A 106,251-nucleotide genomic window follows, 5' to 3' on the forward strand; every position below is an offset into this window, starting at 1 on the left:
TTCACGAATTGTCGGGGGTAATGTTTTTGTGAAATAAACTTCTCTCATCTATAAATGGTCTGATCCAATTTACCCGTCAATTTGTGGCAATCCTACGTCAAATCTACGAAAGATCGCGTCATCTTCCGTTTCCGTTTCACAAAAGGTCGTGTAGTGCCATCTGCTACCCGGACGCGATGACCCGATGATTCGAAGTAAGCCTCCATCTTGTAGAGTCAAATGAAACGGAAAAACCTGTCATAAGAAACATAAAAGAAAAGGCATCTTTACCGTGATTGTCAAAACCCTGCAATCCTGTTGGTAGAGTATTAACTTTCCTTTAATTTGATATATATGTTATCATATCCAGGCGCGTACGCAGGATTTTTTCAAGGGGGGGGGGGTTAAAATTTATAAATCGGGCCGAAAATTTCGTAACGACTCAGCCAGCCGCTGAATAAGCGGGGGGGGGGGGGGGTAATAGGTCACTTTTTTTGGGGGGGGGGGTCCCAAAAAATAGCAACGACTCAGCCGACCGCTGAATAAGCGGGGGGGGGGGGGGGGGGGGTAAGAGGTCACTTTTTTTTGGGGGGGGGGGTCCCAAAAAATAGCAACGACTCAGCCGACCGCTGAATAAGCGGGGGGGGGGGGTAAGAGGTCATTTTTTTTGGTCCCCAAAAAATCGCAACGACTCAGCCGACCGCTGAATAAGCCGGGGGGGGGGGGGGGGGGAGAGGACACATTTTTTTTTTTTTATCTCGAAATTTGAAAAATTGACATTTTGCTCCGTTGGGGGGGGGGGTAAGGTCAGCTTTTTTAGGTCAACCATGGGAATTTTTTTTTTTTTTTTTTTTTTTTTTTTTAATAAAAAAAAACAAAAACAAAAATAAAAAAGGGGGGGTTTTAGAGAAATTTAGGGGGGGTTTACACACAAAAAATTACCAAAGGGGGGGGTTTAACCCCCCAGACCCCCGCCCCTGTGTACGCGCCTGATCATATCTTTTTGACGGTTTATATGAACATTTTTATCAATAGTTTCCACTTTCTTTTTTTCCTGAGTATAAATAGGCCTATTGAATACATTGGAGAAACTTGAGCCTGAGCCTGAATTGGAACGTGATCACATAAATACATATAGGGCTATACCATTACTGTGTAGACTTATACTCATCATCACCTTCATCATCATCATCATCATCATTACTGCTTGCGCTTGATGAACAAAAGCTGTAAATAATTTTGTCTATTTTAAAATTGCAACCTTATATAAACTATAGCTCGATTCAACAATCGTACGCTTCTAATTCGTAAAGATTTTAAACGATTTGGTTGGGGGTGGGATGGAGGGGGAAGACTCTTGACAAGAATCCATCAAACGATATCAAACTTCTTTCCTTCCATTATACCCTACCGTAATGAAGGCTACAGTTGTCGTATTCGGGTAAATAGGCTGTCTCTGTCTCTGTTATTTTTCTCTAGTGCACCTAGCTTTAATGACGAACTGACAATCATTAGTCATGAAGTTTAAACAAACAAATAGACAAACAAACACAAATCAGCCCTTCGCAAAACAGGAGCAGGAGAATCGATATCCGGGCAGGAAACGTCAGACTGACAGATCTCACTTGCGCCAAGTTGCTGGGTGAGGAATAAAATAGTATTTTGAACGAAGACAGCCGGACAGACAAAAATACACACACACGCACACACACGCATGCACGCACGCACACCCACACGCACACACACGCACACAATACATACACACACACCGCACACACACATAAAAACACGCACACACACTCTCATTTTACCCTCCTCTTCTTTCTTCTCACCCCGCCCTTTTCTTTGGCCCCTCTTCTACCTCTACCGTCCTTATGTATGTTTATCTCTCTCTTTTTTCTCCACATCTCCATCATTATCTCAATTTTTTTCTGTCTCTCTCTCTTTCTTTCTTTTACTCTCCTTCTATTTATGCCTATGTCTCTTTCTTTCGCGCAATTCTTTATACTAGATACATCGCAACCAAGCAGGAAGTGCCGTCGTCAGGTTTTAGGTATGCTTGAATAATTTATTCAGCTTGAGATTATTTCTCTTCTGGGTTTTTTTCCCCCCAAGGGTTTTTTCAAGACACGAAATGTGCCAAGTAATCTTGTGTTAAATTCCACACAATAACACCCTCCAGCCTCACTGACACTAGTTTTTAGATGGTATTTTTAAATGGTATGGGGGTAGGGCCGAATCTTCCTCTTATTCCCATTTTTCTCATGACAAAAGTCTTATTTTAATACTCGTATTTATTGACGGTGGGAATATTATCAAAATTCAAGTATATGGTTTCGTCTAATATTTTGCAGGAATAGATACATATTGTACATGGATTACGACTCCATGGACAACTATTCCAAGGATCTCCAAGGGAATAGTATTTCCGGGGCTCTTGGGATACAAGGACCTTGTTGCTCTAAAATCAATATAATTCTCAGGAGTGGTTATAGATGTTTTTTTGTTTGTTGTTGAGTGGCACTTTTTTTTAGGGTGTAGGCTATTGGGGGCACTTGGGAACCCCCCCCTCTTGATCTGCTACTGCTCATGCAATTTCCAAATGGTGAAATGAAAATTTACAACACTCAAATGATAAACAAACACTATGTAATCATCTTTTAATTGTGAATATTTAAAACGCATTAATAATTCTTTTATTATAGTCTATCAGTGATTCTCCTCCCCTTTCATGTGACAGATCCATGACAAAATCAGAGTTAAGCAAGTTGCAACCATTCCTTTCATACCCAGTTAACACTGGGAAAAAACTTGAAACACCCGTTAGTGCTAAGGGTATGGTATAAATGCACAGAATATATATGTATATGTGGCATACATTGTGGGAGTACATGCACCAAAAATAAAATAAATCAATGACATTGAATATTACTTTCCTTTCAACTGCAAGTGTCCTTCTACTTAAACAATTGATCTATGCAAATCGAATTACCTAGAACTTAAATTTAGTCCTGATTTTGAAATACATGTTGTATTACAAAAGAGTAAAGTTGCATTTGATCTCAACTCGTAATGACACATGGATGCCAAAATCTGCACAAGGCGGTTTGATCAAATGGAAAATACATGCATTAATATGAAATACTGGAAGACACAGAATTGCACTTTGTATCGAATATTAAAAGTCTTCTTTCTTTTGCACTCAACACATGCAAGAGTTTAGAGGGATCAACTCCATCTAGTTTCTTTCCCCTTCATTTTGGCAACTAAAATATTCATGCTACTTAAGTACCTCTTAGTACACTACTACTGTCTCCATATCACTTGGTATGTTAATGCACATCTGTACAAAGTAATAATTATAATAATACAAATAATAATAATAGCACGTCTTGTTTACCCAGGGTGGCCTCATCAGTACTAATAACGTTCTCCCTGAGGGCCCTGCAATCATATTATATTCTGAATAGAAATATTAAATGCATTAGACTTCCAGTTGTTAGCACTCAAATCAATATTTGGAACCTACATCACAATGATGATGTATCTTTAGCTTTCTATATCTAATATAATTGCCATTTCTTTGAAAAATTGGATCGCAGGATGATCGTATAGTTTGCTCTGTGCTTTAGGTATATGACTAAAAGGAACATTTATAGATGGATAAAAAAATGTTCAATTAGGTCCATAAATATCTCGACATTAAACAATATATAACATAAGCATTATGTTCCTTAAGATACAATACATATATATAAACATTTACATGTATCTACATACTCTAGATTGATTACAAGAGGGTTAATAACCTCTTATATGCAGAAGTGATCATGATCAATTACAAATCTATAGAACCTTATGACTTAATAGCTGTTTCTTGTAAAGCTTTGGCATTTCATTTCGTGGTTAAGAGTAAGATCCATGGAAGACCAGAGGCATCATAACGATACCGCTGAATATGGGCTATCTTGTAATTCATAATTCTATTTGTAATTGTTTTACTGAATGCATGATGTCTTTTTTATACGGAAATAAAACAAACAAACAAACAAAGAACACAAATTCCTACATGTTGGACTGAAGGATATTTCATCAACTCTTATCGGTGGCAGTCACCAACTCGAACCACTGCCTTAGGGCATCGCTTAATGTCTCTGGTAGAGCGCTGATGTTTCGTAGAATGATATAGAAGGGGAAAGGGAAATGTTCCATGTAGGACTGAATCTCCGGCATCGCTCCTGCCTGCTTGAAGATCGGGACGCGGATATCCAAGATGGAGTCCTGCAAAGATTAAAAAGTCAAGAGAAAGAGATGTGATCCTTGTACTATTTGGTGTAGTAAAGCATTACAATATCAAGAATAGATAATAATCTGGATTTATAAGGTGCTTAACCACTTGACTGCTATTGGCTTAAAACGTGTTAATACCCCCTGTGCTACAGCATTTGTGTAGTGTACAAAAACCTGACAAAAATTGTACACTGTACACAAAAAAGCCAGATGTTTTTTTGGAAGAGCGCCATCTACTGTTCAAGACCTGTGTAACATCATTGCAGTGCTACAGTCTTGAAAGTGCAATGCCCTAAGCATGTACGTGGTAAGCAGTCAAGTGGTTAATACAAATACCATCTCTTAGCACTTTAGAGATATTATTAAACCATGTCATTTGATTCATTTATCCACAATGTGCACCATCTCCAATCCCGGAGGAGTATTCCTACTTTATGGTTACTGTGAGAGGGCATATGACAATTACTAAACACTACAGGTGATCGGCTTGCAAAAGTCATGGGAATCCTGACTTAGAATCCTGGTTTAGAATTATGATTGCAGCATGAGCTAAATCCAGGATTTTTTTTTTTTTTTAAATCGGAGGCAAACATACCCAATCCCCTTAATCATCATACCTTGTTTTCTGGGTTGTCAATGACCACAAACATGAGGAAGATGTTGGCATCCCTGGCAGCTCTCACAGCGTTCTTCACCGTCTCCATCCCCTCCAGGAAGAGCCCCCTCCCATCGGACACGATCACCAGCAGCTGAGAGGTCTCAGGGTGACCCGCCGAAGCGCCCCCTAGTGGCCGCATGGAGCGAGCTGTCAGCATGGACGCTGAGGCATACTTCAAGAGCTACAGAAAAAGAGAGAAGTTTAAAGGTAAAGACCAGTAGTGGTAAAATTGCGGTTGAAGGATTTGGGTGCAAAATATCCATTCAATATTTTTTTAATATTGCCTTCAGAGGTTTAGATGGCAAAACTTTAACCTTAATTTGCAAAAAAACTGAAATATATGCCCAAATGTTCAATCTTGAAGTGCATTCGTGATATCTATCCAGGCTCGATCGATATGATAATTTACCAAATATATCAATTATTAGGCGGTTTCCCGGCAAAATTTGTATCATCACATATTAGTCAAAACATATTCTTTCACATGATTGGTAATAAGAGCTTCCATTTCATTCTTTGAGAGGGGGCGTTTCCAAAACTGGTCTACCGGTATACCTTTAATAGAAATCAGCAAGACTGTTTTTCCCCCAAGTAAAAATATCACTGTCAAATATCAATTTATTACAGCACAAAATTGCCATAATTCAGGTCTTTTCACCTGTTAATTACAATAACAATTACATCTTTGTATCGTATTATTCTATTTCATTTCCAATAAAAAGAACACAAATGAGCTCATGGAATGGTTGTGTTTGGAAGAAGCTGTGATGAGAGTGGTAAAGTGAAGAGGATTGAGATGGATGGGTCATGTATTGAGAAGGGATGATGATGAACCTGTGAAAAGAGCGAGAGATCTGGAAGTGGATGGCAAGATACAGTGAAGAAACAGAATAATATAATAGGGTGATCTAATGAGGAGAATTCTTAAGACAAGAAGAAGTGAAGGGAGGGAGTGTCTTCATGGTCGTGAAAATGCTGTTTTCAATAAATGATGATGATGATGATTTAGATTCCACAGATCAATTCAAAACACACCTGAAAATGTATCTCTTTACCTAAATTTCCTGTAGATTGTCTGTTGAATTAAGTATTACATAAATTGCATTTTCATGGTTGTTGCACCTTGATCAAAAGTTTTGGGAAGTTTGGGTCAAGAATTCATTTATCATATATTAGATATTATTTATGTCTGTCAAATGGACTGAAAAATAAGAAAATCAGGTTAGATCTCTTTAACAATCTTTTATTTCCACAGCATCCGAGGAGGAAAGTTGGTGAAAAGGGAATATTACCTGAGCAATTTTTGTCTTCTTCTGGGAGAATGTGAATTGTCTGAGAATACTTGATCCTGATTGGTCAGAAAACTGATCATGGAACGGATGCAGGAGCTTCACTGACTCACCAAAACTGAATCAAAGAAGATATACAGGACAACATAAATGGTGAGAAAATATGCAGAGTACATAAGTTACATAAATTTACATAATACAAATACCGGTAGTAATATTGCATAAATGAGAGAAGATTTCAATATTCTTTATTATTATCTATATAAGGCTTCCAAATGGTACAATAAATCAGTGTATTCAATACCTTTAGCGCAGTACCCGGATGACCGACCAATATTGTTTTCGTATTGCTCAGTCAACCAGGCACTTCAACTATTGATATCGATATCATGGCGATATCACACAAAAACGAAGCCATCTTTACCGAGGTAAGTCAAATTTTGTTATTTCACTAGTCAGACAAATATTATAATAATAATATTGTATGGCTTTGTTTTTGTGTGATACAAGAATATATTGCTCTCGCTAAGAAGATATTAGACTCGTCTTTGACTTGTCCAATATCGTCATAGCTCAAGCAATATATTCAGGTATCACACTCAAGGCCATCCAATATTATAAAAATATTTTGAGTTCACAATTCCTATCTGCTATTAAGCAGTATCGTGTTACTATTTGAAATAACAACGGTAAGTATTTAAATGAAATAAGATGATTGAAAGTACCTGCAGACTGCTAGCTGTCCTGCTTCCAACCATGTGAGGGCATTGCTGATTACAGCCAGTGATTCAAAGGCGAGCTAGTGGGTAGAAGGCAGGTCAATGGAAACAAGGATTGGAATAGGTAGAAACTTAGAACATAAAGCAGTACATATACTTCAGTAAACTTATTGATATTATTACCATCATTATTATGGTTACTTTCATCATTATCATGACCATCATTATCACTGTCATCATCATCATTATCATTACAATCATCATCATAATCACCAACATCACCAACAACGCCTGTCATCGTAATTGTCGCCGTCATCATCATTATCATCCATATAATCACTATCATCATCATCATCATCATTATCATCACCACCTTTCATCATCATTGCTTTGTCATCATCACCATCATCAGCATCATCACCACCATAACTGTCACCCTTATCATCACCACTACCATCATCATCACCATCGTCACCATCATCATCACCACCATCATCATCACCACCATCACCGTCACCCCTATCATCACCACTACGATCATCATCACCATCACCTCCTGTCATCGTCATTGTCATCATCATCAATATAATCACCACCACCACCACCACCACCACCACCACCACCACCACCACTTACCCTCTTTGATCTATTATCATTCATGCTGGAGGAATCATCCACAGCCAGCATGATCTGGTACTGTCTCTTGCTAGGCTTTGTTCTCCTCAACCAGATCTTGTCCTTGCGGAACCCACTAGCAATGTACGGTATCACCTTCCTCATGTTCAGACGCTTACCGGTCCTGAAATCTCCCCTATGAAGTGTAATCAGAAAATCCAAAGTTAAAAGAACTATCCCTTTGTAATGTAACTGCAAAACAAAAGGCTTTGTGGATGGAAGGATTCATATGGTTGGTTTTACTTTTTTTTCCTTCATTTCAAATTGTGCTGGATTGTTCATTAATAATGATTTTAATGAGTAGTCTCATCAGTATTCATACAATTTTCTCCTTAAACCCTGCGGTCATATCATTACCCCCATCTTTAGTTGAGCTACTGTCAACAGATGCTCAAGCATTCAAGGAATTTCTTTCTACAGGGTACCCATCTACCTCACCTGGGTGGAGAGTGGCAAAGGTAGATTAACACCTTGCCAAAAGACATTAGTTGATGATGTTACCTGAGTTTGGATGCCTGTGTGGGTTCTAGGACCAGTCTGAGTTGCTCGCATAGATCCCTGGCGAGGGATGAGGTCACTGACTCACAGGACTGCCACATCTTCTCCGCCTCATCATCCTAGAAAGGTATCAAAGAACATAAAAGTGTCAACAAGGTAACGGTTCTAATAATAGACAGTATTTTAATGTTTATCAAGAAATCAGATTCCTGCAAGATGACCGTTAGAGGTATGTACATGTAATGTTGATGGCAGAAGCAGCCTTCCTGTAGGCAGCCGACAAAATACAATGGCCCAAATTCACAAAGGAGGTTTGTTGACAAGCCTAGGTTTATGTGCGTCATATGCCACGGTTAAATGCGTTTCAGACCAAGGTTCAGACAAACCTTGGTCTGAATATGACGCACATAAACCTAGGTTTGTCTACAAACCTCCTTTGTGAATTTGGGCCAGTATGTTTTATCCATCAGATCATTCAATCATCCACAAACATTCGTGGATAGGAAAAAAAATTATCCTATAAATGTCACATGGTTAGGCAATGACATACTTTTCGTTTACATCTTTGTAACATCATATCCAAAACTGTCTACAATAAAATGAGTACCAAATGAATTGCCTATGCTACATCAGGGATTGTGTCAACATTGATGCTGGAAAATCCATCTGTGCACATGTGGGTACAATGTAATTGAGGTACTTGTGATCTTACAACAAACAAACCATTCAGCTTATGATGATATTGAATGTCTCCAATAACATATCGAGGCGTCAGTGACACAAAGACGTAACTCCATTTTGGTCATTTTTAGAAAAAGTGGTTTATGTGTCACTGAGCACTTGGGCCTTAAGTCCATGTTTCACTAGCCATTGACTTCAATGACATGTTGGGTGGAATTAAGTCTTTGTGTTTCATGGAAAGCCTACATTTTGATATCAAATACTCATTTTAGCAAAATATGTGTCACTGAACCCTCAATATATACCACAAACTCAAGCCTACAACTGGCTTTTATACATGTACAAGAACATGGCACTTTTCCCCCTACCTCTCCGTCTCCATGGCGACTCATCAATGCCAACTGTTCCTCCATCTCCCTCCGTAGCTTCTCCACCTCCTCCGGGTCCATCGTCATGCCGACTGCCCCGCCCCCCAGTCCCAGGTGATCCATGACGGTGTGGATGGTAGACTCTGTCAGCTTCTCTCCCTCCGCCTCTGTTTCCATGGCGTCGACATCTTCCTCTGCATCGTCGTCCGGAGAGGTGTGGTCCTCTTCCTTGGTGTCCGTGTTGGCGTCTGTGGGCACGGCTTCTAGTTTGGAGCTGTCGGAGGTTGCAGTGAGGGTTTGGGATGGGAGCTCATCGCTGACTGCCGGGTCCTTGAGTGAAAGGCAAGAGATGGCATATTTAGGTATCTAATGCCATTTGGCAAATGAACAGGATTTCCTTTAGAAATGATGAATCATATTCTAACTGAATGAACTAGTCTGCCTGTTTTCTTTATCCCATGTTCCACATAAAATAATACACCGTTCAATCATTTCTACTACAAAACTGGCAAAACGTTAACCTTTTCTTCAGATGATTGCCAGGATTTGAATAACATGGTGTAACCGCAAACCTCTCTCAAATCTATCCTCACCATGGAAGCCTTCAAATATTACAAGGATTCAATAAATTCTGATTAACTTCCTATAAAATATTTTTCTCTCATATGATGCAAGGTGAACAACAACTCTTTCTTCATGGATGCATAAAAATCATGACTTCAATCGTATTAATGGACTACAGGTCACCATTTTCTTCTTTAAAGCCCCTCTGCACTAGTTTGGCCAGAAAGATTAGACCTCCCTGCATTGTCACTGACAGCTGGTTATCTCATCAAATCAGCTTTCAATTAACATAAGAAAAAGGGGACCATGGGGGACCAATGGTCACCGATTATGCATCGTTTGCTATATAGAGGTCGCCAAAAGCTATAAGCAGACGTGCCAACCTCTGGAGTTCAAAAACTGTATTCTTTAATCCCAAAAGTTGTATTTTACTGACAAAAGTTGTATTCTTGAAAATAAACTTGGGATTGTTACGCGGATCAATGCCTCTTACAGTTTCTACCTACAGAAAGAATTTTTGTATGGATCATTGGTTGAATATGCATGATATCGGCATCTCCAAATTGCCGACGTGAGATCCTTGTAGGATACTTTGTAGGACAGAATGGTCATTTTGTCATTGAAAATGGCGGACACACACACAAAATATTAATTAAAAAAAATATTTTAAAAAAAAAAAAAAAAAAAATTGTTTTTTGTGGAAAATCATATTTTATTGAGGAAAATCATACTGTCGTATTTGTTTCTAAAAATTGTACTAAATACAACTAAATCGTACTGGTTGGCAGGTCTGTATAAGTAGTGCAGAGGGGCTTTAAGAAAGATGGTAGACCCTAAAAAATTGTATTTGCAAAAGAAATTTGATTACTGATAAATCACACTACCTCTTCCTTCTTCTCCTCCTCCACCTTCATCTTCTCCTCGTCTCCATCTTCCAGCTCTTCATCTCCCTCCTCTCCAGCCACCGGAACAGACTCCTTCTCCTTCATCTGGTCCTCGGTGGCAGCATCCATCGTCTGGGCGTCGTGGTGAGCCTCAGAGTCGGCCAGATGCTCGTAGAGGTCCGATTTCTCTGTTTCATCCTTCGTGTTTGAAAAGTAAAGAAGAGAGATTGATTTAAAGGCATCGTTTAGCAATGTTAAATCTGAGGTGCATGGCCCTACGTGTTATCAGTGTCTGTGATATGGTGTAATATTGAAGCCCTAAAAAATTGCGCTCCAAAATGATCATGAAAACTGGCATCCATGATATGATTAACAATAGTTAAGATTTGTTATAATATATCTACTGTAGTCTCAGCCTATAAAACCAGATGAATACAAAGTTTGACATACTTCTTTCTCCTTGCCTCCATCCTTCCTCTCCATCTCCTCACTGGCGTCCACGGTCTTGAGACGTTTGTTGTATCGTTCCTGGGTGGAACCCAGGCTTCTCTTGCTATCTGACTGGCTGGGCTTGTTGCTTTGCTGGCTCTCCTCACGGGCACTTTGCTCTTGGGTTGTGACCTCTGAGGTCGCTGACCCCTCGTGACCTTTCTTGTCTTGACGAGACTCGGCAGTGCCTGACTTGTGCTTCTGCAAGCAGTACGTGGAGGGGAAGAATTTGATTAAACCATTGCATATGAATTGATGTTAGTACACTGTAAAACACACATTTTCCAGAGCTACTTGGCAGAGGTATCTCTGGCTGGCTTAACAGTCACCACTTTGAAACATATAACTCTGGACTTGAACCAATGCCAAACTAAACACAGGCTAATAAATTTCTCAACTGCGCCAAGTTTTAAGATCACAATTCATCAAAACTCACTCACTCACCCACTCACTCACTCACCCATTCCCTCACTCACTCCCTCACTCACCCACCCACCCACCCACCCACCCATCCACTCACTCACTCAATCACTCATTATCACCGATAGCAGAATAACTTACATCTTCTTCAGGGTCTTCTCCCGATTTCCCTGCCTCTTCCTTCTTCTCTTCTTGTTCCTTCGTCGCGTCCTCATCCTCCGGGGCCGGGACCATGTCCTTGGAAGCCTTGGACCTAGCCATGGCCTCAGATCCTACAGGAGGCTGGTCTGTGTCGTGGGACTGGTCTGGGGCATAGTCGATACCTTCATCCTGATCGGCAGTCTCGTCTTCATTCTCTTTGTTTTCATCTCCCTCCTCCTTTAAAATAAAAAAAAAATGTTAAAGGGATTAAAGCTAATATTACACTTTTTAGGGGGTACTCAAATAGAAAACTGATAACATTTTGGATATATATTTCATATTGCATACATACATGTTTAACTGACTCATAAGAAAATTTGAAATGTTTCAAACTCAGGGGTACTAATATAGAAAACTGATAAAATGTTGGATAAATATTTCTTACTGTATACATACATGTATTACTGATTCATAACAAAATTTGAAATGTTTCAAACTCAGGGGTACTAATATAGAAAACTGATAAAATGTTGGATAAATATTTCTTACTGTATACATAAATGTATTACTGATTCATAACAAAATTTGAAATGTTTCAGGCAAAAGAATCATCATTTCATATGCTTAATGAGAAATATCTTGTGCAATTCTTTGTTTTCTGAGTGTATTTCATGAATATGCAATGCAGGAAAATGCTCAAAATACATACAAATATATTTGGGGGCAAAAATTTCACTAAGCCTTTGGTCCATCTAGATGTTCAGCTTGGTTTGAATAGAATTGTTATATCATGGAAGCTCACAAGAACAGGAGAGTGTTTCACAAAGACTAAGATCAACTTTAAGTTGGACTTAACTATGGCAGACCATTCATGCCACTGTTTGCTCTCACCAGTTACTGGCATTGATCCCTGAAGGGACTTACAAATCATTGTCTCGAATCTACATTTTCTGATTGTTAAGTCCAACTTAAAGTCAATCTTAGTCTTTGTGAAACACCTTCCAGGGGTAATAGTAGAAGTCACCGCTTTATCTCCTCAAGACAGAGCACTTTGTAAATCAATTATCATCAATATTGATTATTTGTTCACAAATAGTGACAAAACAGATATTTGGTCCCTCACCTTATCTTCAAATCCCTTCTTATCTTCTCCCATCCCCTCTTCATCGCCATCTCCATCCTCCTGATGCTCGTCTTCATTTGTTTCCATGGCAACTGGCTCCTCTTGTTTGGCACCTTCCTCCTCACCATCCTTCTCTCCAGTCTCCATCTTTTCCTCGTCTTTTCCTTCTCCGTCACCTTCTTGATCTTCCTCACCTTCCTTCGGTGCCTCATCGAACCTCTCTTCCTCAATATCCAAAGGATTCGATTCTGTTAAATGGTGTAGAGGAAGAACAAAAAAGCAGGTGTTTTACTCAAAATGAGAGGATTTTGCCAAAAATATATGTTATGCGAGTACTTTGGTTTTACTCAAACTAGGTAATGGTTGGAAGAGTGAGGGGAAGATTAATTGCCTAGTGTTTTCTACCTGTGTCTCCCATTTTTTCAGTTTACTCAGGCTCATTTCTTGAAACACCCTGTAAGCAAGTTCTTTTTTTACAGAGGGCCTTGTGTCAAAGGCCAGCACATGATGCTACTTCAAGCTATCAATTGTAAACATTTGCTTTTGCTGAAAATTTGTCAGAGCAAACCTCCCCATCCCCCTAATATAGTTTTTTGACAGTTGACCATTACAAGCATGTATCACCATCGTCATGGAATATTCATTATACAGTTGTTGTTTGTTGTACTTTTGGCGTTCAGTCAAATTTGACTATTTATGCAAAGTCTGGTTCTTTAGTTTAATCAGTCGAGGTAGTCAAGTCGTATGAGTCCCTAGCTTGGGCTTCGCTGGTCCACGGCTGGGGATGTATCTTTATGGCCAACCCTGCTACGTACACTGAGTGAGCTTATCAATCCTTTAGATCTAGGCCACTCATTTTCATTATACAGTCAAACCTGTCTATAGCGACCGCCAAAGGGAAACACAAAAAGTAGTCTTTATAGACAAGTGGTCTTTGTAGACAGGTTCCTTTAGTACATGTTTCAATGAGAAACCATTTTCAAGGGAAACAAAATATGTGGTCTTTGTAGACAGGTGGTCACTAAAGTAGGTTTGACTGTACAAAAATGTTTTGTCCCTTTTAATACCTTCTTGGTTCTCCTCCCCCTCCTCCACCTTCTCATCCGTATCCATGGTGAGGTCATCTGGAAGGTCAAGGTCATCTGGTACAGGAGCTGGAGGCGGGTCGTTGGCTTTCCTGGGGTCGACCTCATCATCGTTGAATTCACTCTGTAAAAATCAATATGGTTATTAAACCATTGAGTATTGAACTCATTCATTTCCATAGGCTTAATACAGTAGCCACCCGGTTACCCTAGACAAAGGGATAGATAGTACAATCATAAGAAAAGATCATTTACAAACGATGAATCCAAATGGGGTATAAATGTACCATCTATCCATGCTTGAAGCATGCCTGTATGCAGCTATAGTACAAAACCACAGATGCACATCTATAGGCTAACCCCCGCTTTCCAGACCCTATCATGAAAAACTGTGCAATATTTAAGGTAAACACCCGAATGTTGTTGAATTCTCATACATGCCAACATTTGAAAATCAGAAATCTGTACAAATTATGCTATTTTCAAAAAAAAGAGGAACAATCCTAACTCTCCTATTCAATACTACAGACAAATTTGTACAGGAAGAGGAACACCTGCATTAAAATGATAATTATCTTCTCCCAAAAAGAGGAATTTTCCTCTTTAATCTGAACAGTTGGCATGTATGAATTCTCATGAGAGCCCTCTTCCATGCGTCTTTAAATTAACAAACATGTGCAAATACACATGTACACGTAAATAATCAGTATGACAACTGAAAATACACACATGTAAATGTAGTACACATAAATACTCAGTATGACAACTGAAAACACTTGATTAATAACACACACCTCATCCTGTGGCTCAAGATTATTGGGATCGGGGGGCTCTTCAGGATTATCTTTCTGCTCCTTCTTCTGCTCCTTATCGTCTCCCTCTGCATCACCTATAAGATGAAAGAACAATATGATGTTGAGGAACGTACTATTAAATGAACGGTTGATTGCAGAATAAGATTATGCAAACTCAGGAACTGGTTAGATGATAACAATACAATTTAATTTATAATGAGCACATATCCAAAACTTTCGATCAAGGCACAGCAATAATTAATATGCAAGTTAAATTTTAGAAAATAGCTCAACAGATAATCTATGGGTATTGAAAGTCAAGGTATATAAATTTATATTTTTTCAAAGGTGTTTTGAGTTGTTATATGGAATCTAACTTCCTCAGAAAAGAATGATGTGACTTCCAGAGAACAGGTGTGGCCTTGAGGAAGGATCTGTCTCCGTAAGTAACAGTAAGTCTCCCTAAGATGTATATGTACATATATTATTTAAAATGCCATGAGAATGACAGCCAAAGAAAATAAGGTAATCAATTCTATTTCAAATAAAAGATATCTATAGCAATATTAAAAATCAAAATAAGACCAAATGAATGAAACTGAAAGTTAAAATTATGTCTTGTAAGCATGGTGGCACCGTGAAGCACTGTTTTACACATGGTAAATAATCTCAAAAGAAGCCCTGGGCAGATCAAAACTGTATTACTGTATTTATTTTAGACAAGTAGGAGTTTGAAAAAGATACTTTAGTGCCACCTAAGCAAGTTATTACACGATTACCGTAATTTACGGTGTATAAACCGCCCTCGTGTATTAACCGCACCCCTATTTTTCGCCCAGTCAGGGAAGGCCTTTCATTTAACTGCGAGGTGCAGCTGAATGTGTAAGATCATTAATGTAAATTAAATAACAGTAGAGGACCAAGGATAGAACCTTGTGGTACGCCGTGTAATAGAAGAAAAATTGGAGGAATTATTATTATAAACTACATATTGAGATTTATCAGAAAGATTACTTTCAAACCAAGATGACAGACAAATTAGAGTGTTGTTCTAGTTTCTGTGTGGTGAGTCAACACACCGATTACTGAGCTGGGAGACATTGCAAGGCATAGCGCCAGGTGGAGGGGCATAAATCGAAACTATAAAAATAAAAATAAAAAATTTAAAAAATTTGGTGTACCATTTATAAACCGCACCCCCCGACTTTGAATTTTTTTTCGGCGACAAAAAAGTGCGGTTTATACACCGTTAATTACTAGTGTGCTTTGGTTTTTTCATGTCATTTTCACACAGCACTCGCTCGCCTCACTCACTCGCTCGACTCACTCTATTGACCTACTCGCTCAGTTACCCACCCACTCACTCACCCACTCACTCACTCTACTCACCCACCCACCCACTGACTCACTCCCTCACTCACTCACCTACCCACTCACTCACCCATCCAATAACCCACTCACTCACCCACTCACTCACTCGCTCACTCACCCAATAACCCACTCACTCATCCACACCACCCCACTCACTCACCCACTTACTCACTGTACTCACCCACCCACTCACTCACTCCCTCACTCTCCCACCCACCCATGCACTCACTCACTCGACCACCCACTCACCCATCCAATAACCCACTCACTCACCCACTCACTCACCCACCCACCCACCCATCCATCCACCCACTCACTCACTCGCTCACTCACCCACCCCCATACCCACTCACTCATCCACACCCACCCACTCACTCACCCACTCAGTCACTCCACTCACCCACCCACCCACTCACTCACCCACTCACTCCCTCACTCACCCACCCACCCACCCACTCACTCACTCGTACCCTCCCTCACCCACTCGCCCATCCACCCACCCACCCACTCACTCACTCACACCCTCCCTCACCCACCCACTCACTCACCTTACTTACTTTCCTTATTACTTTCCTTATTTTATTTTATTTTACCAATGAACCCAACATTCCGTGCCTCACCTTGATTTTCTTCCTGAGCAACCATCCTTGACTCCTCCTCATCCATGCCGTCTCCAAACTCATCATCCTTCTCTTTGTTCTTCTTCTCTTCATCTTCTTCTTCCTCCTCTTCATCTCCCCACATCCTCTCATCCAGCTTGTCGGATTCCGGTCCATCCACATCCCCCATCTGCTTGTCCAACTCCTCCTCTCCTTCATTTTCTTTCTCATCTTTGTCTTGTTCTCCTTCTGACGAACAGAAAGGAGAAAGAAGAAATACGAAATATTTTGATGCAAGTATATTCATTTGTGTTAATTCAACCACTCAGTGTAAGTTCTGTTTTCATTAGTTATGTTTACAACAGCCTTTCATCTTCCAATTAGGAACAATGGAATTTTTCTGTCATTGCTCCATTCATTTGTCAATCTATTCTTCTCCAACATCCTTTTTCTCATCAATATCAGGAGCTCCTTTTACAATGATAAAGGCAAAAATAAGATATAATTTATTTGAAGTCACATACATTTTACTAAGTACAGCAATTCAAAATATTATGTATAACAACCTTCATGTAAATTGTTTTTTACATAAATTTTAAATGTCTAGCACATAGAGTCGATGAAAATAATGCATTCTTCAATCTAATAAATTGATGGTTGTCATTACCAGGTTGTTTATAGGTAAGTTGTTTGTACTTAGATTTTCACCTCATTATCTACTACGGAGAGTTTCTCACAAATCATGTTTGCTTGAATATCAGCAGGCATAGCATAATTATTTCATCTACATGTACATTAATTTGTATCTTGATTTAAATTGAAAACTGTATTCATTAATCTTATCTTCAACCTTTAGAAGAACAAAATATTGTTCTTGGAGATTTTCTCACCTGCTGGGTCCTGTTCATGTAACTTCCCTTCAAAGTCTTCAGACATCTCGATGCCGTGTTCTTCGTCCTTCAGATCAGGTTGCTCATCAAAGTCTTCCTCTTCCTTCTCTTTGTCACCAGGCATCTTAGTATCTTGTACCTGATCGATAAAGACCACATTTATGATGATGATATTAAGAATAATAGTCACATTTGTATACGCTTAATATTACGTTTCTAAGCACCATACATTGTAGTTATCATTACTCCTGTCATTGGATTCACCAAGCCAGCATTGAGTCATTGATGATGTGCAATAAGGTTTGGTCTGGTACAAGTTCATGAGTATGTAAAACGAATCTAATTTTAGCGAGACTGGCAAAAATTGTCTGTTTGACAAGTTTGAGACTGATTCTCACCTGGTCTTCATTCTCGATCTGATCGCTGACATCCTTGGTGCCTTCCCCATCACCGATACCTCCGCCCTCGATGTCTTCAAACTCTGTAGCGCCCTCTCCTACCATCTCGTCAGAGTACTCAGCAGGGAGACAGAAGCCCTGTAAAACAAAAGCAAGAAATACCTTCATAACTTAAACTGGCCTGGGGGGTGTTTCACAAAGATCCTAAGTCGAAACTTAACTCTGAAGTTCGACTTAAAATTTATGGAGAGCCATTTGTAGCCTTAAAATAACAAATATTCAAAAGCAAATATTCAAGTATTTTAGACATTTCATAAATTCCACATCAAGAACATGAAACCTCCTTGGTAATAGAAAATATGAATGATTTGAATCAACATTTTATGCCTTTTAAAATAACTTTTACAAAATATTTTCAAAGATACTAACAGCTTTCAATTATAATTAAGTCCACTTTAAAGAAAAGTTCAACTTAGGATCTTTGTGAAAAAAAACAAGTTTGTAGATATATATATTGTACATACAGAGTACATCTATTCAATTGCTGTTAGAAATTATAATTTTTTTTTTATTCCCTCTCCCAGATTATGTCTTTTTTTAAAAGGGATTGTCATACTTCATTAAAAGATTGTTTGAAGAGTGCTTGTGTAAATAGTAGGGGGAAAAATAACAAAATTAAGGCTAACAAGCCACTCGTTCAGTAAGGCACCTTCGGCATACTGTAGCACACTAACTACAGAGAGGTTTATCAATGTACAGCGGTGCCTGCAACATAGGTTATCCACAATAGAAGTCTGTTCCCTGGCCATGGTGTACACGGTTTAAAACATTTAAAAACGATTAAAACATGTCTTGATACTAATCAAGCAAAAATCGAAGGGATCAGACAAAAGGTTTTGATTCCAATTGGTTGCCTCACCTGAGATGCTAGGTCAGTGAAGATGGAGAGAAGCACAGACTGTAGTTTGCCTGTTGCTCGGTGTGCTGCCACCATGTGATGGAGAAACACACAGGCTAGTCCAAGGTACTGCTGCATCATGGGAATGAGGCTCGTCGCCAGGGAGCAACATTGGTTGAAGATCTGGGATTAAAGTGAAAAATGAAAATGAAAAGAATAATCAAAATAGGAAGCTGATCCCCCGAAACATTTCTCTTACTCCTAAATCATTTACACACGATCGAGCATGAATACATTGTACATCCAACAGAATAATCAATATTTACTATTATATCCCTCATGTATAGTTGTTTGCATTGCGATTGTACAGAGCACAAAAACGGTATAGATAAGTACCTGAGATAGGTCTTTTTGTAAAGTAATTTTTTGCTGCTGCCCCACTTGCGCGACTTGCGCATTGAATAAGCATAGCAAAGTAGGTTACGCGAAATGTCAAAGTCAATGTCAATGTCAAATGAGCGCGCATCAACTGTATTACATGTACGCATGTTGTGCTTTGTAAAATCTAGCTGAAGCTAAACTGTCTGCAAAATCAGTTGTTTTAATTATGTAAAATTCACTTTAAATTGACCTTATTGCCGATGTGGGATATAAAACAAATATTAACCTCCTTTACTCGGGCAATGGATACAAACTATCATCGCCTCGGTGATCTCGGGGAAGATAGTAGCCCCGAGATCACCCCGGCGATGATAGTTTGCACCATTACCCTCGTAGTCGATTAATATTTGCTTACCACATTTTGGAGCAATTGCCATCAACTTTAAAGAGTGAAATTTCGAAAATTGATACCCCCCTACCCCTTCAACCTTTCATTTTTCTTTGCTTCTTGGAAGAAAAAATGAGACACCTTGTCACAAATTATACAAATCTGATGACAAAAATAATAATATACAGTTCTTGTACAGTGCATATCACATCATGATATAACGTCTCTATGCGTTTACAAAGGACTTTGGAAATTATTACCTCAGCATTAGCTCCTGCGATTATAGTGCTCAGAGCATTCAAGGAACGTATCCTACCAGGTACCCTGTTACTAAACCTGGGTTGAGTGTGGCAAATGTAGATTAATGTCTTGCCAAAGGACATTATTGCTGTGGCAGGATTCAAACCCCCATATATTGTGGTTCACAGTCCAGAGACTTATCTACTAGACAACAACAACTTGTTATTGAAAAAGATATTGAGAAGATGTTCATCCTACCTGTTCATCTTGCACTGATCTGCACTGCTCCCTCAGATTGTAGAGGATAGCCAGAAGGTCAGCTCCACAGGTCACGACCTTGCTGACCTCCAGTAACCTCTGGTCAAGTGATAATCCTGACACCATCTTCTTGACCAGAAGACCTTCAAGATCGAGGTCACTTTCTTCTCCATCTTCTGTGAGATATAACAAAGGATTATTGACCCATTTGGTGAAGTCCCGAATGAAACTAATTTATTAGGGCATCTACATTACTTTTTTTTGCACTATACAGTGTTACTATTACAAGATGCAACATTTCAGCTTATTGTATCTTTTCAAATGATAATGTTAATTTAACAAATTTTATTCAGGACCTCTTTCTTCATAAAAATGTGTAGCTAATCCCTCACGACTTAACCTGCTATTGAGATCAATCAAACCAAAGGCAGTTTGATCTGTATGCCACAGGCATTTGTAACGCTCTGAATAAGTGGATAATTTGTAATTTCAAATCAATTTCAAACAACTGCAACTCTTCAGAAGACTGAGTAGAAGTCTGCTCATCTTCGCTGTATGTAGAGAGAGACAATGCACTGGTAAACTGATAAATTTTTTGTAGCATAGTTCTTCTGGGAAAGGCATGGGGGTGTTTCACAAAGATCCTAAGTTGGACTTGACAATTATGGAAAGCCATTAGCATCTTTGAAAATATTTTGTAAAAGTTATTTCAAAAGGCATAAAATGCTGATTCAAATTATTCATATTTTCTATTATCATGGCAAATTTCATGTTCTTGACGTTGAATTGATGAAAAGTCTCATGTACTTGAATTTTTGCTTTTGAATATATTTTATTTTAAGGCTACAAATGGCTCTCCATAATTTCTAAGTCCAACTTAGAGTTAAGTTCGACTTAGAATCTTTGTGAAACACCCCCATGGTTGGTCTCTGTGCAAAGTTACCTTTCTGTTCTGCTTTCTCTTCTTTAACATCCGATTCTTCCTCTGCCGTGATAGTCTGGTCTGCTTTCACAAGAGACTGGACACCAAGTAAGATGCACCTTATGGTCTCCTCCATCTTGTGTTCGGCATCAGACATCACATTCAGCGACGTGGTAGCCATATCAGTAACTGTTATGGATAAAGAGAAATGACATTAAATCGTTACTACCTCATTATCATGATGATTGAAGGTTGGTTGGTTGGCATTATTCTACTTTGCCACCCCAGGACTACGGTTCGAAATTTTGACGCAAGAACACAGGATTCCTGACACGTCACTAGTGTCCTTTGGCAAACATTAATCTACATTTGCCACTCCATACCCAGGAGAAAAATGGGGACCTGGTAGGATGATAAAGGCCTTTGTGATAGTAATTGACATATGCCCTTGTGATGATCATACGGTAGGAATACTCCCCGAGGAGTATAGATAGTGCACATTGTGCATGAATGAATCTGATGACCAGGGTTTTAATATCCGTAAAGGGCTTACAGACTGTATTTCATACTAAGCGCTATATTCTAAAAAATCCAGATTGACCTGGGGACACCCTTCCTAATGAATGCGACTGGCTGGAACGCTCCCCAGGGAGTGGGAAATGTGTATACATTGTGTGCGGGTAAGCCTGAATCCGATGAGCGGGGTAATAATATATCTGTTAAGCGCTTAGGGCACATCATTGTATCGATATATTAGGCGCTATATAAAAGCGGAGTATTATTATCACTATAAAATTCACCATTCAGCCTTTAACCAAATATCTCACCTGATGTAAGTGGCATCTCCTCTCCAAGAGAATGGTTCCATGTCTCAAACTCTGCACTCCAGTTCCTGATGCACTGTGCAATGAACACAACAGACTGCACAACTTGTGTTTGTTCACCAGTCCCTGGGAGTGTGAATGCTCCTACTGCCTGACCTAGCCTTCCAGCTACCTGGGTGAAACTGGTTTGACACTGCTTCAAGACTTCTATGCTCTTCCTGTATACATTAAAAAAGAGATGCATCTTCTAAAATTAGCAATTATGCTTCTTGGATTGCTTTTTCCCAAAAAAATTCCTCTTGTCAATGTATCGCAATGGGGATTAAAGGTAATACAAAGTTTTGGTATGGGGTCATGCATTTGGTTCAAATGAACATATTGGAAGCATGTGCGACCCTACAATATTCAGTGATCGTTGTCGCGGTTGAAATCGATTCTAAAGTTATGAAATTATAAATAATAAACTCTTTATGTTGTATAGCTCCCTCTCAAGGTCAATATATTAATTAAGCTATAAAACAATGTTTCTTGACTAAAATCGACCAATAGCTATTCCCGTTTGGAAATCATATATCACAACTACATATTCTGACATTTTCATGGTCGCAGCTACCATTGTACGGCCGTATGGCGCTATTTTAAATTCATCAGAATTTACCGGGAGCACCGGTAAATTTTTATATTCAATTTTTCTCAAAAGCAGAAGTGTTTTAGGGGCTAAATTTTCTAGAGCTTATATAACATCCACAGGGGCATCCAAATATATCAACATTGAAAAGAATCACCACCATCCAATTTTCAAAAATTCCCAAAACTTTGTATTACCTTTAAGACATAAAAACAAATAGACAGATTGCCGATCAAAGTTCAATATTAATACTTTGCATGACTGTTACTCATATTCACAAAAGTAATATTCACAAACACAAAGCCATTTAATATCATCCTTATTAATTGTATAATATCTAGTACCTCAATATTCCCCATGACATTCTCAAATTTTGTAATCAACTTCAACATCAGGCATAGGAAGAAAAACATTTTGGCCTCATCCAAGCATTTTTTTAAAGCCTATCTGCACTAGTTTGGCCAGGAGGGATTAGACCTCTCTGCATAGTCACTGAAAGGTGGTTATCTCATCAAATCAGCTCTCAATTAACATAAGAAGAAGGGGACCATGGGGGATCAAAGGGTATCACTTAGGAATTGTCGGCTATATAGAGGGCGCAAGTAGCTACAAGGAGTACAGTCCTGCTTTAAAGGGCTGACCACACAAACATCCATTGTTTTAGCCTTTGCGTATTCACTTCATTTCTTACCATGGAATAAGTGTCACTGATTCCTTCATCTTGGCTAGTTCAATATGGTGAGCAAACGGATCCAGAGAGGCTTTCAATCCCTCTAGAGAATCTTGGCATACCTGATTAGTGACCACGGAAACAAAATAAATCAATCATTTCAATCCCTTCATGTGCATTCAAAATACATATTTAACCTTCTAACTTGTTTTAATTGTCTGATGTAAATGCTCACTTCTCTTCTTTGGTGTTAGGGCAGACAGCCAGTGGAACAGATTCGTTTGATAAAATTATGGAAGTGCAAGCATTACTTCAAACAAACAGAACTTTGTTATTCCTGGCTCATTTTTCCTGACTGAGGTGTCATATGAAAGGGCAGAAGATGAACTTTCTGGAAATTAGGGCTGTGCACAACAGTGTAATGAGGTACCCGAGTACACTCCCAGGCTCACAGGCGAATACTCGAGTATTCGGACGCCATGTTTTTTTATAATTTTTTTGAATTTTTTTGAATTTTTTTGAATTTTTTTGAATTTTTTTGATTGTTTTTTAATTTTTTAATTTTTGGATTTTTTCCATTTTTTTCTTTTTTTGCCACTACCATACCACTCGGCAGTTTCTCAGGTCCCTCGCGCAGCTCGCTGAAAACGCATGCAACTTTACTTTGAGTTGCAGTTGAAGGCACCGATTTAATAAGAATAATAACAGTAAACAATGCTGTTTAAAAAACCAAAGATGGCAGAATAATCCATTTTCCTCCAAGTCCAAACAGAAATCTGGACATTTGGTCCCAGTTTCTGAAAGGTGAGTTTGACAGTGCTTGAGTTTGGAAACATTTTTACCGACGGTACCATGCCAGCGGATGCTGCTCTCCCTGGCACGGGTAAGCGTGGGCCTGGACATTTTTTTTTTTTTTTTTTTTTTTTTTTTTAATTTTTTTTTTTTTGCGGCCGAATATTCGGGTACAAGAAATCGTACCCGAGTAGTTGTCAACCGTGCGGGTACTCGAGCATTCGACTACCCGTCGCAGCCTTACTGGAAATGTGAATGTTTTTTCTATAAAATTCAGATACTGTGAAATATGCATCATATAAGTTGCATCAAATGAAAGAGGAGGATCTAAGCTTTACAAATATGTGTAATTTGTTAATTATAATTGTCATTAAGTTATAATAAAACATTGATAATTCTCGGTTTTGGTTTTCTGGGACGCACTGTATATTATCATTGACCTCTGACCTTTATATTCGTCTTGATTTCCAGCCACACTGGGTCACCCTTGTGGCATTGATCAGCCTTCGTCAAGCTCTCCGCTGGAACAGGACTCGAGACATTGGTCTTAGACTCTCCATCCACCTCGTCTTTCTCTGGACAGCAGTCTAAGATGGCGGAGAACTGGAGAGTGGCCTGCAGTGATTGGTCGATGGTGACCTTTGACCTGGTGATCCACGCTGCTGATTCTTCTTGCGGTGGAAGGCGACAGGTGTGATCTGGTCCATCTGAGGAAGAGCTCTTGGGAAGATGTTCCATCTCATTCAAGACGTTCCTGCGTGATGATGGAAATTAAGATATTTTAATATAAAAGATAAATTAAGATAAATTTTAAATTAAGATACTAAACATACCATACTTTTCCTTTGAATTCACTATTCACTAGTAAAACCTTAGTTGGTCTGGTGGTAGACTCTCTGATTCTGAGTTGTGTCATTTGACCGACAAGATACATGTCAAAGGTCAGTCCCTAGATGTCAACAATCAGAACTGATTGTTACAGGTCTTTAAAAGCCAATAATACATCAATCTCACCATCATGCCAATTTCAAGTAAAAGTACAAGCATGCCAGTTCTAATCTAAGAAACATTTCACTGCTAATTGCTAAATTAACTTACATTAAGCTGAAAAGCTTTACATGGCCTTCTCTCATTACCACAGCATGAATGTACTATTTTTAAATTTTCACAACTCAGGATACATAAACCTTTCAAATTCAAATTCAAATTCAAATCTTTATTCAACCTTTATAAAACAATTTACAGTGCCAATATAAAAGATAATGGTTAGGATCCCTAGGAAGCAGACTTCTGCTTGTAAATAGGGGCCCTGTAACAAACAAGAACAAGAACAAGAACAAGATAATGAACATAAATAATAAAATAAACTTGCATAATATAGGCACGCACATTCACAACTTGCAATTCATTATCCAGTATTGCTCTTACCTGAGTTGTGCGATGCTTGTTGCCATGGTAGCGACCTCTCTCCTCTGGTCTGCAGTCAGGTCAGATAAATGTTCAGCAAATCCTTTCACTCTCTCAATGTTGCCCACACCAAGCTCCTAAACAAAGAAGACGCAATCCACAATGATAAAAATAATGAAAGAAAGACAGCTTTAAAGAAACAACTGGAACACGTCTTACAAAGAGTTGCGATTGATCGCAAATCCTCCAATCAATCACAAGTTTGCAGTCTCCTATCTCTTATGTACATAATTGCGATTGATATCAATTGCAAATAAGTTGCGATTGATATCAACTCTTTGTAAGACAGGGCCATGGTCGATTGTATGATTCAGTTGTGGATGTACCACATTAAAAACTAGTGTTGCTATGCCAGGGAAACTTCAAGCAACATATCAACATTTAAAAGCAATGACTTTGTAATGGTATCTGTGCAACTCGTGATCCAATGACAACTGCCCCATGGTAAATATAACAATCTAGTTGAATTCCTACCTTCATCCCCTTGGGAGTGTTTCACAAAGACTAACATCAACTTTAAGTTGAATGGCAGGCCATTCATGCCACTAGTTCCTCTAACCATTCCTGGCATTGGTCTCTCAAGGGACGTACAAATCGTGGTCACAAATCTACAGAATTTACCTTTTTTGATAGTTCATTATTGAAGGTAAAAATATTATCTAAAGATCATTATTGAGAGACCAATGGTGAGAGCAACTAGTGGCATGAATGGACTGCCATAGTTAAGCCTAACTTAAAGTCGATCTTAGTCCATGTGAAACACCCCCCTGGACTCGACCAAACCCTGTCCCTAACCCTAAACTCAACTTAAAACCCAATCAGAAGACTGTACTTACCTTTGAAGGATTAGCCACAGCATCTCTGAGGGCTGCCTTGCGTGCCTGACATCGGAAGAAATACTCATGGCATGCTACCCACGTCTCGGGAATGTGCGAGGTGGAGCTGCAATATTCAACAAAATACATAACAGGTATTAGAAACTGTATAAACTTCAGAATTCAGATCTTAATGAATTTATGTTTTGCCTATGATGAAAAATCAATGAAAAGATGTAGTTGAATGGTAGAATAACTACAGACAACCATAGAATGAAATATAACTTTGAAAATGAAATTGTGGACATTCACATCCATTTTGGTCTTTGAGCATTTCACAAATAAACCTAAAACCACAGAGCAGTTGCTTTCTCACTGAACACAACAACATATGAATGTCCTTGTCAAATAGGTAATTAAAGCATTTGAGGAGAGAGTCAGTCACCAATTCTAAATCTTTCATTTCCACTCAAATGTTATGATGTGTTTTTAAATCTGGTTTGGACTAAAAAATAAAACATGATTTTAATATCACATGACTGAATATTTACACTGGCCACTGATCAGGTGATGCATCACTTGACTTGAAGGTTGCCTGAAGGTCGACTGGAGGCAGGAAAAGGAAGCTGTCTGGTTGGTTCTTCTCTGTCTGATTGAGTCTGATCAGTCCCTTCTTGTAGGATAGCCCTACAGAAACAGAATAATAACAATAATAATGTATAGCACTTTATCAGGACAATAAATTTAATGATTATTGTATAAAGGGATTTGTGCCGAACATAAAAATCAGTGTATCTTTCGCTTTGCGCAAAATTACCTGGATGACTGAATTTTAAAACCATATCTCACCGTTCATGAAATAGTAATTAGATGACAGTGCACCATTTTTCCATATCTTATGGTTTAGGGTGAGTAAACACGTAAAACAATGAATATCTTCATACTGTGCATGTAACTTTCAAGAAAACAGAAAAAAAATTCTAGTCCCCCCTGATAAAAACAATGTAAAGTCCAACTTTGCCATTTACCTATTGAGGTAAGGTATTTGAAGAGCTCTGACAGAGCTTTCCTCTTCCTCTGATGAATATGTCTGATCTCTGATTTCTGCTTGTCTGGTTCTGCATCCTAAAACACAAAAAAGAGCATAGATTCATTAATAACAAAAAGGATAAAAATATACACGAGATGCGTACAGGTATAACGAGCTGTCAACAAAGAAGAGCATAGAATCACTAACAATAAAAAGTACAAGTTCATAGTTTAAGTCCTATTTAAGTCTATTTTAGTCTTTGTGAAATATCCCCTTGTTTGAGATACCTGTAAATTGACAGCAACATGACAGCAAATTCTAGACTCAACATTGATGTGACTAAAAAAGTGATCCACAATTAATCATCAAAGTTTCAGAAAATTCCTTAAGGATATCCTCCTTTAGATTCCAAAACTTTTTGGCTACTCTCAGGAAAATGACTTCATGAAAACCAGCAGCCCTAATTGGACAATTGGACTATGAACAATTTTAAAGATTGTTGGCATACTTAAAAAATATTTTAATTAAAACGAGTATTCTTAATCTTGTTTCATGCATTTCCAAGGTTTGGTAGTCTTTGTCATACTCATATACCTTCTAGTATTTATCCATACATATATATATATATACATTTTACATATGTATACAATGAAATCTTCTTATTCTTCTTCTTCTTCTTCAAGATAATCTGCCTCCTTCAATACTGAAGATTCTTGCAGATGCTGTATATACTCATCCTGATTGCAGTATGCAGTTTGACCAATAACACTGGGTTGTCCCCCTACTCTTATACAAATAGTGCAGGAGGTTCTTAATGTGCAAGGGTGGTGACTCTCCTGTACACGGGGCCTCCATTAAACGTCCTATCCGCTTAACATAGCCTGCGTCTATGAAACAAGGGGAGGAGCACGTTAACACACAACGCGGGCTTCAGTCATCCGCCTGGGTGGTATCAAACATTGTTTCATACCTTTGTAACCTCGAGGGCCTGGAGCTCCTTGACGGATGTCACAATCTCTCCCACAAAGTCCTCCAGAGTCTCGGACATGACAGAGTAGTTCCGCTTGGAGACCAGAGAGGAACAGTGCTTCCTCATCCTGTCAAACAGGACCGGTATCCTGAAAATGAGACCGGTGTCCTGAGGCACTGCTGGTGGTGGTGATGGAGTTGTGAAGTACGCCTGGTATATGTTAGATTCAGGAGAAAGAGAAGTCATATGATCAGACAGTGAAAGAATCGGTGCAAACCCATTACACACTCATGGGGCGTTGCAAGAAAGTTGCGATTGAATGCAAGTTGCAAAATTTGCAACTGATATTTGCAATCGATCGCAAGTCAACTTTCTTGCAACGCTCCACTAGTCTCCTAAATTTCCTAAGATTTTGTTAGGATTAAAGTTTTAACAATTAAATAAATTAACTAGATCTAGCTTGTATTCTTCCCCTCACTCTCTCTCTCTCTCTCTCTCTCTCTCCCTCTTCTCTCTTTCTCAATCTCTCGACCTCTCACTTACTAATGGGGCGTTGCAAGAAAGTTGAGTTGCGATCAATTGCAAGACTTACGCTTGATTTGGGGGATTTGCAATTGATTGCAACTTTATTGCAATGCCCCATAAGTCAGAGACAACTCACAGAGAAAGGGTTGGTATCCCTTGCATCACCTTGCTACCATGACCACACGCATGCACGTCAGCCGCTGCCTCAGTGGGCTAGCATCTCAAACCAACAAAGCAGAGCTCTGTAAATGCGTGCTGTGGATATTTCAACTATTTGAATATTAAAACAGTAAAAATGGTAAATTGGTCCAAGGCCTATCCCGATAGTTTTATCAAGAAGCATTAAAGGCATAGTTTAACAATGTTAAATCTGAGATGCACGGCCCGTGTTATCAGTGTCTGTTATATGGTGTAATATTGAAACCCTACAAAATTTGCTCTTCAAAATGATCATGAAGTGCCTCAAAAAAGTTTTAAAAAATTGAGTGACCAGTTTTACCATACTCATTTTCCCCAGTAGACTGTAGTGTTATAAAAACCGTTAGGAAAACAAAAAATGAAATTTCGATTTCTGATCATAAATATCTTGATAATCAGACGGTAGATCGTCTTGTAAAAGTCAATGACTTTTACATGGGATTCCTGACTGACCTAAGGTTTATAATTATGATTACAGCATGAGCTACATCCAGGATTTTGTTTCAGAATCTGAGGAAATGTTACTGAGTCACTTTAAGTCTTGAAGATACATGTTTTTCTCTTTCATACCTGATACTTCTCATCACCGAAAACCATCTTCCATTCGTCCTTCCAGATGATATCCTTGGTCTTTGTGTCATCTTTCTGCTTGCATATTTCTATTCTCTCATCCATGAAGACGGCCCTTGCTGGACCTTGCAGGCAGACCTGTTCCAATGAGAAAGTTAAAAATTCATATACAGTCAAACCTGCTTTAGTGACCACCTGTCTACAAAGACCACTTTTTTTTCTCCCTTGAAAATGGTTTCTCATTGAAACATGTACTAAAGAAACCTTTGAATAAAGACCGCCTACCGGTATCTACAAAGACCACTTTTTGTGTTTTCCTTGGGCGGTTGCCATAGACAGGTTTGACTGTATCATTCTTTCAAAATCATCTATCACCAATTTTCAAATCATCATTAATTCTTTCAAATTCATCAATAATTCTTTCTAAATCTTGTCTTTGTCCAAATCATCAATTATTATTTACTTTAATGGGGCAAATTTCATCATGATCCTGTCTTGTCATTCACAAAGAATGCATTTAGTGCAAGCCAAAAGCTGAGTAAAACACTTATATTTCTGACATAAGTATTGAATAGGGTTTAGGGTTAATTAAGGGGGAAAATGAGTTTGTTTGAAAGGAAAACTAACCTCATATTTCTTCCTAAACTTGATGAGAGTCTTGTGTGTTTTCTCCACAGCTTGCTTCATGGCCCAGAAGCTGATGTCATTCCATTTAGCAATTTTGACGAAATCCTGAATGGAAAAAAGAAGAGAGTCCATATATAGCAATGTGAACATTTGTCTCATAGTAAAATTGGAATCCATGCAGGATATTCCATAGCAAAGAAAAATACACAAATATTATTCGAGATTTGGAATGAGCAGAGAGAAAGAGAGAGAGAGAGAGAGAGAGAAAAGTGGAAGAGTGAGAGAGTGAGAGAGAGGGAAAGTGAGAGAGAGACAGAGAGGGAGGGAGAGAGAGTGGTAGTGAGTCAATTGTCAAAAATACTACGATATAAAATGTTCACATGATCATGACAGAAGTGCTAATCAATTTTTTTTTTTTAAGTATTCAAAGCAAATGCCCCCCAAAAGATAGCAATTTTGTATTAAGAATTTGAAAATGAAACCTCAAATGAGGATTTTATTAACAATTTTGCTTACCTTCAACTCCCTCTCAATGGGTTTCCTTTTATTCTCAATCTCCATGGTTACTGCTGGTAAGAACTGTCTATAGTAGCAGTACATGTTCCACAGGATGCAGGACAATTCTATCAAGTAAAAGAGAGGAACAGGATTTTTTTTTAATCAGTCAAACATTTGATTATTAATGTGGTTGCAACACTATTATCGGTATATACCAATGTACATATGAATGCCACACGACCCGTTTGCAAAAAGGGTTAGGCCTACTGTCAGTCAGTCTACATCTACAATCTTGCACTAATTTTCAAATCTTAGTTTATATTAACTATTACTCTGATCCTACTACCTAATAGTATTAGAGCTACCTTTAAATGTCTTTTTATTACAATTCTAATGTACAAGCAACAAATCAAGTTCATGGAACATACATGCATTTGAAGAAGGAAATTTTCTACTTTGTTAAAACAGGATATCAAGAGGCACAGTATGAAGCTATTAAATGTCTTTTTAGATGGTTGAAACTAAAGGGAAGTCACTTGACACACGTTTAATTTAAAACTATAATTGAAATGACCCAATCAGAAGCAAGTATTTCAGTAGCTTATAACAAAAACTGTCATTTGTCACTGATGACAAGTTTTGTGAAACACCCCCCTGATCCTACTAACCTGAGGTCTCTTCCGTTGACTGCAACGAGGCAACGGTCTGAGCATGGAATGCAAGCAGCATCTTAAGCCTGGCAGTAAACTCTCCCAAACTGGCGCCCTCTATCAGCTTCTGCAGGATAGCGACGATTCCTGGGATCGTCGTCCCGTCTTCCCCTTCTCCATCGTGTCCTCCAATCTCATCTTCAGTCCCTTGGATTGGTTTCTGTGTCTGTTTTTCATCATCGGTCCCACTGCTTGGTTTCGGTGTATGGTTGTCACCTCCTGATTTTGTGAGGAATGTCTGGATCAGGCGATACATGTGGAACCACCACTTGAGGGAGCCCTCCGCGTGTTTGAAGGTCACATTGTCGAGCATCGCTACCCAGCAACTGTACACAGAGAAAATGGGAATAGACCGGTTAACTAACTTATTCAAATTTATGACTGTTTCTATCCTGGGGACCTAGTGACGAGTTATTCCATTAACCTGTTATGAATGAATGAACTACAATCCTTGGAATCCAGTCTGCATACATTACTTGTTGCTATGTCGAGCAAGCCTTAGGCAAGCTTTCAGTTGTTATAAACGACCATAGTTTAAAAAGTATGCATAGAATTTGAATATTTTGATGTTCTTCCACACTTGCATTATACAATGATAACGCTCACCTCTTCCCAGAACTCAACCTTCTCTTTAAAACATGGCATAGTTGGTATATATTTTAGATGGTTTTTACTCACTTCAATTCTAGCTTCCTCCATCTGATGATGGTCTGAGTGATCTCTTCAAGGTGGGTCTGGATTGAGACGGCTCTGCTTGCATTCGACTCCCACTCCTGAGCAGATATAAGATTAGGTTAAAGCCTGTCTGCACTAGTTTGGCCGGGAGGGATTAGACCTCCCTGCGTGGTCACTGACAGGTGGTCATCTCATCAAATTAGCTCTCAATTAACATAAGAAAAAGGGGATCATGGGGGACCAACGCGTACAGCTTAGGCATTGTTTGCTATATACAGTGTAAAGGGTGCAAGTTGCTATGACCAGTGCAGTCCTGCTTTAAAGGAAGAGAGTTGTCAGTTTCCATGTGCAGGAGGCCATAATTCGCTGACTTGGTGAAAATACCATTCATGGGTGTACAAGTACATGTATGTACACAGCAAACCTGTTGTCCTATCAAAAAATATCTCCTAGTCTCTCAGAGAGTCTTCAGGGTGAAGATAATGACTTTACCATATGGGGGAATGAGCGGAAAATGCAAAGCATTACATAAGACCTGTTGGTCATAAAACTGAAGGCTAATTTTCGGAATTTAAGCCCCTTTTAGAATGAATTTCTTTAATTCATAAACTCATTTTAAAACTAAACTAGATGACAAACTTTCTCAGTCCCAAAATATTGTAAAATGGTAAGGTAAAAATATTAAAATGTTGGCAGTTCTACTCTGTTTTAAGTGACTCCATATCAGTGACTTCTAACGAATCAACAAACTAAAAAGTTACCTGTGATTTTGATAGCAGTAGTTCCAGACCCGTCACAAACTTCATCAGAGGACTGTCCACACTGAATGACTGGATTCGCTCAACCAGCATGGTAAGCTGTAGTATATAACAAACACAAGAAGAACATAACATAATATCAGTGGGAACACAACGGCAGCTGTCATTGATGTTCAATTCTGTGTACATTCTTCAAACCATGGGCCAAGAAATTTGATATTTCTGCCAAACGAATGCATTAAATCATGAGGTTTAATGTACACATAGGTAAGGCAATGAATCTAGTCCCACTAACAATGGGACAATGTGTGTATGAACTCTGATGGTGTCAAAGACAATTTAAAAATTAAAATCTGAAAAACCATAAGTGGAGTAAACAAAATTGTAGTCACTTCTCAGAAAACTTTCTCTGAACCGTCTCTTTAGCCTTTTGTAACTTTAAATGACAAAAGAACTTCTTTGTTCATGAAACAACATTCTGTTAAAGGGAGTGGGTCGTCAGTTACCATTAATTAATAGGAGAACAAATCTAAACCTGTAGGCCCATCAAGAATTACCCCCTATTCTCTCAGAGTCTTAGGGTGAGGGAAAAGCAAAGCCTTACACAAGGTCTAATGGTCATAAAACTGAAGGCTAACCCTGGTGATTGACAGCACCTGTTATTGGGTAAAAACCTGAATGGTGTCGAATTCCCCATGAGAGCTGACTTCTATGTGTCTTTAAACTTTGACCTCAAGCAAAGAGCTTAATTTCTGATCAGAGAAGAACTTAAGATCCCTTGAACAATACTTTTTTCTTATTTTAAAGCTCTTACCTGTTTCAGAGTGGGATGATCTGGCCACTCGACAAGTAGGCCCTTGATCCTCTCCATAAAACCATCCAGGACCGGTTTACACCGGATTGATTCTGGAATGTTGGGGTCGTGGTAGATGTCATACGGCTTGGAAGTGTCGTCGCCCTTTCTGATGGGCTTGGATTTTTCATCGGACTGCTCTGTCGCTATGGCAACCTGGAGGTCGTGAACTCTCAGTAGATGAGCACCAATCAGGTGCTTGTCGATGCAAGGAGCTAGAACGAGAATTATTATTGCGCAAAGTTAAAGTACATAGTTGTTAACATATGAGAAAAGGCACAGATTTGAATTATTTAGAATATAGAAGGGGACATAGCTTTGCGCCCCCCCCCCCCCCCCACCCTAAAAAAATGGGGGAAGATGTACATCATTGAATGTAGTTTGTCACATAAAACATCTTTGTATTTTAACGTGTTTAAGATTATCTTGGATGCGTATAACTTTTTGTAGCAATAAACTTTAAAATCAACTAATTATCTATGGAGGTTTTGCTGAAAATAAAGAATTTGACTCGATAGCGTAGAATCGTGTGAGGGCTCATGTTATCGACCAACATTACACAAGGTTTAAAAGGTCAGTTTAAAAAAAGTGGAACATTTCATAATGCTGTGAAATGCCTAAATACCAGGCAAAGACTCACCCATGTAAGGAAGAGTTTCATGAACGAGCTCCACAGCAGTGGCATAGCCCAGCCTGGCCGTGTTCCTCACATCCACATCTACACTTGACCCTCTGTCCCTTGACCTCATCCAGCCGATCTTGACCATCCCTGTAAACATCTGACCGTGGGTGTCCCTAAGGAGTCGCATGGTGGTGGTGTCCAGCTGCCTGGTAGCGGTCGGGTCAGGGTCCGAGGTCGAGGGGTCATCCTCTTGGTTGGACTGGTCATCGAGGCTTGGTTCGGCTGTGATGTCCGCAAACTCCTGGAATGGTGGAGACAAATTTGAACGTGGAATGAGATGAGATTATCAACAGAGTCTTGTTCTTTTTCTCTTTCTTTCCTCTCTCTATCTCTCTCTCTCCTCTCTCTCTCTCTCTCTTTTCTCTTTCTGTCTTTTTATCTGTCCTTCTCTCTTTGTCTCTGTCTGTCTACAAAACAATGAGATTAAACTTTATATTTTTGTTTCTGTATATTTCATTCCAAATAAATGTTACCATTGCCTCTCTCACCATCTCATTCTTGGACTACCCCTCTTTTTTTTCTCCCTCTTTCTGTAACATCTCCCTGTCCATTCAAATATGTCCTTATTCATATGACTCTGACCTTGTATACCAGGCATTATTACCTTCTCAAAAGACGGGAAACTCTCCCTCAGCTCCTTCTCCTCCAGCTGCTCGTCGGTCATCCCGTCGCCATGGCTACGGCTCTTGAACTTGTACAAGCTCGCCTCCTCGTCCTCTCGCTGTCTGGCTGCCTCCTCGGCCTGGTGGTAGTGGGACACGAAGGACTTCATGATGCCATGCAAGAGGTCAAGGGTCGAGGGTGTGAGCTGTCCGTGGAGGGTGGTATGGTTCGTGGTGTGATGGAGAGCCAGCTTCAGGATACTAAAAAGATAACAAAACATTAACCCTAAAGCTGCCAAAACATTGTGAAACTCGCAATGGTAGTAAGACTGTGTAATTGCTAAATGGCCTAGTTGTACTGTTCAGAGTGTGGTGCATTCATGTTTTATTTTAATGTTCTGTAATCCAGTCATCACTCTTCTGGTTTTGCACTTCATGACATGAGAAACATCAGTAGTTTGAAAGAGATGTTACATTTAGTTTTCTTTCTACTTTGGTATATAAAATCTGGCATGTAAAGGATAAAAAGAATTAAGTAAAGTAGAGTGAAACCTGCATTATCGACCACTTGTCTATAAAGACCAAATACTTTGTTTCTCTTGAGCAGTGAAATAATAACCTGCAAATACATGCAAGGACCACAAGTTTACAGAGGTGGTTTAAGAGGCATCATACAGTTAAACCTGTCTATAGCGACCGCCCAAGGGAAACACAAAAAGTGGTCTTTGTAGACAGGTTCCTTCAGTGCATGTTTCAATGAGAAACCATTTTCAAGGGAAACAAAGCATGTGGTCTTTGTAGACAGGTGGTCACTAAAGCAGGTTTGACTGTACTCCTACAAACCTGTGCATGAGCCGTTCCTGTTTGGCTTGCCCCACTGACCATCCAGACCAGACCTTCTGAAGTAGAGAGTGGACGTTCACTGTGGTCAGCCTCTCGGCCAGGGAGAGCCAGGAAGGAAACCTTGGCTGGACCGATGGAAAGCCGGCGATGCAGACCACCAACTCCTCTGCGGATGTCATCTAGGAATAGGAGAGAGAGATCAGGAAAATATCTTAAAGCCTGTCTGTACTAGTTTAGCCAGGGGGATTAGACCTCCCTGCAAGGTCACTGACAGGTGGTTATCTCATCAACTCAGCTCTCAATTAACATAAGAGAAAGAGGATCATGGGGGACCAACATGCACCGGATTAGGCATTGTTTGCTATATAGAGGGTGCAAGTAGCTATAAGTAGTGCAGTGGGGCTTTAACTACCTCTGTTTAAAATTGTTCTTTTCACTTCGCTGTTTGTGTTTCTTCAAGCCATCAGAGTCAGTTAATCTTATTACTGCAATCAGAGCCTTAAACATAAAATAATAGTGAATCTATCTTTTTGAATTTGATCTAGCAAATATATTGTTTGAAAATATACATTGGAATTTACAATCACAAATCACAAAGTATCGTTTTTTTAAGTGTATCCTGAAATCATTTCACAAGCATTTATACAGTGGTTTTACAAAAAAATGAAATTGACATCATACATGCTTATTTCAGTCTGGAAACGATTGGCAATGTGTACTTCAAATATTCCCCATCTAGCCATTTAAAAAGGGGGAACAATAACACTAGCTTAAGATGGAAATCCAAAGTCAGCACTTACCTGCTCTGGTTGCCTTGGCAAAGTGGCCTCCTGGAGATGCTGCCTGTGATGCTGGCACTGAACAGAGTGAGCGAGCAGCTGCATCCCATAGGAGAGACCCGCCACGCCCGTCACCATCCCAAACCAGAGGTCCCGGTAGGAGGGGTACTCCGCCCTGATGCGGGCCATGAAGTTCTCCTGGGAGGCTTGCCAGGCGTGAAGCCGGCCTCTCAACAGGGCAGTGTTCTCCCCCGGGTTGAGGAAGGCGTCGACGTGCTTCTGGAGAAGGTCCGTGATTGTTTGGGATGAGCCGCTGGTGGTCAGGTAGACCTGGACACCTCTGATGAGGTCATCAAACTGATGAGGGATAAAGAGAGAATATGCGGTTACCATACTCATATTCAAACTTCCTCTTTTACTTCTTTTCTTCATGTTTCTCCTCTCCGTTTTTCTGACTTCATGTTATCTTTTGTTTTCTTATTTTTGCTGCCCAAGGAATCTTACAATATTAACTATATATATTTTAATATTGACAAATCAATTATAACTGTATTTTATGTTTAAAATAGGCAATGAGTGTTTTATTTGTACACATGACCAATTCAGCCATTGGGCTGCGACACATGTTTTTAATAAACCTTGGAAAAAAATCTCTCATTTCCCAAGCACACGACACACTATTCCACTACAGACACTTACACCAACTGACTGTTGAATTAAATAGAATTCATGCAGTCAACAAAAGGCCCCAAATGGTAATGAAAGCTGCATTCAGAGTTATCAAAAAAAATATCCTGTATGCGCGTATTTGTCAGTGTAGACTGTAAGACCAAGTCTCACCTGCAAAATTGATTTTCGGACAAACCCAAAACCTTGCGCTAAGCCATCCTGCTTAAAGGGGCTGTGCCTATGGCTAGAGACAGCGCCTGGACTTGTTATGTGCATTTTTGTACCTGAATGCTCTTGAATGGCAAAATTGCCCCTTTGTAAATACGATGTTTGACAGTAGATGGCGACCTTTCTCCAACACTGCGCGCGACAGCATATGCGCAAAAAGGATACAAGACAAGGTTTCTTTCGGCTTCCATAGAGAATGTACGGCAGTGTCTATTAATTCCTTATTTTACAATACTATTGTTCAGGTGTCATGAACTACCTTAATGATTTGATGATATCTATGTGGGCACCATCATAATCTTTTACTATAGTTTATTGGTTCCGGAACTATCATTTCTATCGGACTTCCCGGTTCTCAACCCATTGTATTTGTATGGGAACCAGAAGTGTCTTTGCCAAATATTCCCATGGCCGAATAACATACATGTAGTTGTGGTAGTGAGAATTGAAATCACGCCTCATGTGCACCAGGCCTCAGGCCCATATTCTACAACCAGGTAATTCAGTTAACCTGACGCAAGGACTCAAGTTATATCAAACAAAGGAAAAACCTATGCATGTAGACCTTGGTCCTTCATATGATACACTTGACTTTAGACCAAGCTTAGATTCAGTGGGTGATAGGAACTGAAGAAGTAAAAGTGAAATAGTACTTCAATTCAACGGTAAACTAGTCAAGGGTTTAGTGACACAAAGACGTAACTCCAAATTTTGACAAAATGAGTATTTGATATCAAAATGTTCAAAAAAATGTGGGCTTTCCAGGAAACATAAAGACTTTTTAACTCCACCCAACACCCCATTGAAGTCAATGGCTAGTGAAACATAGACTTAACTCCTTAAGGCCCAAGTGCTCAGTGACACATATACAACTTTTTCTCAAAATGGAGTTACGTCTTTGTGTCACTGACCCCTCATAGTCTACTTTATCATACATGTACCTGTGGTGGGTGTGGCCTGAATGCATTCCTCTTGGAGAGCTCCGTCTCCATCTCCCTTAGCAATGCAAGCCTCTCCTGCATGGCGTGGAGGCGTGGATGGATCTCCTGGTGACCAAGCTCTGACAGAGATGACCCGGTCAGGAACTTGGACGACATTCCCCTCACTTTCAATTCGGCCTCCAATTCCAGGATCTGAAAGGAAGAAAATAAAGTCCATTATATATAATGCATGCTGTGATGATCATCATCATCAGGAGGAGGAGGAGGGTAGTGGTTCATAGCATCAATATTGCACCATATTCCTGTTTAAATAACATTAAATTGCACAGAATCCTCTGATAAAGGCAGCATTCATATCTGCTGATAAAGGTAACTGTGTCACTACATGTAAGTCTACAAACATACTCATAAATAATCTTTTAAGAGTTAAGAGGTACATGTGAACTTTAGATTAAGACCACTAATCCACTGTCAGATAAGGCAGAAAAAAGTCTTCCTTGTAAACCATCTAAGCCGTACATGTTCTTCTTCCTCTCTCAAAAAAAAAGGCTAGCTACTCCTAGCACAAACACACAGTACGGTACACTTTAAGTGGGTAAACAGACAAATAGTGTCAAATTCCCCAAGAGAGCCTACGACTATGCATCTTTTTTGGTTGCAATAAAGAAATAATAAGAACAGATATCACTTTATAACCATACCTCTTCCTTGATGTAGCCAAGCCTGATAGCATGATGCTCAGCTGGGTCTACTGGTCCCTGGGGAGCTAACAGTACTGCTTGTAGATGGCCAAGACGTATCCAGCACAAACCCGAAGACCGCAGGTCCGTCACAAAGGTGTCACTAAGAGTATTGGCTGAAAAATACAATCGGTTGATAACTGATATGAGGAAAATGTTGGTTATTGTACGGTGCTCGAATTTGAAATGCATTGAAGCTCTTGGCACTATAACAATGAAATGTTTACAGTTTGCACAATGCTTCATGCAACTGCACTGTATGAAAAGTTGTAAAAACTGTGAAATCATTGTAACATAAGAATATATTTCAGTACAAATGAACTGTAGAATTCAAAATATTATAGTATTGAATTAAAGGCATTGAGTACTTCATTTTTAGAAGTCAATTTAATTGATATGCAAAATGGAAATTTAAAAAAATCAGGATATACTCCTTGGATATACATATTTAGCACATTTATTATCATACATATATCCATGCCTAGTATTAAGGTGATCTGAAATTTGCTTCTGCAACAATTGATCCAGGCTTTATTATTTCAAAGATATATGTAGGTATAGATAGGGTGTGATTGGGTTTGAGGTTAGGGTCTGGGCCCTGCTTCATAAAACCAGTCGTCAATAACAAATGCTAAATTTCGATGGCAGATTTGCTCTCAGTCAATCAATTGCAACAATTTCAGTAGCTTTAACAAAATTGGAACTTGTTATTCATTACAAGTTTTGTGAAACAGGGCCCTGGTTTAGTGTTGGGTCAGGGGTTTGTGTAAGGGAGTGGTTTTCACCAGAGCATATGTCATAGACACAAATTTACCTGTATCTCTCCCTAGCCATCTGCTCAGAAGTATCTCCAAATCATGCAGAAGGTTCTTCACCAGACTGCCCATGCTGTCAATCACTCTCAAGGCCTCGCCCCTCTCATCCCTGACCAATGGCAGGGCCTCACTATCTGTCTGGCTCCGCCCACTGTTGTGCTCCAAAATCTCCCTAAGGCTGTCTAGGGGCGAGTGACTCTCTGTGAATGGGGTGGGGCTAGTTGTGGGGGTTGCCAGGGTGACAAGGTTTGAGCAGGCTGTCAGCCATCTTGCTTTGTCGCCCTCATCGGGAAGCAAGGAGGCAAAAGCCCTGAGAAGCCATGCTGTACTTGTAACCAGGTATGATACACTCGATACCCTGCACAAAGAGAAGAATTGGAGATAAAAATCTCCATCAGGTTTTTTGTGTAGAATGAGCGCTCATGATCCATGACTCTGAACGGATTCAAAAACATTTATTGCTATGTCAGGCAACAAAATATTCAATAAGTAAAATAAATGGTAGATTGTTTGGGATGAAGAAAGCGTGTGTTCGGGAGAAAAAAGGATATAGAAGTTTTTACAAACACAAATCCAAATTGAAAAACTTTGAAAACAAATATTCATGTTTTAATGTTAATAGAGGCCTCAAAAAATCTAAATCTAAACAAGTCACATTTGGTTGCCCTTATAGGCTCATTAACAGTGTTTGATTTAACTTGTTAATGATCTGCAACTGCACACAAAGCATATTTCACTTATATCATATATAAAAGAAACCGCTGTCGTTTACCACGACACATCTGAATGAGGCTTTAGTATCCAACCCTTCCCTCGCTCATAAGGTAGTTTAACTGGAAGCTACATTTCTTTTAAAGCACTTCCTTCTATTGAAATGCCAAACATTCAGGTGTAAACATGTAAAGCATTAGCATGGTAACAGTTGGAACATTAGTACAATCATGATACCAATAAAAGAATCTCATCTTACATGAAGTCATATCCCTTGCTGGTCGTCCATCCAGAATTCCTCCATAGAACCTCCAGGATCTCTTGCAGGTGGTCCTGATGGGCCTCCCAGGACTCTAGGGGGATACTCTTGCCCCCCTCCTGCACCTGCTTTGCCTCTTCTTTCGGCCTTTTCTCAGCGTGGGGTGTGATGGAGGGGGGATGGGCGTGGTGGTGGTGATCGGAGAGCAGGTGGAACATGCACCTGGTTTGGACAGGTGTGTGGAGGTTGGCAGGACCCTGTAATAATAATAATAATAATAATAATAATAATAGTTTGTTCTTTTATAGCGCATTGCAGGACCGCAGGCCCTCTCAGAGCGCTTTACAGATATATTATTACCCCTGTCATCGGATTTGGGCTTACCCGCACACAATGTAAGCACATTCTCCACTCCCTGGGGAGCATTCCAGCCAGGCGTCATTTTTACAAGCACATACTTTCTCATCTAACCATGTTAACTTTTGCATCCTAACGGGTACCCATTAACACCTTGGGTGGAGAGTGGCAAATATAGATCAATGTAAGACAGAAATGAGAGTCATTATCATGATGAATCACACCTGCATAGAAGGACTGCCCAAGGAAAGCTCAATAAGCAGAGTTTATAGGCAGGTGGTGTATAAAATACAAATATTGACTGCTTTGAGGGGCAAGGTTTAAACTGTAGCCTAAGGTGATCTTGAAACTGTGCTGTGGACGAGGTTGAGGTGCATAGTGCAGGCTCAAGGTCACCTTAGAGCTATAGATTGATGGTGACCCCAAAATTCGGTGCATCCATTATTAACTTCATGTGTATCCATTGAGTCATTGCATTGTACATGTGAGGAGAACTATGACTGGTCAATATTTTTTCACTACAATACCAAGATCCATTGCTTTGACCATCAGGAGACTCACATACATTACTTCTAACACGGAATGTACCTACAATGCCAAAGTGCCAACTACTTATTCATTTACCATAACAGAGCTGCTGTCTTCCGACAAATAAGTCTGCATCTCCTCATCGTCTTCAACGCTGGGTTTCCATGACAACCACCTCTCCATTGATGCAGCTACAGTGTTAGACTGCATGTGAAGCAGATGGGCAGCTGCTACCTCGGCAATGACCCCTGTATGACCTTGGACTGATCCAATCTTGCTATGGGGGTGCAGGAGGACTGTGTTGAGGGGGCAGAGCAGGTACGGGTTGAAGGGAACTTGGAAGCGTGTAAACTCGTATAGGGATTCAATGTCCCTCAGTTGCCCCTCGTTGTTGAAGCTTTGAAGCCTAAGATTTGAAAATGAAAATCAGGAAAGATAACATTCATAATAAGTAATAATTTATCCTTTTTTTTTGCCACACTTGTTGACTATTTTATCAATATAATTCATCTTTTGATAACATGACACTGCATGGCTACAGAAACTCATTTAGCTGTACTCGTAGGTTCAAAGGTCGACTGTACAGGGTACAATATGTGAATCTGTTCCAAACTGCTGGATATTTATAATTTCATAACAGGAAAAGTTAAAAAGTAATTCTGGGGGGTGTTTCACAAAGAATAAGATCGACTTTAAGTTGGACTTTACTATGGCAGGCCATTCATGCCACTGATTGCTATCACCATTGGTCTCTCTATTATGATCTTTAGATAATATTTTTTCCTTCAATAACGAACTATCAAAAAAAGGTAGATTCCATCGATTTGTGACCACCATTTGTACGTCCCTTGAGAAACTAATGCCAGGAATGGTCAGTAGAAATAATGGCATGAAAGGCCTGCCATAGTTAAGTTCAACTAAGTCGATCTTTGTGAAACACTCCCCTGGTCTTTCAAATATTGGACTTATATAAAGAACAGTACACAAAAAATACCCTGCCCTGTCTCGATTACACAAGCATCCCTGCTTCCGTTACCTCCATTGGTTAAGTGGTTAAGTCGACGGACTGTCGATCACAAGGGTTGCGGTTCAATACTCTCCGCGGCACTAATGTCCTTTGGCAAGACATTGATCTACATTTGCCACACTCAACCCAGGTGATGTAAATGGGTACCTGGCAGGAATAAATTCTTTGAAATGCCAGAGCGCCGTAATGCAGCACAGCTAAAGCCGGGGATATAATCTCCAAGTTTGGAAGCGCTTAGTGATTGTAATAAGCGCTACCGGTATATAAAAACTGATTATTATTATTATCATTATTGTCCAACCTATCAAGGTACTAACCCTGTTTGCTTGAAGGTTTCTGACATCATCTGTGCAACCACCCGCTGAGAAGTGGTAAGGGCCAAGTGTTCCTTGATGGGCCATAGCCAGACAGTCATCTCACGAGCATCTTGGACTGTTCCATGTCTCTGATCAGGGGTGGCATTGGGCTCCTCGGGGTAGAGGGTGGGATTTTTGGGTAGAAGGCCCCGCTGCACGAGGTTGTACTCGATTGGTCCAACAGCTTCAGAAGCAACTGTAACAAAGAAACATGTATAAAAACAATGATTTTTAAAAATGAGGGGAATTCCTGGCTGATGTTTTCATATCTTTTTTCATACTGAATGAATTAAGCTTACGACAAAAGAGAAATGAAAGAAAAGAATCAAAACAAATTCAGATTAATTTCAGGTCACATATGTCATGGAATGTACATATAGTTTTGTTACCTGACCATGCACACGTTGAGTACAAATTTTAAAATCTGACTTCAACGTCATATTGTGATATCCTTATTTGCTCAATACCAATTACAGTCAAATCTGTCTATGGCAACCACCCAAGGGAAACACAAAAAGTGGTCTTTGTAGACAGGTTCCTTTAGTACATGATTCAATGAGAAACCATTTTCAAGGGAAACAAAAAATGTGGTTATTGTAGACAGGGGGTCTTTGTAGACAGGTTGTCACTAAAGCAGGTTTGAGTGTATAAACATAAATGAAGGGGAACAATTTTTCCATATCAAGCTGGACAAGGGGTTTGTGACTTACGTTCAGATTGGTCCTGCAGAACCACAGCCTTCATTAGACAATCCTCAAGCAACCTGCACGTGAATGGTCCATGACTGCTTGACATGAACGCAACGCAACGATCCGCATCCCGCCGCCTTCCCATCGTCTTTCCTCCGGCCTGTCCAGTCACGTCCAAGGCCTGGCAGAGCTTCGTGATGCGCTGGCTGGTCTCTGCGATGTGGGCCGTCTGGAAGGGGAGGGGCTGGCCGAGGAGGTTACAGAGACCCTCCCGCTGGCCGAGGTCAAGGGTCGTTGTCGAGGGCGTGTCACTGTGGCTCAGAGAGGCGTGCAGGCATTTCATGATGGTATGCAGCGCCACTGGTAAGCTGAAGGGAGTGGAGAACAGAAAACATTTATTCAGAGTTGTACAAGCATGGGTTACCACATGTACATATTCTAATTGAATTGATGAAACTGTTCTTTCAGGGTACATGTACTGTGATGATTTCTAAAGTGAAAGGCTTTCTTTCTGGAGCCACAACGGTATGTTGCGAGAATTGTATGGGCAACACACTTGTATTTGTATCATGAACAAATTTATGAATCCTACTCCAAAGAGAGTATTTCGATAGAGGATTTACTTGCATGAGACCTTTTGCTGCTAGCTAATACATGTAAAACTCACATGTAAATTCAAGACTGTACAAGAAAGGAATAAACTACCAAACTAATGAACCAAGGTGAAAGGCAAATTTACATTATTCATGTATGCTTCATGATTTCTTAATACTTAATTCTTTTAAATGTCATTATAAATCCCATCTTTTAAGTTTGTATTCATAATGTGAAATGTTATATATTTCATGTATGTTTCTGTATTGTATTTTTTTTTATTGTTCCAATTATGTATGTATTGTTAACTTGTGGTCAATGTACAGTACTATGAGGCTATTTGCTTCTTCCTTTTTTTACTCCTCATTCTCATAATTTGTTTTTGTCTAATTGGTCTGTATTGTTTTCTATTGATGATGCTCTGTTGTCTATATATCTTATGTATGTTGTTTTTACTGAGAGTGAGAATAAAGATTGAAGTGAACTGAGCTCTACAACTTTTGTAAACTGTATGAACCTAGCCTAACCAATACACAAAATACAAACACATGACACTCACCTTGAAGAACCATTTAGTACAGACTTCACAACCTGAACCTAGTTTAACCACCATCAATACACAAAACAAACAAACAAATGACACTCACCTTGAAGAACCATTTAGTACAGACTTCACAACCTGAACCTAGTTTAACCACTATCAATACACAAAACACACAAACAAATGACACTCACCTTGAAGAACCATTTAGTACTGACTTCACAACCTGGACGGTTTCTTTCAGGAACCAGTCCCAATGGAGAGCTAGCTGACCAAAGGAGAATCTATCGCCATCTGTGATTGGTTGAGTGCACAGCTGCCACAACCTATCTCTCCAACCACAGGCCATGAGAATCTAGAGGAAAAAATGAAGAAGAGTATATTTCCATTGAATTGAATTGTACAACCATTGTAAAGGTGATTTGTATTTATGTGGGATATTCAGTATATACATGTATACCAAAGAACAGGGCCCTGACTTATATCCAATTAATCGCAAGTTTGCAGTTACCTATCTCTTATGTACATAGTTGCAATTGATATCAAACACAAATAAGTCCCGATCAATCGCAACACTTTATAAGACAGGGCCCAGATCTCTGAATGCAGAGATGGTGAAATGAATCAATGCTTTGGAGATGAATTGTATGAGAAGGCTCCTGCATATCTACAACACTTCGCATATGTCCAACAAGAAAGTGAGAGAGATAATAGAAAGTTACATGGGGGAACACGATCATAAATTACTGTGGGTTTGTACAGAGTAAAATATGTGTACATCTTCTGGAAACTATTCCATTACCTGAAAGGCTTGGTCCTCTTCCAGAGGTCCATCGGCGGCGAGTCTCTCTGAGAAGAACTCGTCCCAGGCCTGGAAGAATGGACCAACATGAGCTACAGACTGATGAGGAAGGGCTTCGCTACTCAGACGCCCTGTATGAAAATAATCATAATAATAATATAACGCACATAACGCTAATACACAACATGCTCAAGCTCTGCTATGCTACTGATTGGGTGCTCACAGCAGTCAAGGAATTCCTTCCCAATGGTACCATTTAACTCCTGGGAAAAGAGTGGCAAATATAGATTAATGTCTTGCCAAAAGACATTAGTGCTGTGGCCGGGACTTGAATCATGAACCATGTGATCCACAGTTGGACGACGGATCCACTAGACCATGAGGCCTCTACCAGAATAGAATATCAATAACTTTCCCAAGGTCATCTATTCCATCATCTTCCCAAAATGACTGAATGTAATTTTGTACTAACAGAATACAGAATATCAAAACAATGTTCAAATGTTAATAAACAATGTTTAAAAAAATCATAATCACAAAAGATATCCTACTACCATCAAAAGACTGAAAAGATATTCTCTGAAGAAAAAACCTGTAAAACTAGAAACTGCTACATGCATGAGACTTTCGCAAATAAGAGAAGTTCATGATTGTGAAACATTACAAGCTACAAATGACGAAATGACACCACTCACATATATTTTCACTTCCTAAAATTTTCTGACAGCATACAATAATTATCCTTTACAATTCAGGAATTTCAGGTAACAAAATATTTTGGTTGTACGTTACCTTTCTGGAGAGCCTGTGAAAGTTGAAGAACTGTGACTGGCTTCCGTCTCTTCTTACTCCCTGTGTCTGGGTTGGTTTGATGAGCCAGGCAAGACTCTGACAATGATCTCCTCAGGAATACAAACAATCTGCACATACACAACAGGATTGAAAATAAAACATAACTGTTCATGGCAGCTACTGTCAGGGCTATTTGACACCATTCAGTGATAATATGCCATGCAACCCATACCTGGCTCTTCAACAAACAAAATCTCAATACCATGGTTCTTTTTTCAGTTTTAGAGGCAATATTCTCTTAGCCCTCAGGCATTTGAATACACAGAGACAAACAGAGATAACACTGATGAAATCAATTTGATTTTCACCTCAGGAAACAATGACTAACTTAAAAACACTGTGCACATAACGCAGGTTACTTATACTGAGGAATTACAGGTACACTGTACCTTGAATTTGAACCCTGAACAGCCAGATCATCTCTCTCTATATCAATGGACTTAATTCTTTGATATCTCACTCCTTGGAAAAAAGAATATCATATTCAACAAAATGTATCCCTCTTTTAAAGGTATAGACCAGTTTGGGGTTTAGGTACATGTATTGCCATCTAAATCTCGGAAGGCAATATTTAAACAATATTAAATGGATTTTTGCACCCAAAACCCTTGAATCGCAATTTTACCACTACTGGGCCCTGTTTCATAAAACTTGATATCAATAACAAGTTACAAGCTACTATTATGAGCTACTGAAATCACGGCATCTGATTGGCTGAGAGCAAATTTGTCATAAAAATTTAGCATTTGTTATAGATAAAAAGTTTTATGAAATGGCCCCCAGATAATCTCTCTCTCTCTCCGTCAAAAGACATAATTTGTTGATATCTCACCCCTTGGTAAAAAGAATATCATATTCAACAAAATGTATCCCTCTTTTAAGGTCAAACTTAAATTCAACATATTTCTTTGTTAACAAACCTCATGGCTAGGGTCTGGATTCTTTCCATCGAGTCCGGACTGTCATCTTCCATGCTCTCTTCTTGATCTGATGCTGCCTTCTGGAGGCGAACGCTGAATAGCTGGAGCAACTGCTCATTCCAGTGCACATCCAGGGGTGAGTTGATCAGAAGATCTTTCACTGGTAGTAAAAAAAAAAATGAAAAAATGAAAAGTGAAAAAAATGTCGATCTTGTAAGGATGTTGAAGACTAATAATCATGGATTGTACAAGTTAAATTTATTGACAAATTGTCTCCATTCATCTAATGAGTGTGGGTTTAAATTTTTACTCGACCAAACCAAGTGATTAATTTAAGCTCATGACTTTGGCTGTTTAATATTTTACCTTTTATACAAGAGAGAAAGCAAGAACATTTATTGCATTTTTGTATATTGCTGTGTCTTGCAAGATACAAACAAAATAGCTCAAATCTAGCATTGCTAGTTAAAATAAAGAGAGGGAACAAAAAAATAACAATACATGTAAACCAAAAGATTGTGTTGGTTATCTTTCATCGAGAAACATATCTACTTGTATACAAATTTTGGGAGTTATGAAAGGTACATAAGGGAAGATGTGCATTTGTCTAGTGGTAATTTCCGTGGTACAGTCAGCTCTCTGTATTCACCTACAAACTGACTCAGCTGACCCTGGTTTCGAGACTGAGTCATGTGTTTCAGATGGTGAGGTTGAAGGTCAGTCCCCAGACGTAAATAATCATATCTGATTAAAACATGACTGTAAAAAAAAGGTACACATATAGGAAGACCGATCAATACCAAAAATTGTCTACTTACTCTCGTGTTCAGAGCACAGCTCCTTCACCTCTCTCTCAATCTGCTCTGTGATTGGATGATCAATCAAGCTGTGAAGAACACCTTCAGCCAACTGCCCTACATCTAGCATGCTTCCAGGGCATGCTCCCATGGACTTCAACCAATCAGAGCGTAGCTTCCAGTCTTCATGGCTGGCCCTCTCCAGGACAAGTAGGAGGGCTGCTTTCACAAGCAACTCTTTGGACATGGTTCTACAATGTGAACAAAACAGGATAAACTTGAAAGTACATGTGAAGAAGACATAATCAAAATGAGTTGAGAAATTTGACACAACGTACCGTATCCAGGTTGGTCCTTGGACGTCCACATACATGTATAGCCGATAGGCATTTTGCTCGCCAGCCACTGACCTCTTCAACATTAAATACAAAGTTTTAAAATCCAATTTATTCAAATTTATATATTCAAATAATTTTAAGAAAAAATCCTAACAGACAGGCGTAAATATTCACTCCTGAATGATAAACGCCTATAAATCTAATCAACAACATTGGGAAACAGAATCATCAGTCATTCTTCAAACATAGTACAAAACCTGAGAAAATGCATGATCTCTTTAGTGTAGAAATTTGTGAAGTACTGCAAAACTTTGATATCAAAAGCCAGTATAATGTTACCAAAAAATGTGTAAATAAAATATCAATTTCACTTTCTTGTAGTTCTATGTCAATCTATACATATCTACACTTTGAAATTTCTTTGATATTTCAATGAAATAAAGTTGGAAGTACAAAGGGAGAGCTTTTATTTTACTCACTTAGCTATTTGTCCTAGTACCTGCATGTTACATATCACATGGTCTTACAATATATCAGCCTCATGCTAAAATTGGGGCTTTTAAAGCCCATCTGTACTGGTTTACAGGAGGAATTAGACCACCCTGCAAGGTCACTGACAGGTGGTTATCTCATCAAATCAGCTCTCAATTAAGATAAGAAAAAGTGGATCATGGGGGACCGAAGGTCACCGATTAGGCATTGTTCGCTATATAGAGGTCACAAGTAGCTGTAAGTAGTACAGTGGGGCTTTAAACAAACCTGTCTGAATTCTGTTTGTCCATCATGAGATGATGCAGGACAGCTCCCTGTCGCTGGATGGACACCAGTGCTGGATTGGTGCTCAGGTGCTTGGCGTCGGTCAGAGGGTAGGCCTTGATGATGCATTCCTCACCATCACCATCATCACCACCACCTTCATCTCCATCCCTAGGAACAGGGAGAGCTGTGTCAGCAAGGGTGTGCTCCTCAATCTCCATAGGACTGTCATGGTCCTCATCAGCAGCAGGAGTCATGTCGATCTGTTCGTTCAGACACTGCTCCAGGGTTTCTCTCGCTCTCTGTAGAGATACCGGCATTATTATTATTATTTATTTGACCAATCAGAAAACACACAGTGAGTATAACAATCAGATGAAGACCTGGCCCTTGTTAATGAGACGGCCATCGCAGCCATCAGGCGATGGAAGAACTTAATTTAATTTAATTTAATTAAGGAGCTTTACATAGCTGTCTTGATCTATTAGGAGACACAAACAAACGAGCAAACAATCAGATAATACATAGAAATTTCATAATACATTCAATCAGTTTTAGGAAAGTGGAGAGGATAGAGAGAAGGAGACAATGGTCAGGGGTGACAAATACAATTGAAATTGCTTTATCTCGAAAGCATGTCATCCCCCAAAACCATGTACCATGTTATTGCATTCAAATATAAAAAACTTGACCTTTTCTCAATTAATGGTAGAATAAATAACATGTAACAATATATTCAAGGTTTATACACAGAATATACCATGTTAGGATACATGTAAGTATTCCTGGATCTTTAGCCTATGAAAGAACTGGCTTGAGACACAAACAAATCAGAAATGTTTGATGGACTCCTTAATCTTCTTGGTTAACTCAATGACACCTGTACATTGCAAGATGAAGGATGCACACTGTAGCCGTGATGTTGACCCCTTAAAGATCTTCAAGGGAACATGGTTCTGGTACATGTAGGTGGGGACAGACCAGAGGATATTCCATTGTCTGTTCCTCCCCAAAGTTGGGGAGGGTTTGTCCATCCTCATTAAAATTCTAACGACATATAAGAACTTTGCATCATCCATTTCCTTGCCTAATGCAATTTGATACAGCTACTGTAGGTGGGTCATGCCTCGATTCTCTCCAACTGGTTAAACAAGAAGAGAGGATAATCAAGACTTGGATAGTATACAAATAATGCACTATTGCGAGTGTGTTAGCGCAGGGCCAGTGCACGGACTTTAGTCAGTGCACATAGGTGACAATGCTCGCAGCCGCAGGGCAAGTGCGCTATCGATATCGCACCGACTAAACTGAGTGCACTGGAACTGCCCGGACACACGAGCGAAACAGTGCATTATTTGTTTTATAAGACGGGTCGGCAATACATTCTTACAATATAGTCTAGATCTAGAGTATAGATAGATATTAGATCTAGATCTCAGTTAGATCTAACTAGATCTAGGCCTGGAATATTCTAGATTTATATCTAGATATTGAAATTGCACAAATTTAATTTGGCTGGATTACGCGAAAGCGATATCGGCAGGTATCGAGCGTGTGTTATCAATTTTTGATGGGAGAAACTAATGCACGCCCACGTGATGTCAATCGACCAATCGGATTGCTTAGATTCTAGAACCCATCTTACAATAAAATTTAAAAACCTGTGGAATAACCAACCTGCTTGTTGGCAATGAGTAGCTGACTATTGACATACACCTCCATGCATGCCTCCCGGAGCGCTCGCCTCATCCCCAGTCCATTCCTCACAAGTTGCATCACCATGGACGCTGCTAGGAGGAGACTCGGTAACCGGGCGGAGTCGGTACCCTGGAGACGGGATCGAATCTCCTGGTGGACATGCATCAGGCTGGTGATGGTGCCTTCTGAAGTCAGGCCCAGGGAGTGTAGGAGGGCCGTGGTGTCCTGGGCGCTGTATGCCCCACCCTCGCTCTATACACCATGGAATCAAAGAGAAATGTTTTGATTACGTAATAGTTTTACATACCAAGTGTATAACATGCATTATGTTAATGGTAAGGGGTACAGACCAATTGCACATCACATGCAGGTACATACAGGTACATTCAGGCAAAATATTGATTCCCAAAGATTGATCAGGCCAAATGATTCCCATTATACAGGTGTTTAAAAAAGAAATTGTACTGTACTATACATGTACCTTATCTTTTTTACATTCATATATATCTATTTCATGTATCTACATGTACCTCTGTATTTTTGATGTATTTGCTGGAATTGAAATAAATGAATTGATTAATAATTATATCCATCATAAAAGAAGCTGCACAAAATATATTTCTTGCGGGCCTTAGCAAAATTAGCAGATTGCTATCTGGGTAACATCCCACGTCATAATCCATTGTATGCTTCATTATATGACCACAGCCTGCAAAGACTTCAGCTTCATACTGGAATATATTCAGGGGTCAGAGACACAAAGACGTAACTACATTTTGGCCATTTTGAGAAAAAGTGGTTTATGTGTCACTGAGCACTTGGGCCTTAAGGAGTTAAAGTCTATGTTTCACTAGCCATTGACTTTAATGGGGTGTTGGGTGGAGTTAAGTCTTTGTGTTTCCTGGAAAGCCCACATTCTTCTGAACATTTTGATATCAAATACTCATTTTGGCAAAATATGGAGTTACATCTTTGAGTCACTGAACCCTCGAAATATAGTTCCATGTGATTGTTGATATACTGACCTCTCCTAAGATGTAGATCTCCACTCCTCTGTTTCTCATGGCTCTCGAGATCTCACCGTGTCGCGGATCCATAGACAGGAACAACCTGGATGTAAAGTAACACCAAAGATACACACAATGCAGTCAGCCATGCGAAGGGGGGAAACAATAATAAAGATTGAACTGTTTAAACATACTTGTGGCTTACACCCAGTATATAAGATTGATTGATTGATCTGTATTTGAAAACAAGTCAGAAACTAGATGGAATTTTGACTGCGCGCAGTCGAAAATGATGCCTCCGCCATAGAGCAATTTAAACAAGTTTGGAGTTTAAATCTCCAGTGGTTCTTGAGATATCATGATAACAATCTCAATGTATGGAATTTCATAAGTTGACCTCTGTGACCCTTGACCTTTGACCTACGTGCTCCAAAATCTAATCAGATTGTCTTCCTATGGTGATACACACTATCATTAAGTTTGAAGTTTAAATCTCCAGTGGTTCTTGAGATATTATGATATGGTGATACATACTATCATTAAGTTTGAAGTGAAAATTCTCCAGTGGTTCTTGAGATATCGCGATAACGATCTCAATGTATGGAATTTCATAAGTTGACCTCTGTGACCCTTGACCTTTGACCTACGTGCTCCAAAATCTAATCAGATTGTCTTCCTATGGTGATACACACTATCATTAAGTTTGAAGTTTAAATCTCCAGTGGTTCTTGAGATATTATGATAACAATCTCAATGTATGGAATTTCATAAGTTGACCTCTGTGACCCTTGACCTTTGACCTACGTGCTCCAAAATCTAATCAGATCGTCTTCCTATGGTGATACATACTATCCTTAAGTTTGAAGTTTAAATCTCCAGTGGTTCTTGAGATATCATGATAACAATCTCAATGTATGGAATTTCATAAGTTGACCTCTATGACCCTTGACCTTTGACCTACGTGCTCCAAAATGTAATCAGATTGTTTTCCTATAGTGATACACACTATCACTAAGTTTGAAGTTTAAATCTCCAGTGGTTCTTGAGATATCATGATAACAATCTCAATGTATGGAATTTCATAAGTTGACCTCTGTGACCCTTGACCTTTGACATACGTGCTCCAAAATCTAATCAGATCGTCTTCCTATGGTGATACATACTATCCTTCAGTTTGAAGTTTAAATCTCAAATGGTTCTTGAGATATCGCGCTAACAAACTCAATACAAGGAATTTCATAAGTTGACCTCTGTGACCTGTGACCTTTGACCTACGTACTCCAAAATCTAATCAGATCGTCTTCCTATGGTGATAAATACTATTCCCGAGTCTTAAGTTTAAATCTTAAATGGTTCTTGAGATATTGTGATAACGGTCAAACGGGACGGACGTACGGACGTACGGACGGACGTACGGACGGACGTACGGACGTACGGACGTACGGACGGACAACCCGAAAACATGATGCCTCCGGCACCACCTTCGGTGGCGGAGGCATAAAAATCTTGGAACCAGCGGGATCTGAATCTGCCATCTACTGCTTGCCGGGCAGCGAATCTGCACCAGGCCATCACTGATCCATGGCACAGTCACGATAAACTAGAAACAAATACCAAGATTTTTTCAGACTTGTTTTCAATTACAGATCGATCAATCGATTTTTATATACTGGGGGAAAGCAACAATTGAAATTTCTCCCAGAAAGCATTAAATTTATTACAAAACTTAAAGATACTGTTCACTTTCATAGAACACAGTCTATGAGAAGTGTTTATACCTGTACCATGATAGCATGTAATTCAAAACATAAACCAGTGGCCACTAGAAATTTTAAAGCATTGGAATCTTGTAAAGATAAACCATCCTTTAGATTTATGTGTCGAGCTAGGACAAATTATCTTTTGCCCCTTTATACTTCAAACACTGATGGATATGTGTCACATGTAAACATTACATCGTGTCCCTAGAAGAAGGACTAAAACAAAAATTGAGATCAAATTCTTGTCAATTTTAAAAGTTTTGTAATATAATAAAAATGGAAATATTTAGACAAAATATAATTTCAAGGGTCCGTATTTTAATAAATCAGTTAAACTGGTCCATGAGTCTTAGATCATATTGAACACAGGCAACTTGAACACAGGAATGCACAGACCTCACCAAACTTCCTTTGTTCAAGCCGATTTTGAAGTAAAGCTTGAACCCCGCACCAGGTTTAAATTTCAGTAGAATATGGGCCTCATGGTATGGATGATGAAAGGACTGAAAAGTTTGTAAGTCACAACCTAAACCTCCAGCTAGTAACAAATGGTGACTAGCTGTAGGACGAGACTAGTGGGACATGACAAACCTGAATTGTGGGTGTGGTTTGATGGATGGGATCTGTCCATCGATGACCCCTCGTTCGTTGATTGTCAGGACTCCATCAGGCTCCAGCAGTGCGTTCAGACGATCCAACACAGACGGGCTAGAAGGTGTCAAAAGAGATACGTTTCAGACCTCTTTTCTATTCTGTAGGTCATTTCAAGCCTATCTGCACTAATTTGGCCAGGAGGGATTAGACCTCTCTGCATGGTCACTGACAGGTGGTTATCTCATCAAATCAGCTCTCAATTAACATAAGAAAAAGGGACCATGCGGGACCAATGGTCACCGTTTAGGCATTGTTTGCTGTATAGAGGGCACAAGTAGCTACAAGTAGTGCAGTGGGGCTTTAAAGCAACTGTTCTCTTGTTATATTATCATCTTCTTTTCTTTATAAGTATACCAAAAAGGGTGTCAAAAGAGATACGTTTCAGACCTCTTCTCTATCCTGTAGGTCTGGGCCCATTGCACAAAACGTACCATTGATGGTAACTTTGCCATCAATGGTAACTACGATGGAAACCTTGATTTTGATTGGCTGTTGAGGCCTGTTACCATGGTAGTTGCCATTGATGGCAAAGTTACCATCAATGGTAAGTTTTATGCAACGGGCCCAGTCCATGCAAATGTTCTCTCAATTTATTATCATCTTCTTTTCTTTGTACTCCCCGTTTTTTAATAATTAAACATATAAGTATACCAAAAAGGGAACAATGTCAGAAAAATCATCAAAATTACAATTTCAGATCAGTTTTCTTTATATATCAAAGATGGTGTTATAGTCAATCAGCTGACACGGAGTATTGATGACATCTTGCAATGAACAATGACAGTAGTGGTAGGTTTTTCAGACAAATGCTAGGTTTCAGAATGAGATAGGAGTCAGCAATTGCATGTTCTTTGTAGCTGTCTTGTATCAACAACAGGAACGTTCAGTAACAATCAGCCATTCTTCTACTTCACTTGATAGTACAGTTTATAGGTTTCTTGACTTTCCCTTTTACAGCTCTTTTTCCTTTCTTTCTAAATATGTGCATAAATGCCAGAGCTCTAATACAGTGAAACCTGTCTATAAAGACCAAGCAAGGGAAAACAAGAAAAGCAGTCTTTATAGGCAGGTGATCTTTATGTACAAGTGGTCACTATAGCAGGTCAATGTAAATCACTATTCAAAGGAGATGAAAAATGTGGTCTTTACAGAGAGGTGGTCTTTATAGACAGGTGGTCACTATAGCAGGTTTGACTGTACTGACCTGCAAAAGTTGACATTATCCACGAGCAGCCAGTCTCCGTTCTTCAGGGCATGGACCAAGAGACCATCCACCCACTCAAACCTGCCTCCCCCACCAGGAGTGGAAGAGTCCTCCAGTTTGCACTTGCTCTTCAAGGCACTGGCAGCTTCGACCACTGGAAAAGGAAGAAAAAGGGGGTGTCCTTTAAACATTCTGGTACTGTATGTCCAAGGATGTCTGGTCATTTGTGTCTCTAAGTAGCTTCGTGTAATAAAGATAATCAACATCATAACTACAATTTTCCTTGAGATTTGGTCCGAGCTTGGCTAAGCAGGACTAATATCTTACTATAATCATCAGATGTACAGAAATCAATTGTGAGGTTGGTAACTTATGGGGTAAAATACGCTGCGCTTGCCCATTAAGCAAAATGAATTTTGAGCAGTTTGAATATCTCTAGATATTTAAGAGTAAAGACAAACATTTGAGAATGAATGCTACAAATCCCAAATACATTCTAGAGGTGTCGTAGCCAACTGGTTTAAGCACTTGTCTTTAAAAGCAAAGGTTGTGGGTTTGATCCTTAATGTCCTTTGGCAAGGCATTAATCTACATTTGCCACTCCATACCCAAGAGTGAGATGGGGACCTCTTTGGATGCCAAAAGTATTTATGTTAGTCATTGCCATATGCCCTCACAGTGGCTATATGGTAGGAATACTAACAAAGGAGTGGAAATGGTGCACATTGTGCATGAATGAGTCCGATGACCACGGTAATAATATCTGTAAAGCGCTTGGAGTCGGTATTTCGTATTAAGAGCTATATAAATCCAGATTATCATTATTATTATTATTCTATTTATTTTCTTAGAAGCAGCATCTTCCTAAAGATGTCATGTTTCCTACCGTACTTACCCGTTGCCAGCTCCGTGGCATCTTTCGTTGTTTCAGAGGATTTTTGTAACTCTGCCAGGAGTTGGTCAAGCAAGTTGAGTTTCTGCTCGGTAGGATGAAGGCTGTCTTGTTGTCCTAAGGATACATGAAATGATACAGCATGTAATCAATATAAGAAAATCTAGTCATCCGATGGGCAAATTTCACATCATCCAACAGTTCTACCTCATATATGATTAGGGGGGTGTTTCACAAAGACTAAGATTAAATTTAAGTTGGACTTAACTATGGCAGGCCGTTCATGCCACTGTTTGCTCTCACCATTCACTGGCATTAGTCTTTCAAGGGACGTACAAGTCATGGTCACAAATCTACAGAATTTACTTTACTTGATAATTCATTATTAAAGTAAAAAATATGATCTAAAGCTCATAATAGTGAGAGCAACCAGTGGCATGACTGGCCTGCCATAGTTAAGTCCAACTTAAAGTTGATCTTAGACTTTGTGGAACACTCTCATGGTGATCATTCTCTAGAGCCAGTTTGTACACTAACAGAATTCCTAACTTTAATCCTGAACAAACACTCTCCTTTACCCTAACTTTAAACCTAACCTAAAACTCAATTGCAATTGTAACCCATACCCTACAATTTGTTCAACTAAATGCAGAGCAAATGTCATAGGAGCAAAGGTCGGGTCACCATCTGACCTACATTATTTTTATCATTCAAAAGAAAATCAAAATCATTCAGGCAAAATATAGACTTACTGCCTGCACTAGGTAGCTTGAGTGCACTCAAAATTCCCATGATCCTCTTTGCCTTCGGCTTGGTTTTCGATGCATTACTAGTGAGAAGATCTCTGATGGTTGCCATAGAAACATCATCTATCATGCCTAAAAGACTCTCCCAGTGTCTATTGAGATCAGCCTAGAAAGAAGAAAGAACATGGGTAAGAAATTCAAGTCATCTTGTACAATTCATCTTATGTATTCTTTTGCTCCCTGAAAATATTTCATAAGTGCTATTATTCTGATTTTTATATGATTTAGAATATAAGAACAAATCTTTCATGTTTTGTTTCACCACATTACTAGAAAGCAAAATAATTATAAACCAATCACAAAGGATGCATACATGTATGATCACAACACAATTGTTAAAGCATATACTAAGATTTTCCCTAACTTAATTTCATTTCAGTCATTCATTTTGTTTTTATTTATTTTTCCAATGTACATTTGACATGAATATTGTTTTGCTCACATACAAACGAAAGGCTCAGATATAATTTATCTGTTCAAAGTACTATCCATTAAATATCCAGAGGATTTAAAACTGTTGGGATCTCTTTCTTGCCTTTTCAAAGCCACCCAGTAGTTCTGTAGTATCCATAGACTTATAGTTCATTGATAGGACCTAGACCACTGGAAAGGACTTAAGTCATGGATGCTACTGTAAGACCGGGATCACTAGATAGGATTCAGAGCAGCAAGATTTCTTTCTACCTGTTCAAAACCACCCAGTTCCTTTCATACCACTAATCATAGCTACATGTAGGATCGACAGGTAAATCCCAGGATAAGACTTAGAGTCCAAAGATTCTCTTTCTTACCTGTTCAAAACCACCCAGTAGTTCTGTAGTGTCCATAGCACTGTTCATTGCTAGGACCTGGAGCCGATGACCTGTCAAGGAAGCCAGGAGATGGACCAGTGAAGTCTTTCCACTTGAGCTTGGACCAACCTGGACCGTAAAGGACAATTAATAGAAAACATGAATAAACTAGATGGATCTTCGACTGCGCCATAGAGCAATTTTATGAACCAAAACAGAAGCAACTTTAAAAAATTCAAGTTTGATTCTAATCCATGAACAGGTTCTAAGAATATCGTGATTATAAGCTATTTTTCATATACAAGTATGACCCTTTGATCTAATTGGTTTATTGGCTCTGCAAGATACATACATGTCCTAAGTTTGATAGTAGTCCATCTGTCGGTTCTAATGATAATGCGTTCACAAGCTATTTTTGCATACATAATGAACCCCATGACCTTTGACCTTTGACCTCATGACTCCCAAATATAATCAGTTCTTTGGCTCAGCAAGGTACATACATGTCTCAAATTTGATGGCATTCTGTCAATCGGTTCTATCGATGTCATCATGAGCTATTTTTGCATACATAATGAGCCCTATGACGTTTGACCATTGACCTACGTACGGACGGATGGACAGACAACGCAACAACATTATTCCTCCAGCTAGGCATAAAAATAGATTAATGTTGAAAGAGCAATTATCACAGGAGCATATGTTGCAGAACATGAGAGGACCTCATTGTATCCTGATCACTCACAAAAAAAAATCACTGGTCATGCGTTTCATATATTTCTTGTATAGCCAGAGAAAATACATTCTTACCAGTATGGACATCCAGTTCATCTCTACACATTTCATGAGAGATTCAAGTTTGTCAAGGTCATGGTGCAGCAGCTGAAGGGGCACCCTGGAGAGGGCGCTGCTCACATCAAAGGCAGGATCACGGGCCAGGAATGAATGTCCAACCTGACAGGATGAGAAAGAAAACAAGATGATTATGAGACTGCATGTCTATTATCCCTTTGTCTTTATGAATATTCATTGATCAATGATCCTGTGACCTTTAACATCTGACCTCACGAAAAAAAATGTGTATTAAGAGGTTTTACATACTTGAGTACGGTTTTGGTTCAATTTATGTTATATCATCACAGTATTAAGATATCTTTTGAAACTTTTTACACTTTCATGACCCTATGATATTTCACCAGCTCCTCCTTGCATGCTCATATGAACTTCGTCCAAATTTGGCTTGAACTTTTTCACTGGTTTTGAAGTTATGTCAGCAACTAGAAATGTTCTAGTGTTTTTTGGTATATTCTAACATTTGTATTACTTTCTGACATTTGACCTCTAATCTCTTAAGCCAAAATTGTGATCATTTCATTCTTTAATGCTAACTCATATTTTATCCAAGTGTGGCTTAAATTGCTCAAATGCTATTCAATTTATAGGGGTTACAAGGTATTTTCTGGTATTTTTTAAAAACTTTTATGAGTCTGTGACAACAACAAAATATTAAATACAGGTTGTGAATTTATTATTACCTGCACATGTGAATGAGTGATATAGAACTGTCTGCTACTCCTGTAGGCTACTGCTCTCGTCTTATCTCCCTTTGTTCTGAAGACTGCTCGATACAGCTTGAGGATCTGCAACAATAACATTCAGAATTAAATCAGTTTAGAAGGGTTTTATTCACACAGGATCAAGTAAATTAACGTGTGTCGGCAAAAGATTACCTTGAAAGCAGACTGATTGGCAAAAAAAATAGGGCAGGTGTGGTAGGCGATTTGTTCCGGGTTCCGCGGAACAAATCGGCGCGCCGATTTGTTCCGCGGAACGAATCTACTGGATCGACTCGTTCGCAGATACGTTCGAAAGCCGCCGTTCTTATCCGACATTGGCCGAACGTTTCTGCTTATATAATCGCGTATATTTTTATTACTTGTGTCGAATAAACATGGTAAAAATAAATTTTAGCTTTATCTTGATACTTTTGTATTTATTGTTGGAATGAAAACCAATATTATTTTTTTTGAAATATTACTTAATAATAAGGTTTATAACCTCGTACGGAATTACCCGCGCGCGTCTTTAAAAGGGAATCTCGTATATGTGCTCGTTATAACGGGAGTAGACTGTGTATATGATTCCCTAAATTCCTTCACATCTCCCCTTTCACATGTCCCTCTTAGGTACCTTCCCCCTTATAAAACCACCTCTCATTTGGGACCCTTTGAAATAAAATTTAAATTTCCCCCCTGCCCCCCCCCCCCCCACTAACGCAACCCTTGTTACGCTGTCCCATATCCCCCCTTTTTTTTTTTTTTTTTTTCTTTTTTGCTGCGTTACATGCATGCAGGCTCATGGTTTCTTTTTTTAATTTTTTATGGATGATCAGTTAATCACAAGTATTTCCTTACACCACACTGACTGGCTTCACAGTTTCTACATCGAAAGCACATGAGAATAAAGATAACCACTCCATGCAGGCCAGTTACATGGGCAATGAGAAAATTATCTGAAATTTCAGAGAATGAGGCCTTTCTGAGACTAAAGTATTCTAATTTTTTAAAAAAAAGGGAAAGAAAAAAAAGTGTAACTTACAGATGGGACACCCATCACAGATTCAAAGGGCATGCTTACAAGGGAAATGCATAAAAGGTACAAAGGCCACTTTGTGAAAGTATAAGGTGCACGTAGCAACTGTGACAATTGATATTAAAATGGCACTTGGAATAAGTAAGGAAAGGGTGCGCACTACAGCGGCGGATCCAGGATTCGAAAATAGGGGCCGGGCGCAGCCCGAAAATTTGAAAAACGGGGGGGGGGGGGCAGGCGATAGTTTTCTGATATTAGGCCTACATGTACGTGAAAATGTACGTGAAATTAGTGGTTTCCAAACAAGGGGGCGCAACAGATCTGCCACTGTATGTAGCGGAATGGGGGGGGGGGTATAGACACACTATGCTATGGCTCTGTTTAACACTAACTTTTGTCGGCTAGTACCAAGGGTTGAAAATTCAACAAAATATGTCGGGTTTTTCTTTTATTTCTTTTTTTTTTATTCTGCCGGACACGTCTTTTACTTGAGGAATTTTCTTTCTCTTCTTTTCTTTTTTTTTTATTTTTTTTTATTGGTCCTTCTTAATTATCAGCTCGACCACTCATTTCTTTTTGTGTTGACCCCGCCCCCCCCCCCCCCACCCCACCCCGCATCTCTTTCATTTAAACTACATGTACATCATGCATGCAGCCCACATGCATAATTAGATTCTGTGATGAAGCCCGGTAATAGGTGGTTGACGTAACACGATATCATAATAAGCAGCATTCAAACCAAATTAGAAGGCCTGATTAGAAAACACCCCGACATCTGCTTTTACAGGCAAACTAAGCCTATGGCAACAACTGCCCTTTTTGCTAGACCACCCAGTCCCCGTCGCTTCGCGACGGCGCTGTCTATAGTTACTGTTTGTGGTCAATCATTGGCCGCAATTATCAACATATTTGAACAACGGGAATCTGCATTTCTATACAAAGTTCTCAAATTGGCAATCGTTGGTGTAGCTAATTTGGAGAAGTTTGATTGGTTGCAAAGGCCGACCAGAATAGTTCATTTTGCTTTAGGGGTGTACCATGGCGTGTATTCAATAATACGTGAGCACGCACGCTCTCCGATGAGATTCGGAACGGATCGGCGGCTAAATATCCCGCCGATTGGTTCCACGGAATGAATCGCCTGGCCGGAACCGATCGCCTGTGACTAGCGGAACGAATCTACGAATCCGGAACAAATCGGCGGGTACATATCCAGGCGATCGGTTCCGGAGGAACCGATCGCCTGCACGGAACAAATCGCCTATGACACAGGCAAACTATATAAATCACTGAAATATAAAATTCTTACATTATGATCCTTCATCATCATCACCACCACCAAATCAATCACCATCACCATCTGCAATATCATCATTACCATCAACATCATCACAACCATCATTACCATTAACACCACCACTACCATCACCACCATTACCAACATCCCCACCACCACCACCACCACCACCACCACCATCACCATTACCATCATCACCATACCCCCATCACCACCACCACCACAGCCACCACCACTACAGCCACTACCACCACCACCACCACCATCACCATCATCACCACCATCACCATCATTATCACCACGATACCACCACCACCACCATCATCATCACCATACCTGCCAACATTTGAAAATGAGAATTAATAATTTTTAGCACGGTATGTCTTCGAAAATAAGAAATCTGTACCCTTAACAGGCGCTCGCACATGCAGCGGCAGTGTGTAACCGGCAATACGTGGTAAATTTGTGCAAAAAAGCGAATACAAATTCGCTGCTCAATCATGCAGCCCTTCAACGTACGCAATACATGAACTCTCACATCGTGACATATGATAAAACAAGCTTAATTTGGCTTAAGCAACACCAACAAAAAAAAAAAAAAACAACAACAAAATCAAAATTTTGAAGAAAAAAAAAGAATATTCCGGATTTTGGGGTCCTAAAAATCCAGAAAAACAAAATATTCCAGATTATTCGGAAGGGTTGGCAGGTATGTACCACCACCACCACCACCACCACCACCACCATCACCATCATCACCATCACCACCACCACCACCGCCACCGCCACCACCACCTCCGCCACCACCACCACCACCACCACCACCAACAACAACAACAACACCACCACCACTACCATCATTACCATACCACCAATACTATACTACCATCACCACACCACAACCACCACCACCATCATCACCATACCACATCATCACCATCACCACCACCACCATCATCACCATACCACCGCATTTTCTCAATCACATTGCTCAACTCACCTTCTCCTTGTCAACGGCAGTCCTCATCCTGTCTCCATACACCAGACCAACATGAAGCCCTGGGTCCATCTGACCTTTGACCCCTCTGTCATGGACCATCAGGTCACACCACCTGAAGAGGTCACGCAGGTTGAATTCCCATGGTCCTCCTCTCTGACCCCATCGACCCTCGATCATTGTCTTCCTGTACAGCTGCAATTAAAACGCATATTAGGAAAAATATGAAGAAGATACAAAAAAGAATTAGTTGAAGCCGGTCCGGCAAAAGTTCCTACATTTATAAGCAGTGATTTGCAGTTTGGAGGTGTGTGCAAAATTTTGCAGCAATTTGATGCTCAGAGGCCGAGATCTTAAGAGAGATATCATTACCCCCTCCCCTCTTTTTCTCTCTTTATAACCTGGAGAAGAAAAAAAATTCTCTTCACTTTAGTGTTAACCATGTTCAGGACAATCATCCACTCGGAGTCTAGGAAAATACAAATATAAAACATGCAACTTTTTTATTGGACATTTTGTAGCAAGCAAAGGATAATTTCAGAGTTGCCAATTTGAAGAATTCATGTCCTGAACAGTTTAAGAAATCCTGCACCGGTCTACCATCAGTATAAACATACATGTGCTACAGAAGTTCTTAAAGGCATCGTTTAACAATGTTAAATCTGATATGCATGGCCCTACGTGTTATCAGTGTCTGTGATATGGTTTAATATTGAAGATCATGAAGTGGCTGAAAAAAAGGAAAAATCTTTGAGTGACCGGTTTTACCATACTCATTTTCCCCAATAGACCATACTATTATAAAAACCCGTTGGGAAAACGAAAAATGAAATTTTGATTTCCAATCATAAATATCTTGATAATCAGACAGGCCATCGGCTTGTAAAAGTCTTGGTATTCCTGACTGACCTAAAGGTTTATAATTATGATTGCAGCATGAGCTAAATCATAGATTTTGTTTCAGAATCTGAGGCAATGTTACCGAGTCATTTTAAGCACTTACCCGGTTGCTGAATTCCACCATCTTGATCAAGATATCTCTATCTATCATAGGATACATGGAGCGGATGATGAAGAGAAGGTCCCCTGCTGTGAACGGCTCTATGTACACCTGGAAAAAAAGATGAAAATCTGGAATAAAGGTTTCCATATCCTACATTGCTCACAAGGGTCACATAAGAAAGATGGACAGTTCACATGCATTATTTCATGTTTATTATCATCAGCAATTCGCATCCAAAGGTATTCTTTAAATATTTCCAAATTTTATTGTTAAGGACAATCTATCAATCAATCAATAAAAACTGGCCTAATTCATAAATATCACTCTTCTTTACGACTCTATGATGAAGAGAAGTCCCCAGCTGTGAACGGCTCTATGTACACCTGGAAAAGAGATGAAAATGGAGAATAAATGTTCCATATCTTATATTGACTTGATGATCAGAGTCATAGAAGGCTGTTTACAGTACATGGAAAGAAGATGAGAGGAAGACCTTGTTAAAGCTTTTTAGATGATTTAATCACAGAATGTGGAGCAACATGATATGAAATGCTGAAACGGATGGCTCAAGATTGAGGTACTTGGAGAGACACTTATGTAAAATTCTGATTGGGTCACTGAACCTGTCATACACTGACTATTGATGATGATCTTATATTGCTTATAACGCTCACATAAGAAAGATGGACAGTTTGCATCCATTATTTTATGTGCATTTTCATAAAGGATTTGCATCCTAGGGAAGTCGTTCAAAAGCTTTAAATATTACTGTTAATGACAATACATCAATTCATTGATCAAAACTGGCCTTATTCATAAATATGACACTTCTGTAGGACTATGTTCAAACACTGACAAAATACACAGATGACAAATATATCAATTATGAATCATTATGAGTTATCTTCTAATATACTGTTTACAGCATTTTAAAGTACAATCACATTGAAATAACTGTGCCAAGTAGCACATTGCGAAATTCGAATTCATATTCTGTTCCACTTTCACCATTAACTTACCTGTCAACCTCTGGAGTTCAAAAACTATATTCTTTGATCCCAAAAGTTATATTTTACTGACAAAAGTTGTATTCTTAAAAATAATCACGGACTATTACGTGGATCAATGCCTCTTACAGTTCCTACATACATGAAGAAATTTTGTATGGATCATTGGTTGAATATGCATGATTTTGTCACGACTGGTGTGCTCGATGAACCAATGAACATCCCCAAATTGCGTATGTGAGATGTCTGTAGGATACTTTACAGGACGGAATGGGCATTTTGCCATTGAAAATGGCACACAAACCCACAAAATACAGGGGGGAATCGTACTGTCGTATTTGCTCCTAAAAATCGTACTGGTTGGCAGGTCTGCATTAAGCCCATTATAAAATTCAAAAACAACAAAATCATCAACAAAAATGCCATCAGCACAACACTACCACCAACTCAATCACCACTCCACCACAACAGCACCAATACAAACACAAATACCAGTCTACCACCACAAACACCACTCCACCACCATCATCATCACCATCAACACCACCAAACACCACCAAACACCACCAAACACCACCAAAAACCACACCCATTACCTGTGTGAACCTATTGAGGAACGACTTGGGCAGCCCCTTGCGCCCTCCTCCCTGCTTCAGAGGGTTCTGGCATGCAAAGAGCCTGGTCTTCTCATGCTGGATCTGGAAGGATCGGCCCAGCTCAGGAACAAAGACCTCCGCCCTGTGGTCCAGGCAGGCATTCAGGCCTTCTAGCACCGACTGGGAGGCCAGGTTCAGCTGCAGAAGGAGTTAACAAATAATAATAATTCTACATTTATATTGCGCACAACTCTGCTGTCATATAGGCACCATTGGCGCACAGATCAACAAATCAAACACAATACAGGAATATCGTCATTAATTCAACAGAACTAAGTTATTACAAAGTGAAAAGGCAATAAATGGTCAATATAATTACAGATATGCTAATACTAATAACACAAAGTAATACAAAATGTTTCAACTCAGATAATAATCCTAACACTAACAGTACGCCCTATTCATCAACAAGGTCTTCAATTTTTGTTGAAAGGTTCTCATTAATGAGCTCAACTTCAAGTCCAACAAAGCATGAATGTACATGTATATGTAAGTCTTCATGTGAGTTGTTTATGGTGACGATGAAAGTAATGATGAATTACAGTGCGGATAATGTAATATAACAAGAAATACTTTGATGAATAAACAAAGTAAATACAGTTCAAGAAATTGTAAAGTAAAAGATTAAAGGTGGGCCTACAATTAAGTGTTGTATGGTTCTAAACAAATACATATGAGAGAGTGAGTAAGTCAGTGACTGAGAGAATGAGTGAGGGAGTGAGTGAATGATGGAGTGAGAGAGTGAATAATTGTGTGAGTGAGGGAGTGAAGGAGTGAGTGAAGGAGTGAGTGAAGGATTGAGGAAGTCAGTGAATGATTGAGTGAGCGAGTGAGTGAAGGAGTGAGTGAAGGAGTGAGTGAATGATTTAGTGAGCGAGTGAGTGAAGGAGTGAGTGAAGGAGTGAGTGAATGATTGAGTGAGCGAGTGAGTGAAGGAGTGAGTGAAGGAGTGAGTGAAGGAGTGAGTGAAGGAGTGAGTGAAGGAGTGAGTGAAGGAGTGAGTGAAGGAGTGAGTGAATGATTTAGTGAGCGAGTGAGTGAAGGAGTGAGTGAAGGAGTGAGTGAATGATTGAGTGAGCGAGTGAGTGAAGGAGTGAGTGAAGGAGTGAGTGAAGGAGTGAGTGAAGGATTGAGGAAGTCAGTGAATGATTGAGTGAGTGAGTGAGTGAAGGAGTGAGTGAAGGAGTGAGTGAAGGAGTGAGTGAAGGAGTGAGTGAAGGATTGAGGAAAGTCAGTGAATGATTGAGTGAGCGAGTGAGTGAAGGAGTGAGTGAAGGAGTGAAGTAATGTATGAGGGAGGGAATTATTCAGATTAAGAGAGGGAGTAAGGATTGAGTGAGGAGTGAATGAGGGAGGGAATGATTGAGGAAATGAGTGAAGGAGTGAGGGTATGAGTGAATGATTGAGTGAGTGAGTGAATAAATGTGGGAATGATCGAGGGATTGAGTGAGGAGTAAATGAGTGAGTGAATGATAGAGGAAGTGAGTGAATGATTAAAAAAGTGAGTGAAGGAGTGAAGGAGTGCATGAGGGATGGAATTAGTCAGAATAAGAAAGGAGGTGAGCGAAAGAGTGAATATATGAATGAATGAACAAATGAATAAATAAAGGAATGAATGGAAAGAAACGCACAAATGAAAAGAAAGCAATTACCTCATCAAGGACGACCCAATGTCCAGCCTTGAGAGCCTGTAAGAGAGGTCCATCCCTCCAGGCAAACTGACCCCCTTCACCTCCCTCTACCGGTAGATCTGCTCCAAACAGGTCTGTGATGTCCTGGTAAGAGTTAAAGAAAATGGTATAAGTTTTGTTTTGTTGACACAATAAAATTATGGTGGACATATCAAAGATAATGAAACAAAATAAATGTAACATTTTTACAACAAAATCTCATCGTCAATTTAAACCACAGAATATATGTTTTGGATATATTCTATGTACAGACATAAAATCATAATTAGAATCGCCGACATTGTCTTCACCATCATCATCATTGTCATCATTGTCATCATTGTCATCATCATGTGCACTCTTCACTTTGCACAGCACTCTCTTCACCTGCTCTTTCTTCCTGTCTCCTCTCCTCCTTTTGTAAGGCCGATATTATTTCAAGCTCTGCTTACGATATCGGTCTTCTGCATTCTCCCCCTTTTCTTTCTTTTCAAATACGATTAATTGTACTATTGATTATTTATATTTATTTATTTGTGAATTACTACTTGTATTACTTATCATTATATTGCTAAAATGTATTCATTGTTATTTTTGTTATTGTTTATGGAAAATGCAGAAATAAAACTTGAAACTGAAACTAAACTGAATATCACCAGCACCATCATGACCAACACCACCATCACCATCACTACCGTCACCATCACCATCCCCCTCCCTGCCATCACCATCACCACCACCTCCACCTCCACCTCCACCTCCACCTCCACCACCACCACCACCACCACCACCACCACCACCACCACCACCAATACCACCACTACCAATACCACCACTACCACCACCAACAACACCACCACCACCAACACCACCAACACCACCAACACCAACACCACCACCACCATCACCATCACCACCACCTCCACCACCACCACCACCACCACCACCACCACCACCACCACCATCATCACCACCACCTCCCCCACCATCATCCTCTCACTTACTGTTTGCTCCGATAGATTGATCCTGATGAGCTCGTGTCCTGAAGCCTTGGCCAGGGCTGATACCAGACTAGTCTTCCCGACCCCCGGAGACCCTTCAAGGAGGATAGCTCGGGGCAGCTGCAGAGCTCTCATGATACGCTGGGCATTGAGGGCAGTGGTCGGGGCATCCAGGGCATAGCCTGCTGGTGAACTTGGTGATGGTCCTTTAAAAAGATGCATTATATAATAAAGCCAATTTTTAATTTTCAAAGGAATAGTATTTCTGCATGTAAAATATACCCCCAAATTAGGGCATACGTTTCATATACGTACACATATGCATAAATAAGCACTCAAGATATTCCAGAACTTTTTTCACTGCTTCAGAATTTTCCTAGACAGAACAATTTCAAAACTCTAAACAAGTGTCAAATAATTACATTCTGACAGCCATAAATACATTCCACTTACCTCTTTCAATGTAGAAAGGCTCAATCCCAAACTTGGTTCCGTCGCAGACAATACCTCCTTGACCTCCTTTGACCTCACTGAGGTCACATGTGTCAGAGGTCACCAGCAGGGTAGAGAGGTCAATCTCCTGGTCAGTGAGTTGCTTGATTTGATCAGAGAGCCACTGTATGCAGGTCCGTCTTGCTCGGGTAGGGGACACCAGTGTGCTGCTTGTTGTACCTAATAGAAAACAACATTTGAAAAGACGTGTTACAAGGTTGTCCCAGGAAGGCATCTTACATCTTAAAACATGTATAATGGAATCTTAGGTGCTTCTTCTTCAAGATAATTCGCCTCCTTCAATACTAAAGATTCTTGCAGATGCCGTACAGTATATACTCGGCCTGACTGGGTTATGCAGGTAGACCACTACACCAGGGTGTCCCCCTACTCTAATACAAATAGTGCAATGGGTTCTTAACATGCAAAGGTGGTGACTCTCCTGTACACTGGGCTTCCATTTAACGTCCTATCAGACATGTGTGTGACATAATAAGGATAAGTTGTTCATTAGCCTGTTAATTGTACTAGTAATGCTGCTTTTTCATTCCATCAATATCCCAACATTTATGTTGCATGGAGAGCATGTTAGTAATAACACATCAACAATGTACAAAAATATCATAATTACCTGAACCAAGTCCATCCACAAACACCATGCAGGCACCATGGATGTAGGCTACCGCAGAGTCAAGAGGTGAGGGATCATCAGGGGAGGTCATGGGGTCACGATTGGAAGGGTCACAGCAGACATTGATGAAGTTCACCCATGAGAGGATGTCACGGATGCTGATGGTGCACCTGAAAATATGCAACATTAATCAGGTTACTTTCAGTATAATACAGAATTAGAATTAGAACATTACAGCTAGAATATCATCATCACCACCAGTCATCATCACCTTTCATCAAATCTTCATCCTCATCATCGTCATCGTCAGCGTTGTCATGGTCGTTGTTGTCGTCGTTGTCGCCGTCATCGTCGTCATCGTCGTCATCGTCGTCATCATTATCATCATCATAATCATCACCGTTATTAATCATCATCAACATCATCATCAGCATTATTAATCACCATCAACATCTGTATCATCATTGTCATCATAACCATCCTCACTGTCAAGATCAAAATAATCATTACTTTCATTGTCATCTTAATCATCCTCATCAACATCATTATCATTGTCTTCATCATCCTCATCATCATCATCATCATCATCCTCATCACAATTATTAATCATCATCAACATTGGTATCATCATCATCATCAGTATCATCATCATCATCATCATCACAATTATTAATCGTCATCATCATCATCACCATCATCATCACCATCATCACCATCATCATCATCGTCATCATCATCATCATCCTCATCATCATCATCATCATCATCATATTCATCATCATCATCATCATCAAATCATCACGTCATCATCGTCATCGTCGTCATCATCATCATCATCATAATCATCATAATAATCCTCACCGTCATCATCATAATCATCATCACACACTTACTTCCTTCCGACTTCACTGCTGGCGAACCATTCCACGTAGTCCATGACAGCGTTGCCTATGCCGCTGGACCCGTCCTCCTGGTTGCACAGCTGTACTCCTTCACACAGGTTGTGCTCTATGATGGACACAAGATCACTACGCTGGGTGTTCTGAGGACACCAGATCTCTGTGAACCTGTTCCTTAGAGCCGGGGAAAGCTACGGATTGAATGAGGAGTAGGAAGAATGATTGACCTCTCATAGTGTGCAAAAATTATTTTCTTTTTTGCTGAACTTGCCGAGGTAACAAAATTTAATAATTCCTCAGTTCTTTGTACTAGGAACCTTCATATCTTATATGGTTTAGAAATCACAATCTATATAAGTCCCATGTTATGTCTCTGTATCTTTCTTCTTTCTTATGCACCCTCTTTTCACTCAACAACAAAAATTGTTTATTTTGCTATGTCTCAAGTCTCTATTAACTTCCCATCCTTTCTTGCATATCAAACCCAAACAAATGACCCCTAACTGACTTCATCCCTTCATGTCATCTAATTCCTGCAATATCCCAATATTCATCCCTTTACTAATTCTCTTCTTCCCTTCCTCCCTCCCTCTCTCCTTCCGTCTCCCTCCGTCTCTCTTTCCCTCCGTCTCTCTTTCCCTCTGTCTCTCTGTCTCTCTCTCTCTTGTTATGGTTATGTCCCCTATCTTCCTTCTTTCTTGTCCCATCCATACCTCTTTCTTGCCGTAGTCTCCCCCGGGGTTCATGGTCGATACCACCCTGAACGACTCCTCGGCCTTGATCACAGCTATGTCGTCCCCGCACTCCTCCCCGCTCCCTTTCTCCGCCAGGAGCAGGGTCCTCTCGGGCTCCAGCACGCTGTTGAGGCGCTCCAGGACAGAGTCGTCGGCCAGGGAGATCTCGTCGATGAGGAAGACAGCTCCTTTCCTCATGGCCAGGATCAGGGGGCCATCGCACCACTCAAACAGCTTGTGACTCTCCTCATCCTGAAAATACATAATGATAATAATAATACTAATAATTCTGCTGATATAGCACTTAATACATCGGCAATGTCTAAGTTTCTAAGCGCTTCACATTATTACCCCGGTCATCGGATTCTGGCTTGCCCGCACACAATGTATGCACTTTCTCCACTCCCTGGGGAGCATTCCAGCAAGAGCTACTAGGCTCATATTGCTACGCTAACTACATGTACATTGGCTTTTGCATTCTATCGGGTACCCATACTGGGTAGTGAGTGGCAAATGTAGATCAATGTCTTGCCAAAGGACATTAGTTCCGACACAGGAATCAAACCGCGGACCTTGTGATCCACAGTCCGGTGACATATCCACTCGACCATGACACCTCTAACCATATACCATAGACTAAGAATATACTGGTTCAAATATGTTTGTAGATAAGTAGCTGGGTGAACTACAGCTGCAAGTCCTATCTGAGGGACCTAGTACTTGGTAATTAAGGATTAGTGCAGAACTTGCCAGTTATCAGTTACCCATATTAGGGACTTTTAGATTTGCACTAAGACAAAGTGGACTGCTACGTGTGACGTCCTTTTAAGGCATTGGCAGTGCCTTAAAAGGACATCACTGTGCCTTTATAGGACGACAGACATAGCAGTCCACTATGTCGAGGTGCAAATCTAAACGTCCCTAATGGTTCCTTAGGTGGGCGGAGGCATAACAATGGGCCTGTAATAACTTTTACTCACAGTTTCATCCTGATGATGCCTGACTGGTCGTAGCCCACCTAGGAAGTCGGATGTCTCAGTGTGGAGATGACAGTTGACTGCATGGAGCTTCTGATCGGCTAGAGCAGCAAACAACTGACAGACGGTGGTCTTGCCGCAGCTGAACAAAAACAATTATGTTTTTTTTGGATGAATACCGAACAAATGACACAAACTGAAACATGTTTTAAAGCGATATGCTTTAAAGCGGTCAAGATATGTGAGCCACAATTGAACAAATACAAAACTGTATTACACTTGATAAGCTTCTTAAAATAATTCCTAAACAACTTCAGGCAAATGATACCAATTTGACCAAATCTGAAAAGACTTAACGAAAAATAATGTTAATGGCATTCACATACAGTATCTAGGAGAACACCACAAGATCAGTGTAGTATGAGCAACCTGATATAACCCAACAAAATGCTACTTTGATTCTAATATTCAAATTGTTACAGCAGTAATAGCCTACTATACTGTCAACTTTCCAGTTAAAAGACATACATGTCAGGTACAAATCCTATTCAAATAAAAATCCACTGTAACTCATTTCATTTCTGAATTAAGCAGACAATTTATATTACTGAAAGAACAGTATGGTTTTGCTAACAAACAGCACCTTCGTTCAAAAGATTAGTTTTCAGCCTACATGTACTTCACACATTCTGATCTTTCCAAAGAATCTCTTTTCTTGTTGGTAATTGACATGAAATGAAAACAAAAATTGATATTGCTTTGAATTCCTTCTTTTTCTTCCTTACCCAGTTTCCCCAACTAGCAGTACTGGTTCACCAAACTTGAGGGCTTGTCCTACAAGCACAGCCAGTCTGCGCATTCCATAGGTCCACACGATGTGATTGAACCCAGGGGGAGGGGTGGGGGATGTCACCTGAAAAAAGACATACAAAATAACATTCATGGCCGACCAAATATACCAGATGATTATAGAATACACAATAATAATAATGTATTTATGTAGTGCATGATGCATCTGACATATACATGTTCAGATGCGCTTTACAATTATGTTATTGATAGCTGAGGTGAGTTTTGAGATATTTTGTGAAGATATTGAGACAGCTTGTTGCAAAGAAAACTGGGTAGGTTATTCCAGTTTGGGAGCAGCAGTTGCGAATGCTCTGTCACCAAGAGTGGGAAGCATCTTGTGAGATGGATGGTTTGCCAAAAAACTAGATGGAACTTCGACTGCGCGCAGTCGAAAATGATGCCTCCGTCATAGAGCAATTTTACAAACCAAAACAGAAAAAATTTGTCAAATTCAAGTTCAATTGTAATCCATTAAGAGGTTCTCAGAATATCGTGATTACAAGCAATTTCTCATATACATATATGACCCTTTGATCTTTGACCTGATGACCCGAAAATCTACTCAGTTCATTGGCTCTGCAAGATGTCCTGAGTTAAATAGTAATCCATCTGTCAGTTCTAATGAGAATGCGTTCACAAGTTTTTTTTGGATACATAATGAGCCCATGACCTTTGACCTCATGACCCATGAATCTACTCAGTTCATTGGCTCTGCAAGATACATACATGATCGAAATTTGGCAGGAATCCATCAATCTGTTCTAATGAGAATGCGATCACAAGCTATTTTTGCATACATAATGAGCCCTGTGACCTTTGACCTTTGACCTCGTGACCCCAAAATCTATTCAGTTCATCGGCTCTGCAAGATACATACATGACCAAAGTTTGGCAGGAATCCATCAATCGGTTCTTGAGATAATGCGATCACGAGCTCTTTTTGCATACCTAATGAGCCCTGTGACCTGAGACCTTTGACCTTGTGACCCCAAAATCTAATCAGTTCATCGGCTCTGCAAGATACATACAAGACCAAAGTTTGGCAGGAATCCATCAATCGGTTCTTCAGATAACGCGATCACGAGCTGTTTTTGCATACATAATGAGCCCTGTGACCTTTGACCTTTGACCTCATGACCCCAAAATCTATTCAGTTCATCGGCTCTGCAAGATACATACATGACCAAAGTTTGGCAGGAATCCATCAATCGGTTCTTGAGATAATGCGATCACGAGCTCTTTTTGCATACCTAATGAGCCCTGTGACCTGTGACCTTTGACCTTGTGACCCCAAAATCTAATCAGTTCATCGGCTCTGCAAGATACATACAAGACCAAAGTTTGGCAGGAATCCATCAATCGGTTCTTCAGATAACGCGATCACGAGCTGTTTTTGCATACATAATGAGCCCTGTGACCTTTGACCTTTGACCTCGTGACCCCAAAATCTAATCAGTTCATCGGCTCTGCAAGTAACATACATGACCAAAGTTTGGCAGGAATCCATCAATCGGTTCTTCAGATAACGCGATCACGAGAACGGGACGTACGGACGGACGGACGGACGGACAACCCGAAAACATAATGCCTCCGGCTACTTCGTAACGGAGGCATAAAAATATCTTACACTAACCAGATACTTAATGTCATCTTTTTAACAATATCTATACTTAACCAAAACCCTAATCATAAACCTGACCAATGACCCAACTGCAGCCACAACTGTCTATCTCTAATGAAATGAAGTCCTGAGTAACTGTCTCTAGAGCTCTGCATTGAATGTTAAGATATTATGCACTTTTTAGGGAGATTTCAGAGACTTTCTTCATCATTTTGCCTTCCCCTTTCTCTCTCTTTTGGCAAGTCTCTGTCTATCTTTCAGTCTGTTTCTCTCACAAATACTCGCCATGTTATCCTCATTCTTATGAACAATGAAGTAGTTACACTGTATCACTAATCATTCTTTTGGGGTCTTTTATATTTCTTGAGTACTCTTTCACTCAGGGCTCTGTTTTATTATACTTGTTACAATGCTACAATTCTATGGCAAATCACAGCTTACTTCACACAGCTTACTTCACTCAGCCAATCAAATGTCACTATTTCAGTAGCTTATAGCACTAAATGTAACTTGTTATTGATAAGTTTTATGAAACAGGGTCCAGTACTTGGACTTAATTTCTTTTGAATTTCTTTAAAATCCTGATCACTTTCATCTTTAAAAAGAAAAAGAGAGAGAGAACGGTGACCATTACCTTCTCTAGAATATGCCTTGTGACAGGTGAGGTGTGTTCTGACAGGGTGAAGAGATGCTGAGGGTTCACCACTCTCTTGATGTGTTTTTCCAGGACCTGCCTAATCGTCTCTGCCTCCTCCTCTCTCCTCACTCGACCAGCAAGCAAGATGAAACCTGAGGGAACAGATGTATGAAGAATAGGTTTTTAATAATAATAATAATTAGATAATTTTATGTAGCACACAGCTAATATATAAATATACTCTACTGCACTGTGATGAAAACAAAATTCTGAACGGTGCTTCTTTACACAATAAAAATTTCACCCTTAGAGGTACATATAACGTGCGTCCTTTTAGTGACATTTTTGCACTTTTGATCGAGAATGCTATGAATGAGAAAGGCTGCTCCTACATTTGTGGCGGGCTGTGTTTTATCAAAGGTTGGGTCCAAGGGTCAGGGTTGCAATTGGATGCACAGTTAGATTTAATTTTAGGGTTAAAGTTAGGATTAGGTTATAGTGTTTGGTCCAAAGTTGAACATGGGATTTTTGGTAAGTGTAGGAGACTAACCGTGGGGCACAGATGTTACCAAAGCATATGTCATACAATCACAAAAACAGAACAAACATTACTGGAAATGTTTGAATCAATATCTGTTCTATGAACTAAAACATGAAATGAAAATCGTAATTAAATTAAATTGTACCTTCATCTGCTATATGTTGATTCCAGTCATAGAATGCCTGATCACCCTGGCTGGCATGCCGGTATCGTTCGGCCCATCGGAACAAGTCCCTTAGCGTGATGAACCCTCGCTTCCCGGCAAACACTCCAGAGCCCTTACGTCTCATCTTCACCAGGAAGGAAGAGAAAATGGAAAAATTAATAATGAATAAAATCTGGACAAAAACAGTACTTACATGAAGAATAACATCCAATTTTAGATCAGGACAGTGACATTTTTTTGGAAAGAAACTGGCCTAAAACATGGTATCTGACACATATTTTCATGACAGATAGTCTCTTCTGCAAAATTTGATTTTAATTTCCAATCATAAATATCTTGATAATCAGACAGGCAATTGGCTTGTGAAAGTCCTGGGATTCATGTATGACCTAAAGGTTTATAATTATCATTGCAGGCATAAGGTAAATCATGGATTTTTGTTTAGAATCTGATACAAAGTTACCGGATCCCTTTAATAGGAAGGTGGCTACTAAGGCAGGATTCATGTACATCTCTTCAATAGAACATTTTCGTTCTATAACCAAATTTAATGCATACATCTTTGTGAAGCGCCTTGAAACGAATGATTCCATTCACCTGTCATGAATAATTGTATTTCAATGGTCAGAATGCAAATTGAATATATTACATGTTGTTAGGTAGGGCAAGCCATAATGTTTGTCCTACCTAGCAACAACTAATGTATGTGATTTGAATTTCGACTACTGAGATGCATTTATTCATAACAGGTGAATGAAATCATTCTAAGCAAGGCGCTTCCCGAAGGCATATGCACAAATTTGGTTACATTACAAAAATGGCCTCTTAGACGCACTCCAGCAAAGCATAGAGAGTCAATGCTAATGCGTATTGACCTCTAGCGCTGTACTACGTGCTAAGAGGCAGCAGTTGCACACATGAATAGTCAATACACACATTGCACACAAATGCACACAATGAATACGATGTGGCTGATCGGAAAGTTTGACAGTAGACTCACGATTTGAACTTTCAAATTATTCTTTCTAACATCTGCAAGTTGAAAAATGGTATTTTACTGCTATTTAGATGTCATCAATTGTAACTAAAGTACCAATTTTTAGTGAAATCAGTTGAGTTTTGTACAGTGGTGTTTGAAATGTTGATAATCAATAGAACAGTTTCTTAATACACAGCCAGGATAGTAATGCAGCTATGTGTGCTTAGGCCTACCTGTAGTTCCAGCATGGTAGCGACCATCTTGCGGCAGTAAGAGACCGGTATCTGACATCGGTCATGTAGGATGGTCTCCAGCTCTCTGCTCGGGATCTCATCAAAATGAAGCTCAATGAACCGGTTCCGGAATGCTCGGGATAAGACCTGAGGGCAAAAGTTAGAAGAAACTTGTTTTAAAAAACAAGGGAAACGCTCTCGGCGGTCTCGCCTGCATAACGCAATTCAATATGATAAACCAGAACGTCAATGACGTAGCGCTCATCCGCATCTCGCAACAACAAATATCGTAAATTTTATGTGGTACACTTTTGAACCGGTCAAAAAATAAAAATTTGATGCCCTGGAAGGGACATAATTTCATTTCATTTGCACAGAGTACCATAAATAATCAATGGAGCAAAATCTCACAATTCTGTGTAGAAGTTTAGTGTTCCAAATTTAGCTCTACCAGATAAGGCAAACCAAATTAAAATCGGTCAAGAAATGAGGGAAAAGAAGCAATTTTTGTTATTATCAAATTTCCCTCAACCCCCGAGATATAGGCAATTTGGAGCATCATTTAGTGGGACTACAGGGTTCGCTGCTTCAGAGACCTTTGCACACACAGACACACACACAAAAATCAAACATGATCTTTACAAAATGCTCAATATCTAATCTTTAAAACCTGTCATAAATTCACAAAGGAACTTATAATTCAGCTACATGGTCAGGGTTCAACACTAATTTTTTTCCTCCCTGGGGTCCTGGGGGGTGTTTCACAAGGATCTTAAGTTGAACTTACAGTATCTCTAAGTTGGACTAAATTATGGAAAGCTGTTAGCATCTATGAAAAAAACTTGTAAAAGTTATTTTAAAAGGCATAAAATGTTGATTCAAATCATTTATATTTTCTATTATCAAGGAGATTTCATGTTCTTGATGTGGAATTTATAAAAATTCTAAAATACTTGAAATTTCACTTTTGAATATATTTCATTTTAAGGCTACACATGGCTCTCCATAATTTTTAAGTCCACTTAGGATCTTTGTGAAACACCCCCAGATTGATATTTTGAGGGTCGGTATGCCTTGTACCTCAGCTACATTTTTTTGAAGTCCAACAGACCTGTTACAGTCGCGACCCCTCCTATGGTTTCTGGTAACCTACCTTGCGGCCACCATATTGTCCGGGAGGATTCTGGGTAGCGAAGAGCATGAACTTTGGATGGGCGGCGACGACCTCTTGTGTCTCTGGGATGAACAGTTCTCTGTTGTCATCCAGCAGCTATGGTGGACAAAAAAATAGGGGGGGAAGGGGATTCATCATTGGAGCAAATTATGGGGTATTACAGGTATATCGTCTGCTTAGAGCCAGAAGTCTATGTGATATCATAGTAGAAATCACCCTACTGGCTCTCAGCTGGTAATATGAGATTCTAATACACAACTGAGTGATGACTACAGGCCAATTTGTGGCAAGTTATACAAATCAAATAAATAAAAACTGAATAACAAATAAAAAAGAGAGCACATGCATAATTCAAAAAGATACCGATATGAAAATATGCATTTCCATGTAATACCATTTCACAGCAATGAGAAATGCAATTCAGAAAATTAAAAGAATAAGAAGTGCAAGGATATGAATGATGACATCATAAAACCAATAATTAAATCAATAAAACAAGAGCTGTAATAACTGTTTTATTTTGTTGATGCATGACTGTATATTTACGGGAACTGTAACATGTGAAATCTTCTTGTACTTACTCTGTTGAGAGCCTCAAGAACATCTGAAGGAGCAAGATTCAATTCATCCAGGATAATCCAATGACCCTTCCTCATGGCATCCACAAGTACACCTGGGTTAGGGGATCAAACAACATGAATCATTATAATATAATAATAATAATACAAAATATATAAAGCGCATAATAAACATAAATTTCTCTATGGGCTGTACAAGCATAATGAAGAGAAATATAATCACATAAAAGCAATCAACACAGATAAATAAAAAAATCTTATAACTACTAAAATTACAAATTGTATTACTTGGATGGAGGGTTCGAGGCTAGGATCAATTTAACTTCTTTAATTTCTTAAATCTGCACAGCTTTGACCTGAAAGCATTAAGTGAATGTATTTTTCTGTTTGTTCATAATTGTTGACCCATACTAATGGTTACTGGTCAGCTGGGCCAAACAGTTGATCAAAATGACCATTAGATCTATTATCAAATTGATTTAGGATAAGAAACCTTTTTTAAATACCAGCCTGATTCGTTGAGGGAGGGGGGGGGAATCCTATGTACTCCTGCAGGTAATATGCTCATGGTTGTTGACCCTTACACAATGGTTATGATTGGAACACAAACCTTCTTTGAAGACCAGCTTGCCCGACTCATCTGCAGCATAGAATCCTACATACTCCTGCAGGTCAGTGTGTTCATGGTTGTTGACCCTCACACAATGGTTACCGGTCAGCTTGGCCAAATAGTTGACTAAACTGGTCTTCCCGACAGATGTCTCCCCTTGGATCAGGACAGGGAATCGTCTGTATAGTGATACATTCATATCAGCATTAGATCATGATACAACATGGTATTTGAATTGACAGGATACAATCGTTTAGTCTTAAATAACACAAAAAGTGATGATCCATTTGCTTAAAAAAAAAAGGTTCTAAAGTGTTTCCTACATTGCAATTAAAAAAAGAAGACCAAAAAAAAACAATAGTGCAGTAATAAATATCAAGTGACTGCATGCCGGGATAAATCAACTTTCTATCTGCAAAGAATAAACTTTGCTTTGTTACAGCATAATAATAATAATAGTGGGTTCTTATATAGCGATCATGTCTGTCAGATTTGACACTCCTGGTCTTTGAAACTGTTTCTAAAAAAGGGACCTCAATATGACCACCTGTTGTAAATAGTACCCTTCTTGTAAATAGTACCCTTCTTGTTTCATTTAACTAGTCTTACTAATGAAGTTGGCTTCCTACAGGTTAAACTATATAATAATAATTATAATACATAAGATTTGTAAGGCGCCGAATCCACTTGACAATCAATGCTCAAGGCGCAACTTGTGCAAAAGATGAAATACATGATACATAGACAAAAGTACGATAGGAGACATACGGACATGAAAGGTATTGGTAATCAATTGAATGCTAAGTTAAACAGATGTTTCTGATATAAAAGCTACTTACCCTGCTGAGACTATCCTAGCTAGATCCCTCAAGTTGGCCTTCACCGATGGTGTGATCACATAGTCCTTGGGCTTGTACCCCTCCTTCTCCCCTTCAGCTACCCAGTATCCCTCCAGTTTCATGTACTTGTTCACCCCTGCAGGAGGTGGAATGGACTGACCCAACAGACTCTTGAGGTTGGATCTGCCAATCACGTGCTTGCAAACGAGCTTCTCCACTACGGGGTGGGAGGCACGGTCGAGTTGGGTGAGGAAGCTGAGGCAGAAGCTCTGACAAACAGAACACCAAAAGAGGTGGCAGTTTTATAATTTTGCTTGAAATATTCAACATCTTTGTCAAATTTTACAGCAATAAGAAATTCTGTGGCTAAGATCACAAGGAGGGGGGGGGGGGGGGGGAGGAGGTCCAACACGTCTCTCTCAGAACAGGTCTAAAACTAGTTTGTTTTTTTAATGAAGCTGACATCTCTCAAGCAATGAGGGAACTAAATACAGAATAAAATCCTCTTGAACCATGGTTACGTCACCGGACTGTCGATCCCGCCACGACACTAATGTCCTTTAGCAAGACATTATTCTACATTTGCCACACTCAACCCAGGTGAAGTAAATGGGTACCTGGCAGAAATTAATTCCTTGAAATGCTAGAGCGCGGTAATGGCAGCACAGCTAAAGCCTGAGTGATAATTTCCAAAATTTGTTAAGCTGCCTTGAGCATCCCTTGGAGTGGATATGTGCGTATCATAAATGTTGTTATTATTATTATTATTATTAGATTTAAAGATGAGTAATGACAATAAACATAAAGGTTGCATTAATTTGGCTCTTAGCCAGAGACTATAGGGCTACATTGGTGAACACTTACAGTAACCTTTTTAATCAAACTTGCGCATGCTCAGCACAGATCATATTGCTTTTGTTACAGCCAAACAGCTGTAATTCAAAAGTATTTGCTTCTACTTTAGGCAGAATAACAAAAATAACATGCTTCTCTTGTCCTGACTATTTTTTTAAAGGAGGAGGCAGGGCATTACTATTTTGCTATTCTTTTCCAAGATGGATGACATGCTGATTATAGCTTACCAAGCCTATTTATTCACAAATATTGTGCTATGTGAGTATACCAATGCAATGTATGACAAAACAAATGATTTGTATCACTTTAGAACCTATTCAAACAAAATTAATATCACAGGCTTACGGTGGGGGGGTTCTGAATAGTAAATAGTTTTAAAAAGGGAGGTGGGCGGGGAATAGAAACACTTCATTTTTGTTATTTGGCCTTATCAATGTTTGTTTATTCTGACCTCATAAAGTGACCTAGGCACGGAGTCGCAGTGGTTTGTCGAGGCTAGCTTGAGGGCACGACACAGGGTCCGGAGGCTGTAGTGTGGCCGATGACCGGTCCCATCGGTCAGCTTCTGAATGGCCTCCTTCCTTACAGACAGGTAGAATCTGAACAGAGATACATGTAAGAAAGTTGTCAGGGTCAGTGACATATAATAATAATAATAATTAATGTTTTTGTATAGCGCATTACACATAGGCATAATTGCATGTCTCTATGTGCTTTACAGAACAGAATACAGAAGGAGTGGAAATGGTGCACTGGGTTCATAATTAAGAGACTTTTACAAAGTGCTACTACATAAGTATGCTTTCATGACTTCTGAACTTTTTGTACGTTTTAATATTTCTAAGGTATTTTAGCAAATTATTCCAAAAAAAAGACACAAGAGCAGTGGGCAAGTGAGCTCTAAAAGAGCTCTAGAAAACTAAAATTATAGAGCTTTGATAAAAAGAAATAAAACACATTCAAAATTATTTCAAAGAATTTACATTATTTCAACTATAGCTAATCGTACAAGAGCGCCCATGTAGAAAAAGGTAATTCTACAGTTGTGAGGCAAGTGGTAAATACCAAATTTATTTTCATTCCATTTACAAAAGTGATGTCATATTTTTGTGCACATGTTTCATGGTCTTTACAATCACTCCTTTATTCTCGAATTTAAACAAAGAGAATGAAATCACAAGTCAGTCCATCTTGGCTAAAATTCAACCATTGAATGAATGGCATATGACTTACTGCACGATGCCTTCTACTTGAGCCTCTGATATAGAGAGAAGCCTGAGGTAGTTCTTAGTGAGAATCTTCAGGTCGGGTACCTCTTCAAGCTCATCAACAAACAACTCAGTGAACCTGTACAGGAGAGTATTAAATAGAGCATGAGTACATATTAAAACACATTGTTTGATTAAACATTGATTGTCCAGATACTTAATAAGCATATAGCCTTCTCTTTTGCTTTCGGGTTTTATGAAAAATATTTGTCAAGTAGCACTAACCATCATGAATATTTGTCCTTTATAACATTGCCAACAAAACTCTTAGTTACTTCTTCAAATCAATTGTACGGATACACAACCTGTTTGGGCACATACGTCTGGGTATACTATGTGGCATTGTGGAAATAAATAGTAATTTAGACATTCAAGAGAATTCTATATTTGCAGTTTATCTGGACAGCAAATTATAAAGAAACAGAACTTTGATAACACAGGAGAATGTCTTTCCAAGGTAATTGCAAGGAACAATAGAGACAGACCATGTGCAGATTTGATATGGGTTTTTGCTGATGAATGAATGTCAGGGTTGATTTTACACCCTTTTATGTTGGCCCTCATGTCAAATTAAGCAGTGGCAAAACGAAACACAAAACAAAAACAAAAACAAGATTCTTCAACACTGATTTTCTTACATCAATTAACACTACAAGAATTGTCAAAACTAAATGCAATTACAGAGCCAAAAGCAATTATTTATTACACAGAATTATTAATTATCAAGTTAATGTTCCTGCATTTCAAACATCTTGTTTTTACCTGTTCCTGATTCCTGGGGGTAGTTCCTTCTTTCCGACATCAGTAGCAGGGTTCATACAGGCAAAGAGACGAAAGTCTGCATGCCTCACTATCGGCTTTGTATCCCTACGATAAAGAACAAAATTATCAATAAAATGTCACTTTAAACAAACACTGTATTGCCTATATTAATTTCAAAGAGTTGTCCTCAATTGATTTTAAATTGGGTTACTATTATCTTCATTTCTGCAGAGTTTACAAAATCTATCAAACTAAAAGGAAATAGTGTTTAGCAAGAGTATAGAGAAGTGGATCTTCAAGTTACTTTTAACAGTAATTTGAAAGGAAAAATCTAATAAAATAAGCCTGATATCTACACTCCCTTTTCAACACGCATGGACAGGGTTCATAATTTGTAGTAATCTTGAGTTTACTTAATAATAAAAAATGAAATTTCTCGAATTCAAACAAACATTACCACTTTTCTATACTAGAAAGAAATTTTTCTGCCAAACGAGGTTGAAATGCAAATCAAATAACAAGCAAAGAAAGATTTTGAAAAAATTGAGCGAGTTGTTTTTACCCCATACCAAGCTACGAAACATATGGTTCTGTTGTTCTTATATCCAGAAAAATGTTGGTAGCTTGCTTATAGTTTGCCGGTCCAAGTGAGACATCTACAGCATGACAAATAATTCAAGACTGAAGAAAACCTGTTTCTCTTGCAATGCAATTCCATCACCAGATCTCTAGTTCTTTAAACTGCCAAAAGCACTAATAATAATAATAATAATAATTTTTTTTGCTCATCATATAGCGCTTAATACGTTGGGGAATGTCCGAGTTTCTAAGCGCTTTACATTATTACCCCATTCATCGGATTCTGGCTTGCCCACACACAATGTATGCACTTTCTCCACTCCCTGGGGAGCATTCTAAAGGTTTCAACTGAATACCTACCCTCTCTCCATGAGGACCACCGATCCCTCTGTACTCTCTAGTAGACTGCTCAAGCATTCCAGTGTCTCTGCTGTTGCTAGGTTGATCTCGTCTAATAGAATCCAGTCTCCATTTCTCAGTGCTTTCACAAGAGTACCCTAGAGTAGAGATTGTTTTTGTTGATAGTTATTTTATCATGGGAGATGTTCATTAGTATAGCTCACCTATAAGCCGACTCTTTAGGAAAACTGAGTTGCTTCAGTTAGATGGTGATGTAAAAGTTCGCCCCAGATGTAAATACTTAAACTTGATTCCTATGTGTCTATGAAAACCCAATTACAAATGCATACACACTCAAACTTCAAAGACAATTTAGAAATGATATACAATAACAATAAGATAAACTGCAGGATTTAACTAGATGGAATTTTGACTGCGCGCAGTCAAAAATGATGCCTCCGCCATAGAGCAACTTTACAAACCAAAACGGAAGCAATTTTTAAAATTCAAGTTTGATTGTAATCCATCTGTCGGTTTTAATAATAATACATTCACAAGCTATTTATAGTCATACATAATGAGCCCCATGACCTTTGACCTGATGACCCTAAAATCTAATCAGTTAATTGGCTCTGCAAGATACATATATACATGTCTTGAGTTTGATAGTAATCTGTCTATTGGTTCTCATTATAATGCGATCACAAGCTATTTGTGCATACATAATGAGCCCTGTGACCTTTGACCTCGTGACCCCAAAATATAATCAGTTCATTGGCTCTGTTAGATACATACATGACCCAAGTTTGGCAGGAATCCATTGACCGGTTCTTGAGATAACGCGATCACGAGCTATTTTTGTAGACATAATGAGCCCTGTGACCTTCGACCTCGTGACCCCAAAATCTAATCAGTCCATCGGCTCTGTTAGATACATACATGACCCAAGTTTGGCACGAATCCATCGATCGGTTCTTGAGATAACGCGATCACAAGCTATTTTTGTATACATAATGAGCCCTGTGACCTTTGACCTCCGACCTCGTGACCCCAAAATCTAATCAGTTCATTGGCTCTGTTAGATACATATATGACCCAAGTTTGGCAGGAATCCATTGATCGGTTCTTGAGATATTGCGATCACAAGCTATTTTTGAATACATAATGAGCCCTGTGACCTTTGACCTTCGACCTCGTGACCCCAAAATCTAATCAGTTCATTGGCTCTGCAAGATACATACATGATCCAAGTTTAGAGAGAATCCATCAATTGGTTCTTGAGATAACGCGATCACGAGAACGGGACGTACGGACGTACGGACGGACGTACGTACGGACGGACGTACGGACGGACGGACAACCAGAAAACATAATGCCTCCGGCTACTTTGTAGCGGAGGCATAAAAATGTACGACCATATACTTGTAAGAACAGGTAGCTGTTCTGATCTGTCCGAAATTATCTCTGGTTTGCCATTCATATGTTTATAATTCATAACTAGATCATATAATAATGTGAACTTTTGTAATAAATCCCTTGCTATTCATATTGTCCTTTTCCTTTTCCTCTTCTGAAAGTCATCAGTACAACATCAACATTTCAACGACTCTCTAAACTTCAAATAATGATCCACTAACATTTGACCATTACATCAAGCCTATCAAGCCTATCTATACTCACTTCAACAAAAGAAAATGCCAGGGTATTCTCTGAGTGTTGTATCTGAAGCTGAAGCTGATGTAACCTTTCACCTATTGACCTCCAATGACCTCCAAGGTCTTTCTTGTTTGCACCATCTGTGTGTACATACAATGAACAACAGAAAGAATATTAAATACATGATAGCAAGGACGAACTGATGATGATGGACATGCATGTGGATTATGTTCAATCTTACTCTCAACTTTTAAGGGACATATTCCAACTCTTTGTAAAAAGTAGTTTACCATAACATAGTGCCATTTTTTTCTTAATAATAATAATAGTGGCTACTTGTATAGCGCACAGGTCCACCTTTCGGTGCTCATGGCGCTCAAAGGGAACTTCAAAATATCATTGAAATAATGTTAGAACAGTTAGAATCAAACAACTAAATTTTGAGATATTCAAATCATTAAATAAAAGTGTATAACTGGAATCTTAATTCAAGGTCCATGCTGAAGTTAACTCAGGGTTAACATTAGTTATAATGGGGCATCTTGTCTACTCATAATTCTCTCTTATCTTACTTCAAGGAGAAAATTCTTATTTAGAATTACAATACCACTCTTAAGAAATAATAATTAAAGAAAGAATAAAGATACAGTCAAACCTGCTTTAGTGACCACCTGTCTACAACAAGCACATTTTTTGTTTCCCTTGAAAATGGTTTCTCATTGAAACATGTACTAAAGGAACCTGTCTACAAAGACCACTCTTAGTGTTTCCTTTAGGCGGTCGCTGTAGACAAGTTTGACTGTAATATGAAAATGAAATAGAAAACACACCTCCATTTTTCTTTTCCGTCTTCTCAAACCTCTTGAGAGCGGCCTGCTGACTGTGTATCATCAGCTGAACGAGCTCCCTCCACTGACGCTGTGTGAAGCACTTCTGGATGTGACTCAGGAACTTGGTGTTCTGCTTGACCGAGAAGGTGGCACGGAAAGCGCCCTCAAACGCCTCTCTGACCGGTGCGACGACCTGACGCAGGTCAACCGGCTTGAACCTGATTGGTTGGTGTAAAAGATTGTTATCAATGCTGTAAATGTTCTCAGTGTGGTAAATGTTCTCACAATTCACAAGGTTATAAACTGTAGAATATTATGGGCTGTATCAGATATATATATTAGGTTGGGGTTTTTTTTAATTTAAAACTTCTATTGCTTCTTCAAGTCAACGTCAACAAGGAAGTAACACAAATACATTCATAGGTGTTTTACAAATTAATAACTTCCATATTATAATAGTACATAAGTCAGAAGCATAAATGTGAACATAAATGAATGAAGGCAAATGAAAATGGGTACAACCTTTTAAACTACACTATGGGTTATATATTAGATATATATTATGATGTAATGCTGTGTGTTTATTATAATAAAAAAATAAAAAAAGATAAGTTTAGCCTGAAAGGCCAGTCCAATTTAACCAATAGCAATAAAAATGATTATAAATCTCAATCCCTCACACATTGATCTCCTGAAATTTGTACTGGATTTGCCATTGGTCTGAGAAAATAGCTTCTGCAGGTCTCATCCAATCCATTTATGCTAATAAGATTTAGCACAAATTTTCTCAGATCAGTAGCATACTTAGTTCCTGAATCCATATAAAATTCAGGATACTGATTCGGGAACAAATTTTAGCTAAAATCACTGTTATCCATGGAGTGGCCCTTTAGACGAGTCCCATCTAAAAAAAAATCAAAACAAATTCAAAATTCAAAAGTCTTACCCTCCAAGCAGGTCGGTGCTGTCACTCTGCTGGTTCATATTGATGACCTTTAACCTTTGACCTACGAGGCTAGACAGATACTGGATGGTGGATGTCTTCCCTGTCCCTGTCTCTCCCACCAGAAGGACAGGTTCATTCTGAGCGATGCAGCATGCCACACGCTCTACCAGCACGGCCGCTGGTCTGGTGAAAGCAAACTGGGATACTGTGTGCCTACAGGATATAGAAGAGAGGAGAGAGGACAAGGAATACCAAACTTTTAAGTTGCTCAAGCGTGTGTACATAGAGGGTAGCACACTAACGTGCACACAGGAACATAATACCCATTGGCTCATCGCCAAGTTGCCTACTTCACGAACGGCTATATATCCACTCATGAACATCTTTAACTGATTCAACACAATGTCATATAACTCTATTGAAGTTGGTTATATTCAATTCAATATATGTATTTATTTGTCCAATGTACGTTCAACATGGATATTTGTTCTGCTCACATGTATAATAAATGCTCAGACATCGTTTACACAGATCAGAAATATGATACAAAACATGGATACATTTTAGTGATGACAAAATAAAGTCATACATATATACATACAATCAATACATAATATCGATTTTTGTTTGGTTATTAAAATGGCTAGTTTTGTTTCCTTACATGTACGTTCCGTAATTTAACTGTCTTCATGCATATTTATTCATTCAGCAGGTCAAACTACACATGAGAATGAAAGAATGAATCACAATGAAAATTACTCTATATAAGTTTTCAAAAACATTCATGTACATTACAATATCGATTTTACACCTCTGAAAAGTCTGAAACTTCTATGGGGAAAGGGAGTCTGGGGGGCTTCAACCCTCACCCTACATATTTGAGAAAATGAAACCAAAGAAAGTGTTGCATCACCTCTTCTACAGCTCTGAACCAGAGTACTTACATTTTCAACGTGTCCCTCTCTTTCCGTTGTAATGTTGCCCTCCCTGATGTGATGGTAGAGTCCGCCTCCTCTATGTTTGGTTTGTACGTAGAGGAGTAGAAGCGAGCCTTCTCCCGCGTGATGTTTAGCTTGGCACCTATCTGCTCGGCCACGGCCAATCGTGTCACGGGCTTGGTGAGTGCTGCACAGAAACAGTCCAAAGCCTGCACAAGTACAACAATAAATTAAGCTAATATACATGTATTCAACATTATAACCACAGTTAACTAATAAATAATTCACACCCTTACCAAGGTATGTGAAAAATTTATCTTTCCAAATTTATATTTCTTGATAATGTAACATATTAAAGCTTACATCTAAAAGTATTCTACAAAGGCCCTAATTCAACCAGTCCACCTTTCATTTTTGATTACAAAAACACCCCCAAAACATCAGATTAAGAAGGGGTAAGTTGTTAATTGTAGGTTTAACTTTCACATCATCCTTTCTTTAATATGAATGCAACTTAATTACTGAACAATGAATTCTATGCCTTATAACACTGAGCACTGTAAGCATAAGCAGAATCATTGAAAATGTGTACAAACAGACTTATCAAAAATTGTGATACTGTTGACAACCAAACACACCTTACAACAACGTTTCTGTTCTGAAACAATTTCTGATGCTAACTGATGACTTAAAGAGGTATGCTCAGCATATCTTGCTATTCTCACAATTTTGTTTTCTCTTCTTTCTCTCTATTACATTGCAAAGAGACATATGTAGTACAAAATGAATATGGATAACAGATTTATTTTTTTTTCAATACAATATACTGTTAAAATAGAACATGACAAAAATGCAAAATGAGGCACAGAAATAGGAAGAATATCTTCACTCGCTGCATAGATGTAAAGTTTTCTTAAATAATATATTACCTCAAGAAAGATCAAGTTGGCACTCTGAGATGAGTTGATCTGGAAGTCTCTCTCTATTCTCTCACACCATTTAATCAGATCTCTGAAAATAGGAAAAGACAAAAAACAATATCAATACAACTATTTCAGTTTTTGTTTAAGGGTATCACTATAATGTGTAATATACTATAATTGTATGAATTTGCGATGCAAACACATCAAAAATCTTTAATATAGGAGCAACAAATATAAGGTATCATCTTCATTCTCTCACACATTTAATGTAAAAGCTATGAGGGGAAAAAAATGGTGTATAAATATCTTCTTTGGCATGTGGATATCAGTTTACCATGGATTATAAGGATTTGAAGTCAAGAGTAGAAACAAAATTAGCTTCCAAAAATCTGCTATTTTCAACTTCGAATTAAAAAAAATGAAATGAAAAGTAATATTGGACTCTTGTGTTTAGAATGAAGTCAGTTTATTCAGTCTAGCTTTACAGCCGCACCATACTAGTTTGACCAGGAGGGATCAGACCTCCCTGCAGGGTCACTGGCAGGTGGTTATCTCATCAAATCAGCTCTCAATTAACATAAGAAAAAGGGGATCATGGGGGACCAATAGGCACCGATTAGGCATCGTTTGCTATAAAGAGGGCACAAGTAGCTATAAGTAGTGCAATGGGGCTTTAAATGAAATTATGAGACACATTACCTGGTAGAAACTAATCTCCTGTCGTGGGCTCCCAATTCTATCCTGCTGCTCACAGTCTTTGGTCCACCTTCACCAGAGACTGTGCTGCCCTCGCTCTCTGGCCGAGTGTCCAGCCACGTCTGGTGACCGGCGGTCAACGTACAGAAGATGTCCAGCAATCGGTTGGCCACGGTAGTCAGTTTGGGGTACAGCGTTGTGATGACCTATCAAACCAGGAGAGAAATGAGGTCAAGTGTCATGGGTTCAATCAAATAAATACTAATTGACTTATTATAATAATAATAATAATAATAATAATAATAATAATAATGTATTCATACAGCGCATTTCCCATATACATGTTCGAATGCGCTTTAAAGTTGTGTTATTAACAGAATACGTGAGTTTTTAGATATTTTTTGAAGGTATAGAGAGATTGCTGGTTGCGAAGAAATCTGGAAGGTTATTCCACAATTTAGGAGCAGCAGTTGTGAATGCTCTGCCACCAAGTGTGGGATGCATAAATGACAGAACTCTCTGCGGTCTTTGGGCTAACTTGTGATGCAGTTTCATTGGTTGAGCGAACATCTTCATCAGCCCAAGTTAGCGCACAGTTCCTCACATATTGTCAGCTGTCTGCTAGAAGGCTGCAAGGGCTTTGTGTTGTCAATGGCAATAACACTCCTCTTGCGTGTAGCCAACGATATAGTATGTACTTCAAATTTACTAACCATACACTGCAAAATCCATCATGATTATAATGTCAATAAGAGTGTTGAATTTAGAAGCGCAAAGTAATTAGTAATCAATTCTCTATGCACTTCTATACTAACAATCTGGATCACTTCTGAATAGTTCTGCTAAAACACAGATTGCGCTGCAATCACGAAAACATCCCTTTCATCGTAATTAATGGTTCAGAGTTCATATCAACATCTCACTGTACCTGATGCAGTTCCTCCCTGGACATGGGTTCCACCTGAACACGCGTCCAGAGCTGATCGAGCATTGCACCGTGGGACACGTGCTGTCGGTGAAGTCCACCACCGCTACTCAGCAATCTAGAATGAAAGAAAGAACAGGGTCTCTGTTGATCAACATGGTGTTCAAAACTGAAATTTTAATTCCAGGGAAATTCCCATCTTTATGGTATCAATACATAGAAATATTAAAACTTCTTATTTCAATTTCACAACCCTATATTTCTTGTTGTCGCGGGCAGCGTTGCCAGCAAGTTCCCACATTTTGGCAGTCAATACCTTGAATGTTTTATGTTACTCTTTGTATAGAATTGTGAGTAACTTTATTCTACTTTTGTGTACAAAATCATCGTCTAACCCGCCAGCATCTACATACAATGTAGCCATTTACTCACAACAACAAAAATTAAGAAACGGTAAGATGCCAACTTTTCTGTCAGAAACATAAAGTTTCTTTAGTAATAAGACTGATTGGACAAATCAGAATATTATTTTGACACAGTTGTGCCGGTTGCTGTATTTTGGGTATCACATATTTCAATACACTGTCAATGTATTAAAAGTAGAGTTTATCTCTGAGACAATTCAGCCTAAAATTTGCTCAATTATTTCCTATAACGTTCTTCTTCTTTTTTTTTTTTAAGAAACATTTCCTCGGAGGCCACATTTCACATATGGTAACCCATAAGACTGGACTTGTTTTCTTCCAATGTCCATTGCCAAATGGCTGCCACTACCTTTAAGATATTACCTTTGAAACTGTATATAAAGACCGCTCAAGGGAAGAATAGAATGGTTTCTATAGGCACGTGGTCTTTATGTACAGGTTCATTTAGTACGTTTCAACAGGAAACAGTTTTCAAGGGGAAAGAAACTTGTGGTCTTTATAGAAAGGTGGTCTTTATGGACAGGTGGTCTTTATAGACAGGTGGTCTTTCTATACAGGTGGTCGCTGCAACGGTTTTTACTGTACCTCTGGGTAGCAAAGAGCTGGAATCCTGGAGCTGCCTTGATGACATTGCCATGTCCTGGGATACAGAGGGACCTAGATTCCAAGAGTGGCAGGAGGACGGATATCACATCCATCGGAGCATAGTCTATGTCCTCTAAGAGGATCCAATGGCCATGGGTGACAGCCTTAAATTGAAAGGAAAGAAAGAAATGAGATCTAGAGCCGAAGTATAAATCAAATGACTTCAGGCCATGAAAGGAAGAATGACATTGAGAAATGAAGAATATTAATTGAGAGAAGATAAATTAAAGCTCTATTCAATGTTCTCACGCTTAAACAATAAAATAATCATGGTTTAAAATTTAATATTGTATTCGCACCACCTCTAAAACTGCACACATTTCAATAAAAAGAGCCTGATCGTAACACATTACCATACATCATGAGATCTTTGCGAAAAGCCTGTATCCATACCTGGGTTAGAGCACCAGCTTGCCAGACAAACTCCCCAGGACTGTCTTTACATAGATTCAAAAGAATCCTTCTCATACCACCTCTAAAACTACACACATTCATTAACAAGAGCCTGTTCGTAAAACAATCAAAAGATCTTTGCGAAAAGCCTTTATCCATACCTGGGTAAGGGCCCCTGCTTGCCAGACAAACTCCCTGGGAATGTCTTTACATTGATTCACGAGAATTCTTCTCGTACTAAAACTGCACACATTTCAATAACAAGAGCCTGATCGTAACACAATACCATACATCATAGGATCTTTGAGAAAAGCTTTTATCCATACCTGTGTGAGAGCCCCGGCTTGCCAGACAAACTCCCCGGGAATGTCCGTACATCGGTAGGTTCCGAGAAGAGCCTTGCTATCCGTCTGATCTCCTAACTGGACCTTGATGATAGACGGGGGCGCTGTTCGTCCTATCTGAGCAGCGAGATGCTCCACCAGGGCTGTCTTGCCGCACCCCACTGGCCCTTCAAGGAGGACACCGTTCCCTGCCGAGACAGCGAGGGCCAGGCGGCGGAGGTTCTTCTTGGTGGTTTGGACTGGGACCAGCTTAGGCAAGGAGGTCTAGAAAATGATAAATGGTAAGTCCAAAATGATTGGTCATTTGTTTGTTTGTATTTTTTTGTTGTGTTTTTGTTTGTTTCCCAATTATTTCATTTACGAAATATGCAAGATACCTTTGAAACATTGTTGAGAATTATAATGAATTTCAAAATAACTATGATTAGTAGCTCTGATGGTACATTTGCAATCCTTTCTAATATTAGATAACATATCTGATACATACATTTATTTGATAATATATGCGTTACGCTTTTATCTATTAACATTTCAGTTGCTTCGCCTCTCTACTAGGTGGTTGCTATATTGCCACACATACTTTATTTCACAAACAAAAGGCACCAATGGACAGAACGATCGCTTGTGCAAGACAATGGTTTTCCATATTATCCAAATTAGCTCCATGACAACCTTATTAACACTGGTATACATGAATGCTGCACTGGAAACATTGAAATAATCTTGAAGCCTACACATACATATAGCATAGAGAGAATATTTGTGTGTCATTGACATATAAAGAGTTAAGGCTATATTTTTCTCTGCATATTGCATCATTTACACACACAAAATTGTTATTTGATAATGTATTCAAAGTTCAATTTCAAGTTTATGTTCCCATTCACAATCAAGTTCACATTCAAGTTCAAGTTCAATAGATGTGATTACCTTCGCTGTATCCTCTTCCCTAGCTCTGGGTAGGAGCACACCACATACTGACACCACACTCTCATGGTAGTCCTCCACCAATAGGTCATGCACAGCATTCTGCTGAGTAGGCTCAAGGTCAGGGTCAAAGTTCAGGACCTCAGAGGTGTCCCGATCAAGAAGTAGCTGCTGATCTTGGGACTCTGAATCCCTGTACAAAAATATGTGTATATATATATATATATATTCTAGTCTAATTGTTAAACATAAAAGTGGAAAATACCAATCTTCCCTTGTTTTCTATATGACAGCATGAATTGTGTGATAATTGGTTTCATACAGTCATGATGTCAATCTAGGTAAGAATTTGAGGGTTAAAATTGATCATCTTCCCTTCTTTAAAGAGGCACAGTAGTAGGCTTTCATGGGAAATTTGACACCATTTGTGTGTTAAACAGGTGTTGTGTGTTAAACAGGTGTTGTCCTCAGAGCATTATAAAAGGCCTTATATAATGCTCTGCATTTTCCAACAATCGCCCCATCATTAACTTACATGTCCGTCAACCGAAGACTCTCCGAGAGCCTAGAGGGGTTTCTTGGTGGGACCACAGGTTTGCTGTGTGCAAGACTTGTACACCCATTATGTATTTCCCCTTGGTCTGGGGTCAGCGAATTATGACCTACTCCATATGGAAAGTGACTACCACCACTAGTAACACTACCATTTTTCTAATATAAAGTTGTATATATGACAAACACTACAGACTTATTCACGACATGAAGCAAGATTGGTATGAAAAATACTTGCAGAGTTCCCCATGCACAGAATAAAGAAAATAAGTATACTGAAAAGATTAATCAAAACAAAAGATATTATTAACAAAACAAAAACAAAAAATTGAAAGGAAAGAAACCATGTTTATTATTTCCATTTAGAATTTTGACATCACCTGGAAGGGCAAGGTAAAGGAGATACCCAGATATACATGTACATACCTTAATTGATACTGGCACAGTTCATCTTTGGTGAAGAGGGAAGAGAAGAGTTTATGACGGCATCCTCCACCCATCTTCGTAATACAGGCTACTGTGTTGGCGGCATGCCTAGAGATAATAGAAACATAAACATACATGCAAGAAAAACTATGGTAATAGCGGTTAGGATGCACCAAACATACTGTGAATGTGATTGGGCTCCTCCCCTTTTACACTCGACTACAACACCTATATTACAACTTCATCTTCTCCCACCCCTTATTCATTTCTCTCCTGGGTATGGAGTGGCAAATTTAGATTAATACCTTGCCAATACGTTTGTATTTCAATGCAAGTGCTTAAACCACTCGCCTAGAACACACATATATCACAACTTCACCTTCTCCCGTCCCTTCTTGAATGCATACTCACCATTTTGTTTCTACATCCTTTGAATCTAGAAGACCGAGAAATGAGCTCCAGTCCCACAGATCTGCATACGTGTTGGGAGAATGCTCCACAAGACGTCTGGCTGTCAGCGCTACATCACGGTAGGATGCATCCTTCTGCGTACAAAAATATTCAATTCACTTTCAGTTTTATTGTGAAAAAAAAGAACATGGCAAAAGTCGAGACTATTATTGTCATATTAACAGAAAAATACAAGAAAACATGAAACTTATAAATTGTACATGTACATATACTAGTTCAATAACAACTAAAAAGAATGTGACTTCATGCATTAAAAAAGATAATGTTAAAAAGCAATCATTATATTTAATTCAATTGGATATATTGTTACAAGATTAATGGTACAGTGGATTCCAGTAGTAAAAAAAGAATTAAAAATAAAAATGCTTCATGATAACAACAACATAAGTGGGATAAAAATGTCCATTTATAACCCAGAGAAAGTTGGCAATTCAGATGTCACAAACCCTGCAGTATGTTTTGCTACAGAAATTACTTTGTACTAGTTCGGCTTTTACATGTAGCAGATCTCAATGATAGCAATTGTCTGAAGCTTAATTCTTCATTATCAAAGCAGCGTAAATCTTACCTTTGATTTCGTCTTGGTCTTGAGTAGTCTTTCAAACACAGGGGCAGATGTCTGAAGATACTTCTCTATGAATCTAGCAATGTTTGAAAAAGGAGAGACATGACAATAAAGTAAACAAAGATTAAAATTAGTATTAATAGTGATGCATGCACATGGGAAAGATTGCAAAGAAACCATGGAAAACCATTTGTTGTGTTTGGTTGTATTTCACAAAGTGAATGATATAAAATAAATCAGAAAAAGAAAGAGATGTACAACAGCTACACACATGTAGTATTAAAAATGACATATTGCAATAACCCTGGTTGGCATATGTTTTATCTTTTCAAATCAAGAGTTGAACTATGAATTGAAACAAGAAAGTAAACAATTTTTTTTATACATCAATGAGTTTATGCACAAATTATATCATTCACCTGTTACAAATAATTGTATTCCAACAGTCAGGATGCGAATTGCATATATTCCGCGCTGTATGGGAGGACAAGCCGTAATGTTTGTCCTACCTAGCAAAAATTGAAGTATAACTATTTATGCAATAAATTTGATTAAATAACAAAAATAGTCTATTGTCTACTTACTTCTGGGCATCTGGAAAGCGACCAATCAATTGAGAACAGGCTGCGCATAGACGCTCGTGATGCCCCAGTGAAAACTGTTTGGCAGATGACCCCTGACCTGCCCTCTCTAGTAGGTCAAGGAGAAAAGGTGAAAAGGATGTTGCTATGGCAACTGTGTTGTCAGGTACAAGCAGCTGTTCACTCAGGTAGTTGAGAAGATTCTTCTTGTCAACAGGGCTTAAAATCTGGAAAATAAATAAATAACAACAATAGTTCATCAAAAGATTGGTTATCAAACTTCACAAATACAAGTCATATTGTTTTAGTCAGCATAATTTGTTTGTAATGCACTTATTGCATCTAGGCAAAGAAACAAACTACGGTAATCAAAATTTAAGAAAAATAAGAATAACTAAAATAGATTTTTTTTTTTTTTCAAAAAAAAAAAATGAAATTATTTTGTTTAATGAGTTTGAGATGTCATTCCTTCACTTTTAAGGAATTATTCAGTAAATATCTATCCAATCCGCATGGAAAACGGATTCCGTGATGATGCTCCTTGATGGATTTCACACTTACTTTGCACAGAGACTTTCATGTTATGAACAGGGAATAATTTTCCTGGTATCGCATCGCAATTTGCTATGCATTTTTGCATGACTGCTATACAAAATATCTTTTGTGTAGCAGTTTTCTTCCATAGAAATGTACAGAATTTAATTTGAAATATTTATCCATCGGCTGAAATTGCTAATCAAAAAATTTGTGGAAAATTATCCCTGTATGAACGATAAATCCTCAAGAAGACGGACAACCCATAAAATAAAATTAGGGGGGAACTGGGGGTATTGTATTACGCAGAAACCTTTTTCGCATTGCTAGTGTGCGGATCGGGAACCTTACTTACACCCGCAGAGTGGACAATATTTATTTTTCAGGACGCAATTTGTCCGTGTTTACCGGAATATCCTCGCTTATGCGGACGATTGTCACTCATGGCCCTGTCTAGACCGAAAACTTCAGTCTCTCTAATCGTCGGTTGTTCCACTGAGACTACGTCTGGCTCCACTAGACCTCCGATTATAGAGACTGAAGATTGTCCTATCGGGACTGTACGGAACCAATGGTTCGGTTCGGCAGGACCGCGATGAATGAGATATGCTACGAGATTTTCACTCTTTACATCCTCACACATGCTGCAATATGACAATAATTAGAGTCTAATTAAAAATAACATATATATAGCTTATTTGACTTACGATAGCTTGCTCATTTAGATCCTAAATTAATGATTAATCCGAGAAAGTCTCGTCGTCAACATTATCCGTCTTGGTTTTAGTTGATGAATATTAATTTTTTCTTTTCGAACGTCCAATAGCTACCGTAGCTACATACGAGTCGGCCCGGCTTGACCAACAAACTCCCACGAAACGAGTGCTCTGATTGGCCATTGGCTATGTTTTGGTAGGTGGACCCGGAAATATATCGGCCGCCGGGTAATATTTCGAATGCATGAACGTAAGTGCTTCGCGGTTCTGAGGAACAAATTGGATAATTCATATAAGTAAGTCCGAAAATTTCACATTCTATAATAGGTTAGAAAATTTCGAAAACTGTAATTAGGAGATATATAGACCGACCTAATTTACATCTGATTTAGAAATCAGGAAATTAGATCTAAATAAAGAAAATCGGGGGAGAAATGTCGGTAACGAAAAGCTGTTACGCTGTGGCTCTAATTTACCCCCACGGTACGAGATCTCTGGGTTGCCATCTGTATTGGGGAATGATAACAAATGTCAGTTTTATTAAAGAAATGACCCAAATCAGATGGTTATTGCTGTCTAGCACTCTAGTCTAGGCCCTGTCATGCCATGTCAATTGGTCCCATTCCCAGAAATCCGACATTTATGCCTAAACAATATAGAAGAACATCTTGAACATCATTCCTGATCGTCTTTTAATTGAAATTAACAAGAAACAGTCCCCCAAATCACCGAAACAACGACACATCACAAAGATTCGACAGGCGACACAGCTCCCCAAGTACAGCGGAAGAGCGCATCAATGTCACGCCTAAGCGCTGGGCAAGTTGACAGGAGCATACCGCTGGAAAGCAACGTGCTTACCGAGTTACTCACCTTATCTTCTTGTAATATTTCGCTGCTCAATGACAACGAATTTCGATGAATCAATTCTTGAAGATGCTTAATACACTTCTGGATATCAGTTCTGTCAAATGAATCCATGATGAGTTCTTGTACTCAAAAACATAATTTCAAGTATTTTCGGTGCACACCACGTACACAGTGCATGCAGCGATTGCGAAATATCGCACATGCTGCTTGGAAAATAGACTTTGTTCAAAGCTTTTTTCATTATTTTCAGTGTATACCTAGTCTTTGTAGAAGGCAATACTCATAATTATTTCATGTAGTTTCAAATATGTTCAAAGATTCATTGGCAAGCACATCAGTTCAAAAAACGGGTTGCTAAGAAACTGCATCTACGTCGAAAGTAATCTGGATATAAAAACATTTCGGAAAAGTAATTTATTGTAGCTTTCATTTAAATACCCGTCTTCTTACATCCCACAAACTCGACGGCCTGGCAGAGTTCGTTACCGAGATCAAGGGTACCCCAGAACTTGGGAAAGTAAGGGCTGCCTGACATCAACTGTTGGATCATTGCCTCCTTTGTTGCTCTGGTCCTGGTTGCCTTGAGTTCTTCAACCATTTCACCAGGCGAGGCGAAGTTGTCTGACCATGATGGCTCTTTGATGGCAAGAGGAACGCCTGTGGAACGATGACGTGCTATCACAACCCGACCATAACTGCCCCTTCCAATTTCTTTGAGCGCAATGATGCTCTGTGAAGGGAAAAAAGTATATTGAAATTTAAAGCAAGCTTCTTATGATCAAAACTTTATATAAGAGAGAAGTAAATTACATGTGTTTGTCATCAGTTTTCCAACATCGCTGAGAAGGGATGAAAATTAATATTGTTTCCCAAAATCTTTTAGCTTACACTCTATAACTTCTGAGGGATTCTTTTAATGAGGATTTAAAAACTGACTAAGTCCATCCAATGTTTCAGTGGATATATCGGTTCTTGCTAAGAAATCTCCCTCTCTATCTCTCTCTTTAGGCCATCACGGATCATGATGCAACTTTTCTATTACAAAAAAAGAACTTTGACTTTCATACCTTTACAGTCCATCCCATGTCGAAGGTCACGAGGTCATCGAGTATGAGAGTCTGACATGAGACCTTAGGTTGCAGCATGTGGATGACCTCTTCATCAACACTCTTGTTCTGATGGGCCGATATCTCTGGCTCAAGAGTATAACTGTTTTGAGAAAAAAAAGAGACAAGAATTTTAAACTAAAAGGTTATAAATAAATGCTACCAAAATCAAAAGGTTTCTTTTTTAAAATGAATATAAGTGTGTTAAAGATGGATACTAAGGCACTTGAAGATCCTTAAAGTGCATGATCATCGAATTCATTTCATGTAAAAATGTATTGAGATCTTTTTACTCATCAATATTATTATGCATGATGACTTTCAAATATTGTGGGCATCATTATTCTTAATTACAACACTTCTACTCGACGGTAATTCATTTATGTATCATAAACAAATTGAATTCCGAATTTACATGTTAAGGAGGGGGGAATGAGAGAGAAATATTTGCTTCACCTCTGTTTTGAGATGAACGTTGAGATTGCAATTTGCTGGTCTTTCGACTCCTCGGGGAAATCTCCGCCGGGGTAAGCTTGGGCTTCTTGCTTAGCTTTGACCAGTACGGCTTTTACTATCTCAATGGCTTGAAGGATCTCATCCCCGTGGTCGGACACTGGTCCCAGGGCTAGTCTTTGACGGCGATTTGCCATCCGCTGAGCCCTCCGCTTTCTCTGAGCTGACATACCGATGTCTACCATTGTCAGAGACTTTACGATTTATCTACGAACAAATTAATATTCAGTTCTGGAATGAATCTTTATTTTTTTTAAGCAACGGTTCTCAAATATTCGATCACATGTATTTAATCCATATTTCTTTGATTTTTTGTCCGTACATAATTTTTCTTAATTTGGCTTAGGCCTACCAGTCATACTGAATTTAAACTTGAATTAGGTATATCATTAAATTCGCGTAACATTGGCCTTTGGATAAAATATATACAACACCTATGATATAAAATTTATGAGAATTGGAATTTTATGGTAACTATTACTATTCAGTTTATTCCAATCCATTAGTGTGTGGAAAAGAAGGAATTTTGACTGAATTACCTGATAACAAAGAAGAAATCTCGTGAGAAATCTCTCTTGAAGAAAGTGATTGAATTCGCTGATTAAATGAAGAAAGTTTCGAAAGCACTTCAGAAGAAGCAACTTGTGCACTCGGAAGCTAGATCAAAACTGAACACAAAGCGCAACGGTTTGTTGTCTAAAGAGACCATTCAACGCGCACCCATACCAACCATTATGTCGTCATCGAGGAAAACTTTAAGCCAATCAGAACGCAGTAAATCTCTACCCAGTGAAAGCTTGAGCGTGGATTATGCATAGCGTAGCATCATGAGGTCACAATGGTAGCGCGACTTTTACGCATGCGCTTTGCACCTATCAGAGCTCGATTGGCAGATTGAATGGAATTTCGGGTAGAAATACCCAGGGTAATTAATTATTGGAGGGTCAGTAGGGTAATGTGCCCCCCTTGATTTAAAACCAATTAAATCAAGGCAAGTATCTCGATTGTCAAATACAGTGCTTCTGATTATACATGTCTATAACTATGTGACAAACACATAGGGGTCATGACCAAAATAAATCTAACATATTTGTTTCTTCTGATTAAATATTATTTTATATGTGCAACTTTCAAAACGAATTCCCCAGTTTTCAAGGTTCTAAAGCTTATAGTGCTAGAACTAAAGATCTTGAATACCGTAAAGCCAAAGAAGAATACTAACTGGTAACTCATTTTTGCTATATGGAGGTTTGAAATTTAAAAAAATAGAAAACCTTTTGTGACTGCCTGCATTCCTGCTGTATTTATGTTTCATCATCATATTATGATTAACGTTCTGATATTTATTTGTCTTATTTTATGTATTGTGTTACTCTCCAATTATTTGTAAATATTGTGATATTGTTTTGACTCAATAAGACATAAAGTATATATTACAAGGAGGTTAAAATCCCTCGGTGGGCAATCCCACATTTGAGAAAATTAGACAAATTTTTATTGATTAAAAAGAAAATTGTTTCTCACCTCTTTAATAAATAAGTTTTAGCATTTGGAAACAAGCTTGTTCTCTCTCTCTCTCTCTCTCTCTCTCTCTCTCTCTCTCACTCTCTCTCTCTCTCTCTCTCTCTTTCTCTCTCTCTCTCTCTCTGTATATCGATTTTTACTCCCTATCTCAGACTCAGCCATTTTTTTTTTTTAATTAAAAAAATATATATATAATATGGTCATAAGGAAAAGGAAGAGACAGGATTTCCAACAAATGTGTAGATGTGAATGCTGGGGAAGGGAGGGGGGATTTGTTGAGCTTTGGAATGAAGGGGGGAGGGGATATGCAAGTTAGTATGTGTGTCTGAGTATGTGAGCGTGTGTGGTGTGTCTGTCTGTCTGTGCGTAAGGCTTTGATTTATAATATTCATTCAGTATAATTAATTTGAAAACATTATGTACTGTGTATTAAACTATCTTATGTATTTTTTGAGGGATGTACAATTTTCTTTATATTTTGATATGTTATGTAAATCAATGAAGCTGTATGTTTTTTAAATATATTTTGTACTGAATGAATACAATAAAAAAAATGCTACAAAACAAACAAAAAAAAATCTCTCATTTCAAGTCTCTCTTTCTGCCTTTACCCTATCTCTCCTTTCTCTGTCTTTATAGCGTTCATCAAGATGAGTATTTTTGAAAAAACAAATGCACACACAAATATTTTTGTTTAATGATATGATTTATTTCAATGAAAGCTACAATAAATTACTTTTCCGAAATGTTTTTATATCCAGATTACTTTCGACGTAGATGCAGTTTCTTAGCAACCCATCGCTTGACACGCCTCCATCTACTGGGCCGATGGAGTTTGGTGATTTGACTGTGGATGGTATTGAGGCTAGGGCGATGGTCAGGATTATCAGCCATGCACTGAGCTCCTACATGTAGCTTGGACAGTTCTCGAACTGCGGGAGAACGGTGACCTGCAGAAAGAAAGAAATAGAAAATAGAAAAGAAAAGAGACGTTACAGTATATTTTGCCACTGTTTGTATACTCTATATACTGCTTAATTATTAACATAATTTAGATATGAACATCAAAGCTGGATGTGCTTGCAGCCCCTACGATACAGCGCCATCTTAAAATTTTATAGAAAAAGAACTGTGAGGAAATTTATTCAGACTGAGCAGCTTTCTTACAAAGGATTAGAATAATGCATTATCATGATTTTTTTCGTAAACCTATCTCTTTTTATGAAAAAGATAAGTATAATTACAAACTTACAGTAAGTATGAAAATCGGTTTTACCTCCAAATATCTCTCCCATATCGGAGAGGATACGGCCGACTGAAAACACATCTGCAGCGATGGATGTTGGCTGCTCATCCAAAACAACCTCAGGTGCTATATAGTCTGCCTCTCCTCCATGTACATACGCCATTTTGAGTTCTTTGGAAACTCCGACCATTTTCGCTGGGGCGGTGATCGTACTCGCCATCCCGAAGTCGATGATGACGGCGTTGTATCGCTTGCCGCGTTTTTCCAGGAGCACGTTATCGTTCTTGAGGTCATTATGGAGAAGTCCATGATCATGGAACTCCATCACGCCCTTGACGATGTCCTCTGCAATCTTGACAACGTTGCACATCGACACCGATGGCGGTTCGTGGAGAGGGTAGCCGGTACCCGTCTTCTTACAACCCACGAACTCAACGGCCTGGCAGAGTTCGTTACCGAGATCAAGGGTACCCCAGAACTTGGGAAAGTAAGGGCTGCCTGACATCAACTGTTGGATCATTGCCTCCTTTGTTGCTCTGGTTCTGGTTGCCTTGAGTTCTTCAACCATTTCACCAGGCGAGGCGAAGTCGTCTGACCATGATGGCTCTTTGATGGCAAGAGGAACGCCTGTGGAACGATGACGTGCTATCACAACCCGACCATAACTGCCCCTTCCAATTTCTTTGAGCGCAATGATGCTCTGTGAAGAGAAAAAAAGTATATTGAAATATAAAGCAAGCTTCTTATGATCAAAATTTTATATAAGAGAGTAGTAAATTACATGTGTTTGTCATCAGTTTTCCAATATCGCTGAGAAGGGATGAAAATTAATATTGTTTCCCAAAATCTTTTAGCTTACACTCTATAACTTCTGAAGGATTCTTTTAATGAGGATTTTAAAACTGACTAAATCCATTAATGTTTCAGTGGATATATCGGTTCTTGCTAAGAAATCTCCCCCTCTATCTCTCTCTCTCTATAGGCCATCACGGGTCATGATGCAACTTTTCTATTACAAAAAAAAAGAACTTTGAATTTCATACCTTTACAGTCCATCCCATGTCAAAGGTCACGAGGTCATCGAGTATGAGAGTCTGACATGAGACCTTAGGTTGCAGCATGTGGATGACCTCTTCATCAACACTCTTGTTCTGATGGGCCGATACCTCTGGCTCAAGAGTATAACTGTTTTGAAAAAAGAGACAAGAATTTTAAACTAAAAGGTTATAAATAAATGCCACCGAAATCAAAAGGTTTCTCTTTTAAAATGAATTTAAGTGTGTTAAGGGTGGATATTAGGCACTTGAAGATCCTTAAGTGCATGATCATCGAATTCGTTTCATGTAAAAATGTATTGAGATCTTTTTACTCATCAATAATTATGCATGATGGCTTTCAAATATTGTGGGCATCATTATTCTTAATTACAACACTTCAACTCGACGGTAATTCATTTATGTATCATAAACAAATTGAATTCCAAATTTACATGTTTAGGACGGGGGAATAAGAGAGAAATATTTGCTGCACCTCTGTTTTGGGATGAACGTTGAGATTGCAGTAGAGTCGGTTTGCTGGTCTTTCGACTCCTCGCGGAAATCTCCGCCGGGGTAAGCTTGGGCTTCTTGCTTAGCTTTGACCAGTACGGCTTTGACTATCTCAATGGCTTGAAGGATCTCATCCCCGTGGTCGGACACTGGTCCCAGGGCTAGTCTTTGACGGCGATTTGCCATCCGTTCAGCCCTCCGCTTTCTCTGAACTGACATACCGATGTCTACCATTGTCAGAGACTTTACGATTTATCTACGAACAAATTAATATTCAGTTCTGGAATGAATCTTTATTTTTTTTAAGCAACGGTTCTCAAATATTCGATCACATTCATTTAAATCATATTTCTCTGATTTTTTGTCCGTACATAATTTTTCTTAATTTGACTTAGGCCTACCAGTCATACTGAATTTAAACTTGAATTAGGTATATCATTAAATTCGCGTAACATTGGCCTTTGGATAAAATATATACAACACCTATGATATAAAATTTATGAGAATTGGAATTTTACGGTAACTATTACTATTCAGTTTATTCCAATCCATTAGTGTGTGGAAAAGAAGGAATTTTGACTGAATTACCTGATAACAAAGAAGAAATCTCGTGAGAAATCTCTCTTGAAGAAAGTGATTGAATTCGCTGATTAAATGAAGAAAGTTTCGAAAGCACTTCAGAAGAAGCAACTTGTGCACTCGGAAGCTAGATCAAAACTGAACACAAAGCGCAACGGTTTGTTGTCTAAAGAGACCATTCAACGCGCACCCATACCAACCATTATGTCGTCACCGAGGAAAACTTTAAGCCAATCAGAACGAGGTCACAGTGGTAGCGCGACTTTTACGCATGCGCTTTGCACCTATCAGAGCTCGATTGGCAGATTGAATGGAATTTCGGGTAGGAACACCCAGAGTAATTAATTATTGGAGGGTCGGTAGGGTAATGTGCCCCCCTTGATTTAAAACCAATTTGATCAAGGCAAATATCTCGATTGTCATATACAGTGCTTCTGATTATACATGTCGATAACTATGTGACAAACACATAGGGGTCATGGCCAAGACAAATCTAACATATTTGTTTCTTCTGATTAAATATTATTTTATATGTGCAAATTTCAAAACGAATTCCCCAGTTTTCAAGGTTCTAAAGCTTATAGAGCTAGAACTAAAGATCTTGAATACCGTAAAGCCAAAGAAAAATACTAACTGGTAACTCATTTTTGCTATATATGGAGGTTTGAAATAAAAAAAATTAAAAAAAAACCTTTTGTGACTGCCTGCATTCCTGCTGTATTTATGTTTCATTATCATATTACGATTAACGTTCTGGTATTTATTTGTCTTATTTTATGTATTGTGTCACTCTCGAATTATTTGTAAATATTGTGATTCTGTTTTGACTCAATAAGACATTAAGAATACATCACAAGGAGGTGAAAATCCCTTGGTGGGCAATCCCACATTTGAGAAAATTAGACAAATTTTTATTGATTAAAAAAATTTGTTTCTCACCTCTTTAATAAATAAGTTTTAGAATTTGGAAACAAGCTTGTGTTCTCTCTCTCTCTCTCTCTCTCTCTCTCTCTCTCTCTCTCTTTCTTACTATTGACCATTCTCATGCATTCAGGACAATGCCAATTAAGGCAGTGCTTTCATTTGCTTTCAGAAGTCTTAATTCACAGAGCACCATTTTCTAAAAGTCTTGCC

At 39.0% G+C, this 106,251-nt stretch overlaps 3 protein-coding genes across 3 annotated transcripts; all 3 read right to left on the minus strand.

Annotated features, from left to right (window-relative positions):
- Positions 1-3,314: 3,314 nt before the first annotated feature.
- On the minus strand, positions 3,315-40,693 carry LOC581301 (midasin). The gene is made up of 43 exons (XM_030994351.1): positions 40,671-40,693; positions 39,911-40,269; positions 39,058-39,212; positions 38,357-38,548; positions 36,540-36,875; positions 35,740-35,918; positions 34,899-35,157; positions 34,253-34,535; positions 33,574-33,827; positions 32,763-32,858; positions 32,005-32,099; positions 31,285-31,652; positions 30,635-30,741; positions 30,119-30,223; positions 29,492-29,629; positions 28,199-28,408; positions 27,227-27,323; positions 26,750-26,885; positions 26,220-26,325; positions 25,345-25,460; positions 24,364-24,670; positions 23,146-23,246; positions 22,712-22,715; positions 21,830-22,073; positions 21,024-21,191; positions 20,081-20,256; positions 18,835-18,996; positions 17,916-18,053; positions 17,518-17,656; positions 16,649-16,876; positions 14,658-14,752; positions 13,846-13,987; positions 12,779-13,026; positions 11,656-11,892; positions 11,056-11,295; positions 10,606-10,803; positions 9,158-9,487; positions 8,112-8,227; positions 7,572-7,746; positions 6,942-7,015; positions 6,220-6,334; positions 4,887-5,108; positions 3,315-4,260 (listed from the first exon to the last, which is right to left on the minus strand). The coding sequence occupies exons 1-43, from the start codon at positions 40,691-40,693 to the stop codon at positions 4,072-4,074; spliced, it is 7,662 nt and encodes a 2,553-aa protein (XP_030850211.1). The 3' UTR covers positions 3,315-4,071.
- A 159-nt stretch (positions 40,694-40,852) lies between these two features.
- Positions 40,853-49,758, minus strand: LOC115927957 (midasin-like). The gene is made up of 10 exons (XM_030994352.1): positions 49,442-49,758; positions 48,366-48,595; positions 47,548-47,707; positions 46,568-46,695; positions 45,776-45,906; positions 45,168-45,328; positions 43,860-44,206; positions 43,111-43,345; positions 41,863-42,172; positions 40,853-41,138 (listed from the first exon to the last, which is right to left on the minus strand). Exons 1-10 carry the CDS (start codon positions 49,756-49,758, stop codon positions 40,878-40,880), a joined length of 2,280 nt encoding a protein of 759 aa, XP_030850212.1. The 3' UTR covers positions 40,853-40,877.
- Positions 49,759-49,901: 143 nt separating this feature from the next.
- On the minus strand, positions 49,902-98,790 carry LOC575173 (midasin). The gene is made up of 47 exons (XM_030994353.1): positions 98,606-98,790; positions 96,486-96,709; positions 95,905-95,977; positions 95,277-95,410; positions 94,866-94,973; positions 93,891-94,080; positions 92,943-93,224; positions 92,118-92,327; positions 91,157-91,297; positions 90,232-90,434; positions 89,539-89,620; positions 88,616-88,818; positions 87,672-87,884; positions 86,726-86,943; positions 85,920-86,035; positions 84,261-84,397; positions 83,322-83,426; positions 82,525-82,638; positions 81,743-81,890; positions 80,437-80,705; positions 79,598-79,776; positions 78,991-79,082; positions 78,389-78,505; positions 77,236-77,382; positions 76,003-76,147; positions 75,314-75,468; positions 72,992-73,119; positions 72,210-72,348; positions 71,209-71,481; positions 70,490-70,686; positions 69,597-69,766; positions 68,927-69,145; positions 68,477-68,679; positions 67,455-67,577; positions 65,743-65,940; positions 64,140-64,247; positions 63,140-63,331; positions 59,786-59,890; positions 59,061-59,204; positions 58,251-58,379; positions 57,406-57,565; positions 56,657-56,770; positions 55,762-55,915; positions 54,495-54,611; positions 52,162-52,246; positions 51,116-51,388; positions 49,902-49,919 (listed from the first exon to the last, which is right to left on the minus strand). Exons 1-47 carry the CDS (start codon positions 98,711-98,713, stop codon positions 49,902-49,904), a joined length of 7,362 nt encoding a protein of 2,453 aa, XP_030850213.1. The 5' UTR covers positions 98,714-98,790.
- Between the last annotated feature and the right edge of the window lie 7,461 nt (positions 98,791-106,251).

Source organism: Strongylocentrotus purpuratus, unplaced genomic scaffold (assembly GCF_000002235.5).
Source record: "Strongylocentrotus purpuratus isolate Spur 01 unplaced genomic scaffold, Spur_5.0 spur5_scaffold_21, whole genome shotgun sequence".
In the NCBI taxonomy this organism is placed as follows: Eukaryota; Metazoa; Echinodermata; class Echinoidea; order Camarodonta; family Strongylocentrotidae; genus Strongylocentrotus; species Strongylocentrotus purpuratus.

Excerpts from the sequence above, each read along its gene's own strand:
- LOC581301 (XM_030994351.1), bottom strand. The coding sequence starts at position 40,693 with ATGTGTCGTGGTAAACGACAGCG. Across the intron at positions 32,859-33,573 it reads ATCATCCCACTCTGAAACAG|CTTACCATGCTGGTTGAGCG; the intron begins GTAAGAGCTTTA and ends TATATACTACAG. Across the intron at positions 7,747-8,111 it reads ACACAGGCATCCAAACTCAG|GGGAGATTTCAGGACCGGTA; the intron begins GTAACATCATCA and ends TACACTTCATAG.
- LOC115927957 (XM_030994352.1), bottom strand. The coding sequence starts at position 49,758 with ATGCCGGTATCTCTACAGAGAGCGAGAGAAACCCTGGAGCAGTGTCTG. Across the intron at positions 46,696-47,547 it reads ATCCAGACCCTAGCCATGAG|ATTGTTTGTATTCCTGAGGA; the intron begins GTTTGTTAACAA and ends GTGTATGTGCAG. Across the intron at positions 43,346-43,859 it reads TCTGCAGGACCAATCTGAAC|TTGCTTCTGAAGCTGTTGGA; the intron begins GTAAGTCACAAA and ends TCTTTGTTACAG.
- LOC575173 (XM_030994353.1), bottom strand. The coding sequence starts at position 98,713 with ATGGATTCATTTGACAGAACTGATATCCAGAAGTGTATTAAGCATCTT. Across the intron at positions 92,328-92,942 it reads AAGCCGGGGCTCTCACACAG|GCTGTCACCCATGGCCATTG; the intron begins GTATGGATAAAA and ends TTTCAATTTAAG. Across the intron at positions 69,767-70,489 it reads AGCAGTGAAGTCGGAAGGAA|GTGCACCATCAGCATCCGTG; the intron begins GTAAGTGTGTGA and ends GCATATTTTCAG.